Source organism: Dicentrarchus labrax, unplaced genomic scaffold (assembly GCF_905237075.1).
Source record: "Dicentrarchus labrax unplaced genomic scaffold, dlabrax2021, whole genome shotgun sequence".
Lineage (NCBI taxonomy): Eukaryota > Metazoa > Chordata > Actinopteri > Moronidae > Dicentrarchus > Dicentrarchus labrax.
In genome coordinates, this window is record NW_026136720.1 from 31,268,794 (window position 1) to 31,411,701 (window position 142,908).

The 142,908-nt window shown below is 40.0% G+C and overlaps 8 protein-coding genes and 4 non-coding genes across 19 annotated transcripts in view; 10 read left to right on the forward strand and 2 right to left on the reverse strand.

The window, feature by feature from the left end:
• The first annotated feature begins 44,052 nt into the window (after nt 1-44,052).
• LOC127353442 (uncharacterized) lies at nt 44,053-49,523 on the forward strand. The gene is made up of 4 exons (XM_051382692.1): nt 44,053-44,226; nt 44,317-44,372; nt 46,229-48,134; nt 48,257-49,523. The coding sequence occupies exons 1-3, from the start codon at nt 44,198-44,200 to the stop codon at nt 47,620-47,622; spliced, it is 1,479 nt and encodes a 492-aa protein (XP_051238652.1). The 5' UTR covers nt 44,053-44,197; the 3' UTR covers nt 47,623-48,134; nt 48,257-49,523.
• Nucleotides 49,524-54,193: 4,670 nt separating this feature from the next.
• On the forward strand, nt 54,194-68,466 carry slc12a3 (solute carrier family 12 member 3). The gene is made up of 26 exons (XM_051382654.1): nt 54,194-54,616; nt 55,136-55,273; nt 56,154-56,229; nt 56,447-56,542; nt 56,840-56,979; nt 57,103-57,213; nt 57,624-57,735; nt 57,950-58,080; nt 59,871-59,955; nt 60,225-60,382; nt 60,785-60,892; nt 61,068-61,191; nt 61,366-61,467; nt 61,585-61,740; nt 61,826-61,925; nt 62,787-62,898; nt 63,037-63,174; nt 65,030-65,136; nt 65,259-65,341; nt 65,525-65,602; nt 65,805-65,903; nt 66,109-66,220; nt 66,591-66,677; nt 67,401-67,539; nt 67,684-67,751; nt 68,022-68,466. Exons 1-26 carry the CDS (start codon nt 54,332-54,334, stop codon nt 68,161-68,163), a joined length of 3,087 nt encoding a protein of 1,028 aa, XP_051238614.1. The 5' UTR covers nt 54,194-54,331; the 3' UTR covers nt 68,164-68,466.
• An 881-nt stretch (nt 68,467-69,347) lies between these two features.
• On the forward strand, nt 69,348-80,710 carry herpud1 (homocysteine-inducible, endoplasmic reticulum stress-inducible, ubiquitin-like domain member 1). The gene is made up of 8 exons (XM_051382707.1): nt 69,348-69,735; nt 71,516-71,593; nt 72,628-72,705; nt 73,610-73,824; nt 74,032-74,142; nt 74,292-74,663; nt 78,125-78,245; nt 78,541-80,710. The coding sequence occupies exons 1-8, from the start codon at nt 69,583-69,585 to the stop codon at nt 78,715-78,717; spliced, it is 1,305 nt and encodes a 434-aa protein (XP_051238667.1). The 5' UTR covers nt 69,348-69,582; the 3' UTR covers nt 78,718-80,710.
• A 2,869-nt stretch (nt 80,711-83,579) lies between these two features.
• cetp (cholesteryl ester transfer protein, plasma) lies at nt 83,580-93,769 on the forward strand. Of its 2 annotated transcripts, none has more exons than XM_051382691.1 (18): nt 83,580-83,682; nt 84,429-84,633; nt 85,573-85,687; nt 85,791-85,922; nt 87,671-87,741; nt 87,941-88,028; nt 88,133-88,202; nt 88,307-88,367; nt 88,698-88,789; nt 89,112-89,211; nt 90,081-90,160; nt 90,739-90,789; nt 90,888-91,040; nt 91,562-91,629; nt 92,156-92,198; nt 92,760-92,832; nt 93,044-93,129; nt 93,228-93,769. In XM_051382691.1, the coding sequence occupies exons 2-18, from the start codon at nt 84,486-84,488 to the stop codon at nt 93,303-93,305; spliced, it is 1,509 nt and encodes a 502-aa protein (XP_051238651.1). In that variant the 5' UTR covers nt 83,580-83,682; nt 84,429-84,485; the 3' UTR covers nt 93,306-93,769. The 2 variants fall into 2 exon arrangements, with proteins under 2 accessions (XP_051238651.1, XP_051238650.1); XM_051382690.1 differs by having other exon boundaries at nt 83,602-83,784.
• A 443-nt stretch (nt 93,770-94,212) lies between these two features.
• On the reverse strand, nt 94,213-97,676 carry setd6 (SET domain containing 6, protein lysine methyltransferase). Of its 3 annotated transcripts, none has more exons than XM_051382698.1 (9): nt 97,558-97,676; nt 97,069-97,149; nt 96,686-96,830; nt 96,457-96,598; nt 96,174-96,368; nt 95,923-96,064; nt 95,434-95,614; nt 94,786-94,922; nt 94,213-94,680 (listed from the first exon to the last, which is right to left on the reverse strand). In XM_051382698.1, exons 1-9 carry the CDS (start codon nt 97,582-97,584, stop codon nt 94,333-94,335), a joined length of 1,398 nt encoding a protein of 465 aa, XP_051238658.1. In that variant the 5' UTR covers nt 97,585-97,676; the 3' UTR covers nt 94,213-94,332. The 3 variants fall into 3 exon arrangements, with proteins under 3 accessions (XP_051238658.1, XP_051238660.1, XP_051238659.1); XM_051382700.1 differs by lacking the exon at nt 97,558-97,676 and adding an exon at nt 97,502-97,523; XM_051382699.1 differs by lacking the exon at nt 97,558-97,676 and adding an exon at nt 97,325-97,480.
• Nucleotides 97,677-99,324: 1,648 nt separating this feature from the next.
• Nucleotides 99,325-99,396, forward strand: trnap-agg (transfer RNA proline (anticodon AGG)). Its single transcript has one exon. It is a non-coding gene; the product is annotated as a tRNA-Pro (tRNA).
• A 997-nt stretch (nt 99,397-100,393) lies between these two features.
• trnap-ugg (transfer RNA proline (anticodon UGG)) lies at nt 100,394-100,465 on the forward strand. Its single transcript has one exon. It is a non-coding gene; the product is annotated as a tRNA-Pro (tRNA).
• Nucleotides 100,466-101,270: 805 nt separating this feature from the next.
• On the forward strand, nt 101,271-101,342 carry trnap-agg (transfer RNA proline (anticodon AGG)). The gene has a single exon. It is a non-coding gene; the product is annotated as a tRNA-Pro (tRNA).
• A 2,682-nt stretch (nt 101,343-104,024) lies between these two features.
• trnap-agg (transfer RNA proline (anticodon AGG)) lies at nt 104,025-104,096 on the forward strand. The gene has a single exon. It is a non-coding gene; the product is annotated as a tRNA-Pro (tRNA).
• A 2,327-nt stretch (nt 104,097-106,423) lies between these two features.
• On the forward strand, nt 106,424-118,091 carry bbs2 (Bardet-Biedl syndrome 2). 2 transcript variants are annotated; one of them, XM_051382675.1, is made up of 18 exons: nt 106,424-106,528; nt 107,060-107,194; nt 107,507-107,734; nt 108,214-108,339; nt 108,690-108,752; nt 109,385-109,462; nt 109,604-109,708; nt 110,017-110,103; nt 110,239-110,374; nt 110,633-110,772; nt 111,071-111,200; nt 111,294-111,465; nt 111,604-111,733; nt 111,903-112,022; nt 112,323-112,460; nt 112,759-112,871; nt 113,411-113,559; nt 116,404-118,091. In XM_051382675.1, the coding sequence occupies exons 2-18, from the start codon at nt 107,078-107,080 to the stop codon at nt 116,508-116,510; spliced, it is 2,139 nt and encodes a 712-aa protein (XP_051238635.1). In that variant the 5' UTR covers nt 106,424-106,528; nt 107,060-107,077; the 3' UTR covers nt 116,511-118,091. The 2 variants fall into 2 exon arrangements, with proteins under 2 accessions (XP_051238635.1, XP_051238637.1); XM_051382677.1 differs by lacking the exon at nt 106,424-106,528 and adding an exon at nt 106,592-106,879.
• Nucleotides 118,092-120,202: 2,111 nt separating this feature from the next.
• On the forward strand, nt 120,203-130,466 carry b3gnt9 (UDP-GlcNAc:betaGal beta-1,3-N-acetylglucosaminyltransferase 9). 3 transcript variants are annotated; one of them, XM_051382703.1, is made up of 8 exons: nt 120,203-120,406; nt 121,682-122,126; nt 122,206-122,442; nt 122,582-122,701; nt 125,747-126,082; nt 126,933-127,174; nt 127,266-127,521; nt 127,604-130,466. In XM_051382703.1, the coding sequence occupies exons 3-8, from the start codon at nt 122,347-122,349 to the stop codon at nt 127,946-127,948; spliced, it is 1,395 nt and encodes a 464-aa protein (XP_051238663.1). In that variant the 5' UTR covers nt 120,203-120,406; nt 121,682-122,126; nt 122,206-122,346; the 3' UTR covers nt 127,949-130,466. The 3 variants fall into 3 exon arrangements, with proteins under 3 accessions (XP_051238663.1, XP_051238662.1, XP_051238664.1); XM_051382702.1 differs by having other exon boundaries at nt 121,682-122,442; XM_051382704.1 differs by having other exon boundaries at nt 121,682-122,442; nt 125,750-126,082.
• Nucleotides 130,467-131,712: 1,246 nt separating this feature from the next.
• Nucleotides 131,713-142,908, reverse strand: part of phaf1 (phagosome assembly factor 1) — a 14,468-nt gene continuing 3,272 nt past the window's right edge. Inside the window, exons 5-16 of one of the 2 annotated variants that reach the window (XM_051382708.1) lie at nt 142,599-142,678; nt 142,394-142,488; nt 140,396-140,493; nt 139,886-139,998; nt 139,386-139,519; nt 139,046-139,129; nt 138,455-138,537; nt 138,202-138,245; nt 138,067-138,116; nt 137,378-137,436; nt 137,186-137,258; nt 131,713-136,779 (exon numbers count right to left, since the gene is read on the reverse strand). In XM_051382708.1, the coding sequence (XP_051238668.1) occupies nt 136,684-136,779; nt 137,186-137,258; nt 137,378-137,436; nt 138,067-138,116; nt 138,202-138,245; nt 138,455-138,537; nt 139,046-139,129; nt 139,386-139,519; nt 139,886-139,998; nt 140,396-140,493; nt 142,394-142,488; nt 142,599-142,678 (1,009 nt within the window). In that variant the 3' untranslated portion in view covers nt 131,713-136,683. The remainder of the gene's footprint in view (nt 136,780-137,185; nt 137,259-137,377; nt 137,437-138,066; nt 138,117-138,201; nt 138,246-138,454; nt 138,538-139,045; nt 139,130-139,385; nt 139,520-139,885; nt 139,999-140,395; nt 140,494-142,393; nt 142,489-142,598; nt 142,679-142,908) is intronic. The other variant, XM_051382709.1, reaches the window with a different exon arrangement.

The following is a 142,908-nucleotide window of genomic DNA, read 5'->3' on the forward strand; positions in this document are numbered from 1 at the left end:
CAAAAGCAAAGATACAGACCATCCATATTCCTCACTATGAGCAAATTCTGTGAAATTGCACTGAAATATTGGTGAGATAAATTTCCCCCAGTAGCTGGAGTGAAAGAAAATAATCTCCATTGATATCGTATAGAAATGAATATCAGATATCACAGCAGCCTCATGATGTTCAGATTGCAGAGCGTTAATAATCTGGCATTTCATTTGACATTAGCAACAGGTGTTATAGGGAATCACCTGAGCTGCCTGATGTCAAAGAATACTCATGACATGTTCAGTATAACAGAGGTTATTAATGCAACTAATTAACACATTAGCACATATTTCCATGTCAGTATGCTTGTTTGCATACAGTTTTACATGTTGGCAATATATGCTCAGTATGTTAAAGAACTGAGCAGTTTTAAGAAGTCAGTTTATCCTCATTAAAATGCAAATTATCTGAAATGTCACATAGACAGATGGCATCATGATGACACACCACAGGTGTATAGTAAGAAAGTACATGTAATGAAAACAAACAAAAGTGAGAATGAATTTATCTCACTTACAAATATGTATGATCACTTACACAAGTACAGTTTCAATGTCCTTGTATTTTACTTGAACATACATACATACATACATACATACATACATACAGTATTCAGAAGTATATATTTATTTATATATTCAGAGAGAAATATTGTACTTTTATATTTTACAGTGTACTCAATGGGGACTGATTCTAATAATCTTCAATGAAATAATCCCCCCATCTACGCTGTAACGCGATAAGGTATTTAACTCAAAAGAATTGTCAAAACTGATTAAACTGAAAACTGTACATAACACTGACACAATTATGTAATTTAAAATCATTCTTGATTATGTAGCTTTTAAAAGAAATTTTAAGTGGCACAAACTTAGTTTTGTAAGTTACAGAAACGTTTCCTGATTAAGTACCTTTTATTAGATATTTTGTTTTCACAGTACAAATAAAGATCACAAAATGAAGTCAGTGTCACTTAAAATTACTAGGAAAAGCTGCTAAATCAAGAATGTTCTTAACTTACAAATTTAGTTTGTGGTGCTTTTCAACGTAATCAGTTTCAATTTTTTTTTTGTTACATTAACTTATCAGGTTTGATGTTTCTTTGTGTGATACTGATGTAAAATGCATACAAGTAAAAATGACCCATGTTCAACCTATCATCTCCCTCAGTCTGCTCACATGCCTCCAATCAACCCAACAGTATATCTACTTCGGTTCTCCAGCTACTCAGTGCCTGATCATCAGTCTATAACAGTGGGGTATGCTTGTCAAGTACCTTGGTGTTGCAGATTTCTAGTGTTTTGTAATTTTACAAATAGTAATAGCCCCTAAGCCTCCACCACAGGTTCCCAGCTACCAACCCAAGCCTCAGCCTCAGCCCAGGATTCCCAGCTATCAGCCCCAGCCCTGCTCCTAGTTCCTCATTGGCGGTCCAGCCGACACCTGCATCGTCTGCGATCCGACACCTGTTCTTGTTGAGCTGCAGCAGTCATCACCTCCTGAGATGCAGCTAACTCCTGCTTCTGTTGATGAGCAGCAGTCATCTGTTTCCCTTCTGTCCTGCACTCCAGCCGCTGATCTCAGGTCCTGACCTTCTGCCTCATCCCTGCCTACCGTAAGGGTTTCACCAGTCTGGTCGTCATTCTGCCCGTAATCCGGAGCTGCTAGTGCCTGCCAGCACCCAGAGTCTCGTTCGGAGCTGCTCTGCCCTTCAGCCCTTCCTCCTGGAACTGCTCCGCCCATTGTGTCTGCTACCAGGCCCCTGCCTAAGGGTTCACACCCCCATTCTTCAGGTACCAGGCCACTTGAATCTGTGTCTTGCAATTAGGTCCACATCTTTATCTGAAGTGACATGTGGTTTATGTGTGTATGGGTATACTGCTATACGCTGTATATTAAAATGCTTTGTGTACAAACTCTTGTGGCCCATGTTGTCCTGAAGACCAGCCTAAATCAACCAAAATAGCATCACTGAGGCCCCTGCACAATCAGGGTCCCATAGATGTTTCTGAGTAGAACTTTTCTCTACACCTTTATCATTCAGTTCATTCAACAGTATTAGCATTACAGGGTCTACTGACCTCAGTCAGTGTGGCTCAACCCAGCTTCAACCTGAGCAGCGGTCTAATCAGGCAATTTAAAACATCTGAGTGTGCTAGAGCCCCAAAAATCTATCAATATCCAATGTTGTATGCTAAATGACCATAAATGGAGAAAGTACCAGCTCTGACAGACTGAAATAATAATAAATAATACAGGAGTGAACCTTTCTCACAGTTGTATAAAGGTTTTTTGAGGCATTTCTCAGAATTTATTCTGTGGCAGCACAATGACCAAACAATATTCTGTATGTGAAGTTCTTGGACCCTGGTGAGGAGGAGAGAGGCAGGGAAATGACAGTGAGGATGCATTAAAGTAGGAACTGTCAGAAGCTGAAGAATGAATGAGCATTATGCGTAGTGTATACCAAAACCACCTCGAATTGCCCAACGTGTGCATGAGAACATACAAAATGTAACCACCACTGATTGACAGATTGTGAACATTTAAATGTTTTTATTTATTGTTAGTAAAACTATAATTCATACTTTTTTAATGTATTCAGACATTCATTTTGGAATTTTTTTGTTTTTGTTTTTGGGCTTATGTACTTTCTATTCTATTAGCACTAAGTCAACAAAAAGTCACATTTTGTTGAAAAACGATTTGACTTTGATAAAAAAATACAAAGAAATTGAGTTTTGGGAAATGTTCTGACATACAACGAAACAATATGACTGGGATGTACTCTTAAAATCTTAAAAGGGCATTTTCATTTCATTTGGACGTTAAAATCACTTTGAGTGTGCCATAATCTGAATGCTGAATGCAGTAAACATTGATTAGTATGTACTGTGTGTATTCAACGTAACACGGTGAAAGGATCGTAATAATATGGGAGATGAGTGTTCAGTGTTTTGGCTTAACTTTGCAAAGGAGTAGAGAATGCCCACTGAAATATTACCAGTCTCACAGGAAACTATTAGTAAAAGTTAAAATGGCCTTCACTGCTGATTCAGCAGGCAGGGTCAGAGCCATTTATCCTGTCATTGTAAGTCTTTTCATTGAAATCACTAAAAACCATTAAAAAAAAAAAAACAGTTCAAACTGAAATGTTCAAGAACCTGCCTGGCAAGATTGCACTCTATAAGGCAGATCGACCCCATTTAAGGACATTGCTGCTTTTTTCCTGCTTCCTACTTTTCAAAAAGAAAATCACTCTTTAGTTCTAATAGCTCTGGGCCAATGCCTGGTAAACACGTATGAGCCGGCGAGTTTCAGAAACGATGACAATATGTCGGAAGAATTATCCCGCAGAACAAAACAACATAAACCAGCATGAAGGATTTCCAGCCGCCGCAGCGTGCAACCTCTGGCACTGAGTAGAGTGTTTATTCTTCGTACGTCACATTTTACGACAATCTATTCATCCTCACGGAGTATTTATGTGACAGTTCTTATTTTGGCGTGATGCTTCGACACACACGCTCGCACACAAACGCGCAGACCCTCTTGTTTTTCCTCGCACATTCCCAATCTTTGTGTTAATTACAGCGTCGTCCTTGACTTGAGCAAGGATTTATAGTCGGGGTGTGATCCTGACTCAGAGTTGTTGAGCAGAGAGAGAGAAAGATGAGCGGAGGCAGCACTCCATCTGACTCCATCCAGACATGGAACACTTCCAGGTGCTACATGTCTGAAATATAATTTACGTTTAGAAGGAGCAGAAGAGGATGCAGCCGCACTGACTGGGGCATGTGCTGTATTCAAGAATAATTGAAAAGATAAGTGTGCCCTGAGTTAAAGCTCCATTGTGTTTTAGCTATAGCACCGCGCCCACAATGTCTTTAGGAATTTCAGGGCAATCAATTAACCTTACCATCAAGTTTTGTCCCCTTGTGCCATTATTGTTTTCCATTTATCCTTGAGCTGTATTTCAGCCTGAAGTCAATAAAACCGGCATCTGTATTTATGTAGGCGCAGTCTGAATATGTCATGCTTTACACATCCCTTCTGAGAGCTCCATGGCAAGGCCAGGGAAAGAGATCACATGGACATTACATGGAGATAAATGTGTTATATAGATGTCCCTGATTTTGTAGCAAAATCGTTACATTGTTATCTTTAATTGGTGTCTTGCACAATTAGGGGCCACATCTTTTGTGGCTTATCTTCCTCCTGAAAACAGAAAAACAAAGGTGTTTCTGACCAGACACAATTCTTCCTATGGGTGAGGCATCACTAAATAAACTGTACCACTAAACCACTTGTTTATTTCATTTAGTAATTCTCAAAGTGTTGTGGAACGTGTTTTAATAAAAAGAGAAGTTCAGTCAGTCAGCTTGCATGGAATGAATTATGTGAATGTAGAATATGAAAAGTATCAGGGGTGGATTGAGAGAAATATTCATGGGTTGGCCAAAGGGTGGCAGAAATATATGCTGATTTGTAAACAATCACAAATATCAATATTTGCTTAGAAAAGCCCCCAAATGATGATGTTTTAACTCAGAAATATTGCATTATTGTGGAACATTAATAAAGACTTAAATAGAAATATCTAAAAGGTGGCATTAGAGAAATCAATAAATTGGTTTATTTCCAAATCTTCAGACATTTTTCCAAATGTTTCTTTTTTATTTAATTTAAGCCTATTACTGAGTCTAAAATGTGACCATAACAGATTGTTAAATTGTTTAACATGCTATTTTAAAAATGTATCTAAATCAATGTGCAAAAACTGAAAGCATTTGACACCAAACTGTGGAAGGCACCCTCTAGATCCGCCCCTGCACAGTGCTGACACAGTATTTGGCATCTAGGCTCTGACCTCATCACTCCCCAAAAGGAAATGCCAAGCTTAGCACAGCTGAGAGAGACAATCATAACTTCCCCTGACTTGATTTCTGGCTTATGATTGCCACTCCCGACAGGAGAAAGTAGGGAGTGACGATGCCATCATTTCTCCCCTATAGGAAGGCAGACTCTACAGGTGGATGCTAGGTGTGAGATGGAGCTTTTGAAAAGTGCTATATGAACAGCTTCAGCAGCAAGTGACTGCATATTCAGGTGAGTGGTGTGGCAGCAGGCAACGCAGCCAAGAGTGAGCAGAGCACTGACAGCTTCCATCCATGTCCATATGGTTTCGACTGTAGTGACATTTCAAATCAACAGACCTTTTTCACAGCAGCCATTTTGACATGAAATAGTAGGATAAACACAGGTGTTACCAATGATACTAATTAATTCCATTTAATCACTGTAAAAACAGCTAAATTCATTTAACTAAAAAATAGTTGAAACTGATTACATCGAAAACAACAAAAATCAGGAATCTTTCTGTAATGTGCGTAACTAAGTTAGTGTCACTTCAAATCCTAGTAAAACTGCTTGATCAAAAATCTTTTTTAACTTAAAGTTGTCGATGTAATCTGTTTCAACAATTTTTTTTAAGCTAAAATAACATATCACATTACAGTGTAGCAGATCCTTTCAGTGAGCCGACATGAACAATAGCAGCACTCTGACTCTGCTTGACCTAAATAGAACTGAACCTTCATTGGCAACACCAGACCAGCAGTCATTATATCCCATCCTGAGACCAAAGCACACTGTCGTGTAGTATACTGAAGTGTGAATTATGAAAGTTTAATAACCATACATTAAAAATAAACAAATACAATAATTAAAACAAATACAATAATCTACTGTATCACTGTCTTCTAGCAGCAAGCAGCCAGTTGATGGTGAAGTAAACCAGGAATTCTGACTTTGGCACATAAATTCAAAGATATTTATTTTCTATTTTCTATTTCTTTTTTAAAAAAATATGTGTTGTCCTTATTGTATTTGCAGGTAGCAACACAAGCCTCAGACATTGGATGTTTATCTATAAGCTGTAGGGTTACCTGCCACAGAGATAATGAATCTCAAGTGCCTCTCTGCAATGGCCACTTCAGTCACCAGCTTAATGGACCTGGACCAGCCAGAAAACAGGCCACAGTTAAAAGCTAAAGTCCAGGAGTAAACAATAAACGTTTCACTTTACTATATTTACTACCTTACGCAGTAAATCTCTATGCAGCTGAGAAATAAAAGATCCTTTTCTTCTTGCTAAGACAGGCTTAATGAAACTGGGATCAACTTGATCTTCATCATCACCTTCTCAGCACAGCAGAGGTCTTTTCATGCAAACACTTTTTCACTGGTTGAACACATTTTTTCACACCCAATTAGTTAACACAGATCTAATCGAAAGACATGTATTCACAGATGATAGAAATGACTTGCATAATTGAGAATCTCTAATGCCTAATCCCTTTGTGAAACTCCTTTGAACAACTCTTCAATCAGCAGTCAGTCTTTAAAAGATGCCAGCTCTGTGTTGTTATTTGCAAGCATGAATCAATATACAGTACAATGAAAATGTTTGTTTGCTAAGTATTTCTCAAAAATCTTTATCAGCATATAGCACAAATTAGGTTGAACTGGTTCATGTTGATAGCTGTGTTTTGTATTTTGTTGTCCATTGCGTATTAATACAATCATTTGGCCAGTCAGTTGTGTTGTTTAATGGGAATATTTGCATATGTGCATATTTGAATGTTTTCACTGTTAGAACATTTTGCAAACAAAATGTGTTATTTTTTCCTGCAACTTTCTGTTTAGGCCTCTGTGTGAAATGTAACTTCTGGCTGCACAAATGTGTTCGAGCAAATAAAGAAAAAACTGTAAAATCCGTCTATTCTCCATCTATAAAACTGACCCGTATCATTGTTGGGCTTGGTTAAAGTTATCTCTCTAAGAGAATAGGGCTTAAAGCTCTAAATAACGTGAAAAAAACCGTGTCAGCCCTGAGTTCATATGTTGAAGCCTCCTGAACTGCAATACAATGCCATGGTTTCTTCTGTTTAGTTATTCACAATGATAATTAATATGCCCAAATTAAAGTAATGAAATACTTATACCAATAATGTCACTTGGTTCACTGACACTGACATCTTAAGAAGTTGTAATATATACACACAATATGTATTTATCATTAAGCTTCAGGGAGCGAGAGCAGAGGTGGTGTATCACACAGAAGGCTATATGACAGCTATATATTTAATGAGGCAACTGTTAACGCTGTCATCTACAAACTTAATTGATTTACAAGATGAGATGCATTTTGATCTGTGTGATTTAGCCCAGAGGGCGACAGTGATTGATGGACTCTGCAGTAATTAATCAGGTAGCACATTGCAGTGTCAGGAAAAAGGAAAATTTGTGTCTTTACAAGTTAAAGTAGAAGCAAACGATTCAATCAGTCACAGCCAGATGGGGCAGACGTTGTCGGCTTTACTTGACACTTCTTGCAATTTCTCAATTATATGCTTGCTAACCCTTCACCGCAGCCCCCCTCCCGCCATAACTCAGTTTGGGAAATGGTAGGAAAACCAATCTCCTGTGTTAGGGTCACATGTTTTCTGTCGACCCATAGAGGTTCTTGTCAGGTAAATAAAGGTTGTTTTAGGCATTTGAGTATAAATGCCAATGTTTTTCTTGTGATAGTGTTAGACGCTGTCTGGCAGCTGGTACTGCAGTGAGTCACCCCCATAAATAACTATGGTTAAGCTATGAGTAAAGGCAAACTACAGTTTATCACAAATTGAGTTTATATGTTTATAGCTCTGGCCAAGGGCTCTATTAGTTATGATAGCATTGTACTTAAGTAGTTGCTGTGATCTGGAAATATAGCTACATTGCAACAATAAAGGAGCAGTGAGACAGATTGTAAACAAACCCCCAGTTTAGTCAAACCTCTTGGAGGAGAAAACTAAAGGTGAACAGTAAAATGATGAGCCAAACTGTCTGTCTGTAAACATCCATTACAGTTTACAGACAGACTTCATGGTTCAGCTTTGACCTACGATATTTACCAACATCATTTCCTGTGCAGTTACCAACCCATTTCAGTTTAACCTTCAGATAAAGTGGTTTAGATAATCTAGCAAAACGGTCTTCTTCTTTACAACCTGTCTGATATTTCCTCAGCAATATTTTGGTGAGTACAATGTTATCAAAGCTGATAGAACGGAAGGCCAGAGCAATTCAAACAAAGCTCACACAAAGTTGTAATAAACTGCAGTGTTCATTTCAATTATTCTGCAAGAATGATAAAAGTCTACAGCAAGGCCTGTGGCTTTGTGAGCAAACGTTTCATGTCAGCATGCTAACATGTTGATGTGTAGCAGGTACAATGTTCCCATGTTCACCATATTTGTTTAGCTTATTAGCATAAATAACGCTAACAGCAAAACTTAATTGTCCACAATGTGGAAATTTGTCAACATAAGACATGCCATAACATAAAAATATTCATGAACGTACAACTCACAATACACAAGTACACTACACACAATATCACATTAAACATACTGTGCAAAAAACTGCAGCAAAGCCAAGAGCACCACTAGTCTGCCAGTCTGAATCCCAATCTACTGGATCCTACTTTCATTTATTACCTTGACAGCACTTAGGACAAATGATGGCTTGTAAATATTTCTATTAGCCATCAGTAGTCTATAACATCTCTCTGAAGGTAAAAGTTTAAATTCACTGTGCAGAGGGTGAGCTGGGTTGTTAATAATTCTGTCACTTCACCATACATACAGAGGGGGGCGAGCACCTGTAGTGGGCCCTTACAACCTATAGGCTGGAAGAGTGGAGAGGTTAGAAATGCAGAATAAATGCTGAAGACAGCTTGACACAGGCAGGAAAGGGGGGAGTCATAACACGCAGCAAAGGGCCAGAGGTCGGAGGTCGAACCCATGGCAGCTACAGCAAGGACTCAGGAGAGCAGGTGAGCTATAGGGTGCCCCAGCATCACAACTTCTGATGGGCTATTTCAGAACCATGACAGAAAAAAGGTTTGTAGTAGTAGCATTTGACATTCATTGATGCTGTTTGCTCATACAGTCACACAGCTATACAGCCTGCACTATCAAGCCACTTAATCAACCCACACATGACAACTTATTAGGCTACAAGTGTGTCCTACTACAACAACCCAACAGACACTGCGGTCTACAACAAGCGGCAACACGCAAGATTATTTTTTAATAAAACCCAGATAGCATCTATAACAGCCGATCACAAATAATGAATATGAAACAACTTACCAATGAGGTTTCCTTCCAGCAGCTGCCAGTTTAAATCCAATCCGATACCCTGAATCCACTGCAGCCAAACTCAAACAGTATTCCTCCACCATGTTCATCTTCATCACGTTGCTCTCAGCTACCTGCAGGGAGCTAGCTGCTGCTGCCAGCTATCATTGTCACCTGTTTGTATGTAGAGCTAACAGCAGCACTGTGACAGACAGGGAGGGCCGAGCTGTTGTCTGAGAGGAAGTTTGTGAGGGAACATGAGACATGACTCTTCCTCTGCTCTCTGGACTTATTGTTAACACTAATGACTTAAGTTAACATAGAAACAGCAGACAGGCTGCAGCTTTTAAATCTCCCGGTGTTGTGTCTGTGCATCCGAACTGACTGCCGGCGGTGGGCCCTATTAAGGGGCACTGAGGGGGTGGAATCAGCGACAGCACAAACAGGCCACAGCAGCCCTGCTGGTGCTGGCTGCTGCCTTAGTCGAAAACCCCCTTGAAAACGGTGAGGACTCGAATCTGCTGCAGAAGACAGGCTGGTCTGAGCCTGACTGTTTTTTTGTTTTTTTTGTGGCCATAATCAAGAAAACCAACAAAATATTCAACTAAACAACAAAAATCTATGTTCAGTCAGGCATATTGGGCCTGGACCTAGCTGCTTTTGTGGCTTCCTTCATATTTTGGAGGCCATGTTCACTATTTCTGCAGCTTATTCCTCCTCTAGGTGTTCAGATTACTGTACAACATGATCATGTTCCATTAGGCTCAAACAAAGTTTGCTGAATAGTTCGGCTCACTCAAATTGCATATCAAGTGAAGGCATGTGAAAAAATTGTTAAAATGTGGTAAGTATTTTCCTTTAAGGTAAGACAGCAGTTGATGTATGTGCAAAGGATTTGCCATCTTAACCTTTTGCCCATTAATCATTGCAAGAACGCAGCTGAGGCTGATGGGAATGAAAGTATTGGACCAATTATAAATCTGACCTAATGATAGAGTCAGGGGATCATCAAAGTGATTAGGGTTCATCTTATTGTAAACATGAATGTCTGTACCAGATTTCATGGCCATATATCCAATAGCTGTCCAGACATTATATTCAAAGCCACAATCTCATTGTGGTGCCATTGTGGAAAAAGATAAGAGATCATTCAAATCAGTAGAAAAGTCTTCCAGGGACCTTGAATATCTGAAGCAAATTGTACAGCAATCCACCCAACAGATGTCAAGATATTTCAATAAAAAACAAAAATATCAACCTTGTGGTGGCGCTAGAGGAAAAATCAGGGGATCTTCACAATCTGTAGGATTCATCCTCTGGTGACCATGAATGTCTGTACACAATTTCATGCCAATCCATTCTATAGCTGAGATATTTCAGCCTGGACCGCAAGGGTGAAGAGACAGGTCAATGTGGGTCTATGTCGTCCATAGAGGCACGACACTAATGTGACTAAGATTTGTGTCTAATACGTGCAGGGCCCTGTACCTGTCTGTTTGCATTGCAGAAAGTTTACTTAATCTAATATTTGACCTCTTGACATCTTGAATCACAATGTAGCTGACAGAGCTGCAGATCAGGAAAGGCTTTGATTGATCTGGTAAGGATTTTAAAAGAGGAAAGAACGGAAGCTTGTCCATTGTGTGCTCATATCCAGAGACACTCTAGTTGCTCCAGTGCATGGAGAGGAAAACGAAAGCCGGAGGACACTGTCATAACAACAGAAAGAAAAAAAGCCTTTGTTAGGTCAGGAATCCACTGTGTAGCTGTCAAAGCTGATAATTTGCTCCTGTGGATCTTGAACTTGGCAGGAGTTCCTATTCGAGGCCACTTTGTAATTAATAAATGGCCCCTCACACAGGGGTGTATTTACATAGTCACTCAGGCACACACACACACACACAAGATATCCTCCACTTCAGAGGCTGCTGCAGACACACACACACACAGGATATCCTCCACTTCAGAGGCTCCTGCAGGATAGATACTGTAATTGCTCCTCCGTGACAAGGACCCACTGGGAGGGAAGTGAGAGTGGTAAGAGGTGTCACTCTCTTTAGACTTAAAAGTGAAAAGATGTTGTCTCTCAGAAAGTTTCACTACTTTTTACTTCTCATGTCATTCATTTCATCGGCAGCCGCTGAACCTCACAGGGTGTCAAGAGTTTTGAGAGTGAGACCTTTTTTGACAGACGGGGGGGGAAAGGGTTGAGCTGTCTTCCTCAGCCTTCCTTCAATTGAGAAACATCTTCAAAATGAAGGCGCTTCTACCCTCCGCTGATCTGGAAAAGGTCATCCGGATTTGAGCTCCTCACTTTATATTCCTGCCTCAGTCAAAAGTGCCTCTAATGCCCCCAGGCTTTTCTAAATTCAGCAGCTAAAGTGGGATTTCAAGTGATGCTAAAAAGCAGCGAACACAATCATCATCCTGTGCTAGCATCTCCATCCTGGTGACCTGTCAGCTGTGGAATTCAGTTTAAACTTGTATTGATGCTGGTAGCTCACCTGGTATAGCACGCAGCCCCATGTACAAAGGCTGAGTGATTACCCGGCCCCCTAATAAGAGTCTATCTTATCTTATCTTATCTTATCCTATCTTATCTTCATGACTGGGTCTCAGTGTTCTTATGTCAGCTGATATTGTGCTTTAGTGCTGCATTATTCACACGTTCCCAAAGCTACAATGAATAAAATGACCAAAATCACCTAATCAGTGAACCTTCTGTAGGTGTTTGGGGGTCCCTGGAGGTCAGGGCAGATCAGGTAGTAACCCAGCCTTGACAGTGCCCAGTTACAACAAAGGGGGAGGGGGCTTATTGTTTCAATTATTCCTTTGCTTGGCCTTGCACAGCCCACTTTGACAGATTGATAAGCCAGTCTCCGGTTCATCGTGACGTTGATTATTTTAAGGGGTATGGACCTGAAAAGTCAAGGACAAACCAAGCACTTACAGCTGTAGTATTTCTCCCAATGGTCGAATTTCAGTAACGTTGAAAATAAATGCGGTCCCTGATATTTGCATTATAAAACAAGCATGTAGTTTCACAAATTAGCGTGTGAGACCAGAAAATCAGGCCATGGTCAGGTGAAACTATTTAGATTAGATTATTTTAGATAAGTCCTCTCCAGACAACGTTACATTTTGATATTCTACTAGTTGTAAAAATATGTGACATTATTTCTGACTTGAGTTGAAAGAAAAGAGCAATGTGATTCATGGACAGTGTAAGAAAGAACAACGGAACAGAGAACCAGCTTTTCAGAGAAAATTACATCCAGGTCCAGACTGAAATATCTCAACAACTATTGGATTCCAGAACTACTGATATTCCCGTCAGCCTCAGTTGTACTGTGTTAATTAGCAATCTAACCCTAACCCTAACCCTAACCCTAAACTAAGATTTGTGAACATGGTGGACATTACACCTGCCAAATATCAAGATGTTAGCATTATCATTGGGAATATGTTAGCATCTAGTTTCGCTTTTGTCAACGAAAATTATGACTAAATATTGTCGTCAACGAAAATTATGACTAAATATTGTCGTCAACGAACCTTTATCACGTGACGGAAACGAGACGCAACGTAAATGGTGGTCATGTGACGAAAACTATAATCAACTATATAATGCAATATAGTTGACAAATAAAAACGGGACTAAATGTGGTTTGCAAAATAAAAACGGGACTAAATGTGGTTTGCAAAATAAAAACTGCTAAAATATCTCTTCATTTCCGTTGACCAAAACGAGACGAGACGAAATGTTATAATGTTATTTCGTCTTGCTATTATTATTATTTTGCAATATTTCTGTTTCCTGAGTCTCAGGGCTGCATCAGTGCACTGCGCAGACGCAGGCGACGTCACTTCCTCAATCCCCAATCGCGGCATTATTTAGAAGATGCAGCTGCGGTGGGTTAACGTTAGTCACAGACACACACATTTTATTTGCTTGTTATTGTAGCTCGAGCATTCAAGCACCTTGTTTCTCTTTAAGTTAAACTTGAATGTAATGTCAGTTTTTTCTGGCATTGTCATTTGAAGCTATTTTATTTACTTATTTTATTTAAATTTATGTGTGTGTACTTCTTACATGTTTGGTAGGTAAAATAAATGTTGTAAATTCAAATCAGAGCGTCTTCCATGTCTGGAACTGAATGTATTCTTGAGTCTATAAGGTAACAGTAATATGATAATAAGATAACCTTGTTTGACTTGAGGAATGGGTGACTTAAAGAAAATTTTGGTTTTGTCTATACTATACAAGGTACTTTTACTATATTAACTGGGTTAAATAGAATTGCATTACTAAAAAGAGACTAAAATACAAATTTCATTGACTAAAACTAGACGAAAATAAAAATTGATAATTCTGACTAAAATAAGACTAAAATGCACAAACTTGACTAGACTAAAAAGAGTATAAACGTGACTAAAACTAATAAAAACTAAAATGACAGTTTGACTGTTCTCAAAAGACTAGACTAAAACTAAAATTAAAACAGGCCGCCAAAAACAACACTATTAGCATCTTGACATTAGCTATTAGCTCACAGCACCGCTGTGTCTATGTAGAGCCTCACTGAGCTGCTTGCCTGGCTGTGGCCTCTTAGTCTTGTTTAAATGTGGGAAACATTTTGAGCACACTAGACTTTTTATTAGATTTTGAAAATATTTATAGGTCATACACAGCAAATGTCCCAATGTTGATGCGTGTTGATATTCAGAGATAATTATTTGAGTCGACAAGGGTGGATTGGAGAGTTGCTCATAGATCTGATGTGGTTCTGGGGCTGGTGAGCAAGCCCTAACTCATATGGTCTCCCATCAACACACTGGTGGTTTTAACACTCATCATTATCAGAGTTCAGCTAACACTGACAGTTCTGTTGTCAGTTTCTAAATTGCCTCATTAATGGACTGACAAAATGTCACTGGATGAGCTGAGATTGGAACCATCACCAAGCTTAATATATCGCTGGATTTTGGAGCTAAAATGCAAAATAATAAGTGATGATTCTGCCAGTCGCCATCTTGATTTGAAATGACAAAACAGCTTGCTCTGATGGTTTTCTATCAGACTATCAAGCACATTATCAGCAATCTTAATCACCAGTCAATCAGTCAACCTCATAGTTACACCACATTGCCAATGTAGCTTACTTTTCAGGTATTTATACAGTGACACCCTGGCTGACATACTCACGTTTCTTGCTACAAAACCAAACTTGTATTGATTTGTCTGTTATTTGGTTTGGTCAAACAACTCCTGAGAGAAATACACAGATCTTTTTCACTGATGATTTTCAGCTTTTTTTCTCCAGACTGGGGTAAGTAGACACTAATGTTAACTTATGGATGTGTACACTAGCAGCGGAGAGCCATAAAAAATGTTCCTGTCCCTGGATATTTTCTCTTTTGTGTATTCTAAAATGAAGCACCTGTGCATCACCGTGCCGCGGCTAGAAAAGCAGGCGCACTCACATAACACTATCAGAGTGTCACAGGGTGGTGTGTGTGGGTTAGGAGCCTGCTTCTCCCCCGCTGCATGAGAGAATGTGCTCAGTGATTAGCTGCACAGTAGTAGCGTTCAATAAGTAACACCTGTCCACTCAGGAAAGGAGGGAGGTGATTGTTGCACTGTCTGGGAGGTGTGGGTTCTTCTCTGGGGTTAGTTTCCACTTATTAGGTATAGGGCTGGAGAGACGTCATGGTAAGAGACACCACAGACAGAGAGAGAGACGGCAAGCTGTCAGTCAGCTCTGTGAGGAGCATCGACAGAGAGGGAGGCCCGTGTAGCAGTGCTGAACGAGCCCCAGTAACAGAGGCTTGCCGGCAGATTGTCGTTGGGTGCGCCCGAGAGGGAGACGAGCAAGGAGGTGCTGGGGGATTCCTTAATCCTACATGATTCCAGAAATCATGGTGTTAGTCTTCTGCAACACAGCCTCAAGGTAAAACGCACAGCCACTTAAACACACTATGCTAGGGTCAAATTGTAAATAGTTTTTGTGCTTTATTAATTTGAGTTCCTGTGGCCATGTGGTTTATTTGTCTATAATTTTGAGTGTTTGGTTGATTTCAATTGCTAATTTATTGACCTGTAGTGTTCTTGACAGAAATATATGCATTGAAACAGACAATATTACTTATGTATTAAATAATGTTGCAGAGCACTTTTTTTTATTCCGAGTGACATCTACAGTATACGCATGATGAACACACACACATGTTTGATCAGATTAACCCATCTGATCCCACTCTAACATTCACATACAACAGGCCAAGCCTATGCACTCAACTCAGTGAGTTGAGTGTATCCTCAACCAAATGGTCTGTCAGACCGTCTTGGTGGGTTTAGTATTAATGTGGCTTAATAGTCCAGTGTGTAGGATTTACTGGCATCTGGCGGTGAGATTTTCGCTTTCAAAGCATGTAGGAGAAACTACGGTGGCAGAGAAAGGCCCTATCTAGAGCCAGTGTTTGGTTCATTCTTTCTGGGCTACTGCAGAAACGTTGCGGTTCAACATGAAGGACTCCATGGAAGAGGACACGACCCCACTGTTGATATAAAGGACTCATTCTAAGGTTAATACATAGTGTATAAATACATTTTGTGGAGGATAATATTGGTTTTATCACACCTCTTACAAATGGAATCCACTCTATTCGAGCGTGAGAGAAACAATTTAATTACTACGATTTGTCTTTGATAGGTTGAAAAATTGTTGTCAGCATTTGTGATGCCAAAGTTATGTTAATGGTAAATTCAAATTAATATGGCCATAAATCAGTTTGACCTGCCTGAAACTGGACACATTAACTCTATGGATGAAGCCCAGTACATTCAGGATTTACATAATCTCCATAACATTTTTCATTACGTGTATTTTGATGCCTAAATAAAATGTTAATCATGATGTTTTTATTGAAATAAATTCAAAGGATGTCGAAGCCTCTGCAGAGGAATGCTCACAGAATACTTTCTGGTCTCTCTCTGCACTGACTTCAGCTTGTCAGAGGCAATCTTCACCAGCTGAGTTCAGCTCTTGTTCTTCATGTTTCCAACTGTTGCTGTGAAGTTCCCTGTGAGCAAAGACTCGAGCAGTACTGGGATTTAAACCTGGAGGATGTGATAAAAATATGATAATGGAACAGGCATGATTTTTAGTCCACCAAGTTTTCTGTGTGGACTTATCTGCAGTGGAAGGCTTAAGAAAGGCTTTGGGTACACACATTCATACAGCAGTGGAGAGATTAACAGAGATCGTCCAGAGACAGAGGATTACCTGGTATAGGGCAACAAGGAGTAAGATAGCATCTTTTACTCTGAATTCTATAATGAACTTTTGAATTCTGTGACTGTGCCATATACTGATTTTGATCACTGTTCTATATACTCACCTTCATAACAACTTTTTGCAGTTTCCTAATACAGATTTTTAGGCAATTTTGAAGTGTGAAGAACTAAATACAAGCATCGCAAAACTGAATTTGTTATCTTCAGTCCTTGGAGTTCTGCTTTGAAAAAAGTGTTCACCACTTTTCTTCTACATTTTAACAAAAAAAAAACACTGGTACTGGTTAGTCAACATGAAGTAATAGATTCCAAACCTTTTTTGACAGGGTTTTCATAGATTTATTTATTCATTTACATTTATTTAGCCTGCACTTACAGATATCTATTTAAGAATCCAAAAGCACAAGATGTTAGCACACATGTTCAAGGGTTGTTGTGAGCATGTACCTCATCTCATCTGTCACATCCAGTCTGAATAAGTACTTCGATTTTGTGCTAATAAGAGCTCTAAATCATCTGTGACATTATTTATGTATTTCTTATTTATTTGTTTCCATATGCAGTATATATATATATATATATATGAACTCATAATAAAAGATCAGAACAAAGATTGCATAATAGATCATTCAAAACCCCATAGAGACTGTGTCTGTCCCCCAACCACCTAAATTATTTAAAGAAATAAAAACAAGAGGAGTTAAACATAAAAATCTAATAAAAATTAAAACTACCTCTGCAGTAGCACAAAATAAGAGAATGAAATGTGGACTGTTAAATATCAGGTCTCTGTCCTCTAAAGCTGTTTTAGTGAATTAATTAATATCAATTTATGATACTGATTTACTTTGTCTCACTGAGACCTGGTTGTCCCACGAGGAGTATGTTAGCCTAAATGAATCCACCCCCCCAGTCATATTAATACTCACATTCCTCAAGGCACTGGCCGAGGAGGTGGAGTAGCAGCCATATATGATTCAAGCGTTTTAATGGACCCTAAACCTAAACTAAATTATAATTCATTTGAAAGCCTTGTTCTTAGTCTTTCTCACCCATCCTGGAAAACACTGCAGCCAGTTCTATTTGTTATAGTGTACCGCGCTCCTGGACCGTACTCTGATTTTATATCTGAATTCTCAGAGTTTTTATCAAGTTTAGTCCTTAAATCAGATAAAGTAATTATTATAGGTGATTTTAATATTCATGTGGATGTTGACAATGACAGCCTTAGTAACGCATTTATCTCATTAATAGACTCAATTGGCTTCTGTCAGAATGTAAATAAACCAACTCATTGTTTTAATCACACTCTTGACCTTGTTCTATCATATGGCATCGATATTGAACATTTAATAGTCTTCCCACATAATCCTTTCCTATCTGACCATTATTTAATAACTTTTGAATTCATACTATTAGATTATAAGCCATTAGGCAAAACTTCCTACAGCAGATGTCTATCTGACAGTGCTGTAGCTAAATTTAAGGAGGAGATTCCTTCAGTGTTTAATTCAATGCCATGTCTGAATTTAACAGAGTCCTATAATAACTTTAGTCCCTCCGAAATTGATAATGTTGTTGATAGTGCTGCAGGCTCACTACGATCAACATTAGACTCTATCGCTCCTATAAAAAGGAAATTATTAAAACATAGGAAACTAGCACTGTGGTACAACCACCAAACCCACCAATTAAAGCAAAAAGCTTGGAAATCGGAAAGGAAATGGCACTCTTCCAAATTATCAGAATATCGCTCAATTTGGAAGATAATCTTAAAACCTATAGAAAGGCCGTCCGTAACGCCAGAGGAGCCTATTATTCAGCACTAATAGAAGAAAATAAGAACAACCCTAGGTTCCTCTTCAGCACTGTAGCCAGGCTGTCAGAGAGCCACAGCTCTATTGAGCCACATATCCCCATAAACTTAAGCAGCGACTTTATGAGCTTCTTTTATAATAAAATTATTACTATTAGAGAGAAAATTAATCACCAACTGCCATCAACAGTTATCAGTGGCTCTCCATGTTCAGGAACTTTAACTAATGTAAACTTAGATATATATTTAGACTGTTTTTCTGCTATCGATCCCCATCAGTTAACTTCAATAATTTCTACATTGAAGCCATCAACCTGTCTATTAGACCCGATCCCAACTAGGCTGCTTAAAGAAGTCGTACCCTTAATTGGCACTTCTTTACTGGATATGATTAATCTTTCTTTATTATCAGGATATGTACCACAGTCCTTTAAAGTAGCTGTAATTAAACCCCTTTTAAAAAGCCCACTCTTGACCCAGGGGTTTTAGCCAACTATAGACCGAACTCTAACCTCCCCTTCCTCTCTAAGATTCTGGAGAAAGTAGTTGCCAAAGAGTTGTGTGACTTTTTACATAACAACAGTTTATTTGAGGATTTTCAGTCAGGATTTAGAGTTCATCACAGCATAGAGACAGCTCTGGTTAAAGTTAATAATGACCTTTTGATTGCTTCAGACAATGGACTTGTCTCTGTACTTGTATTATTAGATCTTAGTGCTGCATTTGACACCATTGACCATAATATTCTTGTACAGAGACTTGAGCATCAAATTGGCATTAAAGGAACCGCACTAAGCTGGTTTAAGTCATATTTATCAGATCGTTCGCAGTTTGTACATGTTAACAATGAATCTTCAATAAATACTACAGTTAGTCATGGAGTTCCACAAAGTTCTGTACTTGGACCAATACTATTTACTTTCTATATGCTCCCTTTAGGCAAAATTATTAGGAATCACTCCATTAACTTTCACTGTTATACAGATGATACGCAGTTATATCTATCAATCAAGCCCGATGAAATTAATCAATTATCTAAATTACAAACATGTCTTAAGGACATAAAATCCTGGATGAGCTGCAATTTTCTGATGTTAAACTCAGAAAAAAAAATGAAATTCTTGTACTTGGCCCCAAAAATCTTGAGATTTCAGACTCACTGTCTAAAGATATAGTTACTCTAGATGGCATTACCTTGGCCTCTAGCACCACTGTCAGGAATCTTGGAGTTATCTTTGATCAGGATTTGTCATTTAATTTCCACATGAAGCAGACCTCTAGGACTGCCTTCTTTCATTTACGTAATATTACAAAAATTAGACACATCCTGTCAAAGACAGATGCAGAAAAACTAATCCATGCATTTGTTATTTCTAGGCTGGATTACTGCAACTCTTTATTGTCAGGTTGCCCCAATAAGTCCATTAAAACACTTCAATTAATTCAAAACACTGCAGCACAAGTACTGACAGGAACTAGAAAAAGAGATCACATCTCTCCTGTACTAGCTTCTCTACACTGGCTCCCTGTAAAATTTAGAATAGAATTTAAAATTCTTCTCCTCACCTATAAAGCTCTTCATGGTCAGGCCCCTTCATATCTTAAAGAGCTCATAGTACCCTATTAGAACACTACGTTCTCTGAATGCTGGGCTACTTGTGGTTCCTATAGTCTCTAAAAGTAGAACAGGAGCCAGAGCCTTCAGTTACCAAGCTCCTCTCCTGTGGAACCAGCTTCCAGTTGTGGTTCGGGAGGCAGACACCCTCACCACATTCAAGAGTAGGCTTAAGACATTCCTCTTTGATAAAGCTTATAGTTAGGGCTGGATCAGGTGAGTCCTGAACCATCCCTTAGTTATGCTGCTATAGGCCAACACTATCGGGGGATTTCCCATGGTGCACTGAGCTCCTCTCTTCCTCTCTCTTTCTGCACTCATTCATGTCCCATTAATGCATGTTACTAACTTCACTTCTTCCCCGGAGTTCTTGTGCTTTCTCGTCTCGCAGGTTCTTATCGATCCTGGTGGAGCCTCCTGCCATGGTCCTGCTAGATTGCCATTACCAATACTGTTGTTGCTGTGCACCTGTCTGCCTGTCTGTCTCTCTCTCTGTCTCTGTCTCTGTCTGTCTCTCTCTGTCTGTCTGTCTCTCTCTCTCTCTCTCTCTCTCACCCCAACTGGTCGAGACAGACAACCACCCACCTAGAGCGGAAGGGTCTGTCCTAGTTTTCTGCCAGTTTTTCCTTGCCCTTGTCGCCAAGTGCTTGCTCATGGTGGTACTGTTGGGTCTCTGTAAATAATGTTATAAAGAGTTCAGTCTAGACCTGCTCTATTTGAAAAGTGTCCTGAGATAACTTCTGTTATGAATTGGCGCTATACAAATAGAATTGAATTGAATTGAAGTGTTGCAACCTAGATATATGTTAACTATGTCATGAAAGCATAATAGGTCAGGTTTTTACAGGAGGAAATACCCTTGTTTTGTTTTGTACATTATTGAACTATTCTTTTTGGTCGATTCTAGTTTTTTATTTACACTGGTGCTTACACAAACCAATTTACTAGCTTCCTGTGCATTGTAGGAAGGCTTGCTTCCTTTGCTGTGTATACAACTGTGCTGAATGTCAGGTCACAATCAGCTCATCAGCCCACAGCTTATCAACCCTTGCTTTTCTCTCACTTATCGCCAGATCGTTGTTTGTGCCTCCATGGAAGCTAAACTCCATCTCAGGTTGTGTTTCCATTGTATAAGTTTTCCTGTGTCTTTGTACCGGTGATTAATGTGTTCTGTGCAGAATCCCTGCTTGTCTGCCTGCATGCTTGCTAACACACTCTTTTTCATTATATCCACCGTAACATCCCATCTCTTCAACCATCTCCACTGGCGTAATTTCAAAAACCTTTTAACCTCTATCTGCCTACAAAGCACTGTGTTAATCGTCCCATTCTTCAAAACCTGACAGAACACTCTGGCCATGAAATGCAAAGGCACCCTGACACAAACTGACAACTGATTATGTGTCGTGGATACAGATTATGTAAAATTTCTGTGAAAGTTCTTTGACCATTCACTAACGGATTACATGACAGCAAACGGTATTAGTCTCATATTTCAGATTAAGGTAGACAAAGCTTAGTAGGTGATGCAAAAATAACAAAGGGCCGGGCAAAATACTCTTGTCAAATAGTAAAATGCTGGTTTGTCCCCTCCATTCAAGAAAGTGGGAGCATAATTTCCACTGGGAGTAAGGGGAACATGCCCCCTTCACTTTTAAAACCTACACCCTCTCAAAAAGGTATACTTTCACTGAACATGGTGCAGTACAAACATCACTTCAGACAACAGAGGATAGAGAGAATGGGATACAATTTGTAGAATAAATATACATTCCCTAAAATGAGCGCGGATAGATTCAAGACTGAATTGAATCCCCCAGATGACCCTTCCTCTAAGAATAACTTTGCTGTAATGTCTGAGCTAATTGTGCCTGGCCACATGCTTGCTCTTAAAAACATGTATAGTCTCAGGGGCTCAGTGCCAAAACCATGCACCAATGGGATTATGGGACCTTTTTTCCTCTCTCTCTCTCTCTCTCTTTGTCTACCTTGCTGCTCTCTGTTCTCCTGCGTCATATTAACTTTGAAAACCCAATTTACCTGAAAAGAGCTAATTCATTAGAAGAACAAGGCTGCTGGAGACTGCAGGCATAATTACTGCTTCTAAAACTGTTGCAGTGCAAAGCAATTTCCTCACTGATAATCTGACAACTTGACGCTGAGGCTGAGGACTATAAAATACCAGGAAACCAAACCTTGGGAGTGCAGTGACTAATGTAGCAGCAAGTTACATGACAACATGAACAAGGCAACATCATCATCACTAAGAAGTTCGCAGTTAAGATATTTTGTTGATGTGACTAAACACTCATTTTCAGGACTGTTTTATGAAGTTGTAATAATAAGTAGAATTAAATGAACCCACCAGCAAACATGTTCATTTTATACCTGATTAAAGGTCCAGTTTAGGAGGATCTATTGGCAGAAATGCAATATGATATTTAATAATAACATGTTACATCTTACTTATATAAGTAGTACATGCTGAGATCCACTGAGTATGTTGAGAAATTTGCCTCAGTTAGTTTTTTACTGTATTCAAATGTTGGTGAAATTTGTGTCGTGGCTCCTTCGTAATTTGCAGAATAACTGACAAAAAATTAGTGCAGTGTCGGGACAGGAAGTTTAGTCTGTACCTGTCATGGGAACATGTCTGTGGAGGAGAGGATCATTATTGTATTACAAACAGAAATAAATTATGCTTGGCACAACATCATGTAAATTGTTGAAGAAAGAATGTTGTCATTGTTACTCAATGTTTTCTGACAAGCAAGGTACTCAAAGAGATGGCCTAGAATTGTTGCGTTAACGCAACAGTTAATACGAATTCAACCAATCCCCGTAAATTTTGCACTACCTTGCAATTTTGTCCAATCACTGTAGTTTGATACCAGTTTCCCTAATCATAGTAATCCCCCCAAGCAAAGTGTTGAGCCATACATGAAACAAGTTGCCTTCGATTTTTTATGAATAACACAAAAAAATGCAACTATTTTAGCTGCAGTGTAATTACACATTTTAGACCGCAACAATCACAAAGAAAGCCAGTGAAATCCCGTAAGGACAGTAATTTGTCTCTTACGGGAAGTTACATGCTAAAACTAGATGTTTCTGCCTGCTTCCAGTTTTTATGCTAAGCTAATCAACATCGGACTTTAGCTTAATCATTTGTGTACAGACATCAAAGTGGTATTGATCTTCTAATCCTGAGCACTGCTCTAAGGAAACACTTTACCGTTAACTGCAGTTTACATTCCACCACAGACATCTAACTCTTGGCCATAAAGCAAGAGTATTTTCCAAAATGTTGAATTCCTGAGCACTGCTTCTTAGGGAGGTTTTGTAGTCACACAAAGCCAGGGGATAATCAAGCCTCCAAAATATATTCTCCCATGTTATTAGATATTATAATAACATTACCAAAAAGACACCAGAAACTGATCCTGTCTGAGAGAGGAACCTTGATTTTCCAAAATAAGGTAATTTGTTTATATAAAATCAAATGAGTGTTGTGTGATTGTATTTAAAAATCAAATGACACCTGCAAGTGATTCAAAGAGATCCAAATACAGTGACAGAAATGAATAAAGTGCAGTGCTGAGATCAATATTTCTATCAAAATATTAATATAATATATAATTGTTCCCCTAGGGTGTTTCTCTGAAAAGTTGTTTTTCTGATCCCTTTGAAAGTTATAATAACACAATCCTGCGTCTAGAAATACCTGATACCTGATCTCTTCATTTCAAGCGTGATATGTAAAACTCTTCATAAGTGGGTCACAGTTTGCTGTGGAACAGAAGAAGTTACTGTTCCCTGAATCTGTCCTCTGTCAGTACTGAAGTAGGCTACCTCCAAACAATTCACCCTGATGTGCTGGCCAGTGGTCCCTCCAACAATTAGCCACATCCATTTATACCGATGTTTTCCTTTCCTGCTCTAAATCTTAAGAGCGCAAATACATTCAGGCAATAACTAATATACCCTCCTTCTACTTAACTACTTTCTGTAAATTCAACCTGACAGGTCATTAAAGGCACCTGTAACCATGGTAACAATGATGTCAAAGGCAAAATATTTTCCCAGACCTGAAGTTGAAACACAGTTTCTTTTTTTAGCTTCCCCATGGTGGGTGAAGATGAGCATTTATAAAGTGTTTCAGTTTTCCATACAGTCTATGACATTTGATATGGATGATGGGAAGTTGATGATGGTTGCCAAAGTTCCCTCCAAAGTGTTTGTGTGTGCGTGTAAACAAATCCTAGTATAATCTGCTCCCTTGAGATTGCTCACAAGGTGTATTTGTTTCATTTTTGACATTTTGTGAGCGTGGCAATACAAAGATCTACATATTCATGATTTGGGAATCTTCCGATGGTAGATTTAGCTTGTGTGTGTGTGTGTGTGTGTGCGTGTGTGTGTGTGTGTGTGTGTGTGTGTGTGTGTTTGTATAAGAACCTTTTGGAATTAAAGATTCAGAAAGATGAACTGTTTTGTCAGCTGAAAAGTCCAATCTTCTAGACAGATTTCAACCTTATATTTCAACCTTATGATTTGTTAAACTTTTAGATGTCTGTACCAGCTTCAGAGTTCATTCAAGAGTTTCTTTTGCATAACTGGACTGAAACTCATTTGACCAAAAACCCTTCTTCTGTTAGAAATCCCTAAAGAATTTAAATTTGTCTGCATTCCTCTTTTGTCTGATCACGAGGCTCAGCTTGACTCTGCTTCATGTCTAAAAAAAAAGCTTTCTTAGGAAAGTAATGGCCTTATAACAATCCTTTTTTAAATAATTAGACATAATGATGGTGGTGGGGGGCATGGACAGAAAGGAACAGAGCTTCTTATGCAGTAATAATGTTTTATTCACAAAGGTAAAGCAAAGTAATTTCTCCCAGCCGGCCTGCAGCAGCCTGCACAAGAGTTTCTGGACTAAGATATAACATTGCTGTGTCCTCAGAAGTTGTGGTTCAAAGCACACCTGTTCCTTAGTTGAAACCCAGCTGCTGTACCGTGTAGAAATCACCTAAATGCCACATGAGCTCATAATACTCGTAAGTGCAACTCGAATTTAAATGATTGGAGAAGTGCTGAATGTTGTTCCGGTATTATTTCTAAATTCTTTCCTCTGGAGAAAAGGATATGGTCACTGAACTCAAGCAAGAAAATTCCTTTAATTACTATTTTCCTCTGAATCACATGTGTGGGAACGACCTTACAAGTTAACTTCATTATCTGGGTATGCTGCTGTTTAGCCGCAGTCCTGAACCTGCACCGTTTCCACAAACAGGTTGACCTCTGTGGTCGTGAAGTCGTTTGAGTGCCTTGTGTTGTCCCACCTCAAAGCCATTACTGACCCACTCCCGGACCCTCCGCAGAATACCTACAGAGCCAACAGGTCTGCAGACAATGCAGTAAACATAGACCTCCACTTCATCCTCCAGCACCTGGACTCTTCAGGAACCTATGCCAGGATCCTGTTTGTGCACTTCAGCTCTGCCTTCACTACCATCATCCCGGCTCTGCTATAGGACAAGCTCTCGCTGAGTGTGCCTGCCGTAAAGTTAGGGAAACATCAGACTCCCAGACCATCAGCACCATCAGGCTCCGTTCTTTCTCCTCTACTCTTCTCCCTGTGCACCAGCAGCTGCACCTCAAGCCATTACTCCGTTAAGCTACTAAAGTTTGCAGATGACACCAACCTCATCAGGCTCCTCTCTGGGGGAGATTAGTCTTCCTACACGGGTGGGAGATTGACCGCCTGGTGACCTGGTGCAGTCAGAACAACTTGTACTGTTAGTTTCATACCAAGGTTTTGGACATGCTAAAAAAAATCTCATACATACATCAGCACAATAATTATCCTAATAATCATGTCAAATAATAATCACGGTCATGAATAAATAAGTATGGTTCATCAGCATAATTGCCAACTTCCAGACATCATAGCTTAAATCAGGAGACCAAACCTAACCAGGATATCTGGAAATTATCCCAATTATATTCATGATTTTGCATAGGCACACTTACCTCATAAAAAACTCTCCATGAGAATGTTGGAGAGCGACAGGTGGTCCACCCCTCCATAGAATATGCGTTAAACATTTCTTAAAAGAGAAATGGCAGTTGTTGAGGCCAGTTTCACCTGAGAATAAGCCTTGGTCTGTACTCATCCCTCATGTTATTTTATATTTGTGTTTTTTTTTTTTTTTTCAGTCAAAGAGCCAACTGAGGTATATCCGCAGATATCAAAAAGTCCAGAGGGGTATTGCACAAAAGTAGAATAAAGAAATCCAGGATAATTGAGAAAGCGTGGCTTGACCTAGCCTGCTCAGCGCATCCTGACTTAATTGGTTGCACGTTTGCCGAGCCAGGATGAAAAGGCGCGGCTATGTTAAGCTAGGTGTAGATAGTCGGGATAAGTGCGTGTTCACGGCATACTGAAATAGACCTCGCGATCGCTCACAGAATCACCGATCGGAACATGGATAAGAGTCGCGCTTCATATTTCAAGGCTGCTGAAAAACAGCTCCTGATGGAGTTCTATGAAGAGGTGAAAGATATAAGGCAATACCAATGCCATAATTAAAGAAAGAGAGAAAGCCTGGCAGACAAAAGCGGACTGGCTTAATGCTTAAGTAGTCCAAAACTGTACAATGAATAAACAGTGCTCCACTGGAACTGTCATAATTAGGCTACAATTAAAGGACTAAAGGAGTTACTTTAAGTCCACTAATCAACTGTTGTACACTTTGCTTTAAATGTGGCAAGTAGAGGTGCATGTTACTTAAATGTAGAGTATGATTAAGTGCAAACAATTCATAAAGAACAAACTTGTCTGGCCATAAAAAGACCTGGCGGCAAGTTACATTAAAGATGTTAAAAAAGTTAAATACAAGAACATTTTGCAGGCTGGTAAGCGACTTTAAAGTAGATAACAGTGAACAAATGAGGTGAATAGATTAGGTGTCTGCTGACATGTTGAATGTCTGTATGATTGTAGCAGTTAAAAAAAAAGCCCATAGAACTGTCACAGGGGGCGGCCCACCAAGCCAGGATATGTGCGGCAAATGGTTCCTTTATTGAGGTTCTCTGCATCCCCAACAGAATAAAGGAAGCTCCCACTTGCAAAACATCTCAATGTACCACAGATGGTCTGTGGTACATTGGGAGCATGGCTTCCTGCCGTCTGGTGCTGTATTTTTGGACCCAGCAGCCTACATAAATATCTTAGTCCATCACCTGAGAATCTGTATCTCTCAATGAGATAGTCATCTCCAACGGCCAATGGGTCTGACCTGTCCCAGAAGACTCTTTCATGCCTAAATGCTCGTCTGAGGATTAAGGCTTCCTCATACAGTACATCCTTCAAGAAAGGGCAAGCCATTATGAAGAGGGAACAGGTGAATGGGAGTTGGATAGATAGATAGATAGATAGATAGATAGATAGATAGATAGATAGATAGATAGATAGATAGATAGATAGATAGATAGATAGACATTCCGTTATTTGTCCCACAATGGGGAAATTCCAATGTAACAGCAGCAAAGTGGATAGAGAGAAAACAGTATAAATAAACAGTAAGAGTAGGGAAATAATAAAAAACACTATGTACTAGATGTATATATATATACATATATATGTATATATGTGTATATATAGCCTACTATATTGCCCTTGTCACAGATTTCATTGAAAACACCTTTGCAACTTCATCAGCTGTGTTTTGTAATCTCAATTACTGCAATAAAACCCATATTTATGAAACCTCTGACGGCATTTTGACAAGCAGTCTTCATTAGCATAGCAATATAACACTTGTCCTGAGTAATAATACTACCACTTGAATCAATATAAAAAGACTGTTGCAATTACTAACAGCCAACAGATTTAAATTAAATGAGAGATTACAATATATATGTAATATTTTAATGCAGGATAATTAAAATGATGCAACATACTTAGAAAGACCATGGACATGCTGTAAAACACATTAATTCCTCACAGGATTGACGGTGGAAATACAGGTGAATCACTAGGACTTAATCTTAGCCTGGCTGTTAGCCTGGTCTGGAGCAGTCTAGCTGCAGCGAATAATCACCATAGTAACTTGGCCAGGATAAGTTTGACCTGCTTTCATGCAACCGACTTGAGGCTAAATTAAGCCAGGATAACCAACATATCCCGGCTTAATCCCTTACCTTGGTTTTGTGCAATACCCCTCTGAAAACCATCAGCCTGTCATGGTCAGAGACACTAGTGGTGTATTATTATATCATGTGTTACTTCCTGTTATATTTTGTGTTTACCTCTTCTTGTTTGGGATTGGTTCACTTCCTGCCTTTGTGTGATTTCCCGCCGTTTGTAGTTGTTTGCCCACCGTCTAATTAGTCTTCACCTGTGGAGTATATATTGTCTGTGTTTACTCACCCAGTGCCAGTTCGTCTTTGTACCCTCATGTCTAGAGTTCCAGCCTTGTGTTGTTTGTTACCCTGGTTTGTGGATTACTGCATGTTGTTTGACTCTGCCTCTGCCTGTGCCCATTTTGGATTTGTTTGCTATGCTTACAGGACTCCTGTGTACCATATCTTTTACCTGGTAAGTTAAAACTGTGATCCCTATAGCCTGCATTTGGGTCCTATTTTCAGAACCAGAATCAGAATCAGAATTTGGTTTATTGCCAGGTAGGTTTTTACACATATGAGAAATTTGTCTTGGTGCATTGGTGCATAAAAGTCACACAAAAATATACAAATCACACAAAAATCACACAAGAATAAAGTACTTTTAAAATATAAATAAATAAAGATAAGAAAGATAAGAACTGTACAGAAAACAGGAGTTTTTCTGTGGGTTCTCTGGTCCTAATACAGCCATGTTCACACAATGACTGAAGCCTTCAAGATCGTGTGGATCAGGGAACCATCAACAGGCCAACTCCTTCCCACATTGATACGTATTAAAAAGCTATTTAACTTACTTTGTTCAGTTAAAATTATGTTATGTTGTAGTGGAAGCATGAAATATTGAAAATGCAAGTTTAGCTACAAAAAAGTTTATATTAACCTGTATAGGTTTTAGATTTTATCTTTGTTATGCCTTAGCTGTGTCACCTGAAAATTGTAGAGCAGGTGAAAGTTAGATCTGTGTACAGTTTTATACTAATTGCAGTATATTTCTTCTGAGTCTTCACAAATATAATTTAGCTCACAGTTCACATTAACCTGTGTAGGTTATGTTTGTGCAGTTGTATTGGTAATATAAGTCTGATTGCCCATTTTCAGTTGTATTTATTGCATGCCAAAATTCTACACACATCTTGTCAGTAACTGTTAACTATTTACCATCAGAAATCCTAGCCTGCTGCCTAGCCTGATGTAGTGTCTGGTGTTGCTGCCTGGCCTGTCATCAGATGTGGGATTTAGGCTGCTAAATGGAGCCTGTCTCTGAGAAATAGAATACTGACAAGTGTCAGTATTTATAAAAGCATGTCATACAGTATAACAAATACACAGAGACATGGTTGAAAATCTGTGTGATCCTTAACAGACCAAAAAGCTCTGTCAGCTGGAACTTGTGCACCAACTTTAGGCAGTACATTAGTTCTTAGCCTTGAGGAAACAGAAAATCTCTGAAGCGGTCCATTAATAAAGGAGATATTTCTACTTGTACTGGCTTTTTTCTTCTACCACTGAATGGGAATGGAACCTGTGTATCTCACTAGACCTCCTTTTTTTCAAAGTATAACCTTACCTAACCACTTAAGTTGAGTCTGTTAATTGCAATAGTTAAACAATTCCTTTACTTGCAAGAGGTCCGGTACACAGAAAATCCAATAGATAAAGATAAAGTCCAAGTGTCAAATTATTAGCAAATTCTTTATAATGACTAATAAAGAGCCAATATGATAGTATATGCTACTATACTAATACGCATGCTAATAAGCAGCTAGTTGGGGGCCACCCTGATAGCTCGCCTGGAGGAACTTGCCCCCCATGTTCCGGGGGTGGGTCCCGGCTGCTGTGGCCATGAGTTCGGCTCCAACTGTGGCCCTTTGCTGCATGTTTTCCTCTCTCTCTATCCCCCTTTCCTATCTTCAGCTCCCGCAAGCCTTCTGACCATTCACTCCCGCATATAGAATAGAGATTTCGTGTCTTTTCCTTTCCCGCAAGTCCCTGCTGTTTTTTTGTAAAAACCCATTTTTATCTTTCTCTCAACTTATTGTTGACTACGTCTCCATCCTTGGAGGGCACAAGATAAATTCCAGGACCTCCAGGGTTTTTTTTTTTGATTGCCCACTCCCTCCTGCAGCAAAGTTGAAATAGCTTACTCCTGTGAGATTTCCGTTGGGTCCCATGGGATCCCAATCCCAAAGCATCCCTCTAATAGGTACCTTGATAAAAAGCTTTTTGTGTCCAGTCAGTATATCCAAACCTTTCATGTTTTTTTGTTTTTTTTCTACTTTGCTAAAATATATGAAGAAAGCCATGTAAAAAAACAAAAACAAAGCAATACCGGCTAAAACCAAATTTACTCCACAAAAGAAGAGAAAAAAGATTTTTTAATTTGTCTGTAACCCTAACCTAATATTTTAATTTTGTCAAGAGGACCTAAAAATGAATGTAAAATCATGGTTTTGTCAGAGTGGGGATAAGAGAAGAGATGAAATGAAGGCCTAATTTAAAAGAAAAGAAACAGAAAGGGTTTGTACAAATGACACTTCAATGCTTCTTTCATGCTGGAACTCTAGATAAAAGTGAGGGAAGAGCAGAAGAGTTAGGAGGAGAAAGTGAAGAATAAAAATTAGACAAAAAGAGGGATGAATGCAAGGAATGTGACCTTGCTAAATCTTAAGAGACCAATGTGTTGGATTTAGTGGCATCTAATGTTGTAGTTTCTAAATGTAATGCCCTTGCCTTACCCCCCTTTCCAAGCAAGTAGGAGAAACTATGGTGGCCATGATTGTGTCCATTCTGGGCCACTGTAGAAACATGGCGGACTCCATAGGAGAGGACCCACTCCCTCTGTAAATAAAATATAACCATATTCCCCTTGATTTTGTCATAGCACTGGCAAAAGTTTAAAATGAATGTTGAATATCTTTGCGTCATAAAGATGACAGCATCATTGGGTGTAATAGACTGCTGTCACATTGAGAATGTGCTATTTTGGTGAATGGCAGCACGTCTGTGCTAAAGTAGAAAGCTCATTAATGGTAAATAGTCAGATTGCAAGTGTGTAAGGCTCCATTCACGCAGAATGAGACCATCAGCAGATGTTTGCTCTCTGCACTCTGTGTCATTCACTCCAACTTGTAAGAGGCAGAGAGAGGTGAAAAGCTGGAGAGAGACAACAGCAAATAAGAAATTGAAAAGAAGCGAGGCTGAGAGAGGGAATAAATAAATAAATCAAAAACAGATGGAAGGAGTCATTTTATGCTGAGATGTCACTTGAGTGGAAAGTAAGAGTGGTGATGTCTGCAGGTGAAAGTGAGGAGCTGGAAGAGGAGAGCAGCAAAGAGAAGAGTGGGAGTAAAAAAAAAGAGGAAAAGTTTCTCTGTGACTGCAGGATTTCAGGTCTGGGTTTATTTTTGCCTCACCTTTTCACCATCAGGCTTTTCTTTATACTTGTCAGTGTTGGAGGCGAAGATGTAAATAGTTCAATTTCTGAGTGGAGTTTTGCACTACCCTCGTTCTTCATCTCCTTAGTCTTGCCTGCCGTGAGTGCTCGCCACACTCCGTTTCATTTCACTTCGTTTTAGTCTTGCATGCTCCCTCTTGTCTGTTAGGCTTCCGTGCCACTCAGCCTTAAATCCCTTAAACCTCACTAGGAGGTTGTAATTTATTACAGAGGCACATGTTTTTGATTAAATAGAGGAATAACCACTTCAGCCAAGAAAGAGTGGTGTTTCTGAACCGTGACGTCACAGTCAAGTGTGACTATCGCTGGGCGGCAGTGATCTTTGGATTTAGGTCTTCTAGTCAGACCCACAGTCATTTGAATACACATGAAGACAATAACTGTTCATTTCTGAGAAAGCAAAACACTTAAATACAGAGGTGATTTAAACTCTTTGACCAGTTTTGACCTTCTGCCACAGAGCATTATCAGCTCTGATTCAGCAAACAACTCTCTACTCAACAGTTCCAAATAATTACTGCTGAAAACTAACTAACATTGATTAACACAGAAAGAAATAGCTGCATATTAGTCAGTGTTTGTTTGCCCTTAGAAAGAAGAGATATACACAATGAGAATGTATTAATAGTTATCATCTATATGAACATCACAGGGATCAAAGGACAGTTAAATAATCCACCAAATCCAAAAAACTGACAAATGTATCAGATGTGGCTGTAAACTCATTGTATGGCAAAGGGAAGTGATGTTGATTTTATGAAGGACTGAGGGTATCCAGGGTGCTGATTGTGTTTCCTGGAGCCAGTTTCACTTAGATTACAATTTGACTATGGCTTAGATTCACAGGTGGCCAGACTGGGCCACAGGGTAGGAAAATAACAACAACACAACATTCAAGCACACAAGCACAAGGAAGAACATTAAGGGAATTATGGCATTAAGGAAAAGGACCCAAGTGCAGACAACAGGAACAGTTCAGTGATTTGTCAGTAAAATTATGAAACATAGGCTCACAGGTAAAGGCAGCAAGTCCAAACAGAAGAAGAAGAAATCACAGGTTAACAATAATGAAGCAGGTCAAAGGTACAGGCAGACAGGCAGAGGTTCGGGTTCAGGTTGAAGTGGCTGACATCTCCCTGGGGAAAAAGGGTCTAATATATATTCTGTGGAACATGACCAAGAAATTAGGAACATGAGGAAATAAGCAGGTGACTGGTACTGATGGAAAAGTCTGAGGGCATCTGGTGAATGGATGGAGTTGTCTTTTAGCCAAATAAATGCTTTCTCTTGCATCGCCGTCAAGCCCAACATATTCTCTATGCATGTGTGCCGTCTCAGTGTCCAGCTGTCAAGACATCCAGTGTGACATGATCTTACAACTATGACAAATTTGACAAAAAAACCCTCTGAATCCTTTCACATCCGGCGGTCTTGGCAGCTCACTGACAGCACTTACCCTTCCAGGGTCGATTCTCAGCCGCTGTGCTGTCAGCAGGTGTCCGATTCGGGGCCCTTCCTACTGACACAATGTGAACTCCTCAGCTTTTAGCTGGGTGTTCTTACCCTGCATGTGTTCAGGAAGTGTTTCTCATCATCCCTGTTTGACTACGTCAATGTTCCTCCACCATGTGGAATCGACATGTCACCTGCAATTACATACAAGTGTGTCAGGTAGGCCTTCTGGCCCATGGTTCAACTTCCTTTGTTAAATCTCAGGTGCAAAGCTGATACCCAGAAAGCATCACAAGCCACAGTAATCTGCCAGACAGCGTGGAGAAGGTGATTAGATGGCTTGATTTCTATGCTAATTTAACATGCCAGAAACAATATTCAACATCGCAGACTGTGAACATCGGCTTTTGACAGATCAGACAGGATGTCATCAATAGTGGAGGGGAAGTGGGAGGCTTCAGATCCACGTATTAAATCTCTGTAATTTGGTCTCTGTGCAGAAAGTCACAAGATCATGGAGCCCCAGAAGTCTAAAATTTTTTTTTTATCTTGTGCAAAGAAATTTCATTTTTCAAGACTGTGACACCGTACGTCGACAACGTACACATTTGTTCCTATGGCAGAAAAATGCCACCTTCGCAAAAACTGCTGTAAAAATCTTATATATCAATATTTGTTTCCACTTTATTTATTTAAACCACTTAATGTGGAGATTAAACAGACAACTGTATTACCACAGACCTTAGAATAGAAGTATGGTTGGTTAAAATTCAACCAGGAGGTAAGGCTGGAGGCGTCTGTGTTTTGGAACCATGCAGCATGCTCACTCTAGTCCTTTTTATCTTTGACTTTGTCTGACTTAAGCCCCATTCGCACGGGACTAGTATTAACCGGGAACCTCATGTGATTTGTAATAATTGTGGAGAACATCTGTGATTTTAATCCTGTGCGAATCTGCCATGTCTGTAATTTGCAAAGTAAAAATTCCACTGCAAATTACCATGTTTTACTGAGTAAAATAAAAACTACAGAGGCTGACAGTTGATATGGTGTTAGCAAACACTTGCCTATCTACACGTTCAACAGATGGCTACAAAAAAAGGCCCATGGTTCAACTTCCTTTGTTAAATCTCAGGTGCAAAGCTGATACCCAGAAAGCATCACAAGCCACAGTAATCTGCCAGACAGCGTGGAGAAGGTGATTAGATGGCTTGATTTCTATGCTAATTTAACATGCCAGAAACAATATTCAACATCGCAGACTGTGAACATCGGCTTTTGACAGATCAGACAGGATGTCATCAATAGTGGAGGGGAAGTGGGAGGCTTCAGATCCACGTATTAAATGTCTGTAATTTGGTCTCTGTGCAGAAAGTCACAAGATCATGGAGCCCCAGAAGTTTCAAATTATTTTTTTTATCTTGTGCAAAGAAATATCATTTTTCAAGACTGTGACACCAGGACATTCCATTTGTTTTTGCTCTGATGTCCAATGATCTCTGCCCAGTGTTCCTTTAGTCACAACCCTTACTTTAATCAGTGTCAGGGCTAAATTTGCTTTCCTGCCAGGTTTTATAACTTTGGTCCACCACTAATCTCATGTAAGTACAGATTGGGTCCTTTGGGTTTCTTACTTTGACCTCTGTTTGGTCACAGAGTGCACCTTGCTTTTTTATCTCAACAGCACTTTTTGACTCTGTGCTGTGTCAGGGTTCAGAAGGAGGAAATAAAGCAGGCATCTCTGCAGTCTAACTGAAATTTTACTGGATATTTGCCAGCATATCTACAAAAAGTTATTTTTCTCTCTTGTTTCTTTCATTTCTTTGTGATGTTGTTTATATTTGTGGAACCACCTGTGTCAACACTCCAGGCGGGTTACGTGTCATACTAATGGTTTTGTAAGGGTTCACACAAACTACGGAGTTTGTCATTTATGTATGAGGATATTTTTTGGAAGAAAAGAAAGTCTGGAGGAAAAGAACCAAAACCCAACTCGAGTCTGATGCAGTAGAAGTGTCTCACATACACACAGTGTTTGTGTGTTGTTAACTATAGCTAACTCATTACTTTCGTACTTATTTGTATTGGGTGTTTGTAGATAATCAAAACAGACTGTTTTTATTTGCCTTCAGGCATTCGAATATGTATAAACATTTGACTAGAATTTACATAGTTTTTGGCAGGAGGGTTGCTTAAGTTATCCTTCCCACTAAATTCAAGAAGTAATTGTATTTTCTGACACCGCTACCTACTTTTAAACTCCAAGGTCTTAAACAAAAACTACAGTGTATTAAAACTCCATCAGGTCTTCCTGTTTTGATTCAGTTTTACTCTCCAAAACTAACTGCTGGGGTCTCAGAAAGTGAAAAATAGCCAGTAGCAGTAAGACAATCAGACAAATAGTAAACAATCTGACTGTTTTCCAGATTATTTAAACCACTTAATGTGGAGATTAAACAGACAACTGTATTACCACAGACCTTAGAATAGAAGTATGGTTAGTTTAAATTCAACCAGGAGGTAAGGCTGGAGGCTTCTGTGTTTTGGAACCATGCAGCATGCTCACTCTAGTCCTTTTTATCTTTGCGTTTGTCTGACTTAAGCCCCATTCGCACGGGACTAGTATTATCCGGCAACCTCATGTGATTTGTAATAACTGTGGAGAACATCTGTGATTTTAATCCTGTGCGAATCTGCCATGTCTATAATTTGCAAAGTAAAAATTCCACTGCAAATTACCATATTTCTTGTTTCTTTGTAAACTAAATGTTCAAAATGGCAGAAAATGTTAGTTGAATGTCTCCAGACTTAACATTTTAGTCTGTAATATCTTTGTTTAGAACATAACATATTAATCACTACAATAAACTGCAGTGCCTCCATAATAATTGCCATTAGCTATTATTATATAATATATTATATATAAACAGGTGTTTTTCAAAAGCATACGTAAACACTATAACTGTTTGAACTTTAGATTTAATCCCACACAAGCTATAATTCTAAAGTATTATTAAAAGTGTAAAGAGTAAAACAGAGTAAATTCAATTAAAAATTATTAAATTGAAGAAATCTTGTTACAGCAATACTTTTCAGACACAGCCATTCGAGTATAACAGTTTTTGTAGGAAGTATTGCCCTTGTGTGGAAAACATTAGCCTTGAAGTGAAACACAATGTCATTCCAAAACAGATAAATGACTTAATTACCATTGCCTGCTGTTCAGTAATTCAAATCTTATATGGATTTAAAAGCATATTTTCTTTCCATTACTACACAGTTGTTGTCATGACACAAGGTCTTTGGTAATGGCTCCATATTTTCAGGATGAAGAGGGGGGGGTAAGAACATTATACTATTGCTAATGACACAGTCAGTGAATATATTTCTCCTTGCCTTCATCACTAAGTGATTGTTGATTAGCTGGATGAGAATAAGCTGTCGATATTAAGCCTTGGTTCTACTTCACTGAGTGTAAAGAGGCAGAGAATTAGTGATTCAAAGCAAATGAGTTCATTTCCCACACAGGGCAATAGGTGAGCTTCTTGATAAAGCACTGCAACTAAGTTTAGACACTGTTGTGTTTGTGTATGTGTTTGAGTAAATTCATACAGGAAGCAAACACTAAAAGATAAGTTTACCTTTTTTTAATAGTGGAATGCACATTTTGCACATTGCTTTGGCTTGCTGTAACCATTCCTCCGGCCATACTGTTCGCTATAGCTAAACATTTAACTGTGCAAAACTTGTGTCATAAAAAATAATGCTTATGTTAGTTATGTACCACACCCACCATAACTTAGGTGCTATAGTCTTTGTAAATCTCTTTTCCTCATTCCTCTTCATTTTCCTGGCTCAGTTGTGGTAGAGGTAAGACAAAGAGTGAATTTTGTGGTAAAATACTTTTGATGATATGCACTCAATTCAGTTCAAATTTAATTAGGTTCAGATAAACTTTGGTATGTATCTTTTGCACAGAACTAGTAATGTGGATTGTGTCCCCCATTACATATACTGGAAGTGTATGAGGAAGCAGATCTGTTAACTGCCAGTGTGAACACGAGAAAAGATTACAGCAAGCAAAAGCAGTTTCAGTCTGCATATGGGCACATTGTTTCAAGACAGTCTTTTAAAACCTGTCCTTTAACTTGATCAAGTCAATAGCACAAGTGTGAAAGCAGTGAAAGTTTGGAAAGCTTTGCAGCAGAGGTAACTCCATCAAGTGGCCCAACAAACAATAGAAGCTGAAAATATAAAAATAGGCAAGCAGGGAGTAAGGGACTAGTTAGTGAAATCTGCTGCTGTAGTTCAGCTCGAGAGAAAACTCCAGACTGTTGGCCCTTCCACACACTGCTGAGATACATGGTTCAGCAATGTTGAGCCTCTGCCTCCCAGTGGCCACTGTAGGAAACAGCAGGTCAGGCAAGTGATACAAAGGACACTCAACAGAGCAAATAGGAGAGATTGTGTTTAAGAACAAATTTCAACTTATTGTCTAATCTGCTTTAATAAAAACAGAGCTAATTATTGCATCTTTGTTGTAAAGTAACTCACATAAAAAGCTTCATAAATCATGACAGATGCAACTGGGTTTAAATGTAATACTGCACTAGTGAAGAGACAGAAGCAAAACTCTCCTCTTTAGGCAGCTTCACATAAACTGACATGCAAGGATTACAACCAAATACAAGATTGAAATTTCAGGTTTCTTAGCAGGAAAGAAAATGTCAATATTTGTGAGACACACAAAATTCCAGAGGGTGATTTAAAATTGTGTAAAATCAGCTTAAATATTTATTTTCTTTCCACTAGACAGACAATGTTGAGTTGCAGATGTGTTTTATTTTGTATGCTACTGGTAATAGATCCACAAAGATGCATCATCTGCAGTCTGTTGAGGTAGCTGTAGGTGTATCTGCTGTGATGGATTTCTCCTGCTGTGAATGTTAAATGTTGGTGCAAAATACTGGATGCAGAGGGAAGCATTAGATCAGTGATTCTGTGGAACTGGCATGCTCACACAAATATGGCAGGGCACTGTGTGTAATTTTACTATGGCCAAAGGTTGGTAAAGATCCCATTAATATTGACTGTCCCAAGGGCGCCCTGTAAGCTCATCTGGTAGCACATGTGCCCCACGTACTAAGTCCTTACCACACATCCACATCCCCTTTCTCCCCATTTCCTGCCTCTCTTCAACTGTCCCTGTCCAAAAAAACAAAAATAAATAAATAAATAAATATGTATATATATGTAGACTGTCCCTTCAACTACACAACAGCTATTTTGCCAAACACTTCCCACTAACCCAAATGCTTAATTGAATACATTATTTAATAGTGAATATAATATTAATCATGAAGTAAATTTGGTTTTAAAACAAAACCACATTCTTTTCAACTGCCTTCTAAACAAAATAATGGTGTTGCTATATATAAAGAGGACAACGTGTTTAAAAAGAAAAGACATTAAGACTATGACAGTTTGTCCCACTAGAGGATTGACATGAAAACATGTTCTGCAATCAAACTAAACTGCAGCTGCTGATAATGTTTCATTCATCGCAGGTAGCTACAGGAGCAAGGAACACTTTATTACGGTATCACAGTTTCAGTGTGAAAACAATGTAAATGGGTCAAAACTACAGAATGCAGAAAAAGCATAATATGAATGAAAATGAATGAAAAAAGGTTTGCATGTGGGTTTACTTCTTGTTGTTATCCTGGTTAGAGCCAGACACTGCTAGTTTTGTTAGGATGAAGTATGCAAACAACACCGCACACCCACGCAGGTGTTTCCAATTAGTACGGTCAATTAGACCTCTAGCCAAGTGTAAGCTGGGTGGGAGCTCTGCTGGGAATTATGTGATGTTGCCAAACTCTATATGTGCTAATAAGAATGACCAACCTCCCCTGTTTGTGGCCATGCAGTCCTTTATAATGAGGAAACTGCAGTGAGAACACCAGTGTGGTTGAAGCATGGGTGTGAAGGGGCTTTAAGCCTTATTATCTCCCACATTCATTCTCAACGATCTTAATGGAAATGGAGTTTACAGGTACCCTGTGTTGAGTTTGTGACCTCTGGTAGTGCTTTGGAGCAATACCTCAAACCGACACGTATGGGTACTTTTGGGGGATATACAACCGAAGAGAGATGTTTTGTAGACACATTTAATAATTATCTTGTGACCTTGCCTGAACCTGAGCATTCAACGTATAAATAAGGTTGCGTGCCTGCCAGTGAGAGATAGGGTTATTCTGCCACTATAGTTTCTCCATTGCGCTTGGAAGGGGAGGGTGAAGCGAGGGAGTTGCCACTAAATACTACACATTTGCCCTTTAAACAAACAAGATATATATGTAGAGGTGTATTTTTTAAACTTTGGACAGAGGCAGGTTAGCTGTTTCCCCTGGTGTCCAGTCTTTATGCTAAGCTAGGGTAAACATGTACTTCAACTCTGTGCTCTTTAACCCTTACCCTCAGAAAGACAGCAAATTAACACATTTCCCAAAATGTTGAACTATTCCTGTAACACATTTCACCTTCCAATCAGCCTAGTTTGATTGCTATTTGATGATCCAGTGAGCGAGATTATAAGTAACTCACATCACATTAATTTATGTCTAAGTTATCTCTAGATAGATCTCACCACATCAGTCACAAGATAGCACCCCTATAATTTATCTGCAAAGAATAGAACTCGCTGTTGTTTCCGCCTCATTATTCTATTCTACAACACACACATCTTTGTGCTGCACTAAATCTAATAATTCTAAAGTCTCCCTCTCTCAGACAGGTGTCCCATACCATATTATTTTCCCCGTGTGAGTGTTCCTGCCTTCCCCACCTCTACGAAAGGATACTTGACATTAAAAAGTTTGAAAAGCCCTTAATTCTGCAGCCTTCCGATTCACACACCGCGGACCTGATTACCCATTCAGTGTGAAATGACATTCTGAAAGAGCCTGAGCTCTGACAGGTGGCTCTTTGTCATCATTATTCCAGCGTAACACCCACTCAGTCCCGCTCACTGTGCTGTGCTGCTGCTCGTGACAACTCCACACAGACATAAAGGCACGAGTTTACAGGTCTCATGAATACACACACACACACACACTAACACATGGTTGTTTAAATCAACACAGCGAGTGTGAGGATGAGGTCATAATCAGTGCGGCAATGGAGTCAATGAGTGCTTTCTCAGAAATATGTAAACAAACTTAAACAGAAAACACACACACACACACACACACACACAGCACGAGGCACCTGAAAATGAAACAAAATGAGGTATCGACTGGTTGTCAGAGAGGCAAACAACATCATTCATCCACAGCAGGATGACACAAAACACAGAGGAATCAATCAGTGGGAGAAGGAGAGGGGAATACACGTATAGGTAGAGCAAAGGCCAGACAAATGACTGTTGAGCAACAGTAAACTAAGCTATTGCTGATGGTGAGATAAAGTGAACAACAAAAAGAGCTTTCGACTCAGCTGCATTGCTTTATTGTGTAAATTAGCTTCTTTACAATTTCATTTTGCCTCTGCTGAGATTTAGACAAAAAATTGGATATGATTCATTGTGTCAATTCTCCATCTCTATATGGTATCCCATTTCCACAAAGAAAAGACTAACAAATACATGAAAGGTAGGCATGATAAAATAGAAATAAGTAACTCAATAGGTAACGTAATGACAGTCATATTTTCATAGCGTAAAACATTTGTAGATTACAATTCCCTGCTTTCAATAATCCAAACATATGTACAGTTGTATGCAAACGTTTTGGCAACCCTTGACAAATATTCTAACCCTTCAACGAACAGTCAGCAACCATGGGTTCCTCTCTGCAGCTGTGTAAAACTAAATCAAAGTTACTGACGCCGATATGCAGGAGAAGGCTACAAGAAAATAGCAATGCTGTTTCCATAGAGGTCAAGATGAGCTCAAGGAAGACCAAGAAAGCTCTCGGAGAGAACTGCTTGTATGCTGGTCAGAAAGGAATTCACATCATAAAATCTGACTGTATGCAACAGAATATCTACAGATGCCTGATGTGTTTTTGAAAAAGGTGTGAACTGATGAAGTAAAAATAGAACTATTTGGCCAAAATCAGCAAAGGTATGTTTGGAGATAAAAAGGTATGTTTGGATCTTCCAGGAGGTCCAGTTCGAAAATTGTCAGTAAAAAGTTATTTACATCAAAAAATGGACTAATTATGACTTACTGTACAAAGTTTTGACCCACTCTCTCATAATTTTATTGTAATATCTAAAATAATAATTATATCTAAATTCAACCCAGTCTCCTAAAATTGATATAATACATACAGCAAATACCAAATGCCTTGGAAATACTAAATGCTGCCTTGTTGCTACTTTTTCAACATAACAAGGGAACTATCTCACAGGCTTTTTAGAGTAATGGGGGGTGGGGCAGGAAAGGGTATCGGCGGGCAAAGCCTATTAAAATACATTTCTGCAGTTTCTCTAGTTGTTATTTTTATTATCCAGAGGGGACTGTAGGTTTCACTTGCAGCTACGCAGATGATGCTGCGCTTGTTAAAATCAATCTTGTTAATCACACAAGAAGTTATCCCCACACCACCACCTCGCTAAATAAAGCAGACAAATAAACAAATAAGTAAAAATAAACAAGTGAAGACCATGAGGAGATCCATCATCATTAAACCAGAACAGTTGGTGCTCAGCTCGTTGTGGCAGAAAGCACGACCGAGGCCTGGGTTCAATCATTAATGCACCACTGGCTCCTCTTGTTGTGACTGGTGTACCAAACACAGCCTGTCAGACTCACGTGCATGCCAATGTAGTTTATAACATCTGAAGACATGACTGGAAGCTGTGAGGTGCTGCGTAGCTTCTAAATGCGTTGACATTATTTTCTCTTAAAACACTAGCAGCACCCTGCATACTAACCTGTCACTCATGATGTGAAAAGAACTGAAGTGATTATATACCGCAGAGCTGAAATAATGTTTTCCACACTCGTGTGGATGGTGCCCGTACGTTTTCATACTGGTTTTGAATAAAAGATTCCCGGCACAGAATCCTGGTGTATGTGAATGTAAATATGGACCCTGGTGACATATAAAGGAAGAAAAGGAGAAGATCAGTGTTTAAATTTTGTGAACTACTAAATCACACGCATATTAAAAGACAAGATGGTTTTTGATTGTAAAAACAATCTTACTTATCATGTGATTCCTCTGAACTAATGCTGACCACGTACACGCAGCAACAGCAGAAGAAAAGCAAAGAGTGCATGCAGTGCGAAGGGTGAGCAAGGGCCCACAATGTGATCTGATGTTGTCTTTCAGTATCAGTCCTAATGACTAGCATCAACATTCTAAACAAGATAATTCAGGAGTTGATCCACCCACCCCTAGTTTGTACAGGATTAAGGATAATATTGGCCCACTCCCAATCTCCACCTGACATCACCTGGTGCTTGAGTGTGAGAGGCTGCAAGGGCCCAAAATGGTATAAATAAGAGTGAAACAGCACTTTGTGACATCTTTTGAAGAAGATGAGAAGCGTTTTATACATTCTAGCACACCATTTTATTGCCCACGTCTTATTTATTTTATCATTATAATTTATCTTTATTTTCTGGGGTTTTACTTTTAACATTTATATTATTGTAATTGCCTGATTTATTTGCCTCAGTCCTGAAATGTTTTAATCCTTGTCCAACCATGTAAAGCAGTTTATTATTATATGATATTGTTATATCGCATTACCTTGAAGATGACAAAACATGTTATGTAACCTACGATTGTGGGTTTGGGACTTTATATTTTACTTATTTTTACTTCTTCACAGCCAGGGCACTTAAGGCATCAACTGTCTGAACATCCCACAGAGTGGACGAGAATCCATTTACTTGTTTTTGTCAAAACAACATCATAACTAACTTAGTTTTTTCTTGTTACTCCTCCCATGTTTGTTTACCATTTCTTAACGCTTGAGGGCTCACCCTGGTAGCCCACTGTTTAATGTCACAACGCTATAAACTGTGGGTAATTCCCTCAGGCAAAGTCTGCAGAAATGCAGACTTATGTAAAGTGTAGATAAAGCACTCAAAATGTTTGCCAGACAGCCCTCTTGGACTTGATGATTTGACAGTGAAACAGCCCTAAGCCCTTACAGACTTATCGGGAACACACCTCAAAGTCTGTGAGTGTGGAGATTGGGATTGGGCCATTGTCATTCCAGAACATGGTACACATGAAAGTGAATACAATTAAGTACTCAAGTCCCAGTGCCAGTAATAAAACTGAGAAAGGGCACACAATATAATACCATCAAAATACTAACAATAAATAAATATATGAGTATAAGTATAAAGTGAGTGTGAGGGAGGAGACCAGTAAAGTGTAAAAGATAAATATGGCAGCCAAGTAGGCCCAAAATACAGCAGTGACCTGGTTAAATAGGCAATATAATAGTGTTGCATGAATATAAAGCCTTGGATGCATGTTGTTTGTGTTTTCTATGCCAACCTGTCTTTTAGAAGGGTTAAAAAAATAAACTATTGATATTATTAATATATATTATGATAGTATAGTCATAAGTATAAAATAAATATTTTCTTAGCTTGAAGGTCCATTCTTGACTTTAAAAACAACAGCTTGACAAAATCTCAGCACAAACTCCAACTTGTTTAAAATTCAGCAGCTGAACAGAAAAATGTCCTTTTGTAATGCAGCGTTTTACCACGTCGATCAATTCCTGGCATTACATTTATTCACATTGATCACATCCTCTCCAGGGGACAGATAAGCACTCTCTGCCAGGGCAATCACATGAAGTGATCACACCCTTGTGAAGTTGTGTGCGCGTGTCCTTCTGTCCTTTGGCTGCCTCAGCTCAACTCCTCGTTAAAAATGCAAGATTGAAAACACCTGAGAGGTAGCTGGGAGCTGGAAATACAAATTGAATGTTTTGGGGTTTTTGTAAAGTGTACAACAGCACAACCTGCACACACCACTCTCTTTCTGAAGCTTAAATCTCTTTGGCTGGGGCAACAGGTGTGTTTACTTGTGGAATTTGGGGAGCTTCTGCCTCTGAGAGCCACCAGCTCCTTTGGATCACGACTTGAGAGGGCAGCTCAGCCCAAGTAGCCTGATGGTCATGACTGAGTTCCTAATTACAAGGTAAAAGTAATAAAAAATTTAAACTCAATTGTCTATAATGAATGATATGGTCTGTAATAAATATTTTAAATAAGTGTTTTTCTTTCACAGGGTATTACTGGTTATCTTGTTGAGGGAGCTGGACTATTCCTCAGCTTTTCCAAGAGGTAAGTCTGACTCAAATATTGCTTTATTTCTGTGCATGAAGTTGAGGATTTCTGATCCAATCAGCCAGTCTTAGCCAAGTATATAAACAGAAAATCCAGAAAACTCAATCATAGGGTCTTGTGTCATATAGTTTTCAATCCATAATACATCTCACAACTGAGTGAGTGAGTATTTAAAAAATAAGGCTTTTTCTCCTGCAAACCTGTACCAGGTCAGTCTAAATAATTTGTCCTGAAACCTGATTTTATTTTAACACATGTGCCATTAAGGGTGTGGGTGTGTCTTTTTATGGTGCCAGGACGATGACTTTAAAATTTGGCACCAGTACTGAAAAAGGAAACATTTGTATTGGCACTGAAAAAAGAAGCTAATTAAAATCTTAAAATATTTCATTTTATTGGGATTTTTTTTGTATTTTTCAATGACAATCTTCAGATTTTTTCCTCATGTCACTCTTTTTTTCAGTGACAGCTTTTTTTACAATGTCGTTTTTTTTCCAGTGTGCGTTGAGGGGAGGGGCAAAGAGAGCGTGGTCCCCAGGTAATACTAGTCCCATGCGAATAGGGCTTTACTTGCGATTTGGAAGTTCCCGGTGAACAGGGCATTTTAGGAATGCCACCATGCCAGAGGCTTCAGAGCGGACGGCATGTATGCCAATATGCAAATTATATGCAAACCACGCTCTACTTGCCCCTCCACTCAGACCCCTCCTCAACGCCAAAACAGTGACAGAAAGTTGAAACTGAAAATCAGTGTCACTGAAAACAACTGACATTGAAAAAAAATCTGTCACTGAAAAAAGAAAACATGAAAACATTTCTTCATGTGACATGAAGAGAAAATCTGAAGATTGTCACTGAAAAATACAAAAACATCCCAATAAAATAAGATTTTGAGATTATAATTTTAATTAGTTTCTTTTTTCAGTGCCAATACTTGTTTCAATGCCAATACAAATGTTTCCTTTTTCAGTACTGGTTTTGTTTTCAATGCCAATTTATTTTTATTTTTTTTGGATGCCAAATTTTAAAGTCACCTTCCGGCTCCATATCTTTTAAGACTGGAGGGACAGTTGATGAATGCTTACATTTTTTTTAGCCTGTTATGTAAAGACTGAAATTCTCTGTTAATGTAACCTCCAGTATTGAAGCCAGATAAAACCATCCCTTAGTTATAGACAGAATCATGAGGCTATTTCACATCCTTTATCTTCCTCTCCATCTCTTGCTCCATCCCAATATGAAATTCCATTATTTGGTTATCACCACATTGATAGAGCTGCTGCTAACACCAAATGTGATGGATGTTGGACACCCCCCCTCCATTTAAAAAAAAAAAAAAATGTTTTCCCATGTTGTGCCTTTTGGATGTTTGAGCTTCACTCTCATTAGCCCTGTTTCCACCCAGCAAAACGGCTCTAAAAACTTGCTAAATGCTATCTTCCCAAAATTAAATGTAAGTTGGTTCTAAATGAGTAGGTGATGAAGAAAGTGGAGTACTGGCAGCTAAAGAGACAGATATTTCACCCAGGAGTTGGAGGATACCTAAAAAGAACTATTTTCATAGTTTGTTCAAACTTGGGAGGAGCAGTATCCATGCCAGCAGCTGTGCCCCCAGGCACTATGGGTAGCATTAGTTTATACATTAGCTACATGTTCACTGATTTTCTATGCTGCCCTCCACACTGCTCCTTTCAACATGCAAATCCATTTTCACAGTGCCAATCATTTGAAAATAATCAGCTTAATTTCTAGGACCCTCACCCGAGATCTCCTGCATTTCATACAGTGTGCATAAAGCTGTTACTGTAAGGTCAGTATTCTTAACATGTTAACTATCTATGTTCTGTTCATAGCCAGAAGTTCTGTGTATCCTGAGGCATGGCATGACAAACAAGAAGGATATGCCTATGGGAATCGTCGCCCTCTCCAGTACATCCAGGCTTTGAGGCAGTCCCACAGAATACTACGGCCCAATGTCCACGATCAAGTTCAGGTCAATACCTGGCAAAAGCCTCAGGAAAGTTTTCGTGTCCGTAGCCATGCCCAGACACAAAATCAACCCAGTCTGTACCACCAAACCCAGAGCCCATGGACACAGGAAATGTCCCCATCCAAATATCCATCAAAGACCATGAGAGACCATCCATTGTCCAAGCCCAGAAGCTTTGAATTCAGCCTAAAAGTTCCTTCTGTCAACGTCCCGGGCCAAAACAAAGAGACCAGTTCAACCACTAAAGGCTCTGATTTGAGCAGCGGTAGGAGCGATGGTAGTGTTCAAATCTATAGCAGCTTCAACAGCCCTTCTGGTTCGGACTCCACAATTCACCCAAATGGAGCAAAAACTGCCCATGAAGTTACCGAGCCAAGCTTTCAACTGGGCTTCTCTATTCCAACTCCGAAACCCTCCATTAGTAATGGTGGCCATCTCGCAAATCTACAAAGACCAGGAATTGTTGGTTTTGTTGAGAACAGTTACATGGAACCAGCAAAAATCCCCAAATATCCTCCTCCACAATCCAACAATGATTACAGTGACTACTATAGTGCCCAAATAGACCCCATGAGTAATGACTGTGTGAAGGGCCAAAGTGGACAAACAGTCTCATCAGACCCAACAAATGTCCATCTTTCTTTATATTCATCACAATATGAAAGAGTTCCAGGAGGATATAACTGTGCTGGTCAGGTCAAACCCAGTGGCAACAATTATGGCCAACATCAAACGTGGCAGCCAGCTGGTACTCAATTTCCCTTTGCTTCAGAACAGTATAACTACGGCCAATTTAAACCATTTGGTCACAGACAGAATGTGGAGACAGTACCTCTTCCAGGGCCAACACACCCATCATCTCCCACTGTTCCTCCATCCCAATATGAACTCCCATCATTTCATCAAGTTGGCACCACTAAATATTATGGACCAGGCAATGTGGTTCAGATGGGACCAAAATATCCCCTTTCCCCTTATCCTTATCAATACAGCAGTGGTCAGAGTGGCCAAGATGCATTGCCTGATCATCTCACTGCTTTTGACCCTTTGCCCAATTTCCAGGGGCAGTCAAATTATTATCAAACCCAAATGAGACCCCCCACACAGTACACTAGAGAGCAACTGGATGTAAAACCCAAATACACACAACTCTTTATTGATGTGGAAGATGTAACAGACGGAGGGGATGGACAGCACAACTATTTTGTAGCTCCACCAAGATACTATGATGGTTACCCTGGCAAATGGACTGAGTAGAACATGTCAAACATCCGTTAGCAGTCCCGATCCACCATTTACGAAGGTCCAGTCTCTGGTTTCAGTGGGCCATGGCCAACTCACTGAGCTACTTAACTCCACTTTTGAAAGTTACGCAAGCAACAAACCTGAGTATTACATGTCTGTCAACTACCAATCTCCTAGCATGGACAGGGAAGTAAACCAATATAGTTGTCAAAAAATAACAGAAAGAGTTACGATCCTGTTCCTGGACAGGCTAACTATGCTTCACATGTGGGAGCACAGTCTAGGGAACCAATGTTCCTGTCAAATAATACAAGTCTTTAGAGAGCACAGTGGAGGATATGAGCCAGGTGTTTGCTCAAGACAAACGTGTTGCCCAGGATGTGCATTCTAGGTGGCGCAAACCACAATCCTGAAGATCTACTATGGTATCTGTGAAGTAAAGGATCAACTGATGTCAGCATGCATAGCATCCCGTGATGAGCCTTCAGGGTAAAGCAGACCAGCCACAAGGAAAGGGAGCACAGGTGGGTTATACTCCTCAGACCAACTTTTAGTGGCAATTGTTCAATGTGGAAACATTTAATACATCAACAGATTGATTCTCTAGGTTCACTGACAAAGTATCATCTCATTTTCTTTCCTACAGATTGTGCGGTAAACTGAAGCAGTGCATGGAGGATAATCTACTGCCCAATTGTTTCCATTAGTGTCCAAGCTCTATCCTCTGCTTTTAATTCTTTAAATTACTACTCAGCTTCTGTCAAGGTGTTTAAATAAATGGTTTTGTGTAATACATATTCCCTTTGTTACCAAGAGTTGGATGAGAAAATCTATACTGCTGTCTGTAAAATGGCCTGATTGCTTGGCTCTGTCTGGAGGTTTAAAAAAAATCTACTTACCTACCGGTACAGCCCACTGATAAACACACATCTCATTTGTTTTCACCTGTGCAAAACTTTGAAATGTAAAAATGAAAGGCTGTGGTTTGAGGCTATATATGCGTGGCAATTTTGTGGCCAGATGCAGTGAAGTCATGCATGCCCACGCTTTAGTCCTAAGTGTAACTTAGCATAACAGTGATATTGATCTTCTCATGTAACTCTCAGCAAGAAAGCAAAATGAGTGGATTCAAAGTGTTTGAATTATTCCTTTTTAAAAACTAAATTTACTTCATACAGGCCAGAAACAGTTTCCCATGCTATCACAAACATATCAAGTTTCAATCGTATATATCGGTAAAATCCTTTTCTACATATTTTGACATCTGTCAGCAACCCTGTATTGGAAAGGAATGCATTTATTGGTTGAATTAAATGAACTGTCTTATCTGTCAAAACTTACTTGTGATACATGCCACAGTGAGTGTACAGCCTCTCACAAACGCTGAGGCTACATGTTCAAAAGAATCAGTGATCAAAGGCGCTCCTGCTGTTAGAGGCAGTCTCATGAGTGAGGTGTGATCTCTTCAAAGGATTCAACTTTGGATCGCTGCCAATACTTGTTTGTTGAGGTTACGTTCTGCAGTGTCACTTCTGTAAACTAACTGTACTGTAGTGGGGAAAATGCATTCAGGGATAAGGTTCTGTGAACATGAAGCAAACTATTGTTATTTCATGTTTTACAGGCTTACAGTATAATATTTTATGTTCACGTATGTTAATCCTCATGCATTCACACTTTTTTGTCTCACACTAGTTAGAAGAGTCCAAAGACCAAGGCTGTCTCCTGGAGAGTAGGGCATCAGATGTGTTATGACTACTGCTTATCAGACATTAGACGTCACCAATAGACACTCTAGGGGAAAGAGGCATGTAATAGAGTGATTTTCTTTGTTTTAGTTAGTTGATTCTAGAGACAACTCAGTTTGCTTGTATCCTGTGTTGATGCAAATAAATCTTACACGTGAAGTGAAATGGTCAATTCTCTTTGCTTTCTGTGAGTTTGTCACAATTCTGGGTACCTTCAGTGTGAGTTTGTGGTCTCTCACTAGAGTCAGATAGCTAAAAGTTTATGTCAGATAGATGTTGATTGAGGTGCATTGAGACAAGAAAAATTACACCACATTTGGCGAGCCAAGCCAGGAGGACAAGACAGGTCCCGGTTCCGGGCGGACAGCCCTCACTCCACCACAGACCGACCACTCTAAGAGCACTCAAAAGGTAAGCAGAAAAACCTTTTCTAAATTTTCTGCATATGGTGTTTCTGTCTGTGGGGAGAGAGAGCAGTCTGTGACTCCCGCTTTGTCCTACGAACGTAAGAAAATAAGGACCCTATAACATTTGTTTATTGACTCCAATATACTACTAAATTACACACGATTATATAGAATAATATAAAGCTAAATTGTGTTTCATTGAGTTTCTGATTTAGATTTTTGCTAATTTGTTCATTGACTTATTTCATTAAAGTTAAATTGAATTGCTGTTACCACAAAGCGCGTCTCATGCATGAGCTGTGTGTGTGTGAGAGTGAGTGAAAGTCCTAGGTAGTGTGAAGAAGTCCTAGGGACGTCACAGTGTGTAATCATTGATCTAGGCGGGTTTATATAAAAACAATTATAGCATCTTACTGAGAAACCGCTGTTTTATTGCTACATAAATAGGCAGGGCAGGCCCGGTAGTGAGCTAGCCGAGATTCCACTACATTAGGATCATCCTTATGGTCTGTTTGACTGCAGGGCCAGGTGTCCGGTTAATAAAGTAGATTTTAGGAGTCCTAGGGAAATCACAGTGTGTACTCATTGATCTAGGCGGGTTTCTATAAAAAAATTATAGCATTATGCTGAGAAACTGCTGTTCTATTGCTATATAAATAGGCAGGGCAGTTGTTAATCAGTACCTTAGAAATAATTTATTTAATGTATCACCATGACGGGAGCTATTAGGCAACATTGTATCTCTTTACGCAACCTCTCACTAGTCAGATTGATCGCAGAATTCATTAACTTCCATTTAAATTGTGAAGCTGCCATTCAAGATGTGTTACTGTATTAAAAAAATAACTTTTTAAACAATGTGTATTCTCTAAATGTCTCGTGTTGTAACTCAATCTGTAATTGAAAATGAGAATGAAAATCAGTATTTCCTAAATAGGGGGATGAATGCACTTGGGAAAACAGACCTACAGCAGCTGGAGGGATAAAGTCACTGACACAGCTTTCTATCTTAGACAGAAAATTGTTGCGTTATTAACTGTCCACCACCGTTGTTTTAGAAAAGGCATATTGCTTTTTGGTTATTTAAAGTATTTTGTATCTGTTGGGGTAAAAAAGACCTCCAATGCAATTTATTGTATTGAGGTAAGAGTAAATGGCCAAATTAAACTCAACATTTCAAACAAACAGCTATACGTAATAACTAAAGTTTTTTTTTTGATGAATTCTTCTCTGAAAATGGCCACTTGAACTTCCTGGAAAACATTCCATCTGTAACACTGAACTCATGCTCCAATAGTGGGTATCCTTAGAAGTCTAACCAGTAAAGTTATGCATAAATACAACACTTCTCTGCCTGTTCTGTCAAATCAAGCTGCCTCTTCTCCATAAATAACTGGGCCTTATGGTTTCACTAGTCCTTTATTGTCACCTTCTGTTTCAAAAGAAAATACATCAAGGAAGTAATAATACCATCTCGTAGGACTTTGGAAGTATTTGGACGTGGAGAGTAAATGAGCACATGTAGTAGTAGTAATGTGATTTCTTTGGACAAACATACTGTTTGAATAGAACAGGTCTATATCATTTAGACATAAGCTGAAGTGAAAATGGTATATTGCAGCACTGTCCGCTCCAAAAGGCCCTCTCTCCAGTGTTGCCGAGCACACTACAGAACAGTAAATTAAAGGATAAGCTCATATGAGGCTTCAGTAGTCTGACTCAAATAAAGGGGATTTGTTGCTACAATCGTTCTAATATAAAATCCCCTCTGTTTGTCTAGACAATGTTTCCCTTTAAGCAGCTGTGGAAGGATAGTAGCAAAAAGAGGGAATTTTGTAGTGTATGTATTGTTAGTTTTCCAGGTTTGAATTTCTGACAAAACTGAAATGCACAGTAGACACTTAAGTTTTTTAAGTTTTGAATGCCAGAATACTAATAAATGCCACAAACATAGTCTCATGTTTTTTTAGTAGAAAATGAAGTCATGTGAGCATGCCCTAATCTGCTCGAACCAACATTTGGTCAAGTCCTGTTCATAATACAATGTTGAGGTAATTTCAGCTTGCCAGTTGCTGAGATAAAATAATTTTTACATTTCTGTTCAGCGATTAGACTGGCTGGCCCTGAAAAGAGGCTCCTTCATGTTTTTCCATTATGTGAAGGTAGTAAGATACTCTATGTTAGTTTATGCTCTAAATTGTCACCCATCTCTGTACAATATATAGAGCCATCTTTGTTAGGCATTATGTTCACTATTGACCTCAGCTGTGTTGCTTGATAGGCTTTACATCATATTCCTAATATCTGTTAATATGTGATAGTTTTATTATGTGGGGGAAATACTTTTCATCGCGCTGCCTACACTAACTCATGGAAAGAACTAAAGAGATGAATAGTTACCTTGGCCTCTCCTTGAACATTTGTGTTAGTTACACATTGATGTAAATGACCGTGTAAACTAAGGTCTCGGACAATTAAGCAGCTCTAAGCAAAGTGTGAGCTATCATCACATCTAAGCTGAACATGAAAGGATACAGCAGTGATCATACTTTTGCATAAAACATAGTACACAACAACCACAAGGAGAGGCTATGGTTAAAAACAACAACTAAAGAACATACTGTATGTGAGCAGTTGTTGAAGGACAGCAACAGAGTGGTCTTTTCTTTAAGTTTTCAAACTACTTGAAATTCAGTTGTTCGAGCTCAAGGGCGTGCACAGCTGCAGAGGTAATCATTTAACAATTTCTGAAAACTGAAGATGCGGCAATGAGTCTACACCTTTCAATGGAAAATGTCTTTCACTGTAATCAAGGACAGCATGTAACTGTGCTGTTTAACTGAAGTTGGAATTGGTCAAAGCTGGTCAAAGTTTGTGGACAACAACTCTGATTGTACACATCAAGCTCATCACAAGTACTACTCAGTCTGCCAACAAACATGATGACATCACAGGAGTTGTTCTAGAGACTCAGTCATTTAATTTGGATGACTCTTTTTTTATCTGTCTCTTGTGTAAAGTACCACTTTAAATAATGTGGGTGGGTGAAGTCCCTAGATGTGGGCCTGTTGATATGTAGCTGATGACATGTTTAATGAAAAACAGGAGAACAGGGAAGCGTATAATGAAAATAATATTTGCTTTATCTTGTTATAACTTGAAACTATTCTCATTTCAACTAGATATTTTTTAAGCTAAATAACTATGACATAATTTATCGCTATTACCAAATAATAATATTAATAACTTTACTTATATAGCATCTTTAAAGACGGAGTTTACAGAGTGCTTTGACAAAGAAAAACTTCAGACGGCAATATGACAACCGAACCGAGGCCAAACAAAGGCAAGAAAGAAATAAAGAACAAGAAGAAAAACACATGGTAGAGGGAAGACGGTGATAATGAAAGATAACGATGGATAAAGCAATAGCCATTAAAAAACATAATGTAATTAAACATCAAATATTACAATTATATGATATATATATTTATAAGAGAGAAAAAAGGCACAAAAGCAAGTTTATAAAATGGGTTTTAAGAAGTGATTATGAAGCCTCATCTCTTCAGGCATGTTGTTCCAAGAGAGGCCGATGGGGCCCTTATGGCAAAAGTGTGGTCACCTTTAGATTCAACTCTTGACTTTGGAACAGCCAGAAGGACCACCTGAGTATCCAAGGCTGCGAATTGGCTCATAAGGGGGCAACATTTCTCCTATATAGCTTGGGGCCAATCAACCTTTTACTTTGTTTTATCTTGTTATGTCACGAAACTCTCATTATTACAAATATTAACATTCTTAGTATTATGGCAGCAATACACTGCCGTAGGGAAGCCCCTAAACAATAATAAAATGAAATCTAAACCAAGCCACAGGAGTATCATTTAAACCTCTTTCCTAACATGCATACATGCCCTTGTGTCCTCTCAGTCAAGGTTATGTTACAGGTCAGTGTGTAATGATGCTGTTTACAACTTACATTCTAACTAAAAATCCCCTCAGAAGATTAATGAATAATACTATTTTATTTAATTATATAACCTGAAACAAATACAAAATATACAAACACCAAAGACATATGCCTGACATAAAATAAAGTGGAGGTCTTTGGAAATAAGTTATCAATACTTCTACCTCAGTTCTATTGTATTTTAGGGAAGGGAAAATGTGAATCTCTGGTTCATTATTAATTGTTATTTTGTAAGTGGAACAGTGTATTTCCTGGGTAAGCTCAGCCCAGAATGTTTTTTTGGTTTACCCCGTAATGTGAAATTGTCCATGTCATGTTTAATAGTTCTTGTAATGAGTCTTGTTTTACTGCTCACTGAACCAACCTTCTGGCCTCAGGCTCTTCCTGCTTGGTTAAGGTCAAATATAAAACCAGCCTTCACAGGAAAGCCTCCTTCATTCACCTACAGAATGGCTCCATCACCATGACTGACTGACCTGTGTAGGATAAATCAGCCATTGAAGCAAAACATTTTGTACAAAAACTGCTCCAACAAAGTAACTGTCTTAGCTGCCTTTGTGGGTCCATTTAAATACAGAAAACTACTGTCATTCTGAATGGAGTTACCAGTGGGCAGTGACAGTGTTCACCTGGCTGCATACAGACCCAGACCTCCTCTGTCAGTAGCTAATGGGAAGGCAACATCTGGAGGGTATGATGAGTCTGGGTACTATAAGTGTTATGGAGATGGGAGCAGCGTAACATCCAGAGGATCTGATGCTCTAACTGGCTATGAGACTCTGGATGCTCCGCCACACTATGACTTCTACGCCAACACAGAGGTGTGGGGGCGACGGAGGCGCTCCAGACCATCTCTGTACCAGCTCCATGCAAACCCTGAGGTAGGAATATCTGCTTTTTACCGGTATGGTTCTTATCTCTTTTCAAATGACCAAAGAAATGCAGGTAGAATAGTTGTTCTCACAATAAAGCTGCATTTTAGCCTCTGATTTCCACTGAATAGGTTTCAAATGCTCTGAAACGAACCCTGATGCCATAATGCATCAGTTTGGTCATAAGCTGTATCTCTTTTACCTGACAATATTTACTCTATTTACTGTAAAATAAAGATGATTTTACCCTAAAGATTCTGTTGTTAAACTTGCTGCAACTGGCTACTACAGTTTTTTAGTTCTATGTTATGGTGTGCACACACTGAATGAGATGAAAGGGATTGATGTATGACAAAGTAAAAAAAAAATCATTGTAGTCCTATCACAGTGGGTTTATCTGTATTAGAATTTTCTTCGTTGTTAAAGGTTTTTTCTTGGGAGGTGGTAGAGGATAGAGGAAGTGATATGCTGCACTGATTGATGATTTTGGCCTGTACCAATGAAGTTTACTTGGTTTTACTTGACCAGGATGACTCCAAACCACCATTGTATGAGGAGACAACAGGTGGACAGATGGAAGGAGGAGACAGCTCAGAGGAAGACGAGGAGGAGCAGAAGGAGCCACCACCTGAACCAACCCGCTTTGGCTGGGTACAAGGAGTTATGGTAGGCTGGGTCAGACTTTTGTATGTATTTGGGAGTTGCAGCTGCCATTCTATACATTTTAAGTTAAATGAGACCGGGTATTATCCTTGCAGTGAAATTTGCCATGGCTCTTCTTCCTTACAAACAGATGATCTACAACATTCTAACTGTACTGTAGCAGAAATTACTAACAGACTGTATATTATAAACAGCACACTTCATGCTGACATATTACAGCCTAAACACTGACTGGCTGTCTAACAAGACATCTCATATTCTGTGTTATCATGTTATCATGTGCACATTTTGACTGATTAACCCAAGTGTCAATTAAATACCTGGTCTGGATATAGAACCACTTAAAGCCCACTAGGTCGTCTGCTTGAGTGAGTTCAAAGCGTATAAATGTTTAAACTTTTGTCAATTTGGACATGCTACACATCGTTAGATTGATTCTGTTCAAATAAAGGCAGATTGAGTTCAGTGACTGAAGCAAATAAACGCCTGGGCCATAATTAAAGTTTCATGGTAATCCAGTCATGGCATAAAGTAAAGAAGAAGTTTTGTGATGGCTCCATTTCTAAAAATCTTTAGGGCCCCAAACTGTACAAAAATATCACCTCAGATTTGTCACATATCATCAGGACAAAGAAACAATACAGTTAAGGTATGGTTAATCTTGAGCAAATAGAACACAAATGTTGCAGCTCTGTGACAGGACAGAATTGAAGGCCTCCTATATGAAAGTCAGACCCCCATCCACCACCCCAACTTTTGCACCTGTACTCTCTAACTAACTACATAAAAGACACACAATACATCCTGCTTTAGCACTGATCGTTAGCATTGGACATACATTTTGTTGAATTGTTCAATTCAGTCTGTAGCTGTCTTTTCGTAGATCCGTTGCATGTTAAATATCTGGGGGGTGATCTTGTACCTGAGGCTGACTTGGATCACTGCTCAAGCTGGTATAGGTACGTCGAACAAACCTTTTTATTTGATTCACTTTTCACATGCTTGATCCATGCAACATATTTTTATATTTCTTAGATTGCTCAGTCTATGAAACCTTCTTTCTTTCTTTCTTTCTTTCTTTCTTTCTCTCTCTCTCTCTCTCTCTCTCTCTCTCTCTCTCTCTCTCTCTCTCTCTCTCTCTCTCTCTCTCTCTCTCTTATTGTGCCTTTATGTCAGGTTTGACGTGGGTGATTATCCTGCTATCCTCTTTTATAACTGGGATCACTGGTCTTTCAACCTCAGCCATTGCTACCAACGGAAAGGTCAAAGGAGGTCTGTTTTCTGACTGAGACATGCACAACAATTTACTTAATATCAAAAAAATATATAGGTCTGACATTGTTACATTTTATTGCAAATGATTTCTAATAGGTTATTTCCTATGTTCCCAGGGTCCTTTTTGTTCTCCGGTAATGAGGTATTGGTAGGTTTAGGGTTCAGGTTAGGGGGTTAGGGAACTTAGGGACCCTGGTAACATATGCTCCATTCCTAACATCATGGCCACATTTCCCACAATACATATTTCTGTTGCTCCCCCAACCCCCACCCCTCACCCCCCCATGTTTTCAGGCGGGACCTACTTCCTGATCAGTCGCAGCCTCGGTCCAGAGCTGGGTGGGTCCATCGGTCTAATCTTTGCTTTTGCCAATGCTGTTGCTGTGGCCATGCACACTGTGGGCTTTGCTGAGACTGTTTCAGACCTTATGCGTGTAAGTAGGATATTGTGTGTTAGTATCTTGGTGGAGCAGCTTTTACAATGATACCAATGGTGTAAACACAGATTTCTATTCTGTTTATAAACACCTGAAATGTATCTAACTTTTCTCCCTCAGGAAAATGGGGTTGTCATGGTGGACCGAACCAATGACATCCGCATCATCGGCATCATCACTGTCACATGTCTACTAGGTGTCTCAATGGCTGGTATGGCGTGGGAGTCAAAGGTTAGCTCAAAAGTTATTGAAGATTTATCTGATGCACTGAATGTTTTTCCACTGCAGAAGTTAGATGAGAAGATTGATACCATTCCCTGTACATATAAATATAAAGCAAGCCATCAGTTATCTTAAGTTACAGTTAGTTAGTTTCCTTTTACATAACTACAGCCTAACCCTAACCCATGTGTAAGGGGTTTGCTTTGTTATGTTTCTAGGGCTGCCAGCTTCAGTTAACTACTTACAAGCACAAGAATTCCCCTTATGCATAGCCTATACATTACCGCCTGCCTAGGGTAAGAATGACCAAAAAGGACAGTTCAGCTAGCATGTCTGCCCTTAGTGTAGTGATATGCAATAGCTTGTATATGCATGTTAATGTATGTCTGCATATGTTTACCGTAATCTGCCTTCCACAGGCCCAGGTTCTGTTCTTCCTGGTCATCATGGTGTCATTTGCCAGCTACATTGTTGGAACCATCCTCCCTGCTTCACCAGAGAAACAAGCCAAGGGTTTCTTTAGCTACAAAGGTGACTATTCAGTCCCTGCTCACAGTATCATATGCATGCAAAGTCATCATGAGGCTATTGTGTGTGTGGTATTTCTAATACAATTAAAGGATCACCAGAAATAAACCATTTTGACATAATTACAATGGCATATAAAAATATTTTTTTGAAAAAAATGTTTATGTTATGGAGGCAAATGAGCTAGCCAATAAACTGACTATTTCCCCTTTAACAGCGGATATTTTTGCTGAAAATTTTTTGCCCAGCTGGCGGGGTCCAGAGGGCAACTTCTTTGGCATGTTCTCCATTTTCTTCCCTTCTGCCACGGGCATCCTGGCAGGAGCTAACATCTCTGGAGATCTGAAGGTATGTTTGTTTCTTTCCTTACTTCTCTTTTCTCATAAAATCCTGATTTCGAAGGCATCATGTACAGTGGGGAGAACAAGTATTTGATACACTGACGATTTTGCAGGTTTTCCCACTTACCAAGCATGTGGAGGTCTGTAATTTTTATCATAGGTACACTTCAACTTCAAGAGACGGAATCTAAAACAGAAATCCAGAAAATCACATTGTATGATTTTAAAATAATGAATTTGCATTTTATTGCATGACATAAGTATTTGATCACCTACCAGCCAGTAAGAATTCCGGCTCTCACAGACCTGTTCGTTTTTCTATAAGAAGCCTTCCTGTTCTTCACTCATTACCTGTATTAACTGCACCTGTTTGAACTTGTTACCTGTATAAAAGACACCTGTCCACACACTCAATCAAACAGACTCCAACCTCTCCACAATGGCCAAGACCAGAGAGCTGTGTGAGGACATTAGGGACAAAATTGTAGACAAGCACAAGGCTGGGATGGGCTACAGGACAATAGGTAAGCAGCTTGGTAAGAAGGCAACAATTGTTGGCGCAATTATTAGAAAAAGGAAGAAGTTCAAGATGACGGTCAATCTCCGTTGGTCTGGGGCTCCATGCAAGATCTCACCTCGTGGGGCATCAATGATCATGAGGAAGGTGAGGGATCAGCCCAGAACTACACGGCAGGACCTGGTCAATGACCTGAAGAGAGCTGGGACCACAGTCTCAAAGAAAACCATTAGTAACACACTACGCCGTCATGGATTAAAATCCTGCAGCGCACACAAGGTCCCCCTGCTCAAGCCAGCGCATGTCCAGGCCCGTCTGAAGTTTGCCAATGACCATCTGGATGATCCAGAGGAGGAATGGGAGAAGGTCATGTGGTCTGATGAGACAAAAATTGAGCTTTTTGGTCTAAACTCCACTCGCCATGTTTGGAGGAAGAAGAAGGATGAGTACAACCCCAAGAACACCATCCCAACCGTGAAGCATGGATGTGGAAATATCATTCTTTAGGGATGCTTTTCTGCAAAGGGGATAGGACAACTGCACCGTATTGAGGGGAGGATGGATGGGGCCATGTATCGCGAGATCTTGGCCAACAACCTCCTTCCCTCAGTAAGAGCATTGAAGATGGGTCATGGCTGGGTCTTCCAGCATGACAACAACCCGAAACACACAGGCAGGGAAACTAAGGAGTGGCTCCGTAAGAAGCATCTCAAGGTCCTGGAGTGGCCTAGCCAGTCTCCAGACCTGAACCCAATAGAAAATCTTTGGAGGGAGCTGAAAGTCCGTATTGCCCAGTGACCGCCCCGAAACCTGAAGGATATGGAGGAGTGCGCCAAAATTCCTCCTGCAGTGTGTACAAACCTGGTCAAGAACTACAGGAAATGTCTGATCTCTGTAATTGCAAACAAAGGTTTCTGTACCAAATATTAAGTTCTGTTTTTCTGATGTATCAAATACTTATGTCATGCAATAAAATGCAAATTAATTACTTTAAAAAAATACAATGTGATTTTCTGGATTTTTGTTTTAGATTCCGTCACTCACAGTTGAAGAGTACCTATGATAAAAATTACAGACCTCTACATGCTTCGTAAGTGGGAAAACCTGCAAAATCGGCAGTGTTTCAAATACTTGTTCTCCCCACTGTATTGCTCTCAGTGGTACATAAACCCGCCTGCTTGTCTCACACACACCATACTGTTCTTGCACATACATCCTGATCACATACACACAAATCTTGATTAACATGCATGCGGCAATGTATAACCCTTACTTTCCAGAATCCAACAGTGGCCATTCCCAGAGGAACACTGATGGCAATATTCTGGACAACTATGTCCTACATCATCATCTGTGCTACCATTGGTACTGTATGACCTGTATTTATACTTATAAACATATAGTGAGTTAGTCTTTGAATCACCCTGTTGATGTTATTTTGCAATAATGACTACCTCAGTGTACATTTTGCCACTATATACATGGATTCTCTCCAACGGTATTTACTGTCATCATGGGGCATAAAATTAATAATCTTTTTTTTGTTGTTTGTTTTTGAGGTAATAATTGTTTGTGGGAGCATATGTATATTCAGTCATGCATGCTTGTGTCCATGTGCGTTTGTTTGCTCCCAGGATCCTGTGTGGTGCGGGATGCATCTGGCCTGTTAAACGACACCCTGTCACTCTCACCCAGCGAGGATTGTGTTGGTTTAGCTTGTCAGTATGGATGGGACTTCACTGAGTGTATCAACAATAACACATGCACCTACGGCATCAGTAACTACTATCAGGTCAGCACCAGCTCGCTCACTCAGTTGTCTTTATACTGTTTTTTGTTCCTCGTATTAGAACCCTTACATTGTTTTCAGTGAGGACAAGACGACTTCTGACATGATTAATATAGTCCTTTTAGAATTTTTGTAAAAAAAGCATTTACCTCCTTTTACCACTTGGAGCCGCCAAAGCATAATCCTGCCTTGTCTGCCGTCAATTCAAAGACATTTACTAAATTTTTCTTTCATTGCCAGAAGCAGGAACTACACAATAAAAACAGTGAGAACAACAAGACAACATGAGTGTCATTGTGCATAAATAATCCATTCTCCCTTTGTATTACTCAGAAACAAATAGACAGTTTCCCTCTCGGTGAGAAACATTACCCAAATGAGTAAACGGTATATTTCTGTCTCTAGTCGATGAGCATGGTGTCAGCCTTGGCCCCTCTCATTACTGCTGGTATATTTGGAGCAACACTGTCCTCTGCTTTGGCCTGCCTTGTGTCTGCTCCTAAAGTCTTCCAGGTACATGCACATACACACACTCACAAACTCACCAGATATGCTATGTGTGTTTTTTCATATTTCTTTGCAACTTTTCCTATCTTCCTGTGGCTGTTTAAACACTTGTCTTTCTTGTTTTCTTTGTTGTGACAAAGAATGGCAAATTTTTTTGGCTCCTTTCATTTTTTTCTGGCAGTGTCTGTGTAAGGACAAACTCTACCCTCTCATCGGCTTCTTTGGCAAAGGTTATGGCAAGAACGATGAACCGCTCAGAAGCTACATACTGACGTACTTGATCGCTGCCTGCTTCATTCTCATTGGTGAGGTTTTCAAGAGAACCTCTGACCCTGTGGATGATCAGTAGGAATTTTAGCAGTTACAGTCTGAATGGAAATGGGAATGTCTATTGGGTTTCACTTCATGAAAATCTGAACGATTACAACTTTAAAACCAATGTGAACTATGTTTCCACCTCTGCCCTTTCTCTGCACCAGCTGAGTTGAACACCATCGCTCCCATCATCTCCAACTTCTTCCTCTGCTCCTACACCCTGATCAACTTCAGCTGCTTCCATGCCTCCATCACCAACTCACCAGGTAGAAAACTCTTAGCAATAAAACCTGCAACTGTTACACGGAAGCAGAATTCCTGGTTGATTGAGTGGGTATACATTTGTGTCTGCATGGTATATACACGTGTTTGTGTGTCTCCAGGTTGGCGTCCATCCTTCAGGTTCTACAGTAAATGGCTGTCGTTGCTGGGCGCTGTGTGTTGTGTAGTTATCATGTTCCTGCTGACCTGGTGGGCGGCCCTCATTGCCTTTGGCGTGGTCTTCCTCCTTCTGGGATATACACTCTACAAGAAGCCTGGTAAATTCACACACATTCAGTCAGACAAACCAACAGCTGTCCTCCTCTGCTCCTTTCTAACTCTGATGCTCTCCTCTGTGGTTAGCTGTGAACTGGGGCTCCTCAGTGCAGGCCAGCTCCTACAACATCGCTCTGAACCAGTGTGTCGGCCTCAACCATGTGGAGGACCATGTCAAGAACTACAGGTCAGTGACAGCATGTGATCACATGTCTATAGTTTGTCTTCTGTAGTCAGAATTTAATTTTTTTCTTTCCTATATTTAGAAGTGGGGTAGGGGTAAAAACTAATCTAATTGAAGCTGATCATGAAGGCTCGACTAAAGGAATAAACATTCATTTCATTGTCCTAATTAAAACTTTAGTTGGTGCAGATTGTGGTCTTACTCCAGAAGGAATAGTTTGCCATTTTTTTTTTTGGGGGGGGGATGCTTTGTTGGCGAGAGTTAGATGAAAAGATCAATACTTAGTCAGTTAAATATGAAGCCACTTACAGCAGACTTATCTTAGCTTAGCATAAAGATTTGAAACAAGCGAAACAACTAGCCTGGCTGGCTACTGGGCAACTAAATCCCCCAGCACCTCTAAAAAACGACACTTTATGGCACTGGTTCCCAAACTGGGGGTCCCAACCCCCACTAGGGGCCACCAACCTTACTGGGGTCCATTTTAATTTTAAGGGCTGTAAGAGAACATTTTTTTAAATATGTAAGTCTCTCATTAATTTATGTGTGGAAAATGAAAATGAAATTCTTTTTTAAAAAAAGTTTTGATTATTTTTAAGATATGAAACTCTCATTTTTATAAGGTAAGAAATTTCACAGGACAAGGCAGGGTGAAAACCTGAACACAAGCTCTATTCACAGAGCCTTCACTCTCTGCTAAACAACCTCGTCCTGCATTAGAAAATTACACAGTTAAATAATCAGAGTGGTTGAAGGGGAGAAGAAAAAAAAGGCCAATTAAGTTTAACAAAGGTGTAGATGTTGTCTGTAGGAGCTCTGGACTAAACTGCTCAACATGTTACTCTGACTTTGCTCAACTTTCAGACCCCAGTGTTTGGTGCTAACAGGTCCTCCCAGCAGTCGCCCAGCTCTGGTGGATCTCGTCAGCTGTTTCACAAAAAGTCTCAGTCTCATGATGTGTGCCAATGTGATCACTGTGAGTACAACATGCACAGACATACACACCACCCAGTGAAGATTACATTAATGTTTGAACAAACTGCCATGATTCAGCTGTCAGAGCGTTTTTAGTTGAGAACTGAAATCATTATGCATTTGACTCTGCCTTTGTCAGACGGGTCCCTCCCCATCAGTGGTGGAAAATGCGAGCAGTGAGAGTCATATTGCCTGGTTGAACAAACGGAAGCTGAAGTCGTTCTACAGAGGGGTGGTGGCTACAGAGCTACGATCAGGAGTTAACATGCTGCTACAGGTCAGAATTACACCTCATCTATTCTATCCTAATGAACTGTCTCCATCAACTGAACTCTGATGGGGTTGCTTTGGGGTTAACCCTCGGTCTCAAAGACAGGCCAAGTTCACCCTGAGTTCAGTTGTCAGGGTAACTGGGCCAAACCTACAAACAGCAGCTATTGCTCCGGATTACAGATCAAAACAGAGGAAAGACCGATGACCAATCAGTTGTCACAAAAAAATGCAGCCACTCCTACTGAATCTTAGAATGGACAAAGTGCTGCATCGTGACAGTACAACAGTGCAGAGTGGCATCATTACAAACCAGTAAAGATACTTCGCTTTGCATGCCAATCTTATACTGGACAAATACTGGTAAAGGTGCTTCCTACTATGGTAATAACACATGAGCTCTCTAGCACAGTGGTTCTCAACCTTTTTGGTGTTAGGGACCCTCAGATGAATACACATCATGACGCATATTTGATCAAATGTAGTGTCTGGGATCTGGTCTGATAAGATTAATTATTCCATAACTGTCTGCACTGTAGATTGGCAGATTAACAGTGAGTGTGATACCTATAGACCCCTGGAGGTCCCGGCCACAGTTTTAGGACCACTGGTCTAGCAGGTAGATAGTTTGAAGTAGTGAATGTTATGGGGCAGCTTTGTGAATAGGAAATGTTTTATAGACTCAGTAACATCACATATAAATATAATATAAAAGCACAGTGTGTCCTGATAACAGAGAGTGGTCAACCTTTTTCTTTAACCCATTGTGTCCATAGTGGAATTTTTTTTTTTAATACTTAAAATAGCTGAGCCAAGCACAGATCCAGTTGTTTTTTTTCCCAATTGGTCAAAGTAAGTTTTTCTTAACACACTGTGTTTTGTTGTTGGTGACTTTTAAAATGTTGTTGGGATACCACCTCTAGAACATTAGGTTATGCATTTTTTGAAACACACATATTTTGGGCTGTTACAATATAGATACAAAAAAAAGAATTATAATCTCTTACTCTTTCTTGGTCTAGTATTTCAATTGTACAGACCTAAGAGACATTTATAATAGGATAAAATGAGTAACCCCTAGTGACTCACAACTAAATATAGTGTGTTACAGAAATGGCTGTACCTCAGAAACTACAGCCGCATCTCGACAGTTTTCACAGCAGATTTTGTGTTTCCACCTCCAACAGATAAACAATAAGTGGGGCTTTTCCTTAACATAGAAATATTGTTAGTCATTCATGGGTTAAAAAAACAGAATACCTGCAAACACAGTTTGTCACATACTGTCTTACTTCATCAAACCGTCATTCAAGTGCCAAGAAATACATTTCCACTATCTGCATTTCTGTCAACAGCACAAATAGCATCACAATTCAGTAATGTCAGTATGTTAGAGACTATTTTAGTAGTTTACACACATGTATAACCAACTGCTTTAAGTATTTGGTTAATGATTTATTGTCATCTGTTTCTATCACTTGTTTTCATTGTCAAATTCTTTGCTTAGTTCTTATATCGTCTTTTACAGCTTTTTACAGCTGCAATGCATTCTTTTCATCTTATTTCATTAAATGATCTGCTTTGGATCCGTTGATGTTGTTAGTACCAGTGTCTCTGTGGGTATCACCCTTTCATCTTATATGAAATATTTCTAATTACCTGAAATACATTCCTGATCTGATAGTGTTGGAAATAGCAGAGCCAGCTGGTAACCAGCTGTGTGAGATCAGTTATCCAGGATTGTCTCTGTAAGGTTCGGTGAATCCGGATACCTCAAAGAGAGCCATGGAGAAGTCGAACTTGCTCTGCCAATCAGGCCTGACTCCTCTCTTCTTCTTCTCATGTTGTTGACTGTCCACCAGGGGGCAGGTTTGGGTCGTATTAAGCCAAATGTTCTGCTGATGGGTTTCAAGAGAGACTGGCGCAGTGATACTCCTCAGGCTGCACACAGTTACATAGGGATACTGCAGTGAGTACAGTGGGGAATAATTAACCTCATCCACCTTTGAACTATTGTTATAAGCTCAGATAATCAGATAATCAGATAATGTCCAATGTCAAAATTCAACATAACAACGCTGTGTGTTTCAGTGATGCATTTGACCTGCAGTACGGTGTGTGCGTGCTGAGAATGAGGGAGGGACTGGATGTCTCTCATCCATCTCAATCACATGGTGAGAGCCCTTTCAAATTAGAGTCGAGTACATCAAGAGTAAAATAACTTCACAGCAACAATCTGTCAGTTGAAGCAGAGTTAACAAGGGGCATTTTGGGGAGTGCTGTCCACATTCATCCATCATCATCATCATCATCATTTGAGTTACTCACTTCAATTGGATCCTCTGTTTTTATTTCAGTCAATGCAGCCTTTGATGGAGGACCAGAGAGTATAACCACCATCTCTGCCGCTCACCGCATTACAACAAGCACTACTTGTATGTATATGCATGATCATATCATTACAATTTAGTTATTTTACATATCATGGCAATTTAACTTGGCCTGAGTTTACCTTGAATGTAGAAACTAAAAGTAAAAGGTACTAAATGGGAGATTTTGAACTTAAATACCCAGAAACCCTATAAGCTGATGTAAATGGAAAATAACTATTTTCTGTGTATACAAACTTATTTGTAGCTGCTGTCTCCATTGAAGTGGAGCCTCAGCCTAGTACGGTGTTCCAGAAAAAACAAGGAAAGAGCACCATCGATGTGTACTGGCTGTCTGATGACGGAGGTCTGATCATCTCTCCATCCCTCTATCACTTTCATTTCCTCCACCAAGAATATTACCTCACATTTCTGTGTGTGTGTGTGTGTGTGTGTGTGTGTGTGTGTGTGTGTGTGTGTGTGTGTGTGTGTGTGTGTGTGTGTGTGTGTGTGTGTGTGTGTGTGTGTGTGTGTGTGTGTGTGTGTGTGTGTGTGTGTGTGTGGTTTACCAGGTCTGACCCTGCTGCTGCCCTACCTGCTGACCCGGAGGAAGCGCTGGGCCAAATGTAAGGTCCGAGTGTTTGTGGGGGGTGAAACAGACAAGAAGGAAGAGCAGAAAGAGGAGTAAGTGCTGGTTTCTGGTTTCTTCAGAACATGTCCCAAAAAGGTGTCAGAGTAAATGGAGATGAATGAAATATCTAGTTAAAGACTTTTTTCACAGCAGACATTTAGCAGGGCATAGAGGGAAAAGAACAGTAACTAAAAACCTTAATGATGAATCCAGTTCATTTAAACCTGCGATAATGTGAGCGTCAGACACCTGGGTAAACACAACACTGACTATCATGTTAGCAAACTATTGTCTGCAGGTGCAGCCACTTTTCCTGTTATGACAATTCAAAATGTCTTTAATGATTAAAAGCTTACAAGTACGAGATCATGTGAATATTCTGTAAATTGTGCTGTACACTATGTATTTACATTCTCTTTCCAGAGTGTTGGCACTGATCAAGAAGTTCCGTCTGGGTTTCCATGACGTTGAAGTGCTTCCTGACATCTACCAGAACCCCAAGCCTGAGAAGTACGGTTTCCAAAGCTTGTTTAATGTACAACAATGAAGTAAAGCGCAAACAACAGGGAAAAAGATTCATTCAGTCATTTTGTAATTCCACATGTGAACCCCAGAATGTCTGTGGCCAGCAGAGCTCCAGGTCTTACTGTCTGTCAACACAGTTACACAAGGGTCCTGCTTTATTACCTGATTGTGAGGCCCTGTCATGAAAAGGTTCTCTGCACAGACTTGACTTGACAGACTTTTTACCTCCATAATCATTTTTTGTGCTTATATGATGCCAAATGATTGGGGAATAAAATCATGTAACTGTTGCTCTTTATATATATATATATATATATATATATATATATATATATATATATATATATATATATATATTTATATAGTTATATTGTTATATTATTAAAAGATTTAAAGGTCCAGTGTGTAACATTCAGGAGGATCTACTGGCAGAAATTAAATATCATATTCATAGGTAGGTTTTCATTAGTGTATAATCACCTGAAAATGAGAATCATCTTTCAACCTTAGAGTGAGCCTCTTTTATCTACAGAGGGAGCAGGTCCTCTTCTGCAAAGGCTGCTATGTTGAACCATCATGTTTCTACAGTAGAATGGACAAACCAAACACTGGCTGTAGATAGGGCAATCTGCGAGTTTCACAGCCACAATGCATAACATTGCAACAGTCTAAGTACCTATGATCCCTGTGTGTGTCTGTGTGCTCCAGTGTTCATCAGTTTGAGAATATGGTGGGTCGCTTCAGGCTGGATACAAACCCCAAACAGGACTCCGATTCTGGGCCACCGACACAGCAGGAGGAGCCGTGGATGATCACTGAACAGGATTTAGAGAGGAACAAGGCCAAGGTCTGAGACACACACAGAAATGCACACACACTTAACGCAACCTGACCATCACACACATTTGGATACAGCACATATTAGGAGGAAGAAATAATCAAACCCTTTTTTTTCCTCCTGTCTTCCTCCACTGTTCTCTGTGGAATTCAGTCCCTCCGTCAGATCCGTCTAAATGAAGTTCTGCAGGATTACTCCAGAGAAGCTGCTCTCATTATTATGTGAGTACAGTCATTCTTCTCTGTAGGTCACTTCATCAGAAGGTAGACAAGGCAGAGTAAAAGGAGTGGCTGTGTAATTACATGACTTGCCAACTGCACCACTCCACTCTGGGTGAATGGCTCCTGGCTTGTCATTTTTTAAGCCTGACAGTATACACACACAGTCACTTTGACTTTAAAAGCAATCGCTTGTGGATGTTTTGAGCTCATCATTAGTAACTGTTGACCACATTAAACCTTCCCTGACGGGACTCTGTATGTCTCCTGCAGCACCATGCCGGTGGGGAGGAGAGGAGCGTGTCCCAGTACTCTCTACCTGGCGTGGCTGGACTTCTTGTCACGTGATCTGAGACCTCCAGTCCTGCTGGTCAGAGGAAACCAGGAAAACGTCCTCACCTTCTACTGCCAATGAAATGTCTGACTAATGCGTACATACTGAACTACAAATTATAACTCACTAACATTCTGACATTTTTTATTTGATGATTTGGGTGACTGTCTATTGATGATTATCTACTCCTGTACTTAATGTATGATTCCTGTATTTACCATGTTAACTCTGACATCTACTGTGTAAAGATTGACACGTTTTAGACGTAAGGAAGGAGTGAATCACTCTTCAGAGCATATTTACAATTTCAAAAAATTATTTATCAAAATGATGTAATGTTTGAGTTATGTGCACATAAAATGTTTTATTTCCTTAAATATGGCACACATTGGTTACTTTAGTATCATTGTTCTAATTAACATGTTTAATATTGAAAGACTCATCAGAACAAATGAAAAATAACACTAGACCGTGTGCTTCATACTATATGAAGAGACTGTATGTGTCTATGTGTGTGTATGAATGCATTGTCACCAGTCAAAATGTTTGGTTTTTCTACCTCTCTGAAGGGGTCAATAACATTTAGAATATTGTTTCGTATTAGACTCTACAGACTTCCCCTTCATCAATATGCTACTACAATGTGTAATGTATCTTGCCAGTCATGTCAAGTAGTGACTATGACACACTGGTTCACACATTCTCATTCAATTTCATTTGCATCTGCCAAACCACTATGATTTTTAGGGGTGTCAATAATACTCAAATATCCCTAGTCTGTGTTCATTAGCTATTGGATAACTCCTTTCTGATCATTTGCAAGTCGATTGACTTATGATGTAACTAACATGACTGATGCAACTTCAGTGGATAGACACATTTTGCTGTCAGAAAAATGTGTTGTTGTCTGAGAGGATAAAGAAGAAAAGAGCCCTCACTCTGTCTCTATGTTCAGGAAGAGTAAACGTCAAACCACAGTCACATGACATTGTGTGTTAGCTTGTGTTAGCAAATGTTAGAAGCAGTTCCTTGTTTTACGAGCTCTGTTTAATTAGTCTGCTGTTAAACAAATCAGCCACATGTCTCTCTTACTTATTTTCTTACTGTCTAGCTTGGTGTTTTATATCTTTTGTTTTTGGTATCCAAAATCGCACCAGAGTGAGCGAACTCGCTACTGTAGTTTTTGTAAATACACGATCTTCGAAACCATAATAATTACCGCGCATGCTCACAAAGTAACGATTCTCCGAGCCTCCACGTCTCAGCACGAGCGGAGGGTAACCAATCAGCAGCGGCCACCGTGTGTTTGGAAACACCATTCTTCCCAGTTAAAGTCCCGTATGAACCAGCACAAAGACACTTCTAGATCCAGTCCCACAAGTGTGACTTTAGACGAGACTGTTGGCGTACGAACTGTATCGGGAGGACTCTTCTTATCGTATTTGTAGCGAGTAAACATTGTATCTAAACTGCGAGAGTACAGCGAGAGAAAGAGTAAAGATGGATGTGGGGGTTTCTGAACAAAAGACCATTTCGCTTTTCATAAAAACGCCCAACCAGACCCGCGAGGACCAAACCGTCGAAGGCGTCTGTCTGAACTGGACTGTAAAGGACCTAAAAACGCATTTGTCTACCGTTTACCCAACCAGACCGGTGAGTTATCGGGAGACACAGAAGTTAAGTGAAGTTAGCTGGCTAATGTTAGCGGAGCTAGGTGGCTCGTGTGACAGGCAGCAGCTCGAGGCTGTGTTCTGGAATGTCAGCCTGACACGAGCCAGTTGCCGCCCGTCCACAGCTGTTATTGTGTGTGTGTGTGTGTGTGTGTGTGTGTGTGTGTGTGTGTGTGTGTGTGTGTGTGTGTGTGTGTGTGTGTGTGTGTGTGTGCTCACCCCAACCCTGCACGATTGACAGTATTTATGTTAAGAACTCTTTCTGTGGGACTCATTTAATTATGTCCTTCCTTGAAGACAGAAAGAGTTCCCGTCAGGTATAACTTCAGTCACATCTACAGCAGTTTGTATGTTAGAAAGTATAAAAATACATACCTGTGTGCCCATGGGATTCAAATACAGTTGATTTCACATTATATAATTATAATCTCAAATTTGTTCATCGTGTGTTTGAAATCAGACTCAGAATCGGGTTTAATGTCAAGTAGGTTTTAACATACAAAGAACTTGCCTTGGTAAATTGGTGCATTACAATGAATATAGAGAAATATAAATAAAGATAAAAAGAGAGACAGTATAAGGAGACAATATATACAAATATAAATAGAGATACTAAAGATTGAAAAAACCTTTGGTAAACTTTTGGTAATCCCCGAGGATTGTGAAGCACAAGGGCAATATACAAATCACTGGAGCTGCAGTTTTTTAATAAAGGTAAAATGTAAAATGATCATTCTCACACTAATTATGAATCATATCACAATTACAATATCTGTAAATATAGTTGCAACATTATGTTTTTACCGTACTGTGCAGGCCTAAAGCACAATGACCAAAAAAGTTGAATGGTAGAATGAGGTGCACTCAGTCCTCTCTAATAGGAGAGTCAGCCGGGTACCTTAAATCTTAAGCATATTGGCAGCCAAGTTTCATCCTCTCTGGAGGTCTGCAGCATTGAAGGGCACAGTGTCCATCCAGTGTCCTGCTGCTGAGATGACAGGACAGATGAGCTGAGGAGGATCTGTGCTTCAGTGAGATGGAGGGGATGCTGATTGAAAGAGTGCAGATAAGGCAGATAAGGCCAGGCAGTAGACTGTCAGGTATATTGGTCCATGGCCTTGCTTGTCACAGGAAAATTAATGATTACTGATCAGGTTTATCACTTCCTGGGAAAATTAGCCATGTGCCTCGATAAGGCTGAGTCAACAGAATTCGCACCAGCTCATCTGCTGTGCAGGTAATGTTAGAACAGAATACATGACATCATTGAAATAAAATGTGTTTGTATAGTACTTACTCTATACCAGAGATTACAACATCTTTTAAAAAAAATATTTAAAGTCCTATACACACAGAACATAAGGAAATTCAACCCTTTATATCAGTAGAGACAAACATACGTGTTACACATGTATTACTAACATACTTTAACCAACCTGCATACACATGAGACATAAATACACGTGAATGAAGCTAGCAAAAGCAATGTTTGAGAACAGATATTATCATCTAAAAATGTTACCAGTGTGGCAGATATTGGTTTATCGTAATCTGCAACTTTATATTGTATATCTTAAAATTCTATCCCTTAAGGTTGTTTCCCATCATCATCATTGACTCTTATACCCACCCTGTATATACAGTATGCATTACATTAATGCATATTTACATAGTAGCTTAGCTTAGCATAGTCAATTATATTTGCATAGTGACTGAAGTTGCTTTGCCAACAATTTGAATTAAACTTGTTTGTTTTTCTGTAGGCTGTGAGTGACCAGAGACTGATCTATGCTGGTAAACTGCTGCCCGACCATCTGCACATCAGAGATCTCTTCAGACAGGTACATGTGAGAATATGTTTGTGTGTTTGCACATTGCTGTGCTTACAAACAGCACTTTTCATTCTGTCTTAATCTATTTCCATAGAACTTTGTGTCAGTGAAATTTAACATACTTTATACTTACCACAAAACCTTAAATCAGTAAAGATCACAGATTGATTATATGCTTTTATGCAGGTGTTACACTGGCAACCAACTGGCTAGTTGAATTGAGTCTGCATTTCTGTCACCAACCGTTAATAAAAAGCAGCAAAGGATTTCTATGGCCTGTGAAAGGGTTGTTGTGCTTTATAAAACCAGCACTGTATATTATTCCATGTTTCTGGTTCATTGTTTTTGTGTGTGATTCCCAATAGAGGCGCATATTGCTGAAGATAAAATAGTGTCAGCTGTAAGACAACCCCAGCACTGAAAAACATCCAAAGTCCTCCAAGAGGACACAGCACCTGTTGTGTTTGGTTCCGTCTCGAGGGCTGTGGCACATTGTGTTTATAAATCAACATGATCAGAAAGCTTACTATCTTCTGACTGTAGAGCAGGCAGAGTATCCAGAACCAAACAGTTTGAGTTTATTCTCCACACCGTGCTCTGCTATTTCTGTAAACTGCAAAAGCAGGAGAATCGTCTTGAATGAAGAGCACAAGCTCCCTCTCTTCCTCACTGCCCTCCTCTGTTGTGGGGCTGTGGTCATTCAGGGTATTTTTCCATAACAACTGAAATTTGAAATTAGATGTAATCACACAAATGAGAACAGCAAAGGGCAGCACAAACTGTAGACTGGCCCACGTCAGCACTGTCAGATCTCCAGCTTTGCATTCATGTTTTTGGTATAGATGAAGGATTCTGCCTTTCAGACCTTTCAGATCGTTGTCTATGGAACAGTTCCACAAAGTCTGGGTTCTGCTGTTTTTAGCGCTGGTTTCATGCTCATACTCATAGGTTTAATTCTGTTTGCTGTACTACTTAGGCTTGAATGTATCAGTGTGTTTTACAATGTAGCTCTTCTAATCAGGCATTTATCTCCACTTTCTCAGAATGAAGCCACTCCCACACTGCACCTTGTGTGTGCTTTTAGGAATCAACCCCAAGGACAACTGGGAGCCAGACCTAAGGTGAGAAATAATGACGTTTACTCATAATTAACCTTTCTCAGAACCTGTTTTAACAAACCACTTTTTCAAGAGAGAAATGGTGTTAGGGGCAACCAGGTTGTCATGCCCATGGAGCAGGCAGATATTTACTGTCATGCCCAAGGACACATTTGCAGGAAACAGAAACAGATCACAGCTGATTTAAAGTTGGTAGTGATGTTCAGAGGTTGTGTTCAATGCTGGGTAAATGAAACTGTGTTCAGGTATTGGTTTTATTTTTAGATTGCATGGCTGTGTAAGCAAAACAGCTGGTTTCAGTCAACTGAAATACTAAATTTGCATAGTAGGCTTGTTTCACATATTCACCTTCCTTATTTGCAGTTTACATCTGGGTCCTTCAACAAAGTCTACTTCATCATTTTACTTTAAAACTAATTTAGATATTTTGAATAATTTCATCATGTAAGGATATAATTAGGTTACTTTTCACATCATAGATGAATCCAGATCAAAGTTAGCCGTTGTTTTCTTTTACTGTGTTTTATAAATGTTTCAGTGACGTTTCAGTCTCATAAATTCAACAACGTACTGTACATCAGCTCTGAGAGATTTTAGAGGAGCTTGAGGCTGCTGTTACACATCAAGCTCAAAGGCAGAAAGATTAGTTTGAAGATGACAGGTGCACTTCTTAACTTCCTCCCTCATTACCATCCTACCGTGAAGAGGAACTCCGCTACAGTTTTCAGATCAAAAGTACAGCTAAAGATACCTCGCTTTAGTTTCACAACACATTGTTCCCCACCTTAACACCCTAGACAGTAGAACTCATCTCTACAGATGTATCTTAATACAGTGGGTTTGCTGTAGTGCTGCTGTAGTGCAGGCACCGCTACAATTTTAAACAATTCCAAATTTGCTTTTGCAGACCAAAGAGACCGAACAGCCACATACCTCCAGTCCAAGGCCCATAGCGGCTTCTGCTTCACCCAGTCCCAGCAGCTCCTCTTCCTCAGTCCAGACTCCCAGCACACCAGAGCTGAGGCAGAGGAGGCAGACCTCTCCAGCCTCAGCTGCTGCTCCAGCTCACACACATACCCCAGTGTCTCCATCAGGATCTCCGTCATGGCCTGCTGCTGCAGTGTAAGCCACAATATAAGAAATAATGTATCTGTATTTACGTATAAACTGCATTTGCATAGTTTTATTAGCGTTACCAGGCATCAGGTTTTAGCAGTATGGCTGTTTTCAGGATTTTTTTCCCATAACAACTGAAGGTACACTGTCTCTCTCTGCTGGATAAACATTAGTGTTGAACTGATATTAACAGTCTGTCATCATTCCCTGCAGGCCTGGAGCACCACAGATGACCCAACCAACCTTTCCCACCTACTCCCTGTACAGCCCTCAACAGATACTGTGGCTCCAGCATGTCTACGCTAGACAGTATTACATGCAATAGTGAGTATTCATTGATACACTTTACATTCATACTACTTTCCTGTTGTTGTAATCTCCCCACTCTCTCATTGTGGTCCGACATGGCCATGGATGACTTTGACCAGCTTGTTTCTAATACTCTCGATGTTTGTCTCATTTTCCACCAACAGCCACGCGGCCCTGGCAGCAGCAGGCACCGTCCCCTCTGCACCAGCTACAACCATTGCCCAGTACCCTCCTGTTCCGGCCCACCATGTGCCTGTTCCAGCCCCCTTAGCCAATCAGAACCCCATCGACAACCTGCCAGCGAATCAGAACCCAGTGCAGGACGGTGCTTTCATCAACCCCGCGGAGGCCAACCAGAACATGCGGATGAACGCGCAGGGCGGGCCTGTAATGGAGGACGAGGAGGATGTGGAGCGTGACTGGCTGGACTGGTTGTACACCACCGCAAGATTAGGCGTTCTGCTAATGATCGTGTACTTCAACTCCAACCTGAGTCGCTTTCTGCTGGTGATGAGCACCCTCCTCCTTATGTACCTGTAAGTTCAATCTGTTGCTTTCTACTTTTGACATTTAAGAACCTTTACAATAAGAGCTTCACTGCACTGTTGTGGGTTGAGTGACTTACTTCAAGGCACTCCACTATAGAGCTCTCAACCTTACCCGCCCTTATCAGCAGCTTGTGTTGGCATCCAGAGCTTCTCTTGAAAGCCAGGCGAACTCCCAGTTCACAATATGTATCATTTAAAACTATGCAAGGCCATAATTGGAGTCCAGGTTGTTTGCATTGTCCACTAAAGCCTGTCTATGTGTGATATTAACAGCAGTACACCATATATGTTACTGTTTGTTTGGAAATTAGGAAATAGGAGCATAGTAGAATGCCTGTTACATAATAATATCTGATGTGTCACTAAATAAACAAAGTAGCTGATGACTGTGTATACTTAGAGCCCAGGCTTCAGGATATAAACCAGTTATACCAAAGCTTCATATCAGAATGAACAACTGAAAGCAGCTGAGTTCAAAGGAAAAAGCTAACAGCCCACTGGTAAAAGTTTTTTTATTTTTATGTATTTATAGTCTACAGTGCTTGTTTTGTCAAATACAGTTGAGAACAGAGTCAACTTTCAGAAAATTACCTGTAAACAACAGTATTGGTCAGTTAATCGATTAGTCAGTTGACTAATAATATTCAGGAACAGTTTTCATAGTTGTTGAAATCAGACATCAAGCAACAATGTCAGTCATAAATCAGATATATTGGGGTTTTGGACTGTTGCATTGTTCCAACAAAACAAGAAATTGGAAGATGTCACCATGGGCTCTGGAAAACTGTGACAGGCATTTTTCACTCGCATTTTTGTGGCATTTTATAGACTAAACAATCTGTTGATTCATCAAAAGAAATTCAAAACATATCAATATATAATAGTAATTCTAATAATAATAATAATTGGCTGCATCGGTTGCACTCATTAGCAGTTTGTTTTGGTATATGAAATAAGAGTTGATGCAATTTGCTGATAAAGGCATACTGTAAGTAAAAAGGAGGTTGTGAAACTATGACATTGATCAAAAGATTTTTTGAGGAAGTTTGACTGGTCTCTTCTGTGAAGAGGAAGAATAATGAATGCAGTGAGTCTCTACTTGTTTCTAAAGGTCTGGAATTGGAATAAAGTGTTTCCACTAAACCTATTTAAAGCAGTTAAATGAACATTGTTTAAATAGTAACTGTGTTTAGCTCAGTTTCAGCTGGGTTTATGTTCATGGGTTAGCAGTTGGCAGCAGTGCTCAGGGAAAGCATGTTCCTCATCAACACTGTTGTTATCATCAGTTCAGGCCATTTTGTTCCTTTACTCAACATGTTCCAGTCTCACACTCTGTTTGCTGTTACGCAACCATTCACTGAGACACACACTAATATACACTACCACTCAAAAGTTTGGGGTCACTTCTTATATGGGTGTTTTTCTTCTTTCCTTCAGTAATAGCAATATAGCCAGTATAATTCAGACACCAAATGTATTATTTATATTTGAAATCGTTTTATAGGAGGTAAAGGAGAATACTGTTTTTCCCCCCTAAATATCCTTTCATTTTGAATCTTTTTTTCTAGTCCAGAAAAGCTTCAGTGACCCCAGATCATTACTGAACCACAACAGTGCTTACAACTTCAATCTACGCAGTGGTTGCACTAAATAGGTTTAAACTGTCAGTCCATAGTATGTTCAGCTGATATTCTGTGGTCCAATTCCAATAGTACTAACTTTAAACTAACCTTCTGTTTCTGTTTTTAAAGAATAGCTTTGCTAAAGCAACACGCCTGGTGATTGCAGCCTGTTATAGGCATTATTGTGTACTTGACATTGAAACAGGAACCTGTTCCTGTTTACAGGAACTGTGCACAGATTTTGATGCTAAGCTTCCAGTTTCTTTAAACCAATGACTGCTGATTTTTTATATTCTTATTTAACTGTTGCTCAGAGGGATCTCTCTTTCTTCCCCGTCAGTTGTTAGTTTGGTTGAACCAGCACAGCGTTTTGTTCTCCATGAACAAATTATTATTCTTTTGCAAATTCATACAAAATAATTGATTTGTAAAGTGGACCTTTTACAACTTAAATGTGTGAAAGACCATTAAAAAATGCAGTGTAGTCCTCTCAGCCATCTGAGTGTACCAAATCAAGCTTTTCTGGCAGTTTGACCCCAAACTACTGAGCAATAGTGTAGATACACATAACATTAGTCTGACAAAGTGTTTGTCAAGGAAAATTAAATTGATGAAAGTGAGGGAAACGCTTACATTTCTCTGAGGGAAAATACATTTCTCAAACACATTAACTTAAGTCAAAATGTAGCAACACTTGGAAGGTTAATGTTTAAAAATAAAAAAATTATAAAGTATTTCTGATTTAGAGACAGCCGACATCTCTTTCTATCCTCCACCCTCAATTCAACACACAGCGCCTGTTAGCCGCAAAAAGGTATTAAGGTGTTAAGAAGTACTGTGGATATGTATGAGGAATGTTCCCAACAAGATAAATGACCAGAAGGAAAACAAACAAATCTAATGCAAACTAGAGTATTTATTCAAGATGAGGATAAGATCCATTTTTCTTCACCCAGAAAAAAAAGAGATGTGAAAACGAGTGTAAGATAGAAATGGCAAAATATGAGTAACATAAAATTAAACATTATTATAAATCCCAATAATGGTTCTTTAAATGCATATGTTTATATATGTTTATGTTCCTATTATTTATATTCATATAAGTAATATGTTATATTCATGTGAGAGGATTCGCTCATAGTGATAAACCCACAGAGAGTTTCCCCCAGCTCTAAGGAGCATTTTAGCACACAGACACAGTTGGAGACTAGCTGGTGAACATAGTGGAGCATTTAGCAACTAAACAGACTGGCGTTTCCCTCAGGAGCTGGTAGAGACACCAACTTTAAATAAATGATAATGTTGTTCCTTGTCTGCTGGATGTGTAAATAGGCTTGTTGTGAATGAATGAATGCAGCTTTAACTAGACGTAGTATTCAGTGGAGTGCAGTAGTTGCAGAAAGCCATACTCTTTAACATTCTTATCAGGGCTCAGCAGTGAGGATTTCCTGTTTGCCCAGTGCTAGTAAAATGCCACGTCAGGCAAGTAAATCTAGCAACTCACTTAAATGGTAAAAACGAAAGAAACAGAGCTGATGATGGAAGTAGCGAAGGAGTGAGCCACGATGCTTTTTTTTTCATCTCTGTTGAGAGCACATGCACCGTGCCGATCATGCACTCGAGAAAAGTCTGTTTTCTGACATGACACCAATAAACAGCAGACTTTGCAAATGTACACAACTTCCTGTTAGGGTGTAGTTGAGTGGAGGAAATGAGGCTTTGCCTCAGTTTTGATATTTCAAGTTTATCTTTTCCTGAAGGCGCCTCAAAGGCAGTTTTATTTGTCATTTATATCAATGTATTTTCTCTCCTGTTATTCTCCTCCAGACACACTGCTGGTTGGTTTCCCTTCAGAAGGCGAGTACAGGTCCAAGGACCCAACCCTCTGCAGCCCCCTGTGGCCCAGCACAACCAGCAGAACGAGAACGGGAACCCAAACCCAAATCCAGTAAGAAAACATCCCAGATGTTTCCCTCTGATTCACCTTCATTTAATTAAAGTCTTATAAACTGTGTCGGGCATCCTCATGCCTCAGTGGTTCAAGGCCTGTGCTCTGTTGACATGACGTTCCCTTTAAATGTAGCAGAATTCCACTGGGGAGTCTAATCTAATCATAGTGGGCCCAATAAACTACTATAGGATGATCTGTAGATTGAAATAGTATACTTAAGCTAGAAGACACTTTGAAACCCCCTGCCATAAATCATCTTTTTTTTAATGAGTGTGTTAAACTGTGTATTCAGGCTGACGAGCTTGCTGACCGGGAGGAACCTGCTGCTGCAGCGGACGGATCAGACGGACCAATGACGGCAGTTTTAGTGCCTCCTCACAGGGTGTCGGCCATGTGGACGGCCTGGGTTTTCTTCAAAACTTTCTTCTCCTCCCTCATACCTGAGGTTCCTCAGGGTGTGGCCAACTGACCACCTGGGACAGACAGAGACACCAGACAGTTTTTCATATTTTTCCATGGGGAACAATAATCTCTGGTGGAAGGAAAAGGAAGATATCCATGTGTTTTAACAATGACTGGAACCTCCCTATTGAAATGCCAGCAAAACAAAGCAGTGCCAGGCCCTTGAATTTCCAAACTGTTGACTGGAAACAAAGGACACAAAGGGCTAGAAAGACCAGACAACATTCCTAATACTAAATAGTTCAGTGGGATCCCAGTTCTCCATGTGCTCTCTCAGCTGAGGGTAAACGGTGAACGGCTGACACTGTTGGACTGTTGTGGCTAAATTATTCTTCTGTGAGGACGTGTATGTATGCAGGCTTTCTGATCCTCTAGGATTCCAAATCAGCTTGTCTGAGTTTTCATGATGAAGAATATAATCAAGATCAATACATGTTCAGTTGAAGTGAAAATCCACGCACAGACAGAACTCCGTACTGTATGTAAAGTCTATCTGAATCTAAATTCCAAGGACACATTCATTTTGTTCTCCATGTATGGAGCCTGGGTTGAATTCAGCTGTAAAAGTAGGACAGATGTTGTTTTCACTTGTTTGAGCAACTTGTTTTAACTTTAATAAGATATGATTTTAGGTGTTTTAAAATCCTACTATTGAAATTCACACGAGCCAATATTCAAACTATATACTCAATATGTTATATATATTGTTATACAATATGCTCGTGAGAGGAACTTCAGTTCACAACCAGTACTTGACAAGGAGAGTAAAATCCAAATCATGAATAAAAATGATCAACTCTGATTCACAAAATTGAAAATAACATTGCACCTCTGATATGACTTAAGTTTTCCAGTTCTGTTTTGGGTGGATTTTCCTATTATTGAGTGACAGGTGAAGGTGATTGTGACCAAATACATATAAATGTAAAATAGAGATGTTGCCATAGTAAACAAAAAAAGAAATCACATTTTGTAAATGTACTATATGTACACAAAGCACTTTACAACATGTATTTTATGCAAGCGTCCTTACATATAGAGGGGTAATGATTTATTATTCTTCACGGGAAGATTGTAAATCTAAATATAATGCGTAGAGGGCTCAGAGTTGTGGGTGGGTTATGTGTTGTTTTTCAGAGAAGGGACTAAGTATACATTTCATTTAATATAAAATCCCATCAAAACAAAACAGGTAAAAGGTTCGATCAGTGCTGTTTAAATTAAAGCAAAAACTAAGTTAGAATTATTTATAATGTCAGAAACCATCTTCACAATATCTATGGAATTGAGGCAAGTTTGCTTCTCAGCTACTTGGCCCTCTGTATACGGAGGTTTAACAGCACCTTTTATTATTTTGTCACAGGTCTTAACTTCATTCAGTTAACATTCCAAATTATATAGTAAATATGGTATCAAGAAGCTACCCCACATCATTCCTAATGTACCTTTCATTTTTAAGCAGTTTTATATCGTACTGATAGAGAAACCCTCACTGTCACAGATCAGATGACTGAAAAAAAACTGTTCTGAAATGCAGTTTCTGGTGACTTCACTCAAGTCCTCATAATAATGAAGTTAGGGGACTTGAGTCCAGATCTGTTGTTTTGCATTAACTGGCTGTAATCAGAGCATGTTTTATTCAACCGTAACAAGGAACAAGTGGGTTATACTATCTTCTCTTAACAATGTCACTGTAAAAGAGGGTGTATTACATCTTTAAGGAAAGGTGTGAAAAGTAATTTCCATCTTCTTGTAATCCAATCCATTTTCTGCTCTGCATTAACCCCTGCTGTACAGTAAGCACTCAGATTCCCTCTGGGGAGCAATCGTAGCTCGTGACATTGGTCACCATGTAGAATTTAACTTTTAATGTTAAGATTATAAAGTTTTCTTTTTTTTGTTTCCTTCGTATTTTGTTTGCTTATTGATGGACGTTGTAGAGTCAAGTGTGTTTTGGGAGATATTGCAATAATAGATGCAATAAATATTCTTAACTTTAACGGTGCCCTGTTGTGTTGATTTGTTGCAGATATGGTTGGTGAGGACAGTGTTTACATACAGGAACTTGCTGAAGGTCATGTTACTATAGGGCACACATTTACTGTAACCTGATACAATATATTGACCTTGAGTACACTCAAGTTGTACCAGCTCCACTACACATACAAGCAGAGTTTGCTGCAGACATGTGCTTATGTTTGTGTGTGACCCAACCTCCAGGACTCCCCTACATACCTTCATAGTTTTTTTTTCATTTGCAAGAAATATTACAAAAAGAGACAATCATAGGAGAATTGGTACAGTTTCACATTATATTACAAGGGGACAGGACGGTTGGATGGCGTTTAAACGTACAGATGCTAGGATGATAAGGGGGTTGGCATGGTGTGTAATAACAGGTCAGGTATGTGTGTGTAATGAGAATGCAGAAACCTGCATGTTTTTCCGAGATGAGACAGGTTTGATTTGCCTGAGACACGACTAAAACTCTAGGCATACAGGCTGCTTTGTGCGGCTGTATATAGTAGGGTTGAGCGATTACTCGGCTGAAACAACAATCTTTTGAAAAAAAAATGTATTTCAAAAACTTGTTCTGTGAACAGTTCTCTTACTCTTGTGATCAGATACGTTGCTCTGAACCTCTGAACTTCTGTACATCGTTTTTTTAATAAATATAGCAACTGATCAACCCATATCAATTTCAGACTTAAATTGACAACTTCAGGTTTAAGCCCCGCCCACTATGAGTACAGGTAATTCAGTTGGTTGAACAGATACAGATAATGGTTTACTCACTCATCACTAGCACATAGGCACAGCAGTGCTTTGAGCTCTGTGCTAATGTGCATGCCAACATGTTGATGCCATTGACAGCAGATATAATGCTTACCATTGTCACCATGTACACACACCACTCAGCACAAAGTTTTGGTATTAAACCAAATTAAGTTATTGCAGTTCATCCTGAGGGGAACATGAATCACTGTACCAAATGTCATGGCAATGTATCCAATAGTTGTTGAGACATTTCAACAAAAGCCACACCCCTGAATAGCTTAATATTAGCAATATAATATTACTCATTAGAATACATCTTCTGGAAACCTTCATATGTGGTAACATTCAGGAGGATGGAATATAATATTCATAGTTATGTTCTCATTAGTGTATAATATGAGAATGAGAATTTTTTCCCTCGTGCTTGGAAAGGCAGGGTGGGTGTGAGGGAGTTGCAATCTGTACCTACACCACTAGCTGCCACTAAATCCTTCACATTGGACCAGCATTTGACCAGTAGGCCTAAAAATTAAGAGTTAATTGAGTTTCATAAGATTTAATTAAAAGTTGAATTAAACTGGCTAACTGTTAACTGTCAGTTAGCAAACTTGTTACCTCTGTCACTAATGGACTGTTAAGTTGATTCGTTTTTATTTTTATATACAGAGGGAGCCGGCCCTCTTCTATGTTTCTACAGTAGCCCAGCACCAACACTGCCTCTAGATTAGGGCCTTTATCAGGGCAAGTATCATGGCCACTGTAGTTTCTTCTATGGCTTGGAAGGCAAGCGCTATTCAGTTAGTTGCAATCTTCAAATCCACCACTAGATGCCACTAAATCCACACATACTGGTTCTTTAATGAAAAGTCAGAGGATCCCTAAGTTAGATCCCCGTCAGTACGATTCATCCTTTGGGGAGCACGAATGTCAGAACAGAATTTCAAGGCCATCCTTCCAGTAGTTGTTAAGGTTTTTCCGTCTAGATCTAAAAACATCATGAACCCTGTTTGTGACTTTACCCTTTCTAAACCCCGTCCCGCGTAAAACAGAGCATTTTTCAAGTTAACGATTGACTAAAATGTCATCAATCTGACGGATCCAGAGCCTCATAATGCTAGCACATCAACGAGCTCATCTTACAATGCTGAATGTGAGTCCTCCCTGAAGGAAGAGAGGATTGTGGGAGTGTGGACAGGGAGATTTTGGATTATCACACGGGGAATATTCTTATTTCAACATAGCTAATGGGAATTTGATTTGGTGAAGAACCTCGGGGCATAACATATTCATCATATAAGTAGGGAGGCATGATAATTATCGTCAAATAATGGGAATTTTACATTATTATAAATTATCGGGATTATTAAATTACAGCCAATAAATTATCGGTTGATATTAATAATAATTTATTTGGACTTCTTATGCAAAATGATTGATTTTCTATAAAAGCCAAGTTTGTGAAGTTTTTTAATGAACTTATATAAATAAATGAAGATCAGAAGAGTAAGAGCTGTTGTTGCTGTTGTTGTTGTTAGCTCAGAGCTGTAGAATATTAAATCATCAATCTTTGCTCACCACATCTCAGCCTTTCTTACCCGCAGGAGTGCATCAACTACAGGTTATGAACTGCGTTTTATAATATAAAAATGCTAAATTATCAAATATCTTATCGACTGATCGTGCATCCCTAATTATAAAATAAATATAAAAGAATAGAGTCTAGCCTTTGCATGTGTGTGTTTGTGGGATGTTACAGTTTGTGTCCTCGCCATAAATGATCTGTAATAACCCTGTTCTTAGCATGTTGTTTGTAACAGTGCTCACACTAGATGGTGCCCGAGGTCACACACACACACACACACACACACACACACACACACACACACACACACACACACACACACACACAGACACAGACCCTTCATCTAGATCAGTTTCTCCTGCTGTTGGAATCCTGCGGACCCCCACCCCCACCTATACCTACCCCCAACTAGATCAGTTACTCCCTTTGTTGTCTGTCTCTGTGTCCTACTGTACCTCCCCTTTCCTCTCAAACCAAACTCATTCAGCTGGGGGGGGGATCACCACCAGGGAATGAACAATTCACTGTATTGAGTTTCCCTGTGAGCCAGCACTTGTTGAAAGAGTCTGTTCAGAGAGAGTTGGACCAGAGCATAGCAGCGTTTTACACCTGGTGAGAGAGTAGAATAAGTTCAGACGCATTATCGACTCATCACTCATGTAGGCTACTGTGAGGATTTACTGTTTCTGGTCATTTTGAAGGCATCTTTGTGGGGTATGTATACTGGTTGTGATAACTGTTGCCCCACATTTTTATAAAACCTACAACAAAATCTACTTTTTATTGATATGTCAGGTTTCTGCATCTGTTTATCATGTACTAGTTTCCTTAATGCAATCCATATATTGAAAAAAAAGCATTTATTTTAACCTTAAATGCCTTTACTCAGTATTTGATTTGAATTTGCTTTAGAGTTTGTGTATACAGTGTTTGTAGCACTCACATCATCAGAGGAAAGGTTGTACTTTGACCAGTTTACTTTCAGGGGAGCTTGTGCAAAACACAAATGTGACTCAGTGTTTACCCATCCATCAAGTGTGAACCACACAAGTTGTCTGTCTCTGATTGGATGAAGGACAGGGTTTCCACTAGATAGTTGCAGTACATAGAGCCCTCCCTGACAGTGGAAAGAACAAGATTGGTAGGCTGTAGGGTTCTCTCAGAGAGAACCAAGGAAAGTCAAAAAAGCTCGCTGAAATCTTTAAAATCATAGTCTCATTTGTGTGAGAGCAGAATTCAAGTTTAAAGGGACCCAGTAGAAGGATTTGTAAGGCTCTGGAACTGAACTGGGATTGGATAAGATACTGCTCAGGCCCACTCAGGAGGCAACTGATGAACTTACAGTGAACTGCTGACAGTCCACAGGGTAAAAAACCTCAACCGACTTTCAGAGAGGTGAAATATCCACGTCCACAATGCCTTGTGATGGTTCCCCGCCGCTGTTGCTCCTTCTCCTGTTCCTATCTGTGTTTGGGGCGTCCCACGCCTGCCTGCAGGACCCGGCTTCAGCCTACAGATTCACTGGAGCTGTATGTCGCCTCACCTACCCTGCAGCAGTTGTGTGTGAGTGGGACTTTTATCCTGTTTTGGTATTTAGTCAATGTAACAATTCATCATTCAATCATCATTCACCAACCTACCAGAACTGCTCTTTAAAGGAATTTATGATGGATTTCACTCCAGGGGTATTGTTAGTGAAAGTGATTCTCAACATCAAAACCATGAATCTCCACATTTCCAGAAGCTCATTGCAAAAAAGTGTTCCATGTAATTTTTAGTAGGGCTGCCTTCCAATAAAGACTTCCCTAGTGGACTAATAGTCAGTCTCAACATGATGGTAATGTATAAACGTTAACAGTTACTCACAAATTAACTCTCTACAAGGTTAAACTCCTGGTCAGAACCACTGTAAATCACCGGCCTGTGTCGGTCTCGCAGGTTGTGAGCCCGGTTCTGCTGCCTGTTAGGCCGGCTCTGGGTCTAACAGGCTCTCCTCTTCCCAGCAGTCCAAAGCTCCTATGCCAGTAGTGTAAACAAACCTCCCCCCGTTCTTGGAGCAACCAGTCAGCTAATAGGACCTCTACGTACTTCCTGACTTGCTGTGTTACAAGAGAAAAGGTCTGTGTTGCAACAATCCCCCCAATACTTTAGTCGCAGTGACTCCTTAACGAAGTTTGGCAACCTTTTTTTTTACGGGACTGTCCGACTAATGAAAAGTGGATTGAATAATACTCTACTATTCAACAGCTTGGTTGACTATAGGGGGCAGCACTAACTTTTAGCCTCTGTCAGGTTTCACATGTGTGCAGCATAGACCGATGGTTCAATATGGTGGTAATGTTATTATGAAAAAGATTTCTAGTAGGTAACCTGTTTGTTTTTGGTATATGGAAGTGGAAATATGGAATGAATAAACAGTCACTTATAGGTGTGTGTTTGTGTTTCCCCGCCATGGACCTGTGTGTCTGACCATACGTCTGTTTGTCTGTGTGCTGCCGGCAGTGAATGAGAAAACCACTAAAGTGATTGAGGCAGCGTTCCAGCATGCCAGATACCCAGATGTAAGGGGAGAGAAATCCCTGCTCTTTATAGGCAAAGTCATATATGGTCTGGAAAAGTAAGAGGACACACACACACACACACACACACACACACTCATATACACACATGCACAGATGGACACACAAAATGTATTAAAATCATGTATTGCTTCTCACCAGTTTGGAGATCCACAACTTGTCGATTGGCCGGAGTGAATTTGAACTGCGTCCAGGTGAAGGCATCGGCATGAAAATAAGCAATGTGTCAGCAGTCTTCAGAGGGACCATCCAGTATGGATACGGTGGCTGGCTGTGAGTCTGAGTGTGTGTGAGCAACATCCCACATCATCATTCGTCATTCTCTCAGTACAAACCCAGTGAAAGAAACTAGAAAAGCACATGATGAAAAATAACCCATATTTAAAACACAACATAAAATAGTCTGTATTAGTTATTTTTAGTCCTGTTAGGTCTATTTAAAGGACCACTGTGTAACATTTAGGAGGATCTATTGGCAGACATGGAATATAATATTCAAAGGTATGTATCCATTAGTGTATACTGACCAGTGGGAAATGCTAGCACATTTAATCCAGTCTGGCATTTTGTTCTAAGGATCAGATTTTATTTCATTCCATAAGCAAGCAAGCAAAACTTTATTTATCTAGCACATTTCACTCCAGCTAGAAGCACAATATGGTGGACAGTGCACGAGCTACTACAAATGAACGTTTCAGCCACAAAAACTATAAGACATAAGTTATTGCAATTAAAGCACACACATCGCCTAAATAATACAAGTTAAAACCCCTTGAGATAGTAGGAATAAAAATAAATCAAATAATTAAGACCAGCAGCTGACCAGAGGCCTAAAATTATGAGTTTAATAAAGAGTTAATAGTCTGAGCTAACTGTATGCTAACAGTCAGTTAGCAAACCTGTTACCTTTCATCAATGAGACATTAACTTTATTCTCTTTATACAAAGAGATGATACATTTGTTACATAAGAAGTTGAACCAGCTACTCCCCAAAACTATTCCTCTTTTGTGGAGCCGTTTATATGACTGAAGAGATTAAATAGAAAGGGAATGTGGCACAGCTAATATGTTCCTCCATTTTGGACTCTCCGTTCCCTCCAGGGTCAGCACTTTGAAGGCGGTTTGCTATCAACAGCACTGATTTGTGGGTCAGAGTTCACCAAAGTTGAACTCAACGTGAAAAAACAGTGAGAATTGACTTCCACTACCACTTATAGCGTTCCAGTTTGTCTTTGGGCATTTGCTACACGACGAGTCGGAAGGCCAGGTCGCGCACCACTCTTTTTTTTCAGCTAAGCGCGCCAAAGCGGAAACAGGAAGATGGACGAGTTTGAGGGCAAGCTTTCCGAGCAAGAGCACCTCTACAGGCATCTGTACGATCCTTCAATGAAGGAACACAGAGAGGCCCAGAGGTGCCAGAAAAGAGGAGGCCATATGCCGGAAAATTTGGAAGAACCTCCACGACCTCTTCTTCTTCTAGTGCGTAGAAATAGCAAAGTCGGTAGCCTTTCCTCAGTTGCGATACCTCTGTTCAGGAGAAGACTGCAACTAGTGTCACGACCACCACACGCAAGTATAAATAGTCACAGCGCTCCCGTGACGTCACATTGTCGCGCTACAGGTCGGGAACGGCGAGTGTATAAGAGCCTTTAGATTTCTGCATATTACACCATCAGATGCAACTGTCACAAGTGAGTGTTTATCAAGGTTGGGATACCTCGTGGTACCTTGATATTGCTATATTCACTTTGTTTGCTGCCTTTGTGATTCTTCTCTATCTCGGCTGTTACATTATGTTTTAGTATTTATGTTTATCTCACAATATCACTTGTTTTGCTCTTCAGAATTCCAGCTGGTATTTTAGTTCACTGTTGCTGTGCTCTAACTGCTTACATGTCAGTCAACCAGCAGCACCCCTCTCTGTGGGTTTCCTGTTGATTAAGCTTGACTTTCTGTGGGTTGAACTTTCAGCCATGGTGACATCATTGTATTTATTTGTACTTCTTTTTCATTTTCATAGTGTCAACGTAACACATTCAATTGACTTTGAAATTGAGTCTCAGATTGATCTTGGAATCAACCCCAAACTTTGTAAGTATCTGATTTTGTACTGTGCACAGGGACTGCTTGATAGAAACTGTAGTAAGAATAGTGCTTGAACTGGGCCGGTACTCACTGGGAACCTTTTTCATTACAATTCAAGCACTGAACAATAAAGATAGATACCAACTAACTGTCTTTCATCTCACCTTATATCTCCTCTCATCATGTTCTCTGTTATCTCTGTCAGACTGTGGAGGAGGGAAGGTGGCAGCGGACACATCAGACTGTTATCTGAATTTTCACAAGCTCCATCTGCAACTGCAGGGAGACAAAGAGTAAGTTACCAAACTGAACCGTGAGCAGAACAGCAGAAGCATCTTCATTATGTAATACTAACCGTGTCTGACCCTGCTAACGTGTGTTTGCTGTTGTTGGTCAGACCGAACTGGCTTAAAAAGCTTGTCACCAACTTCATCACCTTCACCGTCAGAGTAGCCATAAAGGGACAGGTGAGTGCAAGAGAAACAGAACTCACACACAATTTCAGCCTGGCAGCGTAAATCGCCACAAACTGACAGTTAGCGTCTTCATGTCTTCTTATTTGGTTCTGCAGATTTGTAAGGAGATCAACAAGGTGGCAAATATACTGGCTGACTTCATACAAGACACAGCAGGTGTGTGTACGTGTGTATGTGTGTGTGTGTGTGTGTGTGTGTGTGAAAAATAGAGAGAGTCTGATACCTTTACATCTTTTAGAAAGCACATTCCTTTGGTCATGTGTGTGTACAACATTACATTAATTATTAAATATAATATAATCATTATTAAATAATTTAGATAAATATTGATCTGACACTGTATGAATAAATGTTCACATTTTATCTGGGATGTCTCTTAACAGTGTGTGTGTGTGTGTGTGTGTGTGTGTGTGTGTGTGTGTGTGTGTGTGTGTGTGTGTGTGTGTGTGTGTGTGTGTGTGTGTGTGTGTGTGTGTGTGTTCACAGAGCATTTCCTCACTGATGGAAACATCAGTGTGGATATCGGTGTTACTGCTTCTCCTGCCATCACTGCTAACTACATAGAATCATATCACAAGGTAAATAATACCTGTATATACAGTCAGAACCTTACCTTCTGAAAATGATGTTTATAAGTGAGTTAGAAGAGGTCAAGACTGGCAAAAGACTACGGTTACATAGAGAAACTGTCAACACTGTCAAACATTGACACCACATTAGTTTATGGGAGACTGGGTTGTGATATATAATTTTCAATGAAATCGCAGCTGTTGTTCAGCTCCATTCACTTTTGCACAGTCCGCTCTGTATCATTCTTTGATAGCAGGAGTTCTGAGTGTATATGCAGACAAGAATCTAAAGCTCATACTCTCTCTGTTCATCCCTCGACCTTTCTTCCAGGGGCTGACCAAGTACAACAACACTTCCGCTGTCATCAGTGACTCTGTTTTCCACCCCAGTCAGCTGACTGAAAACAGGATGCTCTACTTTTGGTTGTCAGGTCAGTAGTTACCACTGCATTTGCTTTTGAAATGTGGAACTTCATGCACATTACAGAAGAAAGGTACATTAAAAGATGTGTCCGCTGTGGTATGTGAATGTGGCATGTCCCAATCCTAAGTTTAGTAAGTCTTATGTTCTAGGTGTGACGTTAATAACAACGAGATATGTTGATCAATCCATTTCTCTAGACCAAAATCAGTTGTATTAAAATAATCTCTCGCTATTTAGATGTTGATATACTATCTGCGTAGCCCAGCCTGGCTTTTATGCCCAGTGCCAACGTTTGGTGCCAATGCAGGAAGTAGTGTGTCTTTTATTAAGGCTTATGTTGCCTAACTTTAACCATAGTTTATTTACTATTATCACAATCTTTCCCTGACCTCGTCCGTACCCCAGCTGATATGTGCAGATGTATTTGGAAAGAAAGAATTTTAAAAACGTGAGTTATGAAGCCTTGTCTAACAATGGCGTTCTAGTGTAGTGGTAAGGATGGTACTGATATAGTTTAGACAGCAACTTTTAGGTTGGCATCCCCTGAGAATGTGCATGTGGTATAATGATGTATTAACTAGATTTAAAAAAATAAAATAAAATAAAATAAAATAATAATAATGTGTGTATATGTATATATATATATATATATATATATATATATATATATATATATATATATATATACACTACAGTAACTTATGAACTAATTTTGTAAGGTGGTTTTCATGTCCACCATGTTTTGTAAAGACATTGCTGAATCAGTAAGAAATAACAATCTCCTCCAGTACGGTAGCCAAGGAACAGCAGCTTATAGCAGCAGGGTAGTTTGGTGTGTGTATGAATTATACAGCTATAATTTGCATTTAACCCCAGACCAGGTCTTTAACCCCATGCTTGCTGCTGCCCACCAAGATGGCCGTTTCCAACTCAACATTTCTGGAGCAGAGCTCACTGTAAGTGCATCGCCTTCAAATATGGCCTGTAGAACATCCAGGCAGGCTGCATTTAACATCATACATGGGTGCAGTATCTTGTTGATGGAAATAACTGCTTAGAGATTAGAAATCTGACTGATATTCTTAGTGGCAGTGGTCTGTTATGGTCACATTTTAGACTAAGTGAGAGGTTAAGTTCATTGAAACAGACATGTATTTGGAAATAAAACGATTTATTAATTTCTATTAGATATTTCTATTCAATGCTTTACTAATGTGCCACAATGATGTAATGTTTTTGAGTTCTAATTTCATCATTTGGGGGCTTTTTCAAGCATTGATATATGAGATTGTTTTCGATTAAATCAGCATCACCACCCCTTAAAGTCTCCATTGTACCTCCTGCTACCCCATGAATATTTCTCTAGATTGGCCCCTGCCTCCTGGCTCTGAATACGAGAAAAACACTGCAGACATAAAATATGCTATGCACGTGTACATCTTTACTGACAAGAACCAGATGGGCACAGATGTTTAAACTAAAATTGCTTCTCTTTAAGCTCATTCTCACATTATATTTATTAATGTGATTTCAGGAACTTTTCAAGACAAGTCTCTCCACTGCCATGCCGGAATTTATTAGAAAGGTAATATGGAAAACCTCCTCATCCCTAAACTCACTCAAATACAAACATACACCTGTCCAATGACACATATTATTTTGTGTGTGTGTGTGTGTGTTCAGTGTCTGCTGGAATCTGGTTCCCCTGAACTAAGAGTGTGGAGTTCATCAGTTCCCCACCTGAACACCTCCACCATTGGTACGACCGTCTGGGTCATGGCCTCTGGGCAGCTTCACTGTGGGAGTCCAGACACACCGACACTCTTCTTTGAAACGGTACAATTATTTTGGGGCAGCACATTTTCAGCCATCTGGTAGAAAGTTAAAGAAAGCAGAAAATGTGATGTTTGAGTGCTGACCATGCATCCAACACTACCGAAACACAAAATTCCTCCACACCACTGTTTCCCTCCTCTGTGGTGTAGAACAGTGAAATATTGTAGAGCAGTTTATTCATTTGAGTAACTAGATTAAAAGATATCCATACAGGCCTGTTTGTGTTTCTTTCAAATAGGATATTTTACATTTATTGTCGCAGTAAGCGACCAGTTACAATAAAGTTTTAGAGTTAGTGTAATGGAACGAGGCCTCACACAGCATTTAGTGAGGCATAAGTACATCTAGGCGAGATAGTTCTGCTTTGGAAGGTCGATACTGTGTTGAGTAGTCTGCTTCAAACGTAACGTCACTGGCTGATTGATGCCAGAGGCTTTGTTACATAATATGACAATGTGTGCCTATGTCTGCCATGTGAGTGTGTTTTCGGTGATGTTTCTCTCTTTGTTTTTGATGTTAAGGATGTGGCCATGGAGGTCACAGTTTCCTATGCTGACAAGAAACTCTTCCTGCACGGTAACCCGACAGAGTAAGACCTTTGTGGTTGATTTTTACAAACTTGCTGCCATGCATAGGCAGATGGTGACACTAAATGAGCCACTTTATACAGTGTTTGTCTGCAGAGAGGTGAAATGCGGCAGTGGTTCAAATGAGGATAATGGGCCACATTTCCCCAAAGGCATTCATGGTGTTCCAGTTGGTTGTATATGCACATTAGTTGGATAAAAAGAGAAACATGGCGATGTGCACTAGAAAGATAAAATCTGAAGTATGGGAACATTTCCACCGAAGATATAACGTAATAATCGGACTATAATAACTAACTATAATTCTCCCTCTGCACTGAGGAGCTGTATAGTAGACCGTGCAGCCGTGTTTGGTCGTTCTCCTACTACACTCATTGCCTTCCAGCTCCTGCCTCTATATCCCATTATTTTCAGTGGCTAGTGATCAGTTCATTACTAATATATCTGTATATCTACCACTATATCAAGTCAAATTCTTAGTCCATGTCCCATGCTTGCTGTGTGATTCTGATCCTCCTTCCTCTCCAGGACCATTGTAGTCAAAGCTGAGCTGCCTTTACAGAATCAACCGGTAAGGTTTTTGAGTTGACAGTTTTCTTGTTGAGGAAAATACCACAGTGAAACTATACTATAGTTTAAAGCTGCATTCAGGGGTTTTTCACATTGATTATAAATGGTATGGGAAATGTTTGAGATATTTCACATAAAGGGATCAATTTAAATGCAGTTCAGTTCAGGCTGCAATAGAACTACAGAGCTCCAGAACATGGAGGGAAACACTTTCACTTTATCCTGAAACAAACTCTGCATCACCCACCTGTGGTCAACATCAGTAAGACTTCCTGACCTAATCTTTCAAAATAAAAGCACTATCCCCAAAAGTTAACAGACCAGAAAACTTCAATTTGGCACAAAAACTGCACAAATTGACCGTGGCCACATTTGACTGAGTAACTGTATGTCTGTTGTGTATAAACTCTAGTTGAAACTGACACATATTGTAGTATATTGATTATTCTTCTGATACCACTTAGTAATCAGTAAAATTACTCTCGCCACTTACATTATTTTTGTCGCTTGTTCAAAGTACGCCCATGTGTTAATGTAAGGTCACCTCTCCCTCTGTGTGCAGCTGCTGGATCAGACACAGGTGGAGTTCATAAGAGAAGCCGTGGAGAAGATTGGCATTCCCAAGGTTCTGTCTGGTAAGAAAAAATGTGCAAGACCAGTCACGGTCAACAGCACTACTAAGTAACTTGAAAGTACTTGGAAAATGTATTTTGAGGAGATGCAAGTGGAACCTGTAATGGTTACATGTTGCATTATGTTTCATTTAATTCCAGTTGTGTAAAAGAGGTAAAGCCAAGTTAGTATGTAATGTGGTTTTCTGTAATACTTCTGTGGCGCGTGTTCCAGCTCTTGAGATCGAGATCACCAGGCTGTTGGACAAACAGGGAGTTAACCTATTCGACATCTTTAACCCAGTGGTGCTTCCTCGAGATGTGAGTGCTCTCTATTTACTTTTTTTCTTTTTATTTGCTCCTCTTTGGGTTGTATTTTTCAGTCACATTGCCTCTCTCTGTCCCTCTCTGTGCTGCAGGGCTTTGTGGTGATTGAGATGGATTTTGGTTTCCCCCATCACCTCCTGGTTGAGTTCCTCAGGAAGACACTGCAGTAACTGGCCAACCCTGACACATTTTGGGCCAGATTTGCTCGTGACTTGCCTAAAAGTGTTGCTCAAGTACAAAATGTACCTTTATAGTGATTATCAACATGAGTAAGCCGTACAAAACATGCCTCTGTTGCATTGTTGTAGCACATTTTTATGTATTTTGATTTGTTGTGCACTAGCTCAACTCTTTCCTTAAAATCTAGATAAAGCTGCGGACAAGCTTGTCACTGACTGTGATGAATGCATGACACCATGTTTGGAGACAGATAATACATTTGAAAGGGCTTTACATTGAAATGGTTAAATGTTTAACTCCCACTCTTCATTTAGTTTGCTTCCTAAATGTAAAGATTTTTGTATTTATACATTTGCTTAATGAACAGATCACCTGTCTTTGTGGGGGTTTGGAGAGGGTATAATGAGTAATCACTTAAATAAAGAACTAAGAGGCGTTTGGAGAAAGAAGCAAAGTGATTTTAATGATTCCACTTCATCGGTTATATCGGTTTCACTTTTATTTGTTGACCAGCAAAAGGCAGAACAGTTAAGACACAAACTGACTATTATAAAATTAATTATCATCTCATATTTGGAATAAAATGTTAAGAATGATTTTTGTTTTTCACATAGCAAGAAGAGCCAGGAAGTGATCCACTGTTGGTAAACACTGACCATCTTAGAACACGGTCAGATCATTTAGAACTTTCAAGGAGTTTAAAACAGCGACGATGAGTTTTGTAGACCGTCATGTGCACTCTGATATGACCTCAGAGTCCTAATAAGTGCAGTTAGATACCTCCTTATGTGTGCGTCTGGGTGGTTTGTACCTTGCAGAAAGCAGAAATTGTACATATTAACACTGATAGTGTGTAGTGTTAAAATCAGTGTGAAACAAGGAGTGTTCAAAATCAGATCAGTTTTCAGGAAAAAAACATTTATTGACTGTGTATTCTGAGGGAGACATTTTAGTTTTCCCCCTTGAGATAAAAAAAACAAACTCCGCCTGTGGTCCCGCTCACTGCTGCAGCTGAACTCACGACTGAGTGAGCGCCATCAGTCTGTGCAGGATGCTTTTCTGTCCGTAGCGTACCTGCAGTGCATTCTGCCGCCTGCTGTTCAGTCCTGCAAGTGCCACCATGTTCTCTATCAGCGCCTTGTCTCTGTCCACATCCCCTCCCTCCCTCTTCCCCTCCTGATCGTCTCCATAGGACCTCACAGTCAGACGGGCTGCTTCGTGAATCAGTCCTTTCCATGAAGCCTTTAACCCAGGGAGACCCTCGTTAGAGAAAGCAAGGGAGATCTTCTCGTCTTCCTCTTCATCTTCCTCCCATCCTTCATTATCGTTGAACTCTGCGAACTCTTCCTTAGACATGCACAGCACCTGAAGATAAACAAAGCAAGAGTTAGGTTCCCAGTAACAGTCATTCCTCGACAGAGTGGTCTCTGGTGTGTATTTCCAGGTTTGGTGCAGTGTCTACTCCCTCACCTTGAGCACAGTATGCAGCTCTGTGTCTGTAAGGCAGCCCTGTTTGCCAAAGACAAAGGCTGCTTTCTCTTGCATCATCTCACACAGCATCTCCCACTGCTCGTCCAACAGCTGCCGGTCCGAATCAGACTGAATACCTGGGAACAGGAGCATGGGGGGGGGGCACAAAGCAACAGGCTTGTAATTGGGTCCACCATTTCCTGAATGTTATCTTCCACTAAATTAAGGGTGAATTCTAAGAACGTAGTAGACAAAGAAGAAGGTCTACAGAGGGCAGCTGAACCAGTTAAAAGCCACATTTAATGGTTGAGTAAAGTGACCCAGTCACCATTGACGGACCATTTAGAGAACATCTGGGTTTGCTCCCCACAGTCACAGAATCCGAACAGGGCTGAACTAGTCATTGAAAATAACATGATTCTACTGAGAAAATAACTTATTTTCTCCTAAACTTGGACATCTGTAACAGTAAGATGTGACAGGCAGTGGTTCCTCTTCATTTATATAGTCCTTAATGACAACTTGCCCTCATGTATCACCTCCTCACTAAACTGTTCCCACTGAGTCATTATTTGCTTGGTTAAAGTGGTTTGTGCTCCAACGTCTATCTTGTTTCTTTAACTCTCCTGTGGTGCTGTAATGTGTCACCTTGTGTGGCGGCTTTGTAGAGGTTGGTGATGGGGATGTCAGCGGTGTCGTTGCTGTTGCTTTGATACGGCTCTGTGAAACCGTACATATGCAGCAGCTGCCAGTTGGCCATCTGCCCGTAGGTGTTAAATACCTCCTCGCCTTTATGAATGGGGCGCACGCAAACCATCTTCAAACTGTCCTGGGAAAGACGGAGTGTAGAGAGAATGAGAGAGGAAGGGGACAAGGACAGTTCAATACAAACAATAGAAAGTCAGAAAAAACTGAAATATTCTAAGAAACTGACACTCCATTAAGGGAGAGTTAATACACAAGTTAAGTCTCAATGTCAAATATACTTTTCAATTAACAAAAAAACAAAAACTCTGCACTTCTCAGTGATGCGTTTTCAGATGAGAAGCTATTCAAACCAAACAACAAACTATCTAGACTAATCTCGACTTTGAAAACAAGAAAGTGTCATTATTAGAAGTGGATGTGTCCCCTCACTGGTGTAAACTCCAGATTAGCATTGTGATTGGACACGTGATTAAGCATGTCTGCCATAGGAACCATCATCGGTGGGTTGGCAGCCTTCTCCCCCTCCTCCTCTTCCTCTTCATCGTCCTCCTCTTCCTGTGGCTCCTGGAAACTACAGAGAGACGAAGGAGATGACATGGGTGAATTTAGGAGACAAGGAAAACGTGATCCAGAAACTTTGTGTACATGAGTGTATTTGTTTTTGTATTTTGCGGACTAACCTGTAAGCCATGACAAAGGCCACCAGCTGTTTGTACAGCTCCAGAGTGTGTGTGTCAGGGTTCCAGAGGTCGGGATGCTTGGTAATGAAGGGAAGAACCACGTCTGTGTATTCCCTCTGGATGTTAGCCAGGTCTGTGTCCACAGCCTCTGGAATACCTGTTCCCCTCAACAGTCTGTCTCTCTCCTCTTTAGACCTGAACGGATGGACTATACGTTTTAACACAGCAGCAGAAGGTGATCTCTAGACTGGGGGTTAGATGCTGATTTAAACAGGTTTCTTACCAAAACATGGGGTGGTCCAGTGCCTTGAAGTCGGTCCACAGGGAGAGGTAGGGTTTCCAGTGGGACTGTGAGGACGTATACTCATACAGCAGAGCCAGCAGAAGGGGAACCCAGCCAGACGGGCTCTCTAGAGAAGCCCTCTCTGTGAAGCACAAAAAGAAAAACAAAGAAGTTACAAATGCAGGCAGTTTCAATGGTTGGGAAACGTATTTGTAATTAAAACTGTTACCTTTCTCCAGCAGGGCTGAGATCTTGGTTGTTCCCTGGTGGAGAAGAGCTGATCTGGGGATGGTGAATAAAACCTCCCCCTCCTCTATGTTGTCCTTTGCCAGCATCCCATACTCAGCCACTGTTCCCTCTTTACTCACACACACCTAGAGGGAAAGAGAGAAGAGATGAAGACATGAAGCTGCCCTCTGTAGAGATGGTTCGGGAGACTGTGATCAATTCAGCTAAAGAAAAGTGCACAGGATTCAAACTTGTGTTAAATACTAAACAATTAAAAATGGCAGGAAAGAACAGATCATAGGCTGGCTAACTGAGAGACAGTCCCAGAGATATGTCATTCTGTGGGACAATCCTGGCAGTCTACTGCAGGTTGTTATAACATACCTTACTGCTGAGTACCAAGCAGACTCTGTCGCACCACTGTAGAAAGTCCTGCAGGGGACTGAGCTCTGAACCACCAGCTACCTGTCAGTGCATGGATGAAACACAATGTAAGTCTCTCTACTTCTCTTGCAGTCCCTACAGTGTGCTGTCTGAATGCTGTCTGTGCAGAGTTTGACACTAGAAGGATGTTTTCACATTCATCTGCTGACAGTGGACTTTTTAACACAAGCTGCTATCAGACAACTACAGTGACTACCTGCGTTACTAACTTCAGCTGGCTAGCTTCAGTAGATTGTCCCTAACTTTAGCACACATACTGTTACACACAGACAGCACAGGATGAAACCACACGCACGAAGCTGCCTGTGGCTACAGTTAAACGTTAGCTTGTGTACACACACACACACACACACACACACACACACACACACACTTATACAAACAGGTACAGCTTTCTGTCCGCTGCGTTCAAACTGATTCAATTGTAACCTTAGGTCGTTTCGCTTCGGTTGCCATCTTGTAAATGAGACAGCAGGCAGGCGCAGATACTCTATTAGCACAAAGCTAACTCCAGCATGCGGACATGCGGACTGGGAACGAAACGTGGGTTAAGTTTGACCTAAACGGTGACTTGTAGGCAGCGACTACAGCTACATAATATGGCACGTAGACAAAACATTTTATGGTGTGAGTTTGTATCTGGCTTCCGATGAGGGAGTTTGTGTAATAAGTGTGTATTACAAACAAGCAAAATGAAAGTGAATACTACATGCAAAGCTATTTATTGCCTAACAGTGTAAGTTCAGGGCATTAATGAATCCTGTGTCTCAGTCACTATTACTGGCACTCATGGTATGATTGTATTACTAATGAATGACTGATGTGTGACAGAAATAGGTGCATTAGCACAGATGCTATTCCTTACAAATGATGTTCATACAAATACAAATATTTGGTTTAATATAGGACTGCACAATTAATACAAATATAACTGAAATCACAATGTGACCACGTACAATATTTAAACCACAGAAGCTGCAATTTTTTGATGAAGATAAGGTGTGTGATAAAAAAGCTTTGCAGAGATGCTCTGGCCTACAAATCTTCTTCCCCAGATGTATGAAAACATGTTTGTTTGGTACAGACCTCAACAAATGTCACATCATCACAATTAAAAAAAATTAAAATTGTGATGCAAAAACTAAATTGACTTAAACTGGATCAGTAGAAAAAGGGAATACAATAAGCATTATTCATGACACAGTAAGACAATATGTCATATATTGTGACAGTACTTTGTGGTTGTGCACTTCATTCACCCACTACTACACTAGACAGAACGCTGAAGTGGGACTGGGATCCTCTGAGCCTATAAAACATGACACAAAAGAAAGGTTACTCCATTGCATGCTGAGGTGGGTAGCCATCTTTGCAGGATGAAATTTCCTATCAGAATCAGAATCAGAAATACTTTAATAATCCCAGGGGGAAATGACTTTCGTTACAAACTCCAGATATACATACAACATATAATATATTAAGAATACCTATAAATATATATATATATATATATATATATATATAAAGGTAAAATGTACAGTTTAAAATGTGTAAAAAGTGCAAAAATGATTGTCTGTGTTTGAGGTCAGATTACAGAGAGGGGGTGTCTGACTCTCTGAGGGAGGCGTTGTAGAGTTTGATGACCACAGGCAGGAATGATTTCCTGTGGCGCTCTGTGGTGCATCTGGGTGACAGACATGTGAGACATTGTCCAAGATAGACTGTAGCCTGGACAGCATCCTCCTCTCAGCCACAGTCGTCAGGGTGTCCAGCTCCTCCCCCATGACATCACCGGCCCTCTTGATACATTTATTTATTCTGTTAGTGTCTGCGACCTTCAGTCCACTGCCCCAGCATGTGACAGCGAAGATGATCGCTCTGGCCACAACAGACTCTATATGGAAATATACGAGGCTGTTATTATCTGGCATGTAAATACACTGTGCTTTAGCAAACCATATGCATCTAAATACACTACCAAATTAGGTTAAGTCTATGTCTTTCTTACACTGTTACAGAAAGTGGTCAAGTCAGCTGGCAGAGGCGTCTGATGTCAGCAAGTAATGCCAGAGATGAGCAACACTAAAGGAGAATTCTGTGAAGAGTTCAGAAGACAAGTGCTCAAGGGCCAGAGTAGATAAATGTGGAGTTCAAGTGTTCAAGTGACAATATCACTCTGTTTCCCTTTACTTATATGGCTCGTTGGTCTAGGGGTATGATTCTCGCTTAGGGTGCGAGAGGTCCCGGGTTCAAATCCCGGACGAGCCCTGCTTTCTTAATCCTGAACATTGTTGGAGTGCACACTGGAGCTCTTAAAAATATGATGAGGTTCTTATGTCAAAACAAAGAAGCTGGAGCTGGACATTGTACTGTCCAATGACATTGTTGAAGTGATCCCTCTATCTACTGTCTGCAAATGTTCTACCACTCTGTGGTGGTCTTCTACACAGCTTTGTCTTAGTTAAGAAACAGTGTAGCTATCCTCTCAGGATTATTTTTGTTTTTCCTACATCAATATTAGAGGCTATTATTAGGCACAGTAGGATGAACATAGAATAACAATAGTAAAAATATAAAAAAGGGGGTGTTTGGTAAAAAAAATTATTATTAGGGTCTAATATGGTCTAGGGGTATGATTCTCGGTTCCCGGCTTCTGTAGATAAAACGTCTCATTTTAACATTCCAAAACCACAACAATTCTTATTTTCAGATTTTAGATCCTCCTAAATGTTGCACACTGGACCTTTAAGTGGTTGGAAAATATGAGACTTGGTACAGTTACTCTACCTTTTCCTTTGCTCTTGGAGATGGTAAAACGAGGGAGTTACAATCTCAAAGAATCGAGAAAATGTGTTTATCATCATACAACACAAGGTTGAATAACAAAATAAAAGCTTGTAGTTCTCTCATGATACACTCATAGAAAAATATAACCAAATTCATATAATCACATATAAAATAAAATATTTGTATACATATATACATGCATGTATACACCTAGGACATAATCCTGCAGTGCACTTTCTGAATTTGCGTTTGGGGGAAGTAAACTGCCGCAACAAGTGAAGATAGTATGGTTTCATCTTCTCATTAAGGTTATACTTGAGATTCTTACTTGATTTTAATTTCCTGAATTTCAATGATGGGCTGTCTCACAAGTGACATGCTTTGTCAAGATGAGGTGCAGGACACCAAAATGCAACATCAAGTTGAAGAGTTCAAGCCTTGTGGTACCGACAAACAGCTGTGAATATTCATATAAGTTGGCTCGTTGGTCTAGGGGTATGATTCTCGCTTTGGGTGCGAGAGGTCCCGGGTTCAAATCCCGGACGAGCCCTCCTTTTAACCCCTTGGGGTCACAGAAATGTTCTACTGTAAAGTTTATTTCTGAGACAAAAGTGACAACACACAGCCTGCAGGTTTACTCTTTACTTGAGTACATTTTTGCAGTACAATGACAGACCAAAGCCACACTTTCTATACCAAAATCACAAAAGTAACTTATACTTTGAGTACTTTAGTGACCAGGTATTTCTTTTTTATTTTTATTTGAGTAGGCTTCTTAAATGTTCATTTTCACTTTGACCTTAGTCATATTTTATGGGAGCAATTGTACTTTAACTTGAGAATAGACTTTCAGTACTCTACCCACCACTTTATGTGCTTAAGTCTCACCACATTTCAACTGTCTTTTCTTAACACGCTGTAGAACGGACAAACCAAATACTGGCTCTAGATAGATACATTTTTTGTGAGTTTCGGGGCGACCATAGTTTCTCCTACATACTAAGAACAGGAGGGTGAGGCATTATAATGTGCAACTACACCGATAGATGCCACTAAATCCTACACACTGGACCTCATTGATCACCATGATCTTAAAAGTGGAAATATTCTGCTCCTTAGTTCTTGGTTTACTTAGCTGACTTTTAACCCTACCTTAACGTTTAGATATTAAAGAGGTGCAGTTTCAGTGCTTTTAGGGTTCAATGTCACAGTAAGATGACCATATAATTATGACCACCAGAGGGTGCTGTTAGACTATATAATATGAGGTGTCCCAAGTTGCCACATCATCACCCTGATGTTTGAGCACAGGTCTTAGAAGCATAGAACCACAGCTGTAAACAGCTGGACATTAAGGCTCGTTGGTCTAGGGGTATGATTCTCGCTTAGGGTGCGAGAGGTCCCGGGTTCAAATCCCGGACGAGCCCTGTTTTTAATATCTGGGGGTCACAGAAACACAAGGAGCTATTGTAGAGTTTGTTTCTGAGACAAAATGTGTTTTTCATAACTGCAACCTATTTAATACAGAAAACCTCCATCAGTAAATATACATGTGTAGAGTTTGACACTCGAAGGATATTATCACATCTGCTAAAAGTAGATTGTTTCTCTGTGCTCACTGAAAATCTGATTTTGACTTCACAAACAGTTTGAAGTCAGTCCTGGTCCAGTATGCAACTTGTACAGTGTGATGTAGAAACTTGAAGCCACCAGTGCACATCCTCTGAGAATGGACTTTACAGTGAAGTAGGAGACATCTTGTGTCCAGCAGGAAAACCTTAGAAATGAACATATGCATATTCATAGATTCTGTCATTTTAATGAGATAGGAGGAGATTCGTAACTTTCTTAATACATGTCTGGAGGGGATCTCTTAAGTTGTAATACCATAAAACTTCTAATAATAGCCCGGACGTTTATTTGCTTAAATCACCGATTTGCCTTTATTTGGGACAAGCGTCTATTTGGGACAGGCGTTTAATTTCTTTAGCACAAATCTCAGATGCAAAACCTCTTTAATTGTACTGCTTCTCTTGAGTTCTGTTAACCTCTTAAGCCCTATTCATATTTTCAGAAAAAAACGCCTAAAAAGACATACCCAAAGTAAAAAAAGTTGATGACAATTGCTTTGTTATTTGATGGAATATTGAGACATAAACACAGAATTTCACATTTTGACGATAAAATGCTAAATTTTGCTGCGTCTTTGCTACGGGGCTGACATGAGCTGGTTAGGTCGGATAATGTTTTGCTTGGTATCAGCAGAAAGATGAGCTTCTCTAGTTTAATTTGACACCTAACATGACTGAGTCAAGCGAGCGGATATATGTGTACTGCTGCGTTTCATTTCGACTGTCCCTTATATTCACAGAGCTGTTATTTTTTTAGTTAATTGTTTAAATTATTGCCAAACAAATTGAGAAAAATACACTTGGACTGTTGTTTTGGTAGAGTTGAAGCCTCGTCTTTTGGAAACGTGAAAAAAAAACCCACCACAGCGTTTTATTAACTTTTTACAGGCAGTAAAGCATTGTAGCGCTCGCCGTCGGGTCCGTCGGGTAGGGTAAATTTGACAACTTACAGTAAATTTCAGGTGGTGAAGATTTTTACGGCAGGCGGCGTACAATCAGTGAGCAACCGACTTCACATGATAATATTCACAACTCTAAATTAATTTGAATGAAATCCTTTGATTCTTTTGATCAGTGGACACTTACGGACTAAAGGAATATAAATAATGGAGGACATGGAACGCACCGACTTTTCGATCGCTTTTTTCCGTCTTTGTTGTTTACCATGTCGGTAAGTCTGAATGTATTAATGTTATACTTTGGTGTTCATAGTTTCCATTAAATAAAGTGACGGATTGAACTGTGGAGAATCTAACTGATCTAACGATGTTCAGCATCCATTTTGACAAAAGTTTAAACGTTTATATTTGTTTAGGCGATCTAAATGGCTTAAAACTCGACTTTAAGATGTTGTATACATTCAGATCATTTCTATAAAATCCAGACCAGGCCTTTATTGGAAACCTGCGTTTATTTGTCAAAACGTGTAGCCACACCAGGCTTTTAAAGGAGACCTGCGTCTATTAGGGACCCTGCTTTTATTGGAAGTTTTACGGTATGTAACATTTCTACATTAAAATGAAATTAAATGTTTGTACTTACGTGTACTTACGTGTACTTACGTTATCTCAAATATTTCCAACAATGGTCAAACCCAGAGAAATCTATAATTTTATTCAGGTGAATTTCACCGTTTGCCTGTCATATCCGTTGTGGTTTTATCCAATTTTAAGCCAAATTTCTATGATACACTTTTTAGATTCTGGTTGTTTTGACCATATATTTTAACCAGATAAAGACTGTAGTCATTGGACATCTGGATCTTAAGTTATCAGGGACACAAGCTTCGCAAACGTTAGCAGCAACTCCAGGACGTCCTTTGTCTGCTGAAGAGTGTCAGAGAACTCACTGATTTTTAAGGTGAATCTGCTTTATTGACGTTTTTATCAATTTTAATCACCTAGTCAGGTGGTTTTAGAGAGGAGGAGACCTCTGTGGACAATTTGGGTACATGCAAAACACCTCCAGAAGAATTAACATTGAAGGTATCCTAACTGAGAGAAGATGCAATGACAATGGTGGTGAAGACAATAACTCCCATGATCCCACGCCACTTCACAACATCATCAAACTTGATGTGAGAGACCTCCTAGTAACAGAAATGACATATTGTACATTTAAAGGTCCAGCGTGTAGCATTTAGGAAGATCTATTGGCGTCAAACCCCTATGATCTCATGTTTCTGACATTTCACTTCTTGCCAAAGCACAGTAGGGTGATGACCAGTTGGAAGATAGGCCGATGAAAAAAGCACACAAATCCAAACACGATCACAAATCATCCAAAAGCTCTAAAGTTCTGACACTGGAAGAAGTGGAAGAAATCACTAGCCGTAGACTGATCTTGCCATTACAATTACATCGCAGTGAATCACGTTCAGAGGGCGCTGTTTGACTAAGATGCCACATCATCAGTTTGAACAGTTTGAGCACGGGCTTTGAAGGTAACGAGGAACAGCTGTTTAGAGGTACAATTGCTGGCTCGTTGGTCTAGGGGTATGATTCTCGCTTAGGGTGCGAGAGGTCCCGGGTTCAAATCCCGGACGAGCCCTCCCTTTAACCCCTTGGGGTCACAGAAACTTAAAGAGTAAAATTTCACATTGATTTCTGAGGCATAAGTGAAAACACAAGGCTGCAACCTATGACTTTAAACCTCTATATGGTCATAATGATATAAATGAACACAGACCGAAAACATGAGGGTGATGAGTAAGTTGAGTGGAGAAAGAAATATGATTAAACTAAGGATACTCCAAAGGAAGACATGGTTTTGTACTGTACTTACCTGACTTTGATGTTTTAAATGGATCCTAAGAGTGTTCTGGCCTCCTCTGTACTGAACCTCCCTGAGATGTCCCCAGTAGCTTGATAACAACAACAAAACAACATGAAAAAGAAACAACTGTAATATCAAGTGAATTTGACTGATGTGTTGCTTAAAGTCACAAACTGCACATCTGGATGTGTGGATTATAGTGATTACACCACTGATCACCTTGAGTTGGAAACAACCATATCAGTTACTAGTGTTACAGACTGTTGAGGCCAGTATTGTTACCCATTTTAGAAGATATGGCAGCAAATTTAGTGAATTTTTGAGCTAGAACGAAAATAGATCTTTTCTGTGTGGATTGTACACCGATACGACTATGCAAAGCTTCTCAGGAGGCTGCTTTCTTAGACAAATAACCCAATTTACATTAAATAATATAATATATACACTGTCAACCACTTCTAGTTGACATTGCTGAGAGCTGCTTCTTCTCTCTCTGTGCTGCTTGCCACAGTGTTGTAAATCACAGCATACTCTACTTGATAAACTTTTCAGGGACACCAATATATTATCCAAAACATTATTTTTTTCTGAATTATACCCCCCCCCCCAAAAAAAAAGTACAGATAACCAGATACATACCGATAATATCAGGCAGCAGATACATCGGGGGCTCTATCAGCATTATACCCTATCACTTTGAGTCTTTAGGAAAACTGTGCAAATAGAGCTGAAATTATTAAATAATAAATTGACCAATAGAAAATCCAATCAGCAAATATTTTAATAATTGATAGTTTTAGACATTTTTTTCAAATGAAAATGCCAATAATTCTCTATTTCCAGCTTCTGTAAAGTGACTATAGTCTTCTTTTCTCTGATTTTGGACGGAGTATGTTTGGGCTTTGTACATTAAGGGTTAAGAATTGAACTTTAGACTGCTGGTTGGACAGACACAAATCTTTGTAAATGTAATTTATAGGGACCGATAACTGACCTCATTAACCTTAGTTATTTTTCTGACCTTTAAAAGAACACACCTTGATTTAAAGATATTTTTACACTGATAATAAACTATCTATGGCCTCTTATCTAAACAGTTCATGTTAATTAAGCGTGGACGTTTTTAACGACAACCTAGCATAATGCTAAAGTAAAAAACAAACGGGTGAAACTTACCTCGATACAACGTTGGGATGAATTAGCCATACAACTCTCACCAAAGACCGTTTTTTCCTCTGTTGTATGAATTTTCCGATTCTGTGTCTTTTATTCGTAGAAGTTGTTAGAGACAAAAAAGCATTATTTGCTACCAAAGTTACGGTAGAGTCAACATTAGCTAACGTTAGCTCCTGAGCATCCTTGTTTCTCCTAAAGTCTCCTTCCACTGAATAAAACATGGCATGCTCCTATTGGGATAATATATAAAGGCTTTTTTAAAAAGGAAATACAGTAATTTAAAACTAAAACTTTGACTTATTTATCTGTGAATTCAATAACACATCTCCATGTTCCTTTAGGGGGTTTTCCCTTTGATGATAAATCAATTACAGATTATCCGATGATACCCATACCATGTTGAGGTGTTAACTAACAATATGGAGTTAAATAGAAAGAATAAAACTTTAAACATATTCAGTGTTTCAATGTAGATGGAGAATAATAATATGTTCTCCCCATGGAGGACAGAAAGTTAGATATTTTACTTTCCTTCTAGACCAATAATAATGTGTATTATTGGTGTGTATAGTGTGTATAAACACAGCAACATATTCTGTTGGTTTATAGAAACAGTTTAAAAGAATTAACAAAAGTTTCTCTTCTTTATAACCCACCAACCTTCATTATATGTCATGGATATTATTAGTGTGTAACCGGTCATTAACCAACTTATATTTGGGTATTTATAGGTAGGATGTGGACTACAATTCATCTCAATCCCATTATTTCTCAATGTGAATATTTGAACAAATAGCCCTCAATGAAATGCGAAACACTAACTTGCATCATTGCATTGTTCAGTGTTAATCAATGTCTTGGACCCGTTCCAGTTTAGTCCGTAACCCAAGACGGGCCCATGTTCTTTTATTTTGAAAACGGTAGACAGGAAGTTGTTGTTGGCAGGGACCCTGCCAACTCTGAGCGCTCATTAGCTGGCTAGCTCATTTTATTAACTAAAATCCAACATTTGCAGCTGAGGAGGGGGGAAGGTGAGGCTGTTCGCACAACCTGGCACGGTCTTCTCGTTTGTTAGTACTGTCAATTGTTTGTCGCAGTTTCCGGCAACATTGAAGTCAGCGACGTTAACGTTAGCCAGTTATGCTAGTCTCCCAGGGCAATGAAGACAAATATAGGCGATTTTATTTATTTCGAAGTATTAATACCGCACTTGTTACTGATACAGGGCTTAGGATATGTTAAAGAGCCAAGTGCTCTGTCTTTTTGGTGAATAATTGTCAGTCTTGTACAGCAAACGTCAGGGAGATTAACCAGATGAAAAGCTTTAGTTAGCTTGCCACTCTTTGTTGCTAGGTAACAGGACTCTCCACTCAGTGCCTGAGGTAAAGCCTGTAATTACATTAACGTTAGTAGCAAAATCACGCATTGTCACTCGGTTGTGTGCATGACAAAATAGTTTGCTCATGTGCTTGGTTGGCCACTCTTTACGTGAATATCCGAAAATAACTAAACTAATAAATTGCCTCCTACAACTGGTCTCTTCTTGGTTTTTGTCTGCTTAGGAATATACAGGAGACACCATGTTGGTCCCCATATTCACTCTGAAGCTGAACCATAAGATTAACCCTCGCATGGTGACTGTGGGGAAGTTTGATGGAGTCCACCCATGCCTTACTGCAGCCACACAGGCTGGAAAGGTGAGGCAAATGAACATTTTCACTGTTTCAACATAACTTTGGTTAATATATAATGAACAGAAAGCACTAGTATAGCATGTTGATGACTACAATTCTTCATTCCTTTATAACATTTAACTACAAATCCCATGCTTGTTTTTGTGGCCTTGTTATAGCATTATGTATAGAGAGTATCCATGTCTTTCTGAACTCACCCACTCTACAGTACTTCACTTCCAACTATAAACAAACATTCTCACCTTTTAATATTAATTATACCATATACATTACATGTTTTCACCACATGTCCTCAACTCTCTTTCTCTTGGAAAGGTTTTTATCCACAACCCTCATGCTCGTGGTCAGAGACCTGTGGCCCACCGACTGAGCCAGAGCACCCAGGACTCTGATATCTCTCTGCTCAACATCAACCAGGCTGTCACTTGTCTGACAGCAGGGACACTGGGACCAAACACCACTGGGGACACGCTGTTGGTGGGATCTCAGACCAACCTGCTGGCCTATGATGTCCATGACAATGCTGATATTTTCTACAGGGAGGTGAGTGGAGCTGAGTAGAGGGATATATTGGGATGCAGTGGTAGGTCCTGCTGGGAATGGAGTCAAAGACAAACTAATCACAATGAAAAATGTACATCGCAGCATTGAGGTTATTTCTCAATGCTCACAGTTTTTTGTAAAATTTCTGCTTAGAGCTTTAATGCATACCTCGGGTCTTCAGCGACCTGGGACTATCTTACACCGTGTGTAAATTATTAATTATATTCATTTAAGTACTCAATTCCCTGGTATTCCTACACAATGTTCTGGTGTCAAAATGTCAGAAATTATTTTAAAAACTTTGTTTTCCTTTGTTGAGAGGCTCCGGAAATGAACATGTACCTGAGGCTACTGATGATGAGGAATTAATCCCTGTGCCATTAATGAATCAGACAATTTAAAAGCAGAACTTCAGAATGTGAAGGACACAGCTACTGTACAGTATGTCACTTGTTTCTGTTTCCTCCGTGTGGTTGTAGGTGACGGATGGGGCCAATGCTATTGTGTTGGGAAAACTCGGGGACATCCCGACTCCTCTTGCCATCATTGGAGGGAACTGCGCCTTACAAGGCTTTGACTATGAGGGCAACGACCACTTCTGGACAGTAAGAACTAAGACATTTTAGTAGTTATCAGAATACATTACAGTCTGTTTTACATTGAGTTTTTTTCCTTGAATAGCAATATAACGAATACAAAACTGAATGTTGAAAACCTTAAATGCAGTCGTTAATACTGAACTTGTTTGGTAACAGCACAATTTAATTATTTATATTTCTGTATATCCAGCATGTAGCCACTTACTGGACAAGATCATTTCCCCAGTGTATTTGAGTAGGCCTGTTAATTTTACATGAGTGGATAAGTGAATCCAAAAGTCCCTGTCAAGATCAAACCTTCCTTTAAATATCTGAATCAACTAAATTATTGTACTCATAAAGTATCTTGTTTTTAGGTAACTGGTGATAATGTCAGGTCTCTGGTGCTCTGTGACTTCACTGGGGATGGGAAAAATGAGGTAAGTCCTGACTGGTAGTCAGGTGCTCTGTGGCCTCTTCAACTGCAGTTTCTTAACAGCAGTGGAGCTTTGTGGATTGTCTTCCTCCTTCCTCTCTCCTGTTTTCTATAGCTCTCTACTATAAACATGTTTACAGCACAGAGTGTATAAATAAAAATGGATGTAGTCTCCGTGGATGTCACCCATTAGGTTTCTGAAGAGCCGCTGTGAAGGTCAGTGTGGTCGGCTCTGGCCATTGCCATGTAGGCAGTCTACACTCTTATGTATAACTCGAAGTCTTAATATAATTTAATCGGGTGAGTTATATAAAAATCGAGTCCCTGTACTGTTGTCACGAACAGGGAAATTAGCTATAGAGACTGAAACTGTTTTTCGGGGCAGGCTGTAAACATGTTTATTTCAGCTGTAAAGTTGGCCATTTTAATATGTGGCCTTATGGAGACTGACTCACTTCTGTAGACAGCTTCAAGTGGCCGTTGTTGGCCCCTCTTTTGGCTCAATATGCCAGCCACAGAAGTTGGCGCTTGGTTTATAGTCATATCTGAGCTGTAAACATGAGTGAAATTAAAGATTTCTTCATATTAATATGCTAATTTAAAAATGCTGTCAACTGCTGTGTGTTTTGTTTACAGCTCCTGGTAGGATCAGAGGACTTTGATATCAGGGTATTCAAAGAGGATGAGCTTGTCTCTGAGATGACTGAAAATGAGGTAAATGGATGGATGGCTTTTTAAGTTTTCTTACTCCAGAGAAAACCATAAATACTGACAACATTGTATTTATTATTTATATCTTATTGTGGTGCACTGAAGCAGACAGAGTAAGTTTTTCCTCTGTCCTTTTCCATACAGACAGTAACATCACTGTGTCATATGCATGGAAGCAGGTTTGGCTATGCCCTGGCCAATGGCACTGTGGGAGTTTATGACCGCACCGCCCGCTACTGGAGGATTAAGGTAGCACAATCATATCATCATCAAACCTTATAAGACAATAAGAATAGACAAATTTGGCATTTGGTAGGTTTATGTGTGATGTATTCTTTCCCTTTGGAAGCTTTAGTTCTGTTTGTTCTACATCTGCGTCCCTCCCTTCTATATCTTTCATCATGCAAACTGTCCGATGTCTTGTTGCATGTCCTTAACCAAGTCTTCATGAGTGTGGCATTTGAACTGATTGACTGTACACTCTTTAAAGGAACAGCCATACCTTAAGTGTAATGTGCCTCTATTTCCTTTTTAGTAATGTATGTTTTCCTTTTCAGTCAAAGAATCACGCAATGAGCATCCATGCCTTTGACCTGAATGCAGATGGAGTGGTGGAGCTTATCACTGGCTGGTCCAATGGAAAGGTCAGCTCACAGCCTAGCAGGCCTGACATCTAGAAACAACCTCTCACACTTCAGAAATTGGATTGGTAATTAGGTTTTTGGACACAATCGCAAACCCGGTCCTCAGCCTTTGATTACATTCCCCTTTTATTTCAGATTGATGCTCGTAGCGACCGCACGGGCGAGGTCATTTTCAAAGACAACTTCTCCTCTTCTGTGGCTGGAGTGGTGGAGGGAGACTACAGGTTGGATGGACAGCAGCAACTTATCTGCACCTCCATAGAGGGGGAGGGTATGTTGTTTGGGTGTGTCTGCCTGTTTGTTTTCTGTGTACATGTGTATATGAGATACATGTTGTAACTGGTTGAATTTTGGACATTGTGTGTGTGTTCCCGGATAAATGGTTTTTACAAATTTCTGTCAGTATTTCTTTGTGTTACTTTCATATCAGAGCTAATATCTCCCTACCTGTACTGGCAGTTCTGGGAGAACTCACCTTTTAAGCTTGTATTTGGATGTCATCAATGTTGTAAATGTGTGTATCTTGCAGTCCGTGGTTACCTGCCAGCCAGTAAGGACCTTAAAGGGAATCTCATGGACTCCAGTGCTGAACAGGACCTCATTAGAGAGCTCAGCCAGCGCAGACAGAATCTCCTGCTGGAGCTGCGCAACTATGAGGAGAATGCCAAGGTAAATATATTTATTCAGTCTTTTTTTGTCACTTGTGACATAGTATTGTGTGACATAGTATTCAGTCATTTATTATATATATATCATACATGATATATTCAAATATAGATTCAAGCATTTATTCCTTGAATATGGTGATGCATATGTTTCCATTTTAACTGTTTGTTGTCGACAAGATGTTGTTAATATTGGTGGCTTGAAATTTGAAAACTAGACTTAATCCTTTTCCTTAATTAACATTGGGCTGTATATTATTATGTGTATGCTAAGATCCTTACAAACTTTACTGTTGTTTCAGGGTGTGTCAGAGACAAACAGTGGGGTGGGTGTCATACCAGCCAATACTCAGCTCCAGACAGCGCTGTCAGTGAGACCTGCTACAGAGGCCCAGAAGGCTCATGTAGAGCTCAGCATTTCAACACCAAATGGTATGGAGTGTTTACGCACTGAAGCTGAGAATTTCCAGCATGTCAGGGACTGAGTAAATACCAAAACTACCTGAATCTCTTTTTCCTACCCAGAAACCATTATCCGTGCAGTGCTCATCTTTGCAGAGGGGATATTTGAGGGCGAGAGCCACGTTGTCCACCCCAGTGCCCAGAACCTGTCAGGCTGTATCCGAGTCCCCATTGTCCCCCCAAAAGATATACCTGTAGATCTGCACATCAAAGCCTTTGTTGGAGGGAAAACAAGGTAAGGTGTGTGTGTGTGTGTGTGAGTAAGGCATGTGTGTGTTGTCTTATAATAATAATTGTTATAATACTTTCTGACTTTCTCACCCCCCCAGACACAACCACCTCCTCTTCATTTCTTTCTTTTTGTCCACTCCAGCACCCAGTTCCACGTGTTTGAGATCACTCGTCAGCTGCCTCGTTTCTCCATGTATGACATCACAGTTGACTCCTCAGCTGCTCCGCCCCCTGGAAGGGTCACCTTCAGCATCAACGACCGACCTCAGCGGGTAAGCTGTCAGAGCGTCTCTCTGGAAGACAGAGAACGATAGGAAGTGTGATTCAGATCAGGCTGTGTTCAAGGCAATAACATGCTGACATATGTTTGTTAATTTAAATCTGATCTCATCTCTCTGGATCTGTGTATGTAACTGTTTACGTGTGTGTGGGGGTGTGTAGGTGGTCATGTGGCTGAATCAGAACTTCCTGCTTCCAGAGGGAGTCGACAGTCCGGATGTCACTTTTAATTCACTAAGAGGAGGGGGACTGTTGTCCATCAGCATGGCCAGCAATGGACAAGTAAAACAACACACACACACACACACACAATTATGTGTTTAGCCAAAACCTTAATTCAGAATCATTGGTTGTTTCATGCTACACTTTTTCAGTCAACTTTAACTTTACATTAACATGAGGATCAAGGTGCAAGTACACATTAAGTCACTGGGATTTGAGAATACCAATGAAATCAATGGCATCAGTTTATTTAGCCATATCGCAGCCAAAAATCTTTTCACTGTCATCAATCATCATCATTAGTTCCTTTTAAATCAACAGAAGTCAGTCGGTTAATTAATCATTAATTTGCCCAATCAGATCACTCTGAGAACCGATGACATTGATCTGGCGGGAGATCTGGTCCAATCACTGGCCTCCTTCCTGGCAATAGACGACTTGTCAGCAGAAGCAGACTTCCCTGGATATTTTGAGGAGCTACGGACCACACTCACTGAGGTTTGGCCTTAATCAGATTGAAACCCTCTGTCCATCGTTACATGTACATTGACCTGACTACAGCTTTGACTAAAAAGGCAACCAGTGTAAAAGGCTTGCCAAGGCTGAGAAGAGCAGTACATGGGAAATGAATGTTGTGATTCTAGTTTATGTTGAAAGTGACCTAAAAGTTAGGAGATAATTTTTACTGAGTTTACGCGACTGAAATTGCAGCTGTGGCCTGTTTCTACAGTACAACAGAGACATGCTGTTGATGCTGTGCTTATATAATATTGAGTCTTAAATATCTGCATCCTAGGTGGACGAGTTCCACTCCGTCCATCAGAAGTTAACTGCAGCTATGGCCGACCACTCCAACTACATCAGGAACATGCTGGTGCAAGCAGAGGATGCTCGCCTTATGGGTGACATGTGAGTTACCACAATGTCAATACAGTTTACAAACTTTATTCAGTGACAGTATATTTAATTGGTCTCATTTATAGTCCTTGTATGTGAAATACAGGCAATGCATGGATAATACATTTAACTCATAACTTTATATACCTACTAACATATCATAGTGTAATTAATACCAATTTAAGTCAGCCACTTCCAGAGCTGTGGTATTGTGTATAGTTGTTTTAAAAGGCATCAAAAACAAAAGGGTCATCATTAATGTTACTGGTTTCACTTGTGCATTTTCTTCTATTAAAACATTTTTCAAAATGTCTACTGTGAAAGAGGTCTGTTGTATTTTATTTTGATGGGAGGTGTTTCTAATATTTAGTCTACCATGACTGACATAAATGTGATGGACAAAATATTAGAAACACTTTTCAATACCATACAAAACAGCACGACAGGCCTTTAGCACAAAGGCCTCTTTTTTTAAGTCTTTTTTACCTCAGCTCCAAACCAACCCACTCTCTTTTCCACATACTTTCTTTTTCCTCTCTTTTCCTCTGTAGGACAACGATGAAGAAGCGTTACAGAGAGCTGTACGATCTCAACAGGGATCTGGTCAACGAGTATAAAATCCGCTCTAACAACCACAATGCACTTCTGGCCTGCCTCAAGTCTGTCAACCAGGCCATACAGCGGGCTGGTAGACTCCGAGGTAGGCAACTGTGTGTGAGTGAGTGCCAGTGTAGGACACACTGTAACCAGAATTCCCTGATGACAGTACTGTGTGTGTGCTAACAGGCTTGGAGTCGAGTCTTTGTGTAGGAGAGGGAGGATGTGTATATGTCTGGAATTGTCTAAGACAATCAATATTATTGTATGTGGGTATTTTTCTAGCATGTGGCAGCTTCCATCTTTTGGGCTTCAAACTTTGCTTCTGTGGGAGTGCGATTTAATCATCTAATTAAGATTTTATGTGTCAGTTTAATGCTTAGCAGAGTCCTCAACTACAGCTGGAAACACACTCTAGCTCCAGTACCCGACTGGAAAGCCTCTTTTTGGTAGCATACAACATATTGCCTATTATTGAATGCAATCCATCAAAAATAGTATGCAGAGTATGCAGGAACAAAAGTAGATTACATTTTCTGCCAGTACCATGCCAATCAATAGAGCTGTTTGAATGTTTGAAGGGAGAGTTAAAGAGTCCTCTTAGCTAGAGAGCCAAGTCCCTGGAAAAAAAACTGACTTACATTTATCACAGATTGGAGAAACAGAGGTGTAGTATTTATTTGACATGATATTAGAATAATGAAAATGGTGAACCTATTTGAACTGAATTAACCTCTCTGCTGTTTATTGAACAATTATGAATACGGGAAAGTGCAATCCTCCACATTTTATCAGGAAACACAGTATTGATTTCCTTTTCCCAGATGAATCAAAACTTGCAACTACTTGCAACGCACTGGTCTGCAACATCCTGAAATGCTGCCAGTTCACACCAATGCAACTAGATGACACTGCATATCATCTCCATAGCAATGACTCTGTACTTTGGTTTCCAACTGTTGTCTTTTCAAGCTATATTGTAACTGGATATCATTTGTAGCATCCTTAAATATAAAATGAGGATAATGATAGTGACCTATCTGCTACAGTTGCATTTTACAGATGTAATGATGAAAACTCTCAATAAAATGAGATGTTTGACAATTTGGAGCCGGCCTTGGTGCATGGGTAAATTTAAAGGCTTGTTTCAATCAAATTGATGATGTGATCCCATTTTTTTGTCCGTCCAAAACTGACTTTGTAACAAGCCAATTGGCTGTTGAAACAGGTAGCATACCTTACGTTCTAAAACTAGCCACTGGAGATTTGACTCACCTAGCTGAGTTGCACGCAACGCTGATACAACCAGTTCACCTGGCTGAGACTTTTCCCTGCAATGTTCTAAAACGGTTTCCTCTCGTCGTGAATCTCTTTGGTCTGAACTGGGCTTTAGAGAAGAATTCACAAATTTGGTGATAAGCTTCTTACTCTCTGGAGGGATGAAAAAACAATTCCAAAAGAGTGTGTCTCTCACAATTAGACTCAAAATGGGAATTGTTCTCGCCTCACAAAATGCCCAAGTAGCCTAACAAACAAATTTAAGGGGTAAATTGTACTTTAGGCTTAATTGACCAAAAAGTAAATAGAAGTCCTTTATGCACTACAGCCCTTTTCCACACTATGTAGAAAGTGTGTTGTCCAGTAATGCTGGGGCAAAGGCACAGTGGTGGCAAAATGGTGTATGTACTAGGGACTTTGTAGACATGTTTGATTTGAGTAAGAATCTTCAGTGAATGTCTGACAACAGAACTCCGATTACTAATAACTTACTGATTCAGTAGCCGACAGTGAGCCATAAGGTTTTATCAAAGACACAAGCTCTTTTTCAATATCAGCCAGTTTTTGAAAGAGATCAAAAAATTTTGGTAGAGGTACCATATTAATGACACCTATTTTTGCAATCATGAGAAGCTCCTCCAGTATTCTACACTGTGTTTCAATTATCAGAACCTTCTCACAAATCTAATTTGTGCAAAAGTTTAGAATTTTGATATTTTAAGTCCTAAATATGTGATATAACTATGAACAACCTTAACATGGCAATCCTGTAAGATTGTATTTTTATTTTATTAAAATAAATAATTGTATTATTTAATATATTGTAAAAGATAAGGCATACCCACTTCTGGATTCATTAACATAACAACTAAATCATCAAAGAGACACTCTGATGCACCAGCTGGAATATGGAATAATCTGAGTGTTTTAGTGCTATACTAAATAACAAACGGGACAATCTCCCTTCCTTACACCCTGATACAGACTAAATTGCTTTGACTAAGTATTATTTGTTATGATAGAGGATTTAGTAAATAATTTCAGTTGAGTCTACAAAAGTCTTCCACATCCAAACCTCCTCACAGTTTCAAATAAATAAGGCCATTCAGTACACTCAGAAGCTTTCTGGGTGTCCAATGTCGTGACGTACTGCTCGAGTGTTTTTACCCCAGTTAGAATACAATATATTTACCAAGTGATGCTCATTGAAAAAGGAAAGCCTGCCCGGAATAAAGCCAGCCTGGTGTTGGTGGATAATTGTTGCTAAGTGCTTACTTAATCCGGTGGCCAATACTTTTGTTTTCTTCTCCAGATCTGGCTCTGAACTGTCGCTGGCACAACTTCTGGTTAAAAACATTGAGCCTCAAAACATTACCTGGGAACCTTAACAGCATCTATTGACAAGCACATTTCACATTTCAGTCACAACACATTCACTGGTTTAAACAGTATTTTTCCATTGCAGTGATGCAAGCATTTAAAAACCCACTATTAATATGTATTAAGCAATAATAAGTATGTAGGGAGATCTTTAAGAAGAAAATAAGAATATGAATGTGAACAGAAGCTGACAGGCATATGGCTCAACCTTCATGTGTTGTTACATCTTGCATACCTGTCTTGTCCCCTCAACTGAATCTTGTCTCTTGCTGTTCCTCCTCCTCTTCAGTGGGTAAGCCCAAGAACCAAGTGATCTCCGCCTGTCGAGACGCCATCAAGAGCAATAACGTCAACGCGCTCTTCAGGGTCATGAGAGCTGGCACTGCATCCTCCTGAGGGCAGAAGGAGGGGGGGAATGCAGGAACGGGCATATAGATGGAAGATCGAAGAGGAAGAATGATCACAAGCACAAACGATCAGCACTGTAATGTCGGACTTCATCTATTTCAAGCATGCCTGATAAATGGCGAGCCTGGGACACTTCAGACTGCGGAATGCGGACGCTGTCGTAGCCTTAATCTTATTTTTTCCCCATGATTTAGGAATAAGCAACATTTGGCACCAGCTCCATAACACTTTGACTGTCTTTGAAAATCCTGCTAGCTCACAGAAATAAGATGCTGACCACAGGCTTAGTGCACTGGTAGAGTTGTCATCCATCTCAGTTTGGTAGAGCTTGATTTAGTGCAGTTACAGCTCAGCTAAATAATTGTCCAAATGAGCGTAGGAGTCAGCCGGCACGAGTGATCCATCAGTTTAGAGACTTCAGCTAGACCAAAACGGGGACTGGAGGCTTTCCCCGAACTGAGTACAGTGATGTTGTAGAGAAAGTCATGTTGATTCATTTAACTGAAAGGCTCAACCTATTGCTGACCCAACTTAAGCCCTGCCCCTTTTTGCCCTGTGTTCCAATAGCAGTCGAGCAAGCTTCGGTCAGAACCTCAGTCAGCTTTCTCCTTTCCTGTTCTCAGATATGCTATGTGCTAGGCTAGTCTGTGTTGAAAAGATAACCACATTTTGAAAATGGTTAAAAGATAAAAACGACATATATACAGTATATAATTACATTTTAAGTTTGCTAGCTAACGGTAACAAACTTCCAGCTAAATAGCTAGCCAATCTACGTCAGTCGTTTGCTAGCTAGTTATATATGAATGCTAATGTTAGCAAAAAATAGCTAACTAGCTTGCTAATTTTGATTGATGGGTAGGTATCATCATGTCGCATATATAAATGTTTATATTTAAACAATCTTCAGAATTGGGTTGTCTTTTTCAACATAGACGAGCTTAGCACGTAGCCTATCTAACTACAGAAAAGGAGAAATTTGACTGAGGGTTGCTCAACTGTTATTGGAGCACAGAGCGAAAAGGGGTGGGACTTAGGAAGGGTCAAAACGTCTTTTTCTTCAGTTACATGCTCATACATACTGTCAGGCAGCATCAGTAAACAGTTATGCCTAATATCCGTCAAACACACTAGAGTTGTTCCAGGTGACTTTGTCGAAGAAATGTTTCAACGTTTGCTTCCACAAAGAAACAAGGGTTTGTAGAAAATCTCCTGGATCGGCACCCGGACTGTTTAATTCAGCTGACACAGCGATGTTTAGAGAGAGCACAGCTGGAGCGAGACAGGGAGCAGCTCCCTCTCAGACCGAGAGCCGTGCCATTGAAGTCACTGGTGGCCCCGATTGTTCTGTGTTCAGTTCGCTCACACTCTCGTCTCTGCTCCCAGCTGTTGTGTGTTTTGCGTGGTGTTTGTAGCCAAAGAAAACTATTGTAAATGAATGAATGTCACTGAGGACCAATGCTGTGTGTTTTATCTTGTTTACCTTTTGTAGATTGTACACAGAGATTTTAAATGTAATTTTGTGTTTGTGACAGATAAACTATTATTAAATTAACTTATGTTTTAAAAGCTTGTGTAACCCTGTTGACTTTGTTCTAGTATCACGTGTGAATGTTGCTCTTATGAGAGGAGCTGGCTTGCTCTACTGTTTATTCTGAGTGTACCTCTGGTTGGATTTGAATATGGAAGCTAGAATTAGTGTGTAAAAACAGTGAGTCCAGCCCTCTTCTAAACAGAGGAGAAGTTTTAGTCTCCTTTACTCATACTGGATATATTTCATCTAATGTGTCTTTCAAACTGCAGAACATATGATAAGCACTTACAGCCAAGTTTCCCCAATATGTATTTATCAGAGTGATGTTACCCACCACTCACAGCTGCTTTATAGTGGCAGCCACTGAGCACCTGAACTGCAGCTGGAGTATCTGATGTTGTAAGAGTGAGTAGTCTCCTCTTGAGGATAGCAGCACATCACAGTGAAAATAATTATTAATTATTATATATTTAATCAGTGTTAACTTTAAGCTAACCATCTTATTCCCCACTGTCTGGCAGTGTCATATCGTATACATTCAGCATCAGCTTGTTCCAAATGTATGCATAATACATAATTGTATGCACATTTCCACTAAGTTCAGGCTGACATATTTGTCATTGCAGGACACTTGGAAAAGCTATAGCCTCTACTGCAGGTTTGAACATTTGGCTGCACAGCATGAGCCTGAAAAAAAGTGACCCAGCTGCAAAATCTTTCCAGTTTTTGGATATACATCTGCCATACATCATGTAGGCTATGCTGCATGTTATTTTTTGAGTGTTTCTATGTATGCAGTTGAGCTATACCCTGTATATCCAGCAGGTTGCAAGGACAGAAACACCCAGTATGGTTCTGATTGGAAACACACATGTTGGCTTACATGCTCTGCTCTATAGGTGCTACATATGGTGCAGTCTGCAGTCATAAATTACTGTTACTGCTGCACTCTGTGTCTCTGCATGTGTGTGCTCCCTGTGTGCTGCTTAAACTGCTCAGAAATATTAGAGAAATAGACTCATTTGACTGAGGTTGAATAAATATATTTTATTACGATCAGTTCAATATGTACGAATAAAGCCAAGGACAACATTTTAAACAGGGAGAGCCACTTACAAAGCAGTTGTAAGTCATTACATTGTGTTCTCCCCTCCTCTTCTTCCTTTTTAATTTCCATCTTCCTCTCCTCCGCCTCTGTGGATTATGTAGCTGGCCTTCATCTCTGACTCTCTAACTAATGCGATAAGTTATTTGAACTCAAAAACATTTGTTAAAATGGATTACATGGAAAGTTTTAAGTAACACAAACTCAATTGTGTAAGTTATAGTTTCACTGGGTTTGTTTCACAGTACAAACGGAAATGACAAAATCAAGTCAGCATTACTTAAAATGACTAAAGCTACTTGATCAATAATGTTTTTTTTTTTAACTAATTGAGTTTAGTTTTACCTAAAGTTTTCAATGTAATACGTTACAACAGTTTTTTTTAGTTAAATCAGCGTATCTGGTTTCACAGTGTTGTGGAGACGAACAAGACAAAGACAACTGGAACTTTAATTCCACACTCTCCCATTTTATTTCTTCTTCTCTTTTCTTTCTTTCCCCTCCATCCTCCTCAGTTGCTGTGTTGGCATCTGGCTTGAAGTTGCTCCGCTCCAGTTTAAGTCACGTGGTCAGACTGAAGGCTGAAGATGCTTCGTTCAAGTCCTCCTGGTTCGCTCACTTGCTCAAAAACCCTCATATATTATTTGGATCGATAGACTAAAGAAAAATTATAAACAATAGGTATTTTAAACGTTTTATAAGGAAAGCACTTTTATAGTTAAAATGATGGTCTCTATTCATTTAAATGTACATTTCTGCTATTCTGTGCTGTGATAAACTCCCATGTATAGACCCACTCATAATCATACGGTGTTGGCTGATTGTAACACTTATTGTATACCTTTCTCGCCTTTCGTAGGCTACAGAGACGTGAAACCTAAAGCCGACGACAAGCAGCGTTAGGCTACTTATTTTGTGAACTTTATTAAATTAGAAACCTTTGATTGGTTTCGTTGATGATGCAGATTTCGATATTTCCTACCGCACTTGAAGGCAACCATGAGCGCAGCAGCTCTGCAGGCGGGCTCAGCGCCAACTTAACAGACAGATACAGATATCCTCTGTCCTTCCTCACCTACTCACACACACACACACACACACACACACACACACACACACCCATGAATGCAGCATCTGGACTGCTCTCTCCTCACTGGATCTTTGGAAACTTTAGAAATCACTTTGAGTCCGTGTTGCACTTTCAGACAGATGTTTTCAGTTTGACCTCCTCCTTCCACACGTCTGGTAAGTTTGAATGACTTTTTAACAGCTTATAGGTATTGTGTGATTATAAAAGCAGACAGGCTTGTTGTCCATACCGTGAAACATGCGCAGTGTATCTGTTGAGAAGAAAATGACACTTTCTGTGTAAATGTGCGCCAGAAGAAGTTTGCGGCGGTGTTGGTCACGCTTGTCTGGAATGTGCGCTCTCTGACAGACTCGGATAGCTGTGATCAGTCACTTATACACTGGGAATCTTCTGTGTCAGCATTATTTAGTGATGCCTGCTAATGACATGAGCGTTGGGACACTGTGTTCTCTGAAATAGTTGATGTTGACTTACATAAGACACAGGCCCTCCCCCTCCTGAGAGCAGTTATGAAGAAATGAAATTTGTTATCAAGATAACGATGCATATTAGTGATTATCAGCAATAGATGATAACATCTTGGATTAAAGTTGTAGTTTGTAGTAACGACACTGTGCAGTAGCTTGCAGGTAGTTCAATTGCATAGTGACTCAGGTAGTTTAAGTACTCTTTTGCCATTGTAGTTAACTAGTGAAAATACACATAACTCTGGGCCATAATAGGAAAGTAATGATAAAAAAATGAAAAAATAAATGACCATTGCTTTTTAAAAATCAGCTCACCTATGAAACATTATTAGTAGAATTTTTCTAATTAGTGGCACTAACAGAACAATAATTAGAATCACTGGTAACCCCTGTGTTTACCCTATTTCATGTCAAAATGGCTGCTGTGAAAAAGGTCTGTTGGTAGCTTGCAAAGCTTCCCCAACACTGCAAAGCAGGTCCTAACTATGTTCAAAACTCACCATTCAACCTAATTTATCCAGTTCTAACAAAGACGTCAAGACATCTTGTGACTTCCAAATGACCTGAATCATGCTGCTGAGAAGGAAACAGCACAGTGATAAAATGGAGGGAAAAGTAGATGGTTGGCTGTGTCTGTTGGTCTCTACACTACATCATATTATCTTTGTTTTTTTCCCACGGGAACATATTTCAAGAAGAATCAGCTGAATTGATTTATGCCGGACGGAAAATCGTTTTATTGCATTAGACAAGATGAGAAAGGGTTTCACAATCAGCACAGACGTCCAGGATAGTTTTCCTGAGCAAAGCAAAGGAATGAAAGAAGGGAAAAGTAATAATATCCTATTTGCAACAGCAAAATCTATGTGAATTTTGTTTTCCACTCTCTTTCATATCACATTCTCTGTTATTTCTTGCCTGTTGTGTTGTTCCAGTTTGTCCCTAATTGTTGGTTCTGTTCAGGATGTCCCCACCCATTGGTGCCTGAGGCGAAGGAGAAGATGGGGGCAGACGGGAGGGACATACATCCAGTGATATGACTGATATCTACAGGGCCAAATCACCATAAGCTGCTTTTCTCTCAACGCAACTGTAGCACGTCTCGCTACTTCCAAGGGTTCACTCAGCACACAGACCACAACAGAGATTAACAAGCAAGACAACGTTATTACTATTGTCAGCCACACACACTATTGAGACAGCTGAGCTCACTTCCAGAATCCATGAAGGTTTCCTGTGTCTCACGGGTCCAGCACACTACTGCAACATAAAGGGTAGAGTGATTACTCCATGAGTACCAGCTGAGATCATCAACTCACCTGGTGCTGCTCTCACAATCCTTCTCTCCTGCAGCTGAGTGCAAACCACACCCACCTCCACAGCAACTTTTCAGACCTTTAGTGAACAAGTGAGTACAACACTACATCACTATTTTTTCAATGCAGCAGAGAGGAGGAAGGAAAATCACCACGTTTCTTCATCCGCAGCCTGCAAACCCAAATCTGGTCAACGTGTGAATTGGTCTCGGCTGCTGTCTGAAAAGCAGTATGAATTGCAGTGGCCCCTTTCCAACGCATTTCTGTTCAATACTTAACTGACGCCAGCGTCTTCAGAAGACGCTGAGGAAGATGGTGACCATGAGGAGGATCCTCCATGTGAAGGGAGATGTGATGTGCACAATGCTGCTACTGGTGTTATTCTGCCTGCTGCTCTATGCCCGCCAGGTAAGGCTGGGACCAATCACAGCATAGGAAGGGGTAGATTAAAGACTTGTGTTGTAACTACAATACAGTCTTCTCGTCCTTGAAAAAGTACTTTAAAATCACCTTCCCACATCCAATCAAATTCCATCCATGTTTCCAGGTGGTGCTTTCCTCTGGGTGGGACAGACCCATGTGGAAGTTGGAAATCCATGGCTCTACCAGCTCCAGCAGGACCCTGCTGGGCACCAGTGGGGCCAAAGTAGGCCAGGAGCCTCCTGGGGTAAGTCCTGTGTGTGCATGTCCATGTACAGTGCATCCGGAAAGTATTCACGGTGCTTCACTTTTTTCACATTTTGTTATATTACAGCCTTATTCTAAAGGGATTACATTTTTTGAAATTTTTGCAAATTTATTAAAAATAAAAACAAATCACATGTACATGCGTATTCACAGCCTTTGACATGACACTCAACACTGAGCTCAGGTGCATCCTGTTTCCACTGATCATCCTCTTCATGTTTCTACAACTTGATTGGAGTCCACCGTAGGTAAATTCAGTTGATTGGACATGATTTGGAAAGGCACACACCTGTCTATATAAGGTCCCACAGTTAACAGTGTATGTTGGAGCACTAATCAAGCCATGAAGTCCAAGGAATTGTCTGTAGAGCTCCGAGACAGGATTGTATCGAGGCACAGATCTGGGGAAGGGTACAGAAACATTTCTGCAGCTTTAAAGGTCCCAATGAGCACAGTGGCCTCCATCATCCGTAAATGGAAAAAGTTTGGAACCACCAGGACTCTTCCTAGAGCTGGCCGCCCGGCCAAACTGATCGATCAGGGGAGAAGGGCTTTAGTCAGGGAGGTGACCAAGAACCTGATGGTCACTCTGACAGAGCTCCAGGGTTCCTCTGTGGAGAGAGGAGAACCATCCAGAAGGACAACCATTTCTGCAGCACTCCACCAATCAGGCCTGTATGGTACAGTGGACAGACAGAAGCCACTCTTCAGTAAAAAGGCACATGACAGCCCACCTGGAGTTTGCCAAAAGGCACCTGAAGGACTCTCAGACCATGGAAAACAAAATTATCTGGTCTGATGAGACAAAGATCGAACTCTTTGGCCTGAATGCCAAGCGTCATGTCTGGAGGAAACCAGGCACCGCTCATCACCTGGCCAATACCATCCCTACAGTGAAGCATGGTGGTGACAGCATCATGCTGTGGGGAGGGTTTTCAGCAGCAGGAACTGGGAGACTAGTCAGGGTTGAGGGACAGATGAATGCAGCAATGTAAAGAGACATCCTTGATGAAAACCTGCTCCAGGAGCTCTGAACCTCAGACTGGGGCGAAGGTTCATCTTCTAAAAGGACAACGACCCTAAGCACACAGCCAAGATATTGAAGGACTGGCTTCAGGACAACTCTGTGGATGTCCTTGGGTGGCCCAGCCAGAGCCCAGACTTGAACCCGATTTGAACATCTCTGGAGAGATCTGAAAATGGGTGTTGAGCTTGAGAGGTCCTGCAAAGAAGAATGGGAGAAACTGCCCCAAAATAGTTGTGCCACGCTTGTAGCATCGTACTCAAAAAGACTTGAGGCTGAAAATTGCTACCAAAGGTGCTTCAACAAAGTATTGAGCAAAGGCTGTGAATACTTATGTTCATGTTATACTTTTGTTCTTTATTTTTAATAAATTTGCAAGAATTTTAAAACTACTTTTATGTTGTCATTATGGGGTATTGTGTGTAGAATTTTGAGGATAAAAAGAATTTAATCCATTTTGGAATAAGGCTTTAACATAAAAAATGGGGGAAAAGTGAAGCACTGTGAATACTTTCCGGATGCACTGTAGGTACCAGAATCAAAGTGTCTTCATAGTATAATGTATAATGGGTATACGGTCAACAATGCTGTGACTTGCTGCTGCGTTTCTGGGAATTTTACATGGATCACAAAGGGATCAACAAGGAAAAAATAATAACCAGCTGTTGTCAACTAAACACAGTATCAATATGATTCCATCTGTCAGAGACCTTTCACTGCTGCAGTGGTCAGAGGTCCGTGGTCTGTTATGGGCAGGCTATGGAACTGTATGGTTAGTGTGGTGTAGTGGTGCCAAGAGAACTGGGTACAGGTTGTTTTTTTTCTGCCCCAGTTATTTATTTATTTTATGTGGCCTGTCCAGCAAAGAAAACATTCTGTGTTATAAACAGTGACATCTAAGACTACTCTTGCATATTGTCACTAATCATCTGCTGCTTGACTTCAGGGAGTAAGGATCGTTATGAACTTAACATGAGACACTGAAGAGGTGCAGATATTACAATCGATACTGGCCCACAGCCGGCTGAAATAACATGAATTGTGCATTTTGAGTAAAGTATTACTTATTTCTTACTCCACCCACTCATGAAAATTGGACAACTATGTCATGCCTTCGCCATCCTAGGAAAAACATACAGCTCGCAGAACACTACTTAATGATGAGCATCAGAGTGGATTTAGAAATGGGCAGAAGTAGAAGAAGTAGATATACGTCATATACCTCTGCATAACCTGCACTCCAGCACTGTTCGTTAAATTGCTTTAATGGTAAAACAGGAATTTGTTGTTCTCTTAATTTCTTTGCACAGCTTTAAGAAAGCAATGGGATCAAGGAGGATCATGTAGAATCCACCATGATCCCATTTTTCATCTACTGCTCACGTTGTAATGCAGAGTGCTTCTTCCATTGCTTTTAAGGTAATTAGAGGTGGGTCTGCATTATTCTCATCTCACAAATTGTAAGGTTTCCATATAACTGACGCAGTTGCATTCTGATAAGGCAGCTTAAACCTGATTTGAAGAGGGCATTTGCTGTAGTAGCAGGAGAAGGCGGTGGGGACTGCGATGGAAAATATAAGGATAATGCTGTTTGAGCTCAGAAAGACAGCACAGAGAGTGTGGAGACATTTTCATTTACTGTCTGCTGCTGTACAGTGCGTGCTGTATGAATATTCATACTGCATATGTAGAGTGCATCGATATATGTACACACAGTATGTTTGTGTTTATGTCTGCGTGAATGTCCATCTGTACTGATTCACAGTGAGGGTCCAACACATTTTATAATGAACCAGGATGAAAAACACACAGCAGTATGAACAGGAATAATGATGCTGTTTTTTAATATCATGTTTATAATTTCTTATTTATGTTTGTGAAGCAATTCTGAGGAGCATCTTTGCACAGAAATGCATACTTTTATTATATTCTCATTAGGATGACATTTACTTGTTATATTAAATGTTCTGTCTTCTGTCTCGTGTCATTTCTCCTAATTAGCAGTTCCTATCCAGCCCTTCAGAACCACAGCTGCCTCCCTGCAAGCCCCAGTCCAAGTCTAAACCTCCTCAGCCCAAGTCCAAACCTCAGGCCAGATCTAAGGGGAAATCCAAGTCGCGTCAGAAGAATGTTGCGCCCACTAAGACCACTGGCAAGCCCCTGCCAACGATGCCACCATTTGACTTTGAGGGCTATCTGAGAGAAAAGGACAACAGAGACTTTAAGCTGCTCATTGACCAGCCAGAGAAATGTCACATTGCAGGAGCAGAGGAAGAAGCTGCTCCCTACATGCTTATTGCCGTGAAATCTATCGCTGCAGATTTTGACAAACGTCAGGTAAAATATGTCGTGCTGTGTGACGGCCTTTGCCAAAACAAACACGTTAGTTTTGTGAAATTAGCTGTGACTCAGTACAGAAATTTGGCTGTATTTTATTTTCATAACAGATGCTTTAAAGTTTAAAGCTGCTATAATTTTGTAGTAACAATGGATGGTGGAGACCAAAACCAGAGCTAAAAGGAGAGAGATATTCAGTCCCTCCAGGAAGTACTCATTAAGAAATAAGGTGGACTAAATTGCTGGTGCTCAGTACTGGTGAGTACTGGACCATTTCAGGCACTGATTCTGTCCAATCATTGCAATTTTTCCACAAATTTGATCAATAATTGTAGTTTATTATAGTTTCCTATTCAAAACGTTGAGCCATACGTCACCAAACTCACTTCCTTGTTTCTAGTTGTGAAGATGCCAGACCATGCAGACATGTGCAATGCCAATGGCTCACATTTACCCTTCAAACTGTGCAATTTTATTCTTACTGGATCAAGCTGCCTTGGACTTTTAATTAATCTTTGAAAAAGCAAAGAAATACCTCAACAACTTTGTCCCACAATGTCTTTGCAATGCCTACTAACATTGCACCATGCATTGCCATGAAATCAGGCATTTTAGGCAGCAACAATCCCCCAAAAAGTCCTCATGGGACCGAATATTGTCCCTAAATAATAAACACACAACTCATCTAAAATGAATATTATGAATACTAATGTTGGACTGTGTCTAAATAAGTAATTGTTGCCCCCCAAGTGGGCAAAAAATCTATTGATACAGGTTCAACCTAAAATTGTATTCACTCAATCAGTTACTTAAAAATAGTCTCTTTCTCTCTACATTTAATTATCTTTAGGTGGTACGTCGGACATGGGGGAAAGAGGGACTTTTCCAAAATGGCGTATCCATCCGAACTGTTTTCCTGCTGGGGGTTCCCAGGAATCGCACCGCTCTTCCTCTGTGGGACCGGCTCTTGACCTACGAGAGTCAAACCTTCAGGGATATCTTGCTCTGGGACTTTGACGACACCTTTTTCAATTTGACGCTGAAGGAAACACATTTTCTAAAATGGGTTAACAGCAGCTGTCCTCATGTCAAGTCAGTGTTTCTAAAACTAAATCAGGACTTGATCTGATTCTCTCATGTGACTCATATCTGATGCTTTTTCCTGTTATTGTTTCTCATGCAGGTTCATCTTCAAGGGTGATGCCGATGTGTACGTTAACGTGGAGAATATACTAGAGATGCTACAAGGTCAAAAGCCTGACGAGGATCTGTTTGTTGGTGATATTATAATCAACGCTAAACCCATTCGCCGGCGCAGTTCCAAGTACTATGTGCCTGAGTTTATTTATGGAGTGAGTTTGTACCCGAATTACGCTGGAGGAGGAGGGTTTGTCATGTCGGGGCATACGGCTCGGAGACTAAGCTCAGCCTGTCAACAGGTACTTCAGAGTTGGACAGTTTAAATATTTTAGCATGCCTGTTTTTAGGATTCATTTATCAGTATTTTTTTTTCATTTCAAGGTGGAGTTGTTCCCCATTGATGATGTCTTTCTGGGAATGTGCCTCCAGCTGATCGGCATCAAACCATCTCGCCACCAGGGCTTTCGGACTTTCGGAATTCCCCGTCCGTCTGCAGCGCCCCACCTTCAGACGTTCGACCCGTGCTTTTACAGGGAGCTCATGGTTGTCCACAGCCTCAGTGTTCCTCAGATCTGGCTCATGTGGAACCTCCTGCACGACCCCAAACTGATCTGCCACAACAGGACCAGCCCGACGTCCCAGCCCTTTAAGTGGAAGGGGAGGGTGGGAGAAGCCGAGGGAGAAGAGACGGACTACGGCGAGAAGCAGGTGTTTGTCACGCATTAGTGACTCTCTGGTTATAGAGCAGGATCTGCGGCCAACTTGAAAGGCTTGCGATGTGAAAAAAGCACAGTTGAGTAAAGTGAGACTTTGTCCAAGTTGGCAGATCCTCTGTGGGGAAATGAATTGGCAAATGTGCTTCAGATTTTTCAGCGAAGAAGGCCAAAGAGAATTTAGGCTTTGGCCATCTGAGCCCATCTTTATGTTCATACTGTGTTTGTGAACAACCACGCAGCAAGACCTTGCAGAGAAGATTGTGTGACGACTTGAATCTCACTGGACTTTTGAATGTGTAATCTTCAGAATGTATTGTGTTTATAATTGTTTACATAGAGGTACGGTAAGACCCATGAGGAACGTGGTTAGCTGGTTTAACCTTGTGTGTTTCTGAGACCACAACACTGTTAATATTGGGACTTTGGTTGGACTGTGTGGACAGCCAGGACTGCCAGTGGCTGTGTGTGCTGCGTGAGTGGAAAGACTGCAGAGGCTTTTTGTGTTCTCATCGTGACTCACAAGCAGAGATGTCCCTCACTTCCTTCCCTCCTTACGCTGGATAGAAACACAAATGGACGGTCGCATTATCTGTTCCCTGGAGGAACAACAAATGAAGCCTAAATGGAAACCAGCTGCACACTGGGAACCAGCTGGGACCATAGCGCGTGCACACACACGTGCACAGAACCTCTTGTGAATGTTTGTGGAAAAGCCAGACGTGTACTTTCATGTGAACAGTTATCACTATAATTATAATGATTTTGTTTTGTGAAATGTGTTTTCCTCTGCAACGCTCTGTATCTTTACCCTCATCTGTTTTCAAAATGTTAAAAATACTGCAAGGTAGATTTATGCTGACAGACTTATTCAACTGCATTCCAACGGCAAAACATGTTCAGATCTTAGACCGATATAAACACATTTGTGTGTATTTGTGTGATTGCTCAACGAGCTCATGTGCTCTGGACTTTTCCATTGTAACACGGCTCTCTGCTCTCTGTTTGTCTGCCCTTCACCTTCAACATAAAAACTTGATAGACATTCATGAACTCCCTCAGGAACTGTAAAACTGTGGCGATCCCCTGACTTTTGATTTAGCACTATCCTCAAAAGTTTAAAAATGAACTTGTCCAATGAAATTCCCATCAGCCTCAGCTGTACTTTCAGTTTAGCCCTAAACAACAAATGTTACCATGCTAAACTGAGACACGGATAACGTTATCCCAATTTGATAATAGATGAAAAATGTAATTACAGCTTGCACAGACTTTAAATTTAATCATTTCAATTTTGCACTCAACACGTGGGTCCAAACATTTTTAAACATCAAGCTAATTTGATTTTAAATGTTTAAAGGACCAGTGTGTAGGATTAAGTGCCATCTAGTGGTGTAGTCACGGTTTGCAGTTCCCTCACTTCACCTTCCTTTTCCAAGCGAGGTGGCAACGAAACGCACAAAAGAATTGAAAGGCCCTATCTAGAGCTCAGTCCTGGACTACTGTAGAAACATGGTGGTTCAACATGGAGGGCGACCCTCTGCGTCTGTGGATAAAAACTGCTAATTTAAAGGAAACAAAAACACAATTCTTATTTTCAGGTGACTGTAAACTAATGGAAACATAATTATGAATATTAAATTCCTTTTCTGCCAATAGATCCTCTTAAATGTTACACACTGGACCTTCTGTCTGGTATTGTCATGTCTGTTCAGTGTGGATAATTCAGAGTTTCAGCTCTGGGGCACTGGACTGTTTAATTACAACAGTGTGTGGAATGATCATCCATCACAGCTACAGAGGTAGCTGAGCTCCTACGCCGACATACACGATTAACTGATGTGGTTACTTTATATGTCCTGGATGTGCCATTTACGTACATGTTGGCAGACAGTTTAAATAAATAAGCTCCAGGCTGTGATGTTGTGTTTTCCCCATTTTTAAAGGAGGTAATTAAAGGTCCAGTGTGTAACATTTAGGAGGATCCATTCATAAGTATTTTTTCAATGGCGTATAACCAACTGAATATAGGAATTATATATATCTACAGACCACCACGTTTCTACAGTAGCCCAGAAGGGACAAACCAAACACTGGCTCTAGATAGTGGCATTCGCATTTTTTATGTGTTTTGTGGGCAACATAGTTTTTCCTTTGTGCTTGGAAGGGGAGGGGGAAACTACAGAGTTTCGATTTGCAACTACACCGCTAGATATCACTAAATCCTTCATGCTGGACCTTTTAAGGAAAACTCAAAACTATTTTTTTCCCCTTTCTTTTTAAAAAGAAGCACCAAAAAAATACCTCAAAATCTCACAGGAGAGAATACACTAGGTATTCCCTACCTGATCAGTACAAAACTATTCATGTCAATGTGACTAACAGGAATATAATTCTGCCAGGGCTTACACTAATACTAAACAGATGTTGAGGTTCAGCTCAAGTCAAACGTCAAATTTGCAAAATAAATTGAGTTTCGAGGTTGTGCAAAGTGAGGAAATAAAAACCTCCCAATCTTTTTCACATCCACATTTTTATTGTTTTTTCATATCCTGGTTGCACACACAGAAAATGAACTTTGATGTCAATGAACAGTGAGCATCTGATTTCATAAAGTCCAAATGTTGCATTGGAGTTGTTAGAGATGGCACAGCAGTAGCTTACCTCAACAACCGTCATCAAACACAGTCAAAAGTAATTTGCTGGAGCAAAGCTTTCAGTCAACCTCCTCTTTGCACTACATGGTATTGTTATTGCCTTTTTTTCAGTGGACATGCTGAATAAATCTACTTATTTCTTCATACACAAAGTTATAGTATTCAAAATATAAAACGCCACATTCCAATGAATTTCACAAGTTTTAATTAAGTATAACTGCTCCATTTCCAGAAATGGGCTTAAAATGTCCACAAAAAATATTCTGAGAATAAGCAAGATGGGCAACAGAACATATGATACCAAGAACAGACAATACAAAGCGTTAATATGAGATTATCATTACACTGAACTGAAGCTGTCAGTTATAAATTACAACAATCTGGTTATGACAATCATTCATTCCTGCGTTCAATGAAATAAAATAAAAAAAGAAGAACGGGTGGAATTTAAAAGCCACACAGACCTCCGGATTAAAGTTTCCACTTCTTTTTCTATCTTACAAATGATTAGAAAAACAAGGATGTGATATGTCCACCTGAGTTTGGGTGAGATTAACTACCCAGCACCCTATAGCTCCTCTGTCCCTCTGTGTCTCAGTAACAACGCATCATAACAGCACTGACCGCCTGTGGTGCCGGGTCGGGCTGGGCTTACCAAAACTGAGTCAATGAGTAGAATCTTTTTTTTTTTTTTTTCTCTCTTCCTTCTCTTGTCTGCATCTAATGTGTGTATTGTGCTGGGCTCAGTTTCCCCCAAATAATTGAGGATTTACGTCTGTTTTTGCGCAGAAGCAACTTGATTGGCTTCCCTCACTGCTGCCTCCACTGCTCCTGTTCTTTCCTATCGTGTTTGACCCATCTGCTTCCAATGTTAGCTCGGAGAGGTTTTGGGTGGCAACCAATTCATTCATATTCAGCAGAGTGTGGAAACCAAGAATGCTTTTCCTGCTCGTTCTAATGAAAATATTTTTGTTTTCTTTTGCTTAAATCATGTATTCCACAGTAACTCTGATGCTCTTTTAAGGGTTGTGGATATTTGCACATTGTTCTGGGTGTTTGGTGTTGGTATAAACACGCACCGCACACGCACGCACACGCACACGCCGCACACGCACACACGACACAGACACAGACACACACACACACACACACACACACACACACACACACACACACACACACACACACACACACACACACACACACACAAAACAGAACAAAGTACAAAAAATAATGTTGGTTAAAAAAAAACACCCTGAAAAAACGCATCCTAGCTTTGGGAAACCCAACCCAACCTGCCATTCTCTACAGGTAACAGGAAAAGTAAAACGACTGAGACGGCCATAATACCATGTTAGCTTGTTGCTAATGCTCAGTGACACGCACACATACTGTACAATGATGCAGTTCAAATGCATTCTCAAATTGTATGTACAAGGAGATTCCTTTTTTACGGAGGACATAGAGACAGAAGTCAAAGACAGGCTCGGTGGGAGATGAGGCACAATGTTCAACAGTTTTGTGTTTTCTTTTTTTCTCGATTTTCTCGTATTTGCTTGCACAAAAGCAAGCTGTAGGAAGATGTTTGAATATAGCTTTCATGTTATATTACATCTGCTTCCGGGTTCAGCTCGAGATGTGTGTAAACCGGAGCAGGAGCAGGGAACTTTGTGTTCCCAAGTTCATCAACCTTTGCTGGACTAATTAAACATCTTAAACCTGGGACCCCAACGAGAAAATGAGTTTGTTTGTCGGAATTCATCCTCAAACACCGCTCTAGCATTTTTGGAATCCCAGTTTAAGAAACCAGACGGCGAAAACCTTCATCTCTCCTGCTTCCCGAAACCACCTCACCTCACTTAGGAAGGGAGTCTGAGTACAAGAACGCTGCAGCCAAAGAGATACTTTTTATAGTGTAAACAAGTAGACGTATAATCTAGCAACATGCCAATGCTAGACTCCGAATCAGGTTCTGTCCACTCTACAAAAACATCTCTATCAGAGCTCTCCTCCAGTCCAAATGTGAGGAAGGATCTTTGTTTTCTCTGTCTGTGTAAATGAAGCTTTGCTCTTTCTGAGGATCAAACACCCTGCAGTAGCAGTTCAAGCGGAGCTGAAGCAGGGTGATCTACTGACACCCGTCACGCCTGTGTACTTGCAGCCTTTAGCATTGCACAAGTTTCAATACTGAGTGGTCTGCAATTGAAAAACAAAACAAAAAACACTTCCAGTGATTGTTAATGAGTGGGATGTGAGCAGATGCCTCCTCCTGACTTTAAAGTCTAATCAGAATCAAGGAGGAAATATTGAGATACTCAGCCAGTGCCTGAGTCAGCTGTGTCTGTGCCAAGCCATTGAGCTCATGTAAATAAGAGGACACCAGAATAAGAGCACACAACTATTTACAGCATTTGTACATCAACATCAACTCCAAGCATCAGGGCCCGAATACACACTGAATTATTTTCCAGAACAGCCTGGCTAACTGGATTTAAACAACAGAGGAATTCATTTCTACAACTGCTCTTGAAAGTGGTCTTCACCTGGTTGTTTGTACAGTCATAAACCACAGGAAGTGGGTTTTAACAGTGCTGAAGTTCAGAGCCATGCTGTGCCAAAAACAAGGTACGGTAAAGAAAGGCTACTGTTGGTGAATTGTAAACGAAAAAATAAAACTGCACCCGTGATTAGGAATTATAATGAATCAGAAAAGTAGACACTTAAATGAGTGTTATGACGAACAAAAGGTCATACTATTATTTTTGTGTTAACTGAAAAACCGCTTAAAAGTACAGTTGGTTGGTTGGTTGCTGGTCACAAGCTCACTCACACTGTGATGCTACTTGTTTCAGTGAGGGATAAAATCAATCAATTAGTCAATTTAGTCAGTTGGGTTGTTAAAGAACAGGGTGCTAGTACCTAGTAATGAAAACATACAAAATAAAACACCAGTGAAGCAAGTTTGAATGTCAAAGCTCACTTTAAACTGCTCGGTGAACCCCAGCTTTACAGAAAAAAACAAAACAAAAAAAAACACATTTCACCCAGTCAACCCAAATTGTGTTTTTGCAAACGACCTACACACAGCCAATGTGGCAATTTTCCAGTCAGCACTTTAAACATTTCGCCATGTATGCGGGCCCTGACTTCAACCCTGATGCCTTCACACACGTTGCTACAAACAATCAGAAGTTCAGCAATAGTGAAAGTAAAAAACAAATGGCATTTGTTTCAAGGGACAATAAAGGAAAATATGTGTATTAAAATGAATACACAGTTTATTCAAATGCTTATGGTTAAAAAGATTTGAAATTCATACATTGGGAGGGAGATGCAAACAAACGTTAGGATGAAGGAATGACTGATGGGTTTTTCCCCCATTTCTAAAATGGGTTTAAATGTACTGAGTGTACAGAGAAATAATGGTAATTCTTTTAATTACAGCTCTCTAATAACCACCGAGACACTCACAAGAAGGACGGCACTACTTGTTACTGTTGTTATTGTGTGTCTGGCTGTAACCAAATCCACATGAAAGACAGGCTGATTGGTTTCAAAACACTCAGCTATTCACATCTTGTGTAATTACTGTCAGCAGTTACAGAAACAAGGAGCTGAATTTAGAGGCTTTACCACGGCAAAGACTTTGATGTGCAGATCTGAAACAAAAGATGCCAGAGAAACACGACTCTCTCCATGGGACAGGTTTGGACAAGAGATGACAGTGATAATGTCAAATGAAATCATCCTGAAACGTCTTTGGCTGTAGCATTTGGCAATTCAACAAAGAAATGAATACAGACACTGCCGAGGGATGAATCGCAATGCATCAATCAGATGCAGAGATGGAGAAAGAGCAGAGGAAAGGAGGAGGAGAGTGTTACATGACTGCATACACCAATGGGGGGGGGCTTCTCATCTGTCCAAACTTATGGATAAAAAGACACATTCACACACACCACTATCTCTCCAAATATCTCCACAAATCCATCTCTGAGGATAGGGCTCAGTCAACCAATCAAGTAAAAAGGTGTGTATTAGTGCAAATGTAAAAACTGTTTGAAAAAACAAACAAAAAAAAAAAAAAAACATAATGAATGGTCATGGTGTGAATGAGTCAAGCAGAGCAGAGAGAAATAAAAGAAAACTGTGTGCCAAGTCCCCTTACAACATGCAGGACCAAATAAACAGAACAGGATGCCAGTTTGTGCTTGTAATAGGTCTCCTCTCATTCAAAAAACGTCTGCCAAGTTCATGCAAATCCTTGTGTCATGCCTGCATGTTTCCATGTTTTATCACCCTTAGAAAAGGCTAAAAAGATAAACCACTGTCATGTATTAGAAATACATGTGAGTATTGTAGTGAAGGGATTGAAATGCTGTCTGTGTGTGTGTGCTTGAATTGAAAGTCTGTTGAAATGTCAATTAAAAAAATCAGCAGAGACACATGCAGAGTATGTGTGTGTGTGTGTGTGTGTGTGTGTGTGTGTGTGTGTAAGCCAGGACACAGACATGCCAATGTCCAGAGCTGCAAATAACAACAGCTGTGGGGTTAATAGAGTATTTACTGCTGTGTGCTTCAGTGTGTGTGTGTGTGTGTGTGTGTGTAGGGGAGGGTGTGTGTGGGGGGGGTACCACTGAAGAAAGGTGGAGGAAGAGTGAGTAGGAAGGGAGCTGATGCTGGATGTTTGGATCGTTCGGCTTTGAGAGGCGTCATATCTCGTCACCCTGGCGCTGTGGGCGTGTTCTGGGCCCACACATATCTCCAAACCCTGAGTGCGTTTGGTTTTCCTCTCTTGTAGGACAAAATCTGGACTTGCATGTTTTTCCGTTTTTGGTTACAGTCCTCTGCAGCTTCCAATGTGTTTGGCTCTGATGGCTCTTGGTTGGACTGGGCCGGTTTGGTTCTTTGCGGTTTGGATGCGTCCGGGTTTTGATTGAGCCAGTCGGGTCTGGTTCTGAAGTTGCGGCAGGAAGACAGGCGGTACTGGTTGGGCTGGCAGTGTGGTTGGTTGATGTGTATTCAGTGGGTCAAACCAGAGTTTGTTCCAAGACTTTGGCCACAGCAGTTTTCATTGGCGATGATGTCAAGTCCACAACTTTATGTCTGACGTTTCAGTTTTTCACAATTGCTAAAAACACCTGACCCCATTCTCTGAACCAAACGCTCAGAGCCCCAGACCCCTTTATCCAATCATTCACTCGAGGTGTGGAGTCTTGTCGAGGCTGGATCCAGCACACCAGAGGGTTCTTCCCCCGTTGCCTGGCAACATCGCCTGTGATGTAGACAAAGTCATCTGGCTTGAGCAAACACAAAAGACGTGATGCTGAGGCAGAATGAATTTCTCATCTGCATTACAGCACTGGAATACCTGCAGTTCTTACAGTATGTAATATGTTCTGTACTGAGTTGTGAATATACATGCAAAATGCATTTATGTAACATACTCAATAACAATGTTTTTCCGCTTCATGCCATGAACACTGTTTTCTATTTTTTGATGTGGTGATAAAAAATGTTGATTTTGCCAGAAGAGAAAGGGGTTGTAGCTTTGTCTTAGCAATTGTGAAAAACTAAACACTGATTTGTTGCAGATGATATTTAATTGCTGATCATCTTGGTTCTTGTCATATACAGGCTGCCAACAAACAAATCTTCTTCTGTGGTCCTTGGCAAATGCAGTCATGGAAACAGAAAACCGTTGGATTCTTCACCATGTCAGTCTGCAGCACCTCCGTGATATTCCCGCACAACCAAGAAATCCTTTCAAAAGCATTAGTGCTCCTACACTGTGGCCACATTACAAGGTCCTGGTTCCTTGTGTAGTCTGGGTTGGGTTAACTGTGCCGACTGGGCGTGTCCGATTGGAAGAGTCTCAAGTCTCAGGACGCACCAGGAGAAGCTGATTTATTTATTCTGAGTTCTGGTTGTGTTTCTGTTGAACGAGTAGCGTCTGAGCTGGGCTAAGAATAACTTTGTTGCTCTGGGTTAGGTCTGCTTGGTTAAGAATCTGGCTCTGGGTTAGAGGTTCAGTCAGTAGAGGTACTAGATTCAGGACAGGCCAGAATGGGATGTGGTTCTGGTTACTTGCTCAGTGGGAACTACTACTAGACTCAGGTCGAGCTTGACTGGCGGTCCGTGGGGCACCATAGAGGGTCACTGATGCTATGTGGTTATTCTGCATCACCTGAGGAAGACGCAGACAGAAAGTGTGTTAGAGTGGACTGGATCACACATTAAAGTACGCATTTGAAATATTCTGAAATATTCAGACAATGGATCCATTCTCAAGGCTTTTGTGTGGAAAATATTAATGGAGTAAAATGAAGAAAAATTTAAATCACGATTGTGAACAAAATTGTGTAATTTCCTTTGAGAAAGAGACACACTGTTGCTAGAAGTACAAGCTTCAGAATTTCTATTTAATGCGGGGTACATTTTAGACATAATGGCAATGAAAGAACAAAGACCAACTTTGGAAAATGGTTACAGTTATAAATGAGCCCTTCAGACAACCAATGCAACTATGTTAACTATACACATATTGTCCACACTCCAATGCCAGCAAAAGCTACAGAGATACGTGTTCGGACCTCAAAGATCATCCTCTGCAGTCCAAAGCAGAAGGTAGAGCCGAAGGGGTTGGTGTTATTGGCTGATGAGGACCTGTCAAACACAAACACCCGATGTCAGAAAGGGCACTCACTTGGATAAAAGTTATTTATAAAAATCTTGTACTTAAAATAGCAATGTAATGTTGTGTGTGTGTGTGTGTGTGTGTGTACCTGTGCAGCACTACAGGCTTTTCCATCGGGTGACCCAGCAGTTCCTGAATCTGATCCCACTGACAGAGAAACAAAAAGTTAGCAGCATGTTTATCCACTGCCAACACTGACCTGTACCACAAGGTCATGAGAACTGTATAAAAAGGTTGATTAGGGAAACAGCAACAAGGCTGTGGTTGTATTAGCATCCAGGTGATAGTGCTGCTGTTTCCATTGGCGGAATACATTCAGACACACTGTGTAGTGAAGGAGACAGAGACTGTAAATCAAAGTGTCGTTGCTAAAGTAAAGATCAAATAATCAAACTATCCTGTTTTCACAAAATAATCATCTCCATAACAATTTTTTAAAACAAATTTAGGGAAATTCTGGGATACTTTTAGTGGATAAAAGTGATATCACAAGACTTTTATTATATGACTTCCTCTGTGGCAACATCAGAAGATAACTGCAGCCACAGTCTGAAACAGATGTCACATTATCCAAGTTTCATGGCATGAAACAAAGGCTGTACTAGTGATCCAGAGACCAGATTTTAGAAGTGGCAATGGCAGAGAAAAACAGAAAACTGAACTCTGTAATATCCTACAAAGAGGTACAGAGTCCAAAATTAGAAAGCTGAACTCAGTCATCAGACTAAGAGACCTTTCAACAAAGCGCAGTTCAATAAAGATCTGCCTATAACTGACCTTGCTGTAGGTGGTTAAGATGCAGTCCTCCATCTGAGAATCGGCTCCTTCTAAAGTGCAGAGAGAGAGACGTAGAAAAAGACATTAGATGAAAGGCAACACACAGGGTTCATTCATGACTGAAAACTGTCTCACCTTTCTTAATGACTAGTGGAATCTTAAAGTCACATCGATGGTATCTGATGAGAGAGGAAACATAATCAAAAGTCCAGAAAATTAAACTAAGGACAGAAATGTCACAGTGTTTTTGCCCCATAGCTGGTGCCCGCAAGCCGGTCGTAACAATGTAGATAATTACACACAGATGATGCAGTATTGTCAGCCGTGATGGAGGAAAAACTGGGTAAAGGAAGAAAGAAAGAAAGAAAACAAGTAACTAGATATTTACATATTGAAGTTGTAATGTCCGGGGAAGTTGGTATGGAGGACAAACTTCTTAACCAGGTGACTTGTAGAGTCAAACAGGATATCCTGAAAAATAAGAAAAGACAATACTTTAAGTTTGCTTTTGCACCATGTTTGCCCAGACCAGCTCACTACAGTCCTATCTACTGCAAACAGCGGGGCGAGTAAATGCAGATAGAGGCAGGATCACTCCCCCACATCCACCCATCTTTGTTGCCAGCTGGCCACCGAGCAGACGCAGACAAGCTCAAGCCTCTTGTTCAGAGGATCTGAACGGTGGTCCAAAAAAACACCAATTAAAGAAGGATAGTTTGTGGCCTATGATTGAAAACTAAGTGACCAAAACAACAGAAATTCCTATTTCATGCAATCCCACAGTCCTGTAATGAATACTTTCATGCAGCCTACTTTACAGCTGTGTATGTGATTAGAAAAGAGCTGAGAAGCAGCATCGCTTGTTGACCACCATCAAAAAATGTAAGTCCTGGACTATCACCTATGTAGGGCCTGGCTCAGCCAAAAGCACAATCTCAAAAGAATACAACCTCATAAACATAAATATGAGCTTACATACCACTCCGAGGGTGAAGTAGTTGAAGAAGTAGTCGTTACATTTAGAAGGAACCTGCTTGTGAGGTGATGGAGAGTGGATCTTCATCTAAAATAAAGAACGATACAGAGAATCGATAATCTTCAAGATTAATGCCACAATTAAATATTTTCAACTTCGGCAGATATGGAGAAGCATTTGCATCTATCTGCAGTTGTGTTTCTGGTCACCTGATGAATGCTGAGCAGTCAGAGTGATAGAAGATAGAATGTAGATCAACATAGGACGAGCAGAGCTTAGTGAAAATAATACAGGTAGTTCTAACAACAAGAAATAAAAACCCTGAAAGGAACAGTTTTCCTACCTTGTCCTCAGACTTGTAAAATACTTTATGTGGCGAGCCCAGAGCACCCAGTACATCCTGACAGGAATCGCCAAAGTAGATGTTCCTTTCTAGGGACCTCACTTTAGAATCAGCCATCACACCTGGACCACAACCTGCACTCACACATTACAACGCAACAGGAAAGGAAATCACTCCATCTCCAGATAAATGACAAGAACACAAAGTCAAACAGCATGTCAGAGAATAGCAGTGACAATGATGGACCATAAAGCTAGACATACATTGCCCAGTCAGATAGCTGCAGCTAAATCTCTGTTTATCCATTTCACACTATTTAAAATAGAGGGTTAAAAATGGTTTAAGATGAAAGTAGAGACAGAAAAATGTTTGCCAATTTAAAAATATTTAGTTGCAAGAGAGAAAAACAAACATCTAGCAAATCAATCTGATATGAAGACATGCAAGGAAAACTTGTTGAGCCCAGTTTGCAGTCCTCAAGACACAGAGACATGTGTTACCTGCAGTGAGGAGGCGGAGTTTCAGCCCCAGAGGTCCTGCCCGGTCTCTCAGGACGTCAACGCACTCTGCAAAGATGTTACCAAGGAAACAAGCCAACGGCATCACCGGAGCTCTGAGGACAGAAAGAACAACAGTGTGTGTGTGTGAGTGCGTCCCTCATTACTGATGATTTGTATTTGTGTTCCTTATGGATTTTTGTTCTTGTGTTTTTACTGCACACACGTGTTAAAACTGTGAAAACTCCATAAAGTCATATTAGTGTGTGAACTTAAGGATCTCAAGCAATGGTGTTTGGTAAAAGGCAGTGATACGATACATTGCTACAATATTCACAAAATCTTCTAAAAAACACTAATCTATACAACAAGAATAAACCAGCAACTACATCAAACAGTAACCATCAAAACTGTGAGCTAATGACTGATCATATAGCCATTAATCAATGATCATCTACTGCTGTTTGTCCTCCAAAGATTGTGTTTGTGTATCTGAATGTGTGTGTGCATTACCTTGTTTCTTGCAGATTGTTGCCAGTGTAGATGTGCATCCTCTTGACCATGGCCCCGTGTGGAATCTGCAGGGAGGCCAAACCCATGGCAAAGTTAGGCTGCCAAGGCAAAACAACTTGGAGTAATACGAGACCGGTATATACTGGGTTTGTGTGTGCACATCAACAAACTGTACACATCAAGAAGACATCGCACAACAAATTGAGGTTTCACAAAATATAGATATACAGTACATTTCCCAGAAGTACAGAAAGATGTGATAATTTATGATAAAGCACTGTGGAGTGGAGACCTCATAACGCACTGACTGACCTAAACAGCACTGATTGGTGGTGAGACTACATTTTAATCCAACTTGGATCTCTGTCAGGTAGCAACTTTTTTTTTATCTGGGAGAGGTCCAGTATCTAATCAAAACTCATTGTGACTCAGCAGGTTACTTCATTTTGTTTCTGATTTCTTTATGTGCATTTCCAAGTTGCACTCATCACCACCTAGCAAAACATCTGCATGAGTCATTCTTAAATTAAATAAAAGCAAAGGGTTTAAGGAGTTTACAGAAAGTTATCCGTAGTATTATACAGTTTATTTGCCTTGAAGATTTCAAGACATTTGGCATTAACGTTTTCAGAATTAATTTAGTTCAATGGAAAGGGTGAAAAAAAAACCCCACAATATACAGTATCCACCATATAAGGGATTATGAGTTACAATGTTGTGATAGTTACAAATTCAGACGTTGAATGTGGAAAAAGCAAAGGGGTCTGAATGTGTTCTGAACATAATGCAATATAAACCTTTCAGGGTCTTTAATTTATTCTCTGTACACTAGCAGTTTGATCTAAAAATCCACTCAGCTCACAACGAATCTCAGACGCATCCATCTGTCATCTTACAGGACAAACAGGAAACAAACTGCAGCCAAGTGTTGAGCTTCAGACAAAGAAATGCAAATATTATAACTCCAACTAGAAGCTGAAACTTCCATGTTTGTACCTGCACACTGCAACTACAGATGACAAGCCAGCACAAGCTGTTTCAGTAAATCAAACAAAACCATTCAGGCAACTCAACGTGCAGCTCGGGGTGGACTGGAAGGTTTAAGAAATAATTAACACAGTCACTATCATATCACATATATGTTAAAGCAGCCAAATGGCCAAACCAAAGAAGATGTGATAAGCTGCAAAAACCTTATAAATGGGATATGAAGTCAGCTGAGGTGAACTAAACTTGTGAAAAGGAGCAGTAAAGACATCAGTATGTGATGCTTTCACAGTAGCAAGCTGCAAAATGGATCCGACGGCAGAGCAGCTGGTTCAAGACGTGCATCACCCAAGAAATCCACAGCTGTACAGTACAGACAGTAAAACATCCACTGAGCTTCGGACTAATCCAAAAACAAAGCCACAAAAGCAAAAGCCTTTATATAATCATAAAGAAGTGTGAACATGCAGTTTGCAGATGGTTTGTGTGGACATGTCATATTGTCTTGAAAATCCAAATTGAAAGCTGCTGGGCGTCTGCGTTGTCTTGGAGAATTGAATTATGAACTAATGCTGCAGGGGCTAACCCAAGTCCCCCAACTCCCTGCCGCATTCAGATTTTCACTGCTTACATAACACTGAAATGAGTCTTTGACATATCAACAGTACAACACTGGAAATCGTACTTGGTGCTTTTTGAAAACTGTCAGAAACATCCAAGAAAAAAATATTTTGTGCCCAAGTATAAACAAGCAGTGAGACAATCACATTCTCAACATGCATTTGGTTTCTTCATTCAATCCCACACTATTTATCATGATGACGTAACACCAAGCTGACAGGGATTCAGGGACATGCTAAAGGAAAAACACAGAGCTTGACCTCAGACTGTCCATATAAAGGGTAATCGGTTCATTCACAAGGCTGCCCTTATTCCCCTGGGACATAAAGAAACGGCCACTCAGCCCTTCTTTAGAACGCTGACAAGCAAAATCGGGGGAAACATTCTCACCTCGTATTTTGGAGCTTCGTTCCATGAGTCCAGTTGGAAGGAGAAAGACAGTCCTCGAAAGTTGAGATGGAACAACTGCTCTGCAGCATTGTAAACTGGACAGACAGGGGGTGGGTGAAAAAGAATATTTCATGAAAGAGATAAGTAATACCAAAATGTAGGTTCATTTTATTTGTCAAGAGTGTGTTTGTGCTTTTTAAACTACCTCCAGGGTGCGTAGCTCCAAATGACTGGTCTATTTGCTCTATTGTGGGGGCAATGGCCTGAGAGTTGAAATGGACTCCACTGAAACACAATACACACACACACAGCCAGTGTTATGCCTATTAACATTTATGTACGCTGTGTTGCATTAGTTGAGGAGACATTGCCAGAGAAGTGAATTGGATTTCACTAACAGACAATCATACACACATAGTTTAAGAAACACATTAAAGCAGGTAGCCTCCATTACTGTGGTGTATTTCACTGAGTAGCTGTCTGAGAGAGCTATGACTTGTAGTTGAAAACAGTCT

Coding starts and splice junctions, on each gene's coding strand:
- LOC127353442 (XM_051382692.1), top strand. CDS start 44,198: ATGGTCATGACTGAGTTCCTAATTACAAG. Junction 44,227..44,316: donor ACTGAGTTCCTAATTACAAG/GTAAAAGTAATA, acceptor TTTCTTTCACAG/GGTATTACTGGTTATCTTGT. Junction 44,373..46,228: donor TTCCTCAGCTTTTCCAAGAG/GTAAGTCTGACT, acceptor TTCTGTTCATAG/CCAGAAGTTCTGTGTATCCT.
- herpud1 (XM_051382707.1), top strand. CDS start 69,583: ATGGATGTGGGGGTTTCTGAACAAAAGACCATTTCGCTTTTCATAAAA. Junction 71,594..72,627: donor TCAGAGATCTCTTCAGACAG/GTACATGTGAGA, acceptor CCACTTTCTCAG/AATGAAGCCACTCCCACACT. Junction 72,706..73,609: donor AACTGGGAGCCAGACCTAAG/GTGAGAAATAAT, acceptor TTGCTTTTGCAG/ACCAAAGAGACCGAACAGCC.
- cetp (XM_051382691.1), top strand. CDS start 84,486: ATGCCTTGTGATGGTTCCCCGCCGCTGTTGCTCCTTCTCCTGTTCCTA. Junction 88,203..88,306: donor GAGTAGCCATAAAGGGACAG/GTGAGTGCAAGA, acceptor TTGGTTCTGCAG/ATTTGTAAGGAGATCAACAA. Junction 88,790..89,111: donor ACATAGAATCATATCACAAG/GTAAATAATACC, acceptor CCTTTCTTCCAG/GGGCTGACCAAGTACAACAA.
- bbs2 (XM_051382675.1), top strand. CDS start 107,078: ATGTTGGTCCCCATATTCACTCTGAAGCTGAACCATAAGATTAACCCT. Junction 112,023..112,322: donor GCATGGCCAGCAATGGACAA/GTAAAACAACAC, acceptor TTGCCCAATCAG/ATCACTCTGAGAACCGATGA. Junction 112,872..113,410: donor GCTCGCCTTATGGGTGACAT/GTGAGTTACCAC, acceptor TTTCCTCTGTAG/GACAACGATGAAGAAGCGTT.
- b3gnt9 (XM_051382702.1), top strand. CDS start 122,347: ATGGTGACCATGAGGAGGATCCTCCATGTGAAGGGAGATGTGATGTGC. Junction 122,443..122,581: donor TGCTGCTCTATGCCCGCCAG/GTAAGGCTGGGA, acceptor CCATGTTTCCAG/GTGGTGCTTTCCTCTGGGTG. Junction 127,522..127,603: donor TAAGCTCAGCCTGTCAACAG/GTACTTCAGAGT, acceptor TTTCATTTCAAG/GTGGAGTTGTTCCCCATTGA.
- setd6 (XM_051382698.1), bottom strand. CDS start 97,584: ATGGCAACCGAAGCGAAACGACCTAAG. Junction 96,065..96,173: donor GCCTTTGTCATGGCTTACAG/GTTAGTCCGCAA, acceptor GTCTCTCTGTAG/TTTCCAGGAGCCACAGGAAG. Junction 94,923..95,433: donor CTACAAAGCCGCCACACAAG/GTGACACATTAC, acceptor TCCTGTTCCCAG/GTATTCAGTCTGATTCGGAC.
- slc12a3 (XM_051382654.1), top strand. CDS start 54,332: ATGGAGTTACCAGTGGGCAGTGACAGTGTTCACCTGGCTGCATACAGA. Junction 56,230..56,446: donor CACTGCTCAAGCTGGTATAG/GTACGTCGAACA, acceptor CCTTTATGTCAG/GTTTGACGTGGGTGATTATC. Junction 60,893..61,067: donor CTGCTCCTAAAGTCTTCCAG/GTACATGCACAT, acceptor TTTTTCTGGCAG/TGTCTGTGTAAGGACAAACT.